Source organism: Staurois parvus, unplaced genomic scaffold (genome assembly GCF_062004578.1).
Source record: "Staurois parvus isolate SC_StPar_1 unplaced genomic scaffold, SC_StPar_1.0 ptg003401l, whole genome shotgun sequence".
Taxonomy (NCBI): domain Eukaryota; kingdom Metazoa; phylum Chordata; class Amphibia; order Anura; family Ranidae; genus Staurois; species Staurois parvus.
Genome location: NW_028321197.1, coordinates 1 through 110000, shown reverse-complemented (window position 1 = coordinate 110000; position 110000 = coordinate 1). Strand labels below are relative to the sequence as shown.

Genomic DNA, 110000 nt, shown 5'->3' with positions numbered 1-110000 from the left:
CATACTGGCAGGCAATAGGTTAGGTCCGAGTTGCACACAACAGACAGGCAGAACTCGGGCAGGCAAGGATTAAGTCCAAGTTAGGTCCTCAGCACAGGGGGGGGAGAAACAGGGTGGCAGAACTCGAGCAGGCAAGGGTTAAGTCCAGGTTGGATCCTCAGAACAGGGGATAGCACCCAGCAGGCAAGCAGAACCCGGGTGGGCAAGGATTAAGTCCAGGTGAGATCCTAAGCACAGGGGGTGGCACCCAGCAGGCAGAGCAGAGAGGGTTAAGTCCTTGGCACAGGGTAGCAATTCAGAGACTCACCAGCCAGCAGTGGCCCCAGAAGAGGAAGTCTAGGCAGATAGACACCAACTCCTCACAGGTTTTCAGAGGGCTGTGTGTCTTGGCGGCAGTTTGAAGACCACACAGGCAATGTAGAACCACAAGTCCCAGCAGTGCACAAAGCACAGTTCAATGCATCGCCTAGAGAGGCCTGCAGCCATGAGCTGCTCTTTCCATCCTGACTCAAGCTCTGCCCTTTCTCCCCCTAAACCCTTTTCACAGCCACAGAACACCATGCTGTCTGCGCTCCCTGCTGAGATCGATCTCATCTCCCACCCCCCGCGAAGCATAGGAACTCCAAATCTTAACTAAGCAGACCAGCTGACTGAGACACACGTGTAGATTTCAACAAACACCAAAATAAAATATTTCTGATCTCCATCACAATCACTCTGCTGCCTCATTGTGGATGATCCTGGTATGCCTTGCCTATGTTATGATACACATATTACTCACACTGTGCTGCCTCATTGTGGATGATCCTGGTATTACTCCTTTGTGTTACTATACACATATTACACATGCTCTGCTGCCTCATTGTGGTTGATCCGGGTTTGATTACCCTGCCTTACTATACACATATTGCCATCACTCTGCTGCCTCCTTGTGGATGATCCTGGTATGGCTCTCCTATGTTACTATACACATATTACTGTCACTCTGATGCCTCCTTGTGTTTGATCCTGGTATTACTCCTCCAGTGTTACTATACACACAGTATTACTAACACTATGCTGCCACCCTATCACCTAACCTCTGGACCCTTAAAACATTAAGAAAAAATGTAATAACCAATAAAAAACAACAATCAAAACCACAAGCCAAGAAAGAGCACGCACACAAAACGCACATACCCTGACCCTAACCAAACAATGTGCAACAGCAAAGACATTGGCCTGGCTTTACACAAGGGAATGGCAGTCCCTTATTGCTGCTGTGTCTGAACAGGACTGCACAGCAGCAAAGAGGCTGGTATTTAGATGTGTGCATGTGGCTAAGGCCAGGACATTCTTTAGTCTGCTGCACAGTCTTGTTGCTTGTTCAGATATAGCAGCAAATACTTTAGTACATCCATCCTCAGACACATGCACACAATGAAATATCCGACTCTTAGTTGCTTCACAATCCTGTTTGTTCAGAGACAGCAGCACAGAGGCTGGTATACATTGTGTGTATGTGGCTGAGGAAGGCCGGGATAAAGTCTTTGCTGCTCTATATGAACAAACAACAGGACTGCGCAGCAGATTACACATTGTCCCGGCCCTATTCAGCCCCATGCATGCACCAGAATAGCAGACTTTTTGCTGCTGCATCTGAACAAACAGGACTGTGCAGCAACAAAGAAGCAGCCATTCTGATGTGTGCATGTGGCAGAGTAAAGCTGAACCAATCTCTCTGAACACACAATCAGGACTTTGCAGCAGTAAAGAGGCCGGTATTCCATTGTACACATGTGGCTGAGTAAAGCCGGACCAATATCTAAGCTGCTGCACAGTCCCGTTTGTTCAGAGAAATCAGCAAAGACTTTATCCCGGCTTTCCTCAGCCACATGCACACAACAGAATACCGGCCTCTTTGATGCTACACCTGAATACACAGGATTTTGCAGCAGATCAGACATTGCCGAAGGCTTCAGGTGCTTCTAAAGGCTAAACATTTTATACCTTTATGTATTCTCTGCATTGAGGTAAAACATTCTAGTAATCGTTCTGCCTCCTCACCGCCCTCCCCCCCTTATACCTACCCGAGTCCTATCATGATCCAGGGCTGTGCCAGTTTACAGCAGTTTTCTTCTCTCTGCTCACAGAGACAGGAGTGTGATCCATTGGCTCCTGCTGCAAATCAAATCCTGCAAACAAAGCGGGGTCAAGCTACACTGTATGTGTCAATGGGATCAGGAAGGAGCCGCAGTTGTTCCGCATAGCAAGTGGCTTACTACTGGGGTTAAACAAAGAAGAGAAGAGCCTAGAATGCTGACTGGAGACTCCAGAAGAGGAGATTTGAGGCTGCTCTGTGCAATACCATTGCACAGAGCAGGTAACTATAATATGTTTGTTAACTTTTTTTAAAATTGCCTTTACAAATTCTTTACTCAGCTGCATGCAACCACAAACACCCCCGAATTCCAGCCTGATATTAAAGTGTCATACCTGCTGCAATCTTTGCCTGTTCAGACTGAGTGATAGTGAAGAGGCTGGTATCTGGTGTGAATGTGTGAGAGTCTAAATCCTAGCGGCTGCACAGTCCCATTTTCTAGTTCAGAAAGATCAGCAGCGAGGAGGTTGGTATCTGATATGTGGTTGTAAAGTCATCCTACCTTAAGTCACAGGGTGTCCTTGCTGCTCCATCACTTCTTCCCATAGACCAACCCAGGAGAAGTACTCTGTAGATGACGGGACGTCTCTGACATCTGGCAGGCAGATCACAGCTTCTCTCTACTCTGTCCTCAGAAGACTCTTCACTCCACGGACCAGCTGAAAGGTGACAGTATTCTGGGTCAGAGAAAACCATCATAAGACAGGGAGTAACCCTGAGATGACAGAGATAGGCTGAACACAGTGTCCGGAATTGCTGCCTCCTGGCTATCATCCCCAAGGACCGCCTCCATATCTCCAGATCATCCAACCCAAAGAATGCAGATTGTGAGTTCTAACTTCACTTCCTGAAAACACCCATAGTACCAGCAGGGCAATGTCGGGGCCCATAGTACCGGCAGGGCAATGTCAGGACCCATAGTACCGGCGGGCCAATGTCGGGGCCCATAGTACCGGCGGGCCAATGTCGGGGCCCATGGTACCGGCGGGCCAATGTCGGGACCCATAGTACCAGCAGGCCAATGTCGGGACCCATAGTACCAGCAGGCCAATGTCGGGACCCATAGTACCAGCAGGCCAATGTCAGGGCCCATAGTACCAGCAGGCCAATGTCGGGACCCATAGTACCAGCAGGCCCATGTCGGGGCCCATAGTACCAGCAGGCCAATGTCGGGGCCCATAGTACCAGCAGGCCAATGTCAGGGCCCATAGTACCAGCAGGACAATGTCAGGGTCCATAGTACCAGCAGGCCAATGTCAGGGTCCATAGTACCAGCAGGACAATGTCAGGGTCCATAGTACCAGCGGGCCAATGTCAGGGTCTATAGTACCAGCGGGCCAATGTCAGGACCCATAGTACCAGCGGGACAATGTCAGGACCCATAGTACCAGCAGGCCAATGTCGGGGCCCATAGTACCAGCAGACCAATGTCGGGGCCCATAGTACCAGCAGGACAATGTCGGGGCCCATAGTACCAGCAGGCCAATGTCGGGGCCCATAGTACCAGCAGACCAATGTCGGGGTCTATAGTACCAGCAGGCCAATGTCAGGACCCATAGCACCAGCAGGACAATGTCAGGACCCATAGCACCAGCAGGGCAATGTCAGGACCCATAGTACCAGCAGGGCAATGTCAGGACCCATAGAACCAGCAGGGCAATGTCAGGACCCATAGCACCAGCAGGACAATGTCAGGACCCATAGCACCAGCAGGGCAGTGTCAGGGCCCATAGCACCAGCAGGACAATGTCAGGACCCATAGCACCAGCAGGACAATGTCAGGACCCATAGCACCAGCAGGACAATGTCAGGACCCATAGCACCAGCAGGACAATGTCAGGACCCATAGCACCAGCAGGACAATGTCAGGACCCATAGCACCAGCGGGGCAATGTCAGGACCCATAGCACCAGCGGGGCAATGTCAGGACCCATAGTACCAGCGGGACAATGTCAGGACCCATAGCACCAGCGGGACAATGTCAGGACCCATAGTACCAGCAGGGCAATGTCAGGACCCATAGCAACAGCAGGGCAATGTCAGGACCCATAGCACCAGCAGGACAATGTCAGGACCCATAGCACCAGCAGGACAATGTCAGGACCCATAGCACCAGCAGGACAATGTCAGGACCCATAGCACCAGCAGGACAATGTCAGGACCCATAGCACCAGCAGGACAATGTCAGGACCCATAGCACCAGCAGGACAATGTCAGGACCCATAGTACCAGCAGGACAATGTCAGGACCCATAGCACCAGCAGGACAATGTCAGGACCCATAGCAACAGCAGGGCAATGTCAGGACCCATAGCACCAGCAGGACAATGTCAGGACCCATAGCACCAGCAGGACAATGTCAGGACCCATAGCACCAGCAGGACAATGTCAGGACCCATAGCACCAGCAGGACAATGTCAGGACCCATAGCACCAGCGGGACAATGTCAGGACCCATAGCACCAGCGGGACAATGTCAGGACCCATAGTACCAGCGGGACAATGTCAGGACCCATAGCACCAGCGGGACAATGTCAGGACCCATAGTACCAGCGGGACAATGTCAGGACCCATAGCACCAGCGGGACAATGTCAGGACCCATAGTACCAGCAGGACAATGTCAGGACCCATAGTACCAGCGGGCCAATGTCAGGACCCATAGTACCAGCGGGCCAATGTCAGGACCCATAGTACCAGCAGGATACAATACAGAGGGGGGTGAGGGGGGTACAATACAGAGGGGGGGTGAGGAGGATACAATATAGAGGGGGGTACAATATAGAGGGGGGTACAATATAGAGGGGGGTACAATATAGAGGGGGGTGAGGGGGGTACAATATAGAGGGGGGTGAGGGGGATACAATACAGAGGTGGGTGAGGGGGTACAATATAGAGGGGGGTGAGGGGGGTACAATACAGAGGGGGGTGAGGGGGGTACAATATAGAGGGGAATGAGGGGGGTACAATATAGAGGGGGGTACAATACAGAGGGGGTGAGGGGGGTACAATATAGAGGGGAATGAGGGGGGTACAATATAGAGGGGGGTACAATACAGAGGGGGGTGAGGGGGTACAATATAGAGGGGGTGAGGGGGGTACAATATAGAGCGGGGTACAATACAGAGGGGGGTGAGGGGGGTACAATATAGAGGGAAATGAGGGGGGTACAATATAGAGGGGGGTGAGAAGGTTACAATATAGAGGGGGGGTGAGGGGGATACAATATAGAGGGGGGTGAGGGGGTACAATGTAGAGGGGGGTGTGGAGGGTACAATACAGAGGGGGGGTGAGGGGGGTACAATATAGAGGGGGTGGGGAGGGTACAATACAGAGGGGGGGTGAGGGGGATACAATATAGAGGGAGTTGAGGAGAAGAGAGTGAAAAGAGCGGACATAAAATACATTATTACCTCAGGCTCCATCCTCCTCAGCCACACCCAGAGAACACGCCAGTCCCGCCATTATCACTTCCCCGCTCACTTCACAGAGCAACTTCCGGGGGTGGGGCACAAGGAGATGACGTCAACCTGCATGGTATCCGGTGTAGCGGCAAGTCCGATTTTTGCGGCTCCGCCCCCTACCTTCTGATTTGCTGCTCTCCGCCCCCATCTATAACCACCCATCATTCATTTGTTACCTCTATACCCAACGATAAATCATAGACTAGAGATGATCCAATCAGAAGATAGGGGGCGGAGCCGCACAACCCCGGCGGACATGAAGGGAATAATGAAATTCTCTGTATTATCCTCAGTACAATGGCGGCCTGACAGACGTGTGTGACCAGACATACATATAAAGATATCGTATACAAACTAATATATGACCAACCTACTGCGCATGTCCGGGCCGCCATCCTTGACAGGTACAAAGCTTCCATGGTCTTCAAGAAAATGGCGGCCACTGAAGACAGATCGAGGTGAAAAACCTCCTCCACATATCTGTTCTGTTTGCACTGTAGAAAATGAGGAAACTGCAGAGAATTCCTCCTTCCCGGCCGATTGTATCGGGAGGAATAATATTGTCAGAACTCTGGCAGTCATACCAGGCTCAGCCAGCAGATGGCAGCGCAGTCCTGACATGTAGAGTGCTTAGAAATATAAAGTACTACCACATCCATCCACAAGGCGGCAGCAGAGTACCGGTTATATTCTGTTTATAGAAAAATCAATGAGAGCGCTTCCAGGATCAGCCAGCAGATGGCAGTGCAATAATGTCATATCATGTGCTAACAGATCAATCCACAAGGCGGCAACAAAGTACCTGTAATATTCTGGTATAGAATATGATGCTCAGCGCTTCCAGAAACGGCCAGCAGATGGCAACTTAGTAACTGTGTGAGGTACGGCGCATGCCCAATCTGGCGCCATTATGTAGTGGACAATTGTTTAAAACTTCGAGAAAATGGCGATCACGGCAGACGGAAATGTTTTGTGTCCTGGTAGAGCAGCTGCCATTTTCTACAGTCTTCAAAAATATGGCTGACATCACAGACATTCTTCTCTTACAGATTCTCTCCAGTTTTCGGCATTATTTTGGATAAGACAAACTATTGAGGCGATTGGACACAGATAAAGTGCTGAGCAAACTGCTAGAAACTGCATTTAGATATACAAGCGCGGGAAAATGTTACTAGGCCCCGCCCCTCACCATAACTATTAGATAATTAACGTATTTTGAACTAAGACGACATTTTGCTTTAGGGAAACAGAAGCAATCCTTCACACCACGACCCCGGAGATAGAAATAGTGGGATCTGTAGAACGATCGACTTTTGATGAGGATCTCCTCGTTCTATATTTTATATAAGGAAATAAAATCGTGGAGAAACTTAAGCTGAGACATGTCCACTGTAGCCGCCATCTTATTAAGGACCAGAATGGCGGCATGGGCATGCGCAGTAACATTAAGGATAATCAGTGCTGCCGCCCTGTGGCCAGAATTAGTATGACTCCTAAGACGTATTAACATAATAAAACCACGTTGCCTCCTTGTGGATAGTCCTGGTATGACACCCATAATATTACCGACACTCTAGTGCCTCCTTGTGGATGATCCCGGTATGACCCCCCTGTGTTACTACATACATAATATTACTGACACTGTTCTGCCTACTTGTGGATGATCCTGGTATGACACCCATAATATTACCGACACTCTGCTGCCTCCTTGTGGATGATCCCGGTATGACACCCAAAATATTACCAACACTTCTGCCACCTTGTGCATGATCCTGGTATGACTCCCATAATATTACCGACACTCTGCTGCCACCTTGTGCATGATCCTGGTATGACTCCCCCTGTATTACTATACACATAATATTATCAACACTCTTCTGCCTCCTTGTGGATGATCCTGGTATGACTCCCCCTGTGTTACTGTACACATAATATTATCAACACGCTGCTGTCTCCTTGTTGATGATCCTGGTATGATCTCCCTGGGTTACTATACACAAAATATTACCGACACTCTGCTGTCACCTTGTGGATGATCCTGGTACGACCCCCTGTGTTACTATACACATAATATTACCAACACTCTGCTGTCACCTTGTGGATGATCCTGGTATGACTCCCCCTGTGTTACTATACACATAATATTACCAACACTCTGCTGTCACCTTATACACAAAATATTACTGACACTCTGCTGTCTCCTTGTGGATGATCCTGGTATGATCTCCCTGGGTTACTATACACAAAATATTATCGACACTCTGCTGCCTCCTTGTGGATGATCCTGGTATGACTCCCCCTGTGTTACTGTACACATATTACCAACACTCTGCTGTCACCTTGTGGATGATCCTGGTATGACTCCCCCTGTGTTACTATACACATAATATTACCAACAGTCTGCTGTCACCTTATGGACGATCCTGGTATAACTCTTTCTTTGTTACTATACAATGATATACATTATATAATTCTCTGTAGTTACCTTAACACAATGGCAGTCTGAAATACATGTCTGAATGGACATTCAAGTAAAGAGGATACAAATATACTATACATACTAGTGCGCATGTCCTGCCATCTTTGTAAGGAGAAACCATGAAGTGGTCTTCAACAAGATGGAAGCTGCTGTACATATATCCTGAAGAATAGCTTTCTTCACATATCCATTTCTGATTCACCTTTAAAAAATTAGGAATCTGTGTAGTCTCTTCCTCTTTCTCGACCCAATTGTATTGGGCGCAATAATATTCTGTGTCAGACATTCGGTGGGAGTCATACCAGGCTCAGCCAGCAGATGGCAGTTCTCATATTGTGTGCTTAGAAATATGATGTATTACCACATCCATCCACAAGGTGGCGGGAAAGTACCAGTAATAGTCTGTGTATAGAAAAATCAACATGGGTGATTCAAAGGTTCAGCCATTAGATGTCACCACATTTCAGGATATATGGAGCAGGCCCAGTCTGCCGCCATTGTTTATGGGAAATAATTACCAAATCTTCGAGAAAATGGTTGTTGCGGCGTACATTTCTTTTTATGTACGGCACGTGCCCAGATCAGCTGCCATTATGGGGAGGAGAAAATGGCCTGGTCTTCAATATTATGTCTGCCATCAAAGATATTATTCTCTTACAATTCTGTTAAAAGGAGTGTGGTTCAGAGGATCCACCCCCTACCTTCTGATTGGCTGGCATATAATCATGTATCCATAAAATAAATAGTGCGGCGCTAGTAAATATAAGATCTATGAACACATATATATCTCAGATGATCTGAAACACAATGTGGTATATAGCACTAAACAGAGAAGATAACCAATACATCAGGTAAAATTGATAATAATGTCCAAACAAGTTGTCACAGGATCTTGCGTAGAAGCTAAAAATGCCAGGATCAAGTAGTAAAATTGCGCACTCACCGGACGCGCTCCTCCTAAAGAGGAGGAGCCAACAGAGCGTGACATCTTAGCCGCCTGGAGCCACGAGGAGGCCCGACTGCCATCTTACTTTTGGGTCAGTCACACTTTACTCATATCAATCACTGTCTGAGTGTTTCTGCCCTGTTTATATCAATTTTATTTTTGAAATAAATTCTTTGATTTTACCTACTACACTATGAGGTGTTTTTTGGCTCCTACTGGAGCTAACAAATTTTAGGACATCCTATTACTCACCTTTACCACTGGAGGGAGTTCCATACTCATATATCCACCCAGCCTTAAGGGGATTTCTGGACCTGGAGGCTGTTCATTACACCAGGATTATCTACTCCCGGATGTTTATCGATCTTCCCCGCTAGATGAGGGATTTCCAGGGGTCATACAACATATGCGCTTGTCCATAGCGCGTCCGGTGAGTGCGCAATTTTACTACTTGATCCTGGCATTTTTAGCTTCTACGCAAGATCCTGTGACAACTTGTTTGGACATTATTATCAATTTCACCTGATGTATTGGTTATCTGGTTATCGTCTCTGTTTAGTGCTATATACCACATTGTGTTTCAGATCATCTGAGATATATATGTGTTCATAGATCTTATATTTACTAGCGCCGCACTTTTTATTTTATGTGTATTTTTGAAGGTTTTACTGAGATTGCCTTGGGTGCATTGGCTGCTGATGGGAGAGCGCTCACTTTTTTATATTTTCTCATATAATCATGTATCCCCTCTCCTGATTTGGCAATCTATATCAATCTATTATCTCCTAGATTGTAAGCTCGAAAGCGTAGGGCCCTCTTACCCCTCTTACGTTGTTTGTTATTGTTGTACTGTGCCATGTATTATCCCCCCCCCCGTTGTACAGCGCTGAGCAAACCCTTTGGTGCTATATAAACTCGATGTAATAATAATAATAATTTATTAGGTAATTATAACCGAACGATAAATCAAAGACTAGAGACCAGCCAACCAGAAGGGAGGGGAGGGACCAAACAACTCAGCAAGGGGATCCTGAGTATATCATTTTCTGTAATATCCTCAGCACAATGGCTGCCTGATATGTGTGACTGGACATACTACCAAGGGTAATACTATGCATACTACTGCACATTCCCGAGGCGCCATCCATGAAAGGAAAAAACAGTCAGTGGTCGTAAAAAAGATGGCGGCGGCAATAGACAGATCCTGAGAATCAACCTCCTCCACATATCAGTTCTGTTTCCACTGCAGAGAATAAGGAAACTGTGCAGATAACTCCTCCTGGCCTGATTGTATCGGGAGGAATAATATTCTGTCAGAACTCTGGTAGTCATACCAGGCTCAGCCAGCAGATGGCAGCGCAGTCCTGACATGTAGAGTACTTAGAAATACAAAGTACTACCACATCCACCCACAAGGCGGCAGAAGAATACCGGTTAAATCCTGTTTATAGAAAAATCAATGTGAGCGCTTTCAGGATCAGCCAGCAGATGGCAGTGCAATAATGTCATATCATGTGCTAACAGATCAATCCACAAGGCGGCGACAAAGTACCTGTAATATTCTGGTATAAAAAAAACCAAGCTGAGCGCTACCAGGAACGGCCAGCAGATGGCAGCTTAGTATCTGTATGACGTAATGCGCATGCCCAGTCTGAAGCCATTTTATAGTAGAAAATTGTTTAAATCTTCGAGAAAATGGCGGTCATCGCAGACGGAAATGTTTTGTGTCCTGGGAGAGAAGCTGCTATTTTGTAGAGTCTTCAAAAATATGTCCGCCATCGCAGACATTCTTCTCTTAAATATTGTCTCCAAGTTCCGGCATTATTTTGGATAAAACAAACTACAGAGGTGATTGGAGACAGACTGTTATGTGTGCGATCTGATAGAAAACTGTATTTACAATGACAAGCGCGGGAAAATGTTACTAGGCTCCGCCCCTCACTATAGCTATTAGATAATTACGTGTTTTGAACTTGGACGCCATTTTGCTTTGGGGAAACAGATGCGATCCCTCACCCCGGAGATAGAAATATTGAGATCTGTAGGACGACCTGATCATCTTTTGTAAATAGCACCTCGATCTATATGTTACATAAGGAAATTAAACCGTGGAAAATATTTGAACGCTGCGTCCTGTCCCCTGTAACCGCCATCTTATTGAGGACCAGAATGGCGGCATGGGCATGCGCAGTAGTATTAACGATAATCACAGAGCTGCCGCCCTGTGGCCAGAATTAGTATGACTCCATAATAAAATCGCTTTGCCTCCTTGTGGATGATCCTGGTATGACACCCATAATATTACTGAAACTCTGCTGCCGCCTTGTGTATGATCTTGATATGACACCCATAATATTACCGACACTCTGCTGCCTCCTTGTGGATAATCCTGGTATGACACCCATAATATTACCGACACACCGCTGCCTCCTTGTGGATTATCCTGGTATGACTCCCCCTGTGTTACTATACAAATAATATTACCGACACTCTGCTGCCACCTTGTGGATAATCCTGGAATTACACCCATAATATTACTGACATTCTTCTGCCTCCTTCTGGATGATCCCGGTATGACTCTACTATGTTACTAAACATTCCAAAAGACCTTCTGTGCACTGGTATATACCATTTCTAGCAGACTTTGCTATAAAGAATATGGATATTTAGTTCATATGTGATTGCACTGTGTTACTACAAACGTAATATTACTGTTACTCTGCTGCCTTCTCGTGCATGATCCTGGTGTGACTCCGTTGTGCTTCTAAACACATAATCTTACCCTCACTCTGCTGCCTCCTTCTGGATCATCCTGATAGGATTCTCCCTGTGTTACTATACACATATTACCAATGCTCTGCTGCTCCCTTGTGGTTTATATTGGTATGAATTTTCCTGTGTTTTTATACTTATAATGTTACTGTCAGTCCTCTGCCTTCTTGTGGACGATCCTGTTATGACCCCCCTATATCCCCTGTGTTACTATACACATAACATTACCGACACTATGCTGCCTCCTTGTGGATGATCCTGGTAGGAATCCCCCTGTGTTACTATACACATAATGACACTCTCCTGCCTCCTTGTGGATGATCCTGGTATGACTCACCTGTGTTACTATGCACAGAATATTACCGATACTCCACTGCCTCCTTGTGTTTAATTTTGGTAGGAGTCTTCCTGTGTTTTTATAATCATATTACCATTAGTCCTCTGCCTCCTTGTGGATCATCCTGGTGTTATTAAAGACATATTACCAACAATCTGCTGCCTCCTGGTGGTTGACCCTGGTATGACACCCCTGTGGTACTATACACATATTACCATCCCTCTGCTGCCACCTTGTGGTTGATTGTGGTGTGATTCTCCCTGTTACAATGCACATATTACTGACACTCTGCTGCCTCCTTGTGGATGATCCTGGTATGACTCCCCTGTGTTACTATACAAAGAATATTACCGACACTCTGCTGCCTCTTTGTGGATGATTCTGGTATGACTTCCCTGTGGTACTATACACATATTACCGACACTCTGCTGCCTCCTTGTGGATGATCCTGGTATGAATCCCCCTGTGTTACTATACACATAATATTACTGACACTCTGCTGCCTCCTTGTGGATGATCCTGGTATGACCCAGTGTTACTATACAAAGAATATTACTGATACTCTGCTGCCTCCTTGTGGATGATCCTGGTATGACTCCCGTGTTACTATACAAAGAATATTACCAACACCCTGCCGCCTCCTTGTGGATGATCCTGGTATGACTCCCCTGTGTTACTATACACAGAATATTACCGACACTCTGCTGCCTCCTTGTGGATGATCCTGGTATGACTCCCGTTACTATACACATATTATCGATGCTCCACTGCCTCCTTGTGGTTATTGGTGGTAGGAGTCTTCCTGTGTTTTTATAATCATAATATTACCATTAGTCCTCTGCCTCCTTGTGGATCATCCTGGTATGATTCCCCTGTTACTATACACAATGACACTTTGCTGCCTCTTTGTGGATGATTCTGGTATGACACCACTGTGTTACTATACACATAATATTACTGACACTCTGCTGCCTCCTTGTGGATGATCCTGGTATGACTCCCCGTGTTACTATACACATGACACTCTGTTGCCTCCTTGTGGATGATCCTGATATGACTTCCCTGTGTTACTATACACATATTACCGACACTCTGCTGCCTCCTTGTGGATGATCCTGGTATGACTCCCCTGTGTTCCTATACCCATATTACCGACACTCTGCTACCTCTTTGTGGATGATCCTGGTATGACTCCCCTATATTACTATACATGTAATATTACCGACACTCTGCTGCCTCTTTGTGGATGATCCTTGTATCACTCCCCGTGTTACAATACACATAATGACACTCTGCTGTCTCCTTATGGATGATCCTGGTATGGCTCCCCTGTGTTACTATACACATATTACCATGACTCTGCTGCATTCTTGTGGTTGATCCTAGTATAACTCCCTTTTGTTACTATACATATATTGCACTCTGCTGCCTCCTTGTGGATGATCCTGGTATGACTCTCCATGTGTTTCTGTACACATATTACTGACAATCTGCTGCCTCCTGGTGGTTGACCCCGGTATGACACCCCTGTGGTACTATACACATATTACCATCCCTCTGCTGCCACCTTGTGGTTGATTGTGGTGTGATTCTCCCTATGTTACAATGCACATAATATTACTGACACTCTGCTGCCTCCTTGTGGATGATCCTGGTATGCCTGCCCCTGTCACTATACATATAACATTAATGACACTTTGCAGCCTCTCCGTGTTACTAGACATAAAACCATCCCTCTGCAGTTGCATGGAGGGTGCTGTGTGCACAAGCGAGTGTGAAGTTGCTCTTAAACATGTGCAGGCTGTATACTGTACACCTATGTGATCCTGCAGTAAATGTACCATGGGCAGTCAGTATGGAAACATCTATGGTGTAGTGTTAAGCCTGCAGTCAGAGACAGACAGCATTATCTAGGGCAGGGTTTCCCAACTAGAGTTCTCCCACAGGATGCTGGGAGTTCCTTGAGCAATGAGCATATTCTGCCTCTCAGATAAGTGTGACACCATTCTTTTTAAGCGATCTGTGAAAGGTTAGTTTTTTCACAATGATCACAAATGTAAGTAGCATTCTTGTCACTGAACATCACTACTGTATAATTGGTTATAGATATATTTTCTGAGACCAGAACATTAATCCAAGGCTGATTGAAAAGGCTGACCTTAGAGTTCAACTTGCAGTGTGACACAATTGGAATTATCTCCAGTGGAGAGATAAGTCTGCAGTTAGAACAGGTTTAGGTTCACTACCTTAAGAATCGGAGTGAGTACATAGATTTAGGCCTCATCCACACAGAGTGTTTGCTTTTTCTCCGCTGAATGCCAGAGTTCCTGGCAGGAGAACAGCTGCTTAACAAAGGACCTAAAGCCACATACTTTCCATGAACCTAACACCACATCTGCAACCGCGGAAGCAATGGCAGGTTTTATTGACGAACCTAGAGAGGCAACAAAGTGTATGGACAAATGAATCTGTGATACAGAAACAATGGATCTATTGCTAAACACCGATGGTCATCCTGAGCGACTGAGCTAAAACAAGTATTCAAGCAGAAAATTCCACATTAGGGTTACTGACCAGCTAAATCATAAAAGATTAGGATGACAGCACAAAACCTTCAGCTTAAAAACAAGGCATAGGTTTTGGTGGTGGTGGTGGTGGTGGTGGGGGGGGGGGGTTGTTAATTTCTGTTCTGATGAGGTAATTGTAAAAAGCATATAATTATCTTGTATATAACAATATGGATCGATGTGGTCTATCAATAAAAAATAAGTTCCATCATTGCAATCAGCAGATACGCACAGGTCACTGGGACTCAACTAGTACCTGTAGACTCCATAGGGGCCAAGTTGTTCTCTACCACAGACATTACAGCAGATATGAGCCATCATTATAGAAGAGCCTCACATAGTATATTTATTTTTAGAGCACACAGATATAGTCTGTTTCCAGAACAGCTCCAGGTCCCAGATCGGAGGGCAGCAGCAACAGTCATTCTAAAAATAAAATTTATTTTTTTCAGCCTCAGAAGCGTTTCATCTGTCGTCTTTCTTGGCGTCTCTGGCGTTTCTCATTTTGTTCTGGTGGAGCAGTGGAGGAGTCGTCTGCTGTAAACCAGGGGCCAAGTACATTTACCCAGAGCAGATACAGAGCCCGTCCAGGAGCCTGCAAGAAAGAAGGCAACATTCAGCTACAAGATTTGTTGTATGAATTCTCCCTCTGGGTGTAGGAGATGAAAATGGGATTTTTGGTCTGCCTGTGAAATCCTTTTCTTGGAGTACAGTACAGGACACAGAGCATCCTTATATTCATTACAATAGGGTAATGCTGCCACCTTCAGGTAACTGGACACTGACAAAAAAAAAAAACCACAACCTCATCGTGGATTTAGTTTTTGTAGAAGGGCATGAACCCAAGAAAGAGGGGTGAGATGTCCAGTGATTTACTCTAAGAAAAGGATTTTAGAGGTAAACCAAAAACTCAATTTTCTTTATTGTACAACACAGGACACAAAGCATTCATATATTAAATTACAAAAAGGTATAGCTTAAAGCATTGGATATGAGGCGAGGGCAACAAGCAACAGCCCCCAATCAACTTAACACAACAGGTTAGAAACCTCATGCAGCAGTCCGCAACAAACACCAACTTAAAGGTGACATCCTCAACTACCCACCTAGTAAAAGCGTGACCTGAAGACCAGGTTGCAGTTTAACTAAACTTGAGCTACCAAAACCAGATGTCAAGTAGCCCAAGAAGAAGTAGCCACATTCCTGGGGAAACTATCTTGGGTAAAATTGACAGCCAAGGCCGCTGAGCCACCATGTCACCAGAAACAGTCCCGTACAGGAACAGCAAACATCTCCTGAACTTTGCAAGCTGAATAAATAGTAACAAGAAAAATAATCTTCCAAGTCAGAAGGACTAAGGAATATCCTGCATGGAATCAAAAAGGGGAGATCTGCAATACATAAAGTACCATATAGAGGTCCCACAGAGTGCATTTGGTGCCTGGAGACTCCTGGACTGCCCCTAAGCACCGCTATGTAGTATTCAGGGCAGCCCATGAGTACATGACAGTACAAAATACAGCAAAAACAACAGTAAGAAATACAAATGTATAACAACTGCACTGTAATTAAAAAAAAAATAAAAAATGGCCATACAGAAAATGCCGTTATTTACCTGTTAACTGTATTTCCGGGAATCTTCCTGGACAGCTTCACATGACAGATAGGCTCCTCCCACCAGGAAACACCCAATCCACTTTTTCTCCCACAAGTTGCCTCTCTCCACAATAGACCCTCAGTACTGGAATATTACCAAAGGCCTAGGATAAAGAAGATAACAGTAGGAACAATATATGTCCAGTCCATTGAATGACGGAACGCCAGCATGTAACTATACAGTAATCGGGAGGGAGCTACGCTGTCCTGGAAGATTGCTGGAAATACAGTTAACAGGTAAATAACTGCGTTTTCCCAAGTCATCTTCCAGGACTGCTTCACATGAGAGGATTGAATAGAATACCTACATTAGGGTGGGACTGCCGCTTGCAAGACCTTCCTGCCAAACGCCTGGTCCTTGTTGGCGATCATGTCCAACCGGTAGTGCCTGGCAAAGATACTGAAGCTGGACCATGTTGCGACCCTACAGATCTATCCGGGGTTGGCGCCAGCTCTCTCTGCCCATATAGCTGCGGTGGCCCTAGTCGAGTGCGCTTTGAAGCCAGGTGGTGGTGCCAGTGACACGGTTTTGTATCCTTCCAGGATGGCTTCTGTTATCCATCTTGTGATGGTGCCTTTAGAGCCATTATATGCCTTACTTGGTCCTTGAAATAAGATGAAGAGGCTGGGCGAGCGTCTCCATGCTTTAGTGTGCTTGATGTACGCTATTAGGCATCTTCTTACATCAATTTGTTGTAGTCTCTATCTGTGACGTTGCTCGGGCTCCTGCAAAAGGAGGGTATTACAATTTCTTGTATTCTATGGAAATGGGACGTGACCTTTGGTAGAAATGCCGGATCCGTATGGAGGATAATCCTATCCATCAGGATTGTGCAGTAAGGCTCTATTATTGACAGAGCTTGCAGTTTGCTGACTCTGCGAGCAGAGACCAGGCATATCAGGAGGGTGGTTTTGAGGGTCAAGTGCCTGGGAGAGCATTTTCCCAAGGGTTTTGAATGGCTCCTGCTGGAAACCTTTTAAAACTGTGCCTAGATCCCAGAGCGGGTATTTTGGCACGCAAGGGACTCTGTGTATGGAGATAGTTCTCAGGAATCTGAACACCAGGGGATCCTCTGCTAACTTCAGCTCCAGGAAGTTAGACAGGGCAGCTACTTGCACTTTGAGTGTATTGGCGGCTAAGTTATTGTCTGCCCTGTCTACAGGTCCGTTAGGCTCAGCTTCTTCAGGAAGGAGAACCATGACCTTTTGGCCCAGAACAGAGCGATCAGGATGACTCTGGCCTGAGACGTCTGTATTTTCTGTACCACTCTTGGTAGTAGTCTGAATGGTGGAAAAGCATAAAGGAGGTCCCCCTTCCATGGCTAGGCCAATGCATCTGTCCCTGCACTCTGGGGGTCTCTTTGAAGGCAGAAGTACTTTCCTAGTTTTAAATTCCTTCTGCTGGCAAAGAGATCTATGGAGGGAGTGCACCATCTGCTGTAGATTTGGGCGAACGCTGTGCAGCTGAGGCACCATTCTGACTGGTTGATTTCCTCTCGGCTCAGCTGGTCCGTTAACAGGTTTAGTTTCAGATGGAACGCTGTGATGGATTTCAGGTTTCTTTCTGCCCAGCTCAGGAGGGTATCCACCAGTTCCATTAGTCTTGAGGACCTCGTGCCTCCTTGCCTGTTCAAGTATGTGACGGCTGTCATGCTGTCCAACAGGATCTGAATCTCTTTCCTTCTAATTTTCTCCTGAAAGGCCATAAGCGCTCTGAAAACTGCCAGTAATCAGCTGACGTTTGGTGACCTTTTAGTGGTTTCCAGGTCCCACTTGCCCTGGGTCAGGCAACCCTCTATGTGTGCGCCCCAGCCCCGCATGCTTGCATCTGTGCTGATTTTTGTTGGGTTGGATTGTTTCCATCTTCTCCCAGCCTCCAGCATGTGGATGTTTCCCCACCACTCCAATGACTCTCTCACTTTGCGCGTGAGGCGAATGATGGAATCCAGAGACGCTTGGCTGCCATCCCAGTGGAAGAGGACATGATTCTGTATGGTTTTGGAGTGTAGTTGCGCCCATTGTACCCCCGGTATGGCTGCTGTCATGTGGCCGAGGAGCTTCATGGTGTTTCTGATTGTGCAAATTGCTATCACCCGGAGGCTCCTTGTGTCTTGCTGTAGTCTGAGCACTTTTTCTGGAGTCATGTATAAGCAGGTGCTTGTGGAATCCAGAATGTATCCAAAATATGTGATTCTGTTGGAAGGGAATAACTGTGATTTCTCTGTATTTATTAGCCATCCTAGGTTTTCCAAGAAGGATATTGTATGCTCCATGTGGCATTTCAGAGCTCTTTCCGTGTCCACAACCAAGAGTAGGTCGTCCAAGTAGGGGATAACGTTTATCCCTTCTAGTCTCAAGGCTTGCAGGGGTTCCGCTAGTGCTGAAGACAGAACGAAAGGAAGTGCATTGAATTGGAACAAGAACGTTCTGTTCTTCCCCTTTAGCGCGAACCTTAGGAACTTTCTTGATTCCTCCCTTATTGGGATGTGAAGGTATGTGTACTTTAGGTCTATTGATTCCATGAATACTCTGGGAGGGAGGATTTATTTCATCATGTAGATTGTCTCCATGTGGAATTTTTTGGGTTTTACGAATTCGATCACTTTCTTTAGGTTGAGTATCATTCTGCATTTCCCAGACGTCTGCCTTCTTAGAAAAAAATGGGAGTAAAATCCCCTTCACATCTCTTCTTCCTCCAACTGACTGACCACGTTCTGCTGGAGTATTTCCTCCAGGAGGTTCACGACTGCGTCTGCCTTTCCCTCCTCCCTTGGCAGTGGAGTCGCGAAGAACCTTTGAGGGGGGAGTTGTGAAAATTCTATCCTGTAGCCGTTTCGAATTGTGTCTAGGATGAATGCATTCTGGGTAGTCTGTAGCAATTGCGTGTGGAAGTGTCCCAGTCTTCCTCCCACCTGGCTCCGCCAATCACTTGGACTGAGTTTTGGTTTTGTCCTGGTTAAGGATAAAGAGAAAGCCTCCCTTCTCCTTTCCTCTTTTTGAGACCCAGCCTTGCATCTGCCCCTGAAATTTGACCTCTCTCGTTGCATGCTGCCTGTTGGGACGAAAAAACTTCCGTTCCACTTGCCTGCTGGGGACTGGATATCCTTTCCTTTTTTGTCGGCAGACTTCTCGAGGACTGAAGTCAGTTCTGGCCTGAAAAGGAGCTTTCCCTCAAAGGGAAGGCCGCAGATTCTGGATTTGGAAGCGATGTCCCCCCTGCCAGGATTTCAACCAAATAGCTCTTCGGGCTGCGTTTATGAGCACAGTTGATCTTGTTGTATATTTAATGGTTTCTGCCGATGCATCTGCAATAAACGCCACTGCTTTTTCCAAAACCGGTAGCGATTTAAGAATTTCCTCAGACGGCGTGCCTTGTTCAAGGTGTGAGCAGAGCTGGCCCAACCATACGTCTAGGATTCTGGAAATGCAGGTTGTTGCTATTGCTGGTTTAAAGTTTCCTGCGAACGCTTCACACGCTCTTCTGAGAAATGTGTTGACCTTGTGGTCTATTGGGTCCTTTAGGGAACCTCCGTCTTTGAAAGATAAATCTGTGGATTTCGAAATCTTTGAGGGGAGCATCCAGTTTTGGGCAAGACTCCGACATAGACACATCTTCCTCCTTCCATTCCCTTTTTATGGTAGACCATAGGGTGGAATGGACTGGGAACGTGGGGCTGATTCTCTTTTGAAGCCCTGCATATAGCTGGTCATGCAGAGAGAGATCCGGCTGTTCCTCTTCTAAGTCTAGAGTGTCGTAGATTACTTTCAAGAGGCCTTCTGCACCTTCTATTTGAAAGAGGAACCTCTGCGCCCTGTGATCCTGGTCTTCCATCTCACCTTCCTCCGAGTCAGAAATGCTGGAAAGTTACTCTTCTCGGACAATGCCCGGTTCCTGTTTTCTCTTCTTAGCCGGCAAGAAAATGCTTGAGGTGCCGCGTTGAGGCTCCTCCGGGGTTGGTTCCTGCATCTGTTCCCTAAAGTTTTGAAAGGTTTGGGACATCTCCTGTGTCATGTTTTGTAGGAAATATTTAAAGAGGGACCCCGACTCTTTTTTGATCAGCTTATCGATGCACTCCTGGCACAGCTGCTTTTTCCAAGCGCTAGCGAGTTTCTTTTTGCAGGTAGCGCACTTTCTCTTTGTCCTACAAAAAGCGTCCTTTTCCTTCCTATCCTCCTCCAGTGGGCCCATCTAAGGACAGGGAGACACAAGGTATAGGCCTCCTGTAAGCCGAGGGCCCTAGGGGGACACCCGCTCCCCCCCCAACAGTGCACCCACTGGCAGACCCAAGGTGCTCGAGAGAGAGGGAAGAGGTAGGAGAGAGAAGGGAGGAGTAAGGGAGAGGAGGAAAGAGAGCCTCGTACCCCCTCTCGGGTCCTCCTCCCTGAGACAGCAGATAGGAGGAAGCATGAGGGGTATAGAGAGGGGAGTCATGCCAGCTGACAGGCTCCTACCTTGTTGCTGGTCTCCCCCAGCTCAAACAGATCCGCCTCCATTCTGATCGCATCCCGCCCTTGGTGCGGCTCTGTTTGTAGGGTGGGTGGGGCTCTGCCCTGGGGTCCGGTTTCGCCTAACTCCCCTCACGGCCGTGGTGTGGGGCAAACTTGCGGATCGCCACCCATAACCAAGATGGCAGCAGTCTGCTTCCTGTTTCTCGGTTGCCGATAGTGACATTCGCGAGTCCCGGAGCTCGAGAGTGATGTCATCGACCCGTGTCTTCCTCCCACCTGGCTCCTCCCATCGGAGATGGCGTGCAGCGGAGGAAAGGTAGGGTTTGCCCCACAGGATAGTGGTCCCTTACCCGATAGGTTGGAGGAGCGGAATCTAGCCCCCCTGGTAAGCCCCGCAGGACCAAAGGAGAGGGTGCTATCTCCCCCAATCCAAAGGAAACCCTGAGTGAGGCCACCCCGCAAGGCCCCTGCCTTGCTGAAGAGAAAGGGGTAGCCCCATTCAGGAGGCCTCTGTACCCCGCCAGACGGCTATAACACAAAAAAACAAAACGGGAGTCGTTCCTGGCTGGAGGAAACACTAATACTGAGGGTCCCTTGTGGAGAGAGTCTATTTATGGGAGGAAAAGTGGATTGGGTGTTTCCTGGTGGGAGGAGCTTGTCATGTGAAGCTGTCCTGGAAGATGACTTGGGAAAACACCCCTTTCCTTGTCCCACCCAGGGTGGGAAGGAGGGTAGAGAGATATGGGAAAGGGGGAGTCACCAAGGATAAGGGGGTCACCTGCAGGAGCTACTTCAGGGCACTCACCTATCCAGCCACTAGATCCTCATGGGTATCCAATCTTCACCCACCACAGCGAGCTATAAGAGCCTTCAGGCATTCAACTTCTGACCTGGACCGGTATAGCACCCTACCGGGCCACCAAGTAATATATCATTGCACTTCAACAGGGTCCAATGCCAACCAGCAACTTTAAAGGGTCATCCTTGTGGTGTATGGTGCAGGATCTGGGTGTGATTCCTCTGAGCAGTGACAAGCCATAGGAAAACAGTCCCAGAAACAGCTTATCTCCTAATCCTAGATAAAAGCCATTGTTGTACCTTGCCTAAAGTGGAGGAGTTATGGCTGGAAAGGGACTTCCTGTCTTGTTCTTTTGTTGCCAGTGTCCAACCATCAAAGGTGGCAGCATAACCGTCTTCAGAATGAATATATAGGACACTCTGGTCCTGTGATTTACAGTAAAGAAAACACCACACATCAGAGCAAAGGTGCTTGACACTCTGACCACAGCAAAGGGACAGAGCCATATGGGGGTGTACAAAAATGCTGATCATGACCACTTAGTTTTATTGGGTTGGGTGGAAAACAGATCTTTTACCGGGCCACCCCTGGTACCATGTGATCACTGTGACCAATCACAGCAATCACGTCAATAGTACACAATGGCTTTCATTAATAGCCATTTATTATGTACTATTGTGATCTCTGTGATTGGTCACAGTGATCAAATGGTACAGACAGGTCACAACACCCCTGTACCATGTGATAGCTGTGGCCAATCCCAGCTATCACAATTGTACACAATGGCACATGAATAAATGTCATTCATAAAAACGATTTCTTATAACAATGATCACTGTAATAAGCAAAGAGTGAAAAAAAAATCCTGATCACCTCTCCCCGAGCAGCACAGTGTCTAAACACTGTCAGACCCTAAAAAAAAACCTCGCCATGCCTTTAATTACCTGTCTAATTTGTAAAAATGGGTCATGGAGAGGGGCTGGGGTGTTGTCATGGCCTTTTACTGCCTCAAGAAATGAGATTGTCTGTCAGCACATCAGGATTGATCAATTTTCATATCTATATCACATAGTTTGTAATCTCTATAACGTTCACACAGATTAAATAATATACACCGATGTGGGTTATTGTTACAAAATAGAATATATTAGAATACATTGTGACCTAAATTTATGAAGAAAAAAATATCTATTTTCAAAATTTTATAAACAGAAACATAGAAAACGTGGAGATTGAATACCACCAAAAAAAAAGCTCTAACTCATGGTCTCAAGAATTATGTAACGTTAATTTGGGTACAGTGTTGCATAACTGAATAATTGTTATTCAAAGTTTGACAGCGCTGAAAATGTAAAAATGGCCTGGGCAGGAAGGGGATAAAAGGTTCTGGTACTGAAGTGGTTAAAACATATGCAACCTATAGCATTCACCTGCAGCGAATATTTTGTGAATGTCAGCTTTATATTCCCTTTAGAGTCTATATACTCTTCTCTAGTCCCCTGCAGTAAAAGGCACACTGTAAAAAGAACAAAACATTTCCTTTTCTAGACACAAGTCTGAATTGATTTTTAGACATGGCAAAGCTGGGAGAGCTGAAATCAGCACACACCAGAGCAATATTGTCTGAACAAATCCTCATACTGATCTCTAGAAACATCTACTGCTGGCACCTAGGGAGTAAAGACAAGAAGCCAACAAAAAATACTCACCAGCAGCCAAAAGTACCAGACATAGAGAGAGAAGCAGCTCAGAACCTGCACAATGGCCGTCAGAAGCACCACATCCTTCAGGTGTCTGAAAAGAAAAGGGTAACTATCAATCAGTACAGGAGCGGGCGAACATTTGTCAGTACAGGAGAACTGACCGCACAATGAGAATCTACTATAGCCAGCGTCTTGTACCCTTCAGTCTGTAGCTACTTACTGGATCTACATTATCTACAGAGCATTCATCTGCCAAAAACAAACAGGTAAAGTGGCTGAGGTGAGGAGAATGATACAATACAAAATATGGAGACTATCATAAGTAAACTGAGGAGGAGTACTAATACTCTGCAGTGGTGCGGAATGGGATCAGATCCTCTGCAGTGGTGCGGAATGGGATCAGATCCTCTGCAGTGCTGAGCAATGCGATCAGATCCTCTGCAGTGCTGAGCAATGCGATCAGATCCTCTGCAGTGCTGAGCAATGCGATCAGATCCTCTGCAGTGCTGAGCAATGCGATCAGATCCTCTGCAGTGCTGAGCAATGCGATCAGATCCTCTGCAGTGCTGAGCAATGCGATCAGATCCTCTGCAGTGCTGAGCAATGCGATCAGATCCTCTGCAGTGCTGAGCAATGCGATCAGATCCTCTGCAGTGCTGAGCAATGCGATCAGATCCTCTGCAGTGCTGAGCAATGCGATCAGATCCTCTGCAGTGCTGAGCAATGCGATCAGATCCTCTGCAGTGCTGAGCAATGCGATCAGATCCTCTGCAGTGCTGAGCAATGCGATCAGATCCTCTGCAGTGCTGAGCAATGCGATCAGATCCTCTGCAGTGCTGAGCAATGCGATCAGATCCTCTGCAGTGCTGAGCAATGCGATCAGATCCTCTGCAGTGCTGAGCAATGCGATCAGATCCTCTGCAGTGCTGAGCAATGCGATCAGATCCTCTGCAGTGCTGAGCAATGCGATCAGATCCTCTGCAGTGCTGAGCAATGCGATCAGATCCTCTGCAGTGCTGAGCAATGCGATCAGATCCTCTGCAGTGCTGAGCAATGCGATCAGATCCTCTGCAGTGCTGAACAATGCGATCAGATCCTCTGCAGTGGTGAGCAATGCGATCAGATCCTCTGCAGTGGTGAGCAATGCGATCAGATCCTCTGCAGTGCTGAACAATGCGATCAGATCCTCTGCAGTGGTGAGCAATGCGATCAGATCCTCTGCAGTGGTGAGCAATGCGATCAGATCCTCTGCAGTGGTGAGCAATGCGATCAGATCCTCTGCAGTGGTGAGCAATGCGATCAGATCCTCTGCAGTGCTGAGCAATGCGATCAGATCCTCTGCAGTGCTGAGCAATGCGATCAGATCCTCTGCAGTGCTGAGCAATGCGATCAGATCCTCTGCAGTGCTGAGCAATGCGATCAGATCCTCTGCAGTGGTGAGGAAAGTAAAAGGATACTCGGCAGAGACAGAGCATAGCACACTGAAAGGAAGGGTAATTGTGAAGATGGATAAATCATTTCTACTATGCAGAGCAAAGTACAGAAGCAGGCGAGTAGACAGCAGAAACATCAGCAAAAGTAAAATCGGCAGTTTGTATCTGCTAGGAAAAGCAGATACAAACAGTAAATGTATTTGTTAGGAGGTATTGCTAATGTCATGAGGAAATATGTAAGGAGCAGATTCTGTGGACTATGCTCCAGAGAACTGACCTGCACACATTTTCCTCTGCATCCATTATAAGTGTGCAAGGCTGGAATGTTATGGACTACCACCATGTGCAAATAGATCTATTATGGCGAGAGATATGTCTGTGTGCACCTAGCGCAATGCCACAACAATGTCAGAGGAGGAGGGTGAAGGTCTAATAACGAGGCCACACAGCAAGAAAGAGGTGGAATCCAGTGCACTTCATCCCTACGGGACCTATTGTCAGCGATCCCCCAGAGTACAATATACACAGGGACTAGAAAGACATTTCTGCTGAGCACACACTGCTGGATACGATGCAGCTCTAGAAGTCCTCACACACAGCACAACACATACCAAAATACGATCCGACATTAGAAAGACATCTATGCTCAGGGCGGCACAGATAATAGCCTCTGACACCAGAAGGCTACACATCATTGTCAGTAAATGTAATTCTACAGAAAAGTGTAGACTGCAGAAGATGAGCAGAGACTTCAACCATCTACAAGGAGTTGCTGGAGACTTGGGACATGCTGCAGGAGAGAGTCATGGACCACTACATGAGACCATAGAGGGGTAAGATTAGGGTGCTCCCTACAGCCCCCCTAAAATGACTTGTGTTAAATATGTATATTTGAAACACAGACCAAATGGTCAAACCTCTGGGGCACCAGAACACAATCGTATATAAAATAGCAAATACCAAAAGTTGTTTTTTCTATTAACAAGAGCCATTGTAAACGATAAAAGAGAAAAACAACATCTTAGCTCAAAAGGGTTAATATTTACACTTTATTGCAGGCTAATCTATGTGGCGCCCCACTGAAGGAATAATACGAATGGCAGGCTATTTGACCATCCATGACGCATTAGAATTGTATCACCAGCAAGTAAAAATAATTTGATACAATTATATACTATTGACTAAACATATGTTACTCTATGTCATTTGCATGTAATGGGGGGTATGTTAACCACAAATTGTATATGTGGTCACAAATCTGGGGTGGATGTTTTGCACTTGATATGGTTTTGCCCTGAAATAGCAGCATATTGACAGCAAGCCATAGCTAAATTGTTGCCTATTTTGTCTGACCCTTCTGCAGATTGTCAGTGTATCTGTCTGTCCATATTATGTAGGACAGACAGTTACTGAGGGACAGGAAGGATCAATGAACTACCTAGAGCGCTCATCAACTCCATGGTAGTTCATTAAGAACCACAAGCCATCAGCCGCAATGGCGGACGGTAGTTGTAGTTATCCCATTCACAGAGCTCTGTGAATAAATTATGTGGCCGGGTAGGTGGAGCTCCAAAACGGTCACATTTTTTTTTTTTTTTCGTGAGAACGGGTGCGAGAAGATCCCCTGCCCGCTGTCATAATGAGGACTCGGGGTGTAGGGGCTGCTGCATCAGTAACATGTTACACCCTGAATACGAGTGTAACATGTTAAGGAAGGTGAACTTATCCTTTAACCCCTAAAAGATTTTTCTTTCAATTGCTTCAGAAAGCACAAAAAAAAAAAAGAAAAAGAAAACATAGAACAGTGTCTGCAGAGATCCCAGGGGCCACCCAGTAACTAGCTCAGGGCCACAGAAGCCCCAACTGGGGTCCAAGCTATTATTTCAAGAATGAATATCTAATTGATTATACCAATTATTTCAAGAAGATGAAAGTTACTTACTCAGCCATTCCTTGCTCCATGTTCAGGTCAATTCCCCCATCCAGCAAAGTTCCATCTTCTGAGAAGGATGCTTGGGCCATTCCTCGCATGGAGCGATATGCTGCAGTGTACACAGCTCCACTGAAAACCACAAAGGCCTGCATGAGGAGAGGGAGGAGGTTACCCTGTGTGTCTGCACCTGAAATATCACGGGAAGATCACATCCCATCTTCTATGACCCCCCCCAGACATGGAATACTGGAGAGAGATCACATCCCATCTTCTATGACCCCCCCCAGACATGGAATACTGGAGAGAGATCACGTCTGATCTTCTATGACCCTCCCCAGACATGGAATACTGGAGAGAGATCACATCCCATCTTCTATGACCCTCCCCCAGACATGGACTATAGGGGGAGATCACATCCCATCTTCTATGACCCCCCCCAGACATGGAATACTGGAGAGAGATCACGTCTGATCTTCTATGACCCTCCCCAGACATGGAATACTGGAGAGAGATCACATCCCATCTTCTATGACCCTCCCCAGACATGGAATACTGGAGAGAGATCACATCCCATCTTCTATGACCCTCCCCAGACATGGACTATAGGGGGAGATCACATCCCATCTTCTATGACCCCCCCCAGACATGGAATACTGGAGAGAGATCACATCCCATCTTCTATGACCCCCCCCAGACATGGAATACTGGAGAGAGATCACATCCCATCTTCTATGACCCCCCCCAGACATGGAATACTGGAGAGAGATCACATCCCATCTTCTATGACCCCCCCCAGACATGGAATAGTGGAGAGAGATCACGTCTGATCTTCTATGACCCTCCCCAGACATGGAATAGTGGAGAGAGATCACGTCTGATCTTCTATGACCCTCCCCAGACATGGAATACTGGAGAGAGATCACATCCCATCTTCTATGACCCCCCCCAGACATGGAATACTGGAGAGAGATCACATCCCATCTTCTATGACCCTCCCCAGACATGGAATACTGGAGAGAGATCACATCCCATCTTCTATGACCCTCCCCAGACATGGACTACTGGAGAGAGATCACATCTGATCTTCTATGACCCTCCCCAGACATGGAATAGTGGAGAGAGATCACGTCTGATCTTCTATGACCCCCCCCAGACATGAACTATAGGGGGAGATCACATCCCATCTTCTATGACCCTCCCCAGACATGGAATACTGGAGAGAGATCACATCTGATCTTCTATGACCCTCCCCAGACATGGACTACTGGAGAGAGATCACATCTGATCTTCTATGACCCTCCCCAGACATGGAATACTGGAGAGAGATCACATCCCATCTTCTATGACCCCCCCCAGACATGAACTATAGGGGGAGATCACATCCCATCTTCTATGACCCCCCCCAGACATGGAATACTGGAGAGAGATCACATCCCATCTTCTATGACCCTCCCCAGACATGGAATACTGGAGAGAGATCACGTCTGATCTTCTATGACCCCCCCCAGACATGGAATACTGGAGAGAGATCACATCCCATCTTCTATGACCCTCCCCAGACATGGACTATAGGGGGAGATCACATCTGATCTTCTATGACCCTCCCCAGACATGGAATACTGGAGAGAGATCACATCCCATCTTCTATGACCCCCCCCAGACATGAACTATAGGGGGAGATCACATCCCATCTTCTATGACCCCCCCCAGACATGGAATACTGGAGAGAGATCACATCCCATCTTCTATGACCCTCCCCAGACATGGAATACTGGAGAGAGATCACATCCCATCTTCTATGACCCCCCCCAGACATGGAATACTGGAGAGAGATCACATTCCATCTTCTATGACCCCCCCCAGACATGGAATACTGGAGAGAGATCACATCTGATCTTCTATGACCCTCCCCAGACATGGAATACTGGAGAGAGATCACATCTGATCTTCTATGACCCTCCCCAGACATGGAATACCGGAGAGAGATCACATCCCATCTTCTATGACCCTCCCCAGACATGGACTATAGGGGGAGATCACATCCCATCTTCTATGACCCTCCCCAGACATGGAATACTGGAGAGAGATCACATCCCATCTTCTATGACCCTCCCCAGACATGGACTATAGGGGGAGATCACATCCCATCTTCTATGACCCTCCCCAGACATGGAATACTGGAGAGAGATCACGTCTGATCTTCTATGACCCTCCCCAGACATGGACTATAGGGGGAGATCACATCCCATCTTCTATGACCCCCCCCAGACATGGAATACTGGAGAGAGATCACATCCCATCTTCTATGACCCCCCCCAGACATGGACTATAGGGGGAGATCACATCCCATCTTCTATGACCCCCCCCAGACATGGAATACTGGAGAGAGATCACATCCCATCTTCTATGACCCTCCCCAGACATGGAATACCGGAGAGAGATCACATCCCATCTTCTATGACCCTCCCCAGACCTGAACTATAGGGGGAGATCACATCCCATCTTCTATGACCCTCCCCAGACATGGAATACTGGAGAGAGATCACATCCCATCTTCTATGACCCCCCCAGACATGGAATAGTGGAGAGAGATCACATCCCATCTTCTATGACCCTCCCCAGACATGGAATACTGGAGAGAGATCACATCCCATCTTCTATGACCCCCCCCAGACATAGAATACTGGAGAGAGATCACATCCCATCTTCTATGACCCCCCCCAGACATGGAATACTGGAGAGAGATCACATCCCATCTTCTATGACCCCCCCCAGACATGGAATACTGGAGAGAGATCACATTCCATCTTCTATGACCCTCCCCAGACATGGACTATAGGGGGAGATCACATCCCATCTTCTATGACCCTCCCCAGACATGGAATACTGGAGAGAGATCACATCCCATCTTCTATGACCCCCCCCAGACATGGAATACTGGAGAGAGATCACATCCCATCTTCTATGACCCCCCCCAGACATGGACTATAGGGGGAGATCACATCCCATCTTCTATGACCCTCCCCAGACATGGAATACTGGAGAGAGATCACATCCCATCTTCTATGACCCCCCCCAGACATGGAATACTGGAGAGAGATCACATTCCATCTTCTATGACCCTCCCCAGACATGAAATACTGAAGAGAGATCACATCTGATCTTCTATGACCCCCCCCAGACATGAACTATAGGGGGAGATCACATCCCATCTTCTATGACCCCCCCCAGACATGGAATACTGGAGAGAGATCACATCCCATCTTCTATGACCCTCCCCAGACATGGAATACTGAAGAGAGATCACGTCTGATCTTCTATGACCCTCCCCAGACATGGACTATAGGGGGAGATCACATCCCATCTTCTATGACCCCCCCCAGACATGGAATACCGGAGAGAGATCACATCCCATCTTCTATGACCCTCCCCAGACCTGAACTATAGGGGGAGATCACATCCCATCTTCTATGACCCTCCCCAGACATGGAATACCGGAGAGAGATCACATCCCATCTTCTATGACCCCCCCCAGACATGGAATACTGGAGAGAGATCACATTCCATCTTCTATGACCCCCCCCAGACATGGAATACTGGAGAGAGATCACATCTGATCTTCTATGACCCTCCCCAGACATGGAATACTGGAGAGAGATCACATCTGATCTTCTATGACCCTCCCCAGACATGGAATACCGGAGAGAGATCACATCCCATCTTCTATGACCCTCCCCAGACATGGAATACTGGAGAGAGATCACATCCCATCTTCTATGACCCTCCCCAGACATGGAATACTGGAGAGAGATCACGTCTGATCTTCTATGACCCTCCCCAGACATGGACTATAGGGGGAGATCACATCCCATCTTCTATGACCCCCCCCAGACATGGAATACTGGAGAGAGATCACATCCCATCTTCTATGACCCCCCCAGACATGGACTATAGGGGGAGATCACATCCCATCTTCTATGACCCCCCCCAGACATGGAATACTGGAGAGAGATCACATCCCATCTTCTATGACCCTCCCCAGACATGGAATACTGGAGAGAGATCACGTCTCATCTTCTATGACCCTCCCCAGACATGGACTATAGGGGGAGATCACATCCCATCTTCTATGACCCCCCCCAGACATGGAATACTGGAGAGAGATCACATCCCATCTTCTATGACCCTCCCCAGACATGGAATACCGGAGAGAGATCACATCCCATCTTCTATGACCCTCCCCAGACATGGAATACTGGAGAGAGATCACATCCCATCTTCTATGACCCCCCCCAGACATGGAATAGTGGAGAGAGATCACATCCCATCTTCTATGACCCTCCCCAGACATGGAATACTGGAGAGAGATCACATCCCATCTTCTATGACTCCCCCCAGACATGGAATACTGGAGAGAGATCACATCCCATCTTCTATGACCCCCCCCAGACATGGAATACTGGAGAGAGATCACATCCCATCTTCTATGACCCCCCCCAGACATGGAATACTGGAGAGAGATCACATCCCATCTTCTATGACCCTCCCCAGACATGGACTATAGGGGGAGATCACATCTTATCTTCTATGACCCTCCCCAGACATGGAATACTGGAGAGAGATCACATCCCATCTTCTATGACCCCCCCCAGACATGAACTATAGGGGGAGATCACATCCCATCTTCTATGACCCCCCCCAGACATGGAATACTGGAGAGAGATCACATCCCATCTTCTATGACCCTCCCCAGACATGGAATACTGGAGAGAGATCACGTCTGATCTTCTATGACCCTCCCCAGACATGGACTATAGGGGGAGATCACATCCCATCTTCTATGACCCCCCCCCAGACATGGAATACTGGAGAGAGATCACATCCCATCTTCTATGACCCTCCCCAGACATGGAATACTGGAGAGAGATCACATCCCATCTTCTATGACCCCCCCCAGACATGGAATACTGGAGAGAGATCACATTCCATCTTCTATGACCCCCCCCAGACATGGAATACTGGAGAGAGATCACATCTGATCTTCTATGACCCTCCCCAGACATGGAATACTGGAGAGAGATCACATCTGATCTTCTATGACCCTCCCCAGACATGGAATACCGGAGAGAGATCACATCCCATCTTCTATGACCCTCCCCAGACATGGAATACTGGAGAGAGATCACATCCCATCTTCTATGACCCTCCCCAGACATGGACTATAGGGGGAGATCACATCCCATCTTCTATGACCCCCCCCAGACATGGACTATAGGGGGAGATCACATCCCATCTTCTATGACCCCCCCCAGACATGGAATACTGGAGAGAGATCACATCCCATCTTCTATGACCCTCCCCAGACCTGAACTATAGGGGGAGATCACATCCCATCTTCTATGACCCTCCCCAGACATGGAATACTGGAGAGAGATCACATCCCATCTTCTATGACCCCCCCCAGACATGGAATAGTGGAGAGAGATCACATCCCATCTTCTATGACCCTCCCCAGACATGGAATACTGGAGAGAGATCACATCCCATCTTCTATGACCCCCCCCAGACATGGAATACTGGAGAGAGATCACATCCCATCTTCTATGACCCCCCCCAGACATGGAATACTGGAGAGAGATCACATCCCATCTTCTATGACCCCCCCCAGACATGGAATACTGGAGAGAGATCACATCCCATCTTCTATGACCCCCCCCCAGACATGGACTATAGGGGGAGATCACATCCCATCTTCTATGACCCTCCCCAGACATGGAATACTGGAGAGAGATCACATCCCATCTTCTATGACCCTCCCCAGACATGGAATACTGGAGAGAGATCACATCCCATCTTCTATGACCCCCCCCAGACATGGAATACTGGAGAGAGATCACATCCCATCTTCTATGACCCTCCCCAGACATGGAATACTGGAGAGAGATCACGTCTGATCTTCTATGACCCTCCCCAGACATGGACTATAGGGGGAGATCACATCCCATCTTCTATGACCCCCCCCAGACATGGAATACTGGAGAGAGATCACATCCCATCTTCTATGACCCTCCCCAGACATGGAATACTGGAGAGAGATCACATCCCATCTTCTATGACCCCCCCCAGACATGGAATACTGGAGAGAGATCACATCCCATCTTCTATGACCCCCCCCAGACATGGACTATAGGGGGAGATCACATCCCATCTTCTATGACCCTCCCCAGACATGGAATACTGGAGAGAGATCACATCCCATCTTCTATGACCCTCCCCAGACATGGAATACTGAAGAGAGATCACGTCTGATCTTCTATGACCCTCCCCAGACATGGACTATAGGGGGAGATCACATCCCATCTTCTATGACCCCCCCCAGACATGGAATACCGGAGAGAGATCACATCTGATCTTCTATGACCCCCCCCAGACATGGAATACCGGAGAGAGATCACATCCCATCTTCTATGACCCTCCCCAGACCTGAACTATAGGGGGAGATCACATCCCATCTTCTATGACCCCCCCCCAGACATGGAATACCGGAGAGAGATCACATCCCATCTTCTATGACCCTCCCCAGACATGGACTATAGGGGGAGATCACATCCCATCTTCTATGACCCTCCCCAGACATGGACTACTGGAGAGAGATCACATCCCATCTTCTATGACCCCCCCCAGACATGGACTACTGGAGAGAGATCACATCCCATCTTCTATGACCCTCCCCAGACATGGAATACTGGAGAGAGATCACATCCCATCTTCTATGACCCCCCCCCAGACATGGAATACTGGAGAGAGATCACATCCCATCTTCTATGACCCCCCCCAGACATGGACTACTGGAGAGAGATCACATCCCATCTTCTATGACCCTCCCCAGACATGGAATACTGGAGAGAGATCACATCCCATCTTCTATGACCCCCCCCCAGACATGGAATACTGGAGAGAGATCACATCCCATCTTCTATGACCCTCCCCAGACATGGACTACTGGAGAGAGATCACATCCCATCTTCTATGACCCTCCCCAGATATGGAATACTGGAGAGAGATCACATCCCATCTTCTATGACCCCCCCCCAGACATGGAATACTGGAGAGAGATCACATCCCATCTTCTATGACCCCCCCCAGACATGGAATACTGGAGAGAGATCACATTCCATCTTCTATGACCCTCCCCAGACATGGAATACTGGAGAGAGATCACGTCTGATCTTCTATGACCCTCCCCAGACATGGAATACTGGAGAGAGATCACATCTGATCTTCTATGACCCCCCCCAGACATGAACTATAGGGGGAGATCACATCCCATCTTCTATGACCCCCCCCAGACATGGAATACTGGAGAGAGATCACATCCCATCTTCTATGACCCTCCCCAGACATGGAATACTGAAGAGAGATCACGTCTGATCTTCTATGACCCTCCCCAGACATGGAATACTGAAGAGAGATCACGTCTGATCTTCTATGACCCTCCCCAGACCTGAACTATAGGGGGGAGATCACATCCGATCCTATGTGACCCTCCCCAGACCTGAACTATAGGGGGAGATCATATCCAATCCTATGTGACCCTCCCCAGACCTGAAATATCAAAGTGAGATCACATGTGGTCTTATGCGATTTCCTCACAGATGGATAATCAGAGATCGCTCACCCAGCTCCAGAAGGAGGACGAACTGTAGAAGATTCCCAGACTGACGGCTCCATACAAAACCTAATTTGGAGACATAAGTGGTAATAAATCATCTTACAATCCATTAATTGGCAGCAACAGACGTTACAATCACTATTCACCGTTAAGAGTAAAAATACCCCCCCCTCACCATTTACTACATACGCATCATAATTACAAATGAGGATTTATCATGGAGCGCACGTCTCAAGGTACAGCACACACGTCACATATCATGAGGCACAGCACACACATCACACGTCTCGGGGCACATCACACACACGTCTTGGGGCACAGCGCACACATCACACGTCCCGGGGCACAGCGCACACATCACACGTCCCGGGGCACAGCACACACGTCCTGGGGCACAGCGCACACATCACACGTCCCGGGGCACAGCGCACACATCACACGTCCCGGGGCACAGCGCACACATCACACGTCCCGGGGCACAGCGCACACATCACACGTCCCGGGGCACAGCGCACACGTCCCCGGGCACGGCGCGCGCGCGTCCCGGGGCACAGACACACACGTCCTGGGGCACAGCGCACTCACACACGTCCCGGGGCACAGCGCACTCACACACACACGTCATAGGGCAAAGTGCACACACATCACGGGCACAGCGCACACACGTCATGGGCACAGCGCACACACGTCATGGGCACAGCGCACACACGTCATGGGCACAGCGCACACACGTCATGGGCACAGCGCACGTCAAACAAAGAAAGGTTTCTGGCTCCATCTTATCAGGAACCCAACAGAAAAGTTGAAAGTAGATTGGAAGGTGTGGGGCCCCAGAACACTCACAGTGGCCCCCAGAATGATTCGCAGATAAAAGCTCAGCGTCTCTTTGTTCTCCTCATAAATCTGTTTCTTCCCCTTTGTACCGACTTTTCCTTTAGGCTGTAAAAAGAAATGACAAGATAGCGACATATTTCAGGTTCTAGAATCTGCCATGTGATGGATCAGGGAAACAATAGAATGATCCACCAATCCATCTCCACTAAATTCAACCTGACCACCCCCAATCCGCATGACCCCTCCCCACCCCCAATCCGCCTGAACCCCTCCCCACCCTCAATCCGCCTGACCCCCTACCCACCCCCAATCTACATCACCCCACCCTCAATCCTCCTGAGCCCATCCCCATCACCCCTCCCCACCCTCAATCCACCTGACCCTCTACTCACCCCCAATCTACATTACTCCACCCCACCCTCAATCTGCCTGACCCCTCCCCCCACCCCCAATCTACATCACCCCACCCCATCCTCAATCCTCCTGACCCCATCCCCAATCAACATCAGCTCACCCCACCCTCAATCCGTCTGACCCCCTCCCCACCCTTAATCTATATCATCCCACCCCATCCTCAATCCTCCTGACCCCACCCTCAATCCTCCTGACCCCACCCTCAATCCACCTGACCCCCTAACCACCCTCAATCCACATGACCCCCTAACCACCCCCAATCTACATCACCCCACCCATTCCTCAATCCTCCTGAGCCCATCCCCATCACCCCTCCCCTTCCTCAATCCACCTGACCCTCTACTCACCCCCAATCGATATAACTCCACCCCACCCTCAATCTGCCTGACCCCTTCCCCACCCTCAATCCGCCTGACCCTCTCCCCACCCCCAATCTACATCACCCCACCCCATCCTCAATCCTCCTGACCCCATCCCCAATCAACATCAGCCCTCCCCACCCCCAATTCACCTCACCCCACCCTCAATCTGCCTGACCCCCTCCCCACCCTCAATCCACCTGGCCCCCTAACCACCTTCAATCCACATGACCCCCTCCACACCCCCAATCTACATCACCCCACCTATTCCTCAATCCTCCTGACCCCATCACCCCTCCCCACCCCCAATTCACCTCACCTGACCCCCTCCCCACCCTCAATCCGCCTGACCCCCTACTCACCCCCAATCAACATTACTCCACCCCACCCTCAATCCGCCTGACCCCCTACTCACCCCCAATCGACATTATTCCACCCCACCCTCAATCTGCCTGACCCCTCCCCACCCTCAATCCGCCTGACCCTCTACCCACCCCCAATCTACATCACCCCATCCTCAATCTACATAAGCCCTCCCAACCCCCAATTCAACTCACCCCACCCTCAATCCGCCTGACCCTCTCCCCACCCTTAATCCTCCTGATCCTCTCTCCACCCCCAATCCAAATCACCCCACCCTCATTCATTCTGACCCCACCCCCAATCTGCCTGACCCCTCCCCATCCCTGAGTGGTCAGTGAGGTGCGCAGTGATTAGTAAGGAGGTGTGGTCAGTGAGGAGCGCAGTGATTAGTAAGGAGGTGTGGTCAGTGAGGAGCGCAGTGATTAGTAAGGAGGTGTGGTCAGTGAGGTGCGCAGTGATTAGTAAGGAGGTGTGGTCAGTGAGGAGCGCGGTGATTAGTAAGGAGGTGTGGTCAGTGAGGAGCGCAGTGATTAGTAAGGAGTGGTCAGTGAGGTGCGCAGTGATTAGTAAGGAAGTGTGGTCAGCGAGGTGCGCAGTGATTAGTAAGGAGGAGTGGTCAGTGAGGTGCGCAGTGATTAGTAAGGAAGTGTGGTCAGCGAGGTGCGCAGTGATTAGTAAGGAGGTGTGGTCAGTGAGGAGTGCGGTGATTAGTAAGGTGTGGTCAGTGAGGTGCGCAGTGATTAGTAAGGAGGAGTGGTCAGTGAGGTGCGCAGTGATTAGTAAGGAGGAGTGGTCAGTGAGGTGCGCAGTGATTAGTAAGGAGGTGTGGTCAGTGAGGTGCGCGGTGATTAGTAAGGAGGTGTGGTCAGTGAGGAGTGCGGTGATTAGTAAGGTGTGGTCAGTGAGGTGCGCAGTGATTAGTAAGGAGGAGTGGTCAGTGAGGTGCGCAGTGATTAGTAAGGAGGTGTGGCCAGTGAGGTGCGCAATGATTAGTAAGGAGGAGTGGTCAGTGAGGTGCGCAGTGATTAGTAAGGAGGTGTGGTCAGTGAGGTGCGCAGTGATTAGTAAGGAGGAGTGGTCAGTAAGGTGTGCAGTGATTAGTAAGGAGGAGTGGACAGTGAGGTGCGCAATGATTAGTAGGGAGGTGTGGTCAGTGATTAGTAAGGAGGTGTGGTCAGTGAGGAGCGCAGTGATTAGTAAGGAGGTGTGGTCAGTGAGGTGCGCAGTGATTAGTAAGGAGGTGTGGTCAGTGAGGTGCGCAATGATTAGTAGGGAGGTGTGGTCAGTGATTAGTAAGGAGGTGTGGTCAGTGAGGTGCGCAGTGATTAGTAAGGTGTGGTCAGTGAGGTGCGCAATGATTAGTAGGGAGGTGTGGTCAGTGATTAGTAAGGAGGTGTGGTCAGTGAGGTGCGCAGTGATTAGTAAGGAGGTGTGGTCAGTGAGGTGCGCAATGATTAGTAGGGAGGTGTGGTCAGTGAGGTGCGCAATGATTAGTAGGGAGGTGTGGTCAGTGATTAGTAAGGAGGTGTGGTCAGTATGGAGATTTCTGTGACGTATACAGTGATGTCATGAGGAAATGGCGTGTAGTAGGAATGTGCAGTAGTCAGTAATTTAGTTAGTATGGACAGGGATCAGTCAGGTGTGCAGTGGTTAGCAAAGAGCATAAGTCAGTAAAGTTGGGGCTCAGCTCAGACTGCCCATAGTAAAGATGGCGCTGTGGATTCCCTCTGTGTTATCTCCTCATTGTCAGCGCTCGTTTATCTCACCGCCATCCCTGTAGCTCATCTCCAGCTCAGCACACGGGGTACATCCGGCGCGCTACAAGGACGTCATCAACCGGCACTGTGTGGGCAGTAGGAATTACCACTTCCGCCCTCGTTTTGGTGACGGCAAGTAGTTATTGCGTACGATCAACAGAAGTTCCGCCCTCATAGAAGAAACTTCCTATCCGAGCTTCCAAGGATGAGAGGGGTCTGGCTGCAGAATGAAGTTCCGTTGTCGACAGGAAACACGTGACCTCCACTCCCCCCTTTTTTTAGTCAGGTTAGAGTGGAGCTCCACTCAACAGGAAACGTCATCTCCGCTCAACAGGGAACGTCATCTCCACTGAACAGGAAACGTCATCTCCACTGAACAGGTAACGTCACCTCCACTGAACAGGAAACGTCATCTGCACTCGCTTTTGTTTAATGAACTTTAATGTAGCAAAGAGCCAGTATACACAAGTCAGGAAAGTGGAGGTCACATGTTTCCTGTCACATGTTTCATGTGTATGCTTTACAGGGGGTTCGGCTGTAGTCTGGAGCTCTATTATGGACAGGACTCGTGACCTCCACTCCACTTACCCCCCAGAGGATCCCCCCCTTCCAGACCAAACCATTTTTTGCGATATGGCGCTGCTTTAACTGACAATTGCACGGTCATGCAACCGCGCACCCACATGAAATTTATGGCCTTTTTTCCCCCCACAAATTGAACTTTCTTTCGGTAGTATTTGATCGCCTGTGCGTTTTTTTTATTTTTTGCACTATACAAAATAAAAAAAAAATGAAAATTTTGAGAAAAAAAAACAATATTTTGGACTTTTTGCTATTAAACGTCCAGTTAAACAAAAAATAAAAAAATCAAATTTCGGCAAATTTAGGTCAAAATGTATTCTGCTCCGTGTCTTCACTAAACATAATCCCGCTGCGTGTAAATTAATTGGTTTACGTGAAAGTTATGGCGGGATAGATACTGGGATTTCTTTTTTCCTACTACTAATGGCGGCGATCAGCGACTTATAGCGGGACTGCGGTGGGCATTCTGACACTGGGAGGGGGGGGGGCACGGCTGACTTAGTGGCACTGACCGCCCATCATTTTTGCAGACACCAAGGTCTGTTTTCGGACACAGAGCAGGCGGGTCATTTCTGGGGATGTGTTAGTGAAGGGCGTTCTTATAATAAAGCTCAGCTGTAGATGAAATCAATATCTCCTAAATGTCCTCCGTTCAGGAGATCCTCCAGCAGCAGCAGCCAGGACATCACCTGTGCCGTTCCTTCAGAGCTGTGTGCCGTGCCCATGAGTGACATCATCGCGACTTGGCCAGTCAGACGACCAGAGCCCGCAAACCTGGGGGGAAGAGCAGGAGAAGATGGAAGCCCTGTGAGCGATGACAGCGCGCCGCTGAAGGGAGTTTCTTTTTCAGGCAAATCTTTCATGGTGTGATGCCGTGCGATGCAGTGCCGTGTGATACAGTGCGATTTGATACGGTGTGATGAGATGAGATGCGGTGCCGTGTGATGTCATGCGGTGCGATTTTATATGGTGCGGTGTGATGTGATGCGATGCCGTGTGATATGGTGTGATGAGATGCGGTGCCGTGTGATACGGTGCCATGTGATACGGTGCTGTGCCGTGTGATGTGATACGGTGCGGTGTCATGTGATGCGATGCCATGTGATGCGGTGCTGTGTGATGTGATACGGTGCCATGTGATGTGATGCGGTGCCATGTGATACAGTGCCGTGTGATGTGATGCGGTGCCATGTGATACAGTGCCGTGTGATGTGATGCGGTGCCGTGTGATACGGTGCGGTGTCATGTGATACGGTGCCGTGTGATGTGATGCGGTGCCATGTGATACAGTGCCATGTGATACGGTGTGGTGTGATATGGTGCCGTGTGATGTGATGCGGTGCCGTGTGATACGGTGCCGTGTGATGTGATGCGGTGCCGTGTGATACAGTGCCGTGTGATGCGGTGCCGTGTGATACGGTGCGATGCGTTGCAGTGTGATGCGATGTGGTACCGTGTGAAACGGTGTGATGTGATACAGTGCGTTGTGATGTGATACGGTGTAATATGGTGTGATACAGTGCGTTGTGATGTGATACGGTGCGTTGTGATGTGATACAGTGCGTTGTGATGTGATACAGTGCGTTGTGATGTGATACGGTGTAATATGGTGTGATACAGTGCGTTGTGATGTGATACGGTGCGATGCGGTGCAGTGTGATGAGATACCATGTAATATGGTGTGATGCGATGCGGTGCCGTGTGATACGGTGCGATGCGTTGCAGTGTGATGCGATGCGGTGCCGTGTGATACGGTGCGATGTGATACAGTGCGTTGTGATGTGATACGGTGTAATATGGTGTGATACAGTGCGTTGTGATGTGATACGGTGCGATGCGGTGCAGTGTGATGAGATACCATGTAATATGGTGTGATGCGATGCGGTGCCGTGTGATACGGTGCCATGCATACTAGCACATTATATTACCTTGTGGGGTTTTTTTTCAAGAGACTTTACTGCAGCTGTAAAGTGTTGTCCTTTCGTTCACTTTGTACATTGGATTTGTTGTCTTTCTAAAAGCAGTTGTTTAACGTTTAAATGTTTATTGATCACGGAAGTCCATGTTTCTGTTGAAAGAATGCAATACCTGTTTCTAAGTATCATTTCATTGTCCTTTTTGTCCCACCTTCATGCCAACTGATATGGCCAAGATTGAGACACACATGGATTCACACAAAAAAAAACAAACTTTTGTTTCAAAGGTATGTCGGCATTAATAGAGAAGTTTGGTATTTATTTTTTGAAATCATACTTACCTAGGTGGATGCAGCACCACCCACTGGCTCTGTTCCCTGCCGGCTCCAATTGTGAGACTGCGGATCGCTGAATTCTGTAAGCTGCTCTGAGCAGAGCGGTGACTGTCAGTCACTGCTCTCTGCTCAGCCCTCACTGGATCGCTGGGCTCTGAAGAGGGAGGGAGCAGCACTTTGCTGAGAGGCTGAGCCAGGTGCCACTCCAGACTCTGCGGTGGATCCTGACTTTTAAGTCGAAATCTTTAGCCAGCCTGGACCGGCTGAGTGACATCAGCTGACAGCAGGCTTCAGCCCGCTGTCAGCTGAAAATGGGTCCAAATGAGAAGTACAGCCAAAAGAGTTACTGAATCAACATAATCACCCGTCCAATGAGCAAGAAAGTCCAGGATGCAGTTATACTGAACAAGAGAAGTAGCAGAATGATTTTCCTGGCTGTAGTGTGTGGCAGAGGTATGTAGTTTGGCTAAGACAGATTTGCCTTTGGCAGGCAGAACAATGACCCTATACCACCTGTATATAGTTGTTTCATGGAATTAAGTTTAAAGGGTAACAAAGAAATATATATTTATGATATACAGTGCTTTAGAATACTGTGGGTGTATTTTAAAAAAATTAAATATAGTTTTCCTGTGAAACTGCATGTACATTAGTTCTGTAAAAGGTGGGGCAACATTTCATGTTACTAGGCTATTTTCGCTCCTGGTCAAATGTTATTTTCGAGTGAATCAGAAAAGTACCTCATTATGGCCACTAGATGAAGCTGATGAGCACAGAGCATAAATACATATTTGGTATAACCATCTGCTCCATCCAGTAGCCATAATGTGGAATTTTGACTATCCGCACAATTTTTAATTAATGAATAACATTTGACATTTTTAAATACCCCCTAAATGTTGTACCCTTTCACATGGGTACAACACACGGGTGGACTGAGCGGGTCCGTCTGTCCATTTTTCAGGCAGAGCCAAATCGGAAAATCCATTGTTCTCTATGGGGAAGAGGAGCACCACCTGCACTGGAGAAAAGGAACCACACCTGCCTACAAGCACACTGTTCACACTTCATTTTGAATTGCACCCCAATGCATGTCCAGGATACAGCGACAACCCTTCCTACGCACCATGTGCATTGCAATGTATTGCAGGATGAGCTATTTTCTTTGAGTTGATATGTTACAAATAATAAACTGGGCTGTCCAATGCAGCGTGAATGAAGGCATGGTCTGCGGAATGCTGCTTTCTGGTGTGAATGGGTCTTTAGGGCTCACAATATAGAAAACTTTCTGTTTAGATGAAGTTTCCTTTGTGTTTGTGCAGAGGAATAATTCCCAGCCTGTCCCACATATGTGAGCGCACCCTTCCCGTGTACAGAGCAGGTTGTACATGTGCCAAACATGACTGAAGATCACAGCTCTCTGCAGGAGCTTCTCCTGGAAGGAAGGAAGGCTCATATCCCAGATAAGCAGCTGACATTTCCCCCAGATATGTGTTGTATATAGGCAGCAATGTGGAATATTGGTCTTTGTAGAGTATATGGTATACAGACCACACTGTACATACAGGAACTGTATAGAATCACCTTTTTCGTTGTATTTATATACCATTACAGTTCAGGACAAAGTGACTCAATCATCCCACCCACTGACAGCGTCTTTAACGGAAACATGGCAAAACAACCCATCAAATCCTATACCCCCCATGCAATTCAGTCAATGCAAAAATCAGCAGCCAGCTGCCATAATATTGGGTTTACTTAGACCCTAAAACTGAAATAAACAAAATGCTGTGCTGCTGCACCTCCTACCCGCGATCCTGGGGGGGTGTAACCATTCAATGTGGTGGAAGCAAACACCACATAAAGCAAATGCAGAGAATATTGTCACTCGGAGATCACTGTGTAGTGTTGTATCCACGCCATAAAATACATAATAATATAAATCACTTCTCAAGTGCAATCAGTGCCGTGAAAGAACAGCGAGATTGTCCAATCATCACATACATTACAGGGACAGGAACAGAGGTTGCAGGACGGTCAGGGACAGGCAAGGGGGTTGCAGGACGGTCAGGGACAGGAACAGAGGTTGCAGGACGGTCAGGGACAGGCAAGGGGATTGCAGGACGGTCAGGGACAGGAACAGAGGTTGCAGGACGGTCAGGGACAGGAACAGAGGTTGCAGGACGGTCAGGGACAGGAACAGAGGTTGCAGGAGGGTCAGGGACAGGAACAGAGGTTGCAGGACGGTCAGGGACAGGAACAGAGGTTGCAGGACGGTCAGGGACAGGAACAGAGGTTGCAGGAGGGTCAGGGACAGGAACAGAGGTTGCAGGACGGTCAGGGACAGGAACAGAGGTTGCAGGACGGTCAGGGACAGGCACAGAGGTTGCAGGACGGTCAGGGACAGGAACAGAGGTTGCAGGACGGTCAGGGACAGGCAAGGGGGTTGCAGGAGGGTCAGGGACAGGCACAGAGGTAACAGAATATTTAGGGACATGCAGAAAGGTAACAGAATGTTCCTAGCCTTGAGTCAACAAGCTTTTGTTCACATCAAACAGGCTTTGCATTCCCAATCAACCCTTTAGGAATACAAAGCAGATCAGAAAGAGATCGACTGCAGCTAAAATGCACCTGTTGAATTCTGAATAATCTCAGGAGAGACTCAACTGATGTGAAATTCATGTCAAATCTACACAAGCACAAAGCCCTAAAAAAGGTAAAAAAGTAGAATGTTTGTTGCTATGGGTGATGCAGATGCTTTTCAGGCACTTTTGTACATTGGTCCTGCTAACAATCCGCCTCTTTCCCTGCTATGTCCCAGGAGCAATGTTCCTCATTCCATCAGCACGGCTAATTAGGATGTGGCATCCACTACATTCCCAGAACACGGGTCATTAAGAAGGACAGTCGGGAAAGATGTTGGCAGTCTTCAAATTACTTGTGAAGCATTGTGGGAAATGATGAGGTCATCGCTGGTGCAAATAGCATTTTACAATGAATGTCTCCAGTGAGGTCATGATTCGGGTGAGATCTCATCTCCAAGGATCATACAAGAACAATGAACGTTTCCACGCCTACAAACAGCAAAAGAGTTGATCAATTCTGTTGTGCTGGGAGGATGAAAGGAAACGCCTAATTCATTGTCACCATACACAATTCATTGTCACCATACAATCTGTAACCTATGTTGGGAGCTATAATTTATGAACTTTTTCTGACAATGCTAGTTTCCTGGCTGACCCACATCAAGCATTCATTCACAGAATGAGAACTGGTGGCCGCTGTACCAGGTTAGCCACCCATAGAAAAATGTTAACTTTTGTAATATTCGGGCTTCTTAGATTTAGCAGGTTCTCTGCTGCCCTATAGCAGAACTACTGCTGCAGGGCTGCGCAAAATCACGTGTATATATAAACGATTATGCATTTCTGGGTACAGTGCGTGCGTGTTGCCATTGGCAGCTACAAATGTCAATCACCGGGTCCCAGCAGGAGATTCCCCACTGGCACCCGGCGATCACCGAGGAACAGTGACTGGGGAGAGGTCTGTGTGTAAACACCACAGATCTCTCCCCTGTCAGCACCGACATGTTGCTTTGTATTGCTCTGCATAGCAGATAAATACACAGCAGCATGTTTCCCTAGTAAAACACACAGTTAGAGCTTTCATCCCCACAGATGTTAACCCCTTCCTGCTCAGTGTCATTAGTACAGTGTCAGTACTTTTTTTTTTTTTTAGCACTGGTCACTGTATTAGTGTCATTAGGAAGTCAGCGGCAGTTAGTCTGTCCCCCCCCCCCCCGTGTCAGAATGCCCGCCGCAGTTCCACTACAAGTCGCTGATCTCTTTCAGTCCCAATGACAATGGTTACCAAGAGAAGGAGAAAAAGTGCATCTCTCTTCGGAGGATACAGACACCAATATAATGCTTACAGAGGTGTTATCCCTTCCACACTATCCAAAACAAACTTTTGTTTTTAGTTCATCTCTGAAAGCTTCCTTAGCCTTTTTGCCAGGACCCCCAAACCCAAAGCCCCCCCCCCCCCCCGTGACCTGATATAATCCCCCCACCCCCCAGACATACACAAAACTCCATACCTGTCTAGTATTGGGAGCCCGTTAAGCATCCAGTCTTCACATTTTCTTCGGCTAGGCCGGTTCTTTCCACATTAGGACTCAGACTTCTATGGGCCCAGGTGACGGGTCGCTCTGGAACAGACAGTTGTGTGAACGCATGCATTTTCTTGCACAGAGGCCTACTTTGCTAACACAGCCAATGATTTTGAATAGGATGGCAGCACACCTGAATGCATGAACAGCAGCGCACTAGACAGCAGGTACACTTTGCTGTACGGCCTTTGTGCATTGCAGTGCCATTCATTCTCAATGGATGCTCTAGTCACATATGCCAAAAAGGCCATTGAAGATTTACAGAAGTTTGATAAATTAAGTCACACAAACAGTAAAAGGATCTTTTTTTTTTTTTTAAAGATGCAGTTTATGGATTTCACATGTACAAGATATATACAACAAATCAGTATTTAACTATTCATATCCCTTCATAGCATTAGCAGGACGTATTTCACATAGTGGAGGTCATGTATTCACATGGTATATATGAAGGAGGTAAAGCCCTCAAACATACAACATCACTGTGACCAAGAAAGTGAAGGATATTTAATATCAACAAGAACAGGTGACTGGAACTGAAAAATATAGCTTTGTTCAGGAAACATTTTCAGGATTTGCCATAAAGCATCAGAGTTTAAATAGTAAATTTTGAGGAACGCATGTTCTCTAGGCAGCAATGAAAGCAACTCAGATTAACCCCAAACTGATTACTAGGCGAGGTGACCTTTTAGGACCCATATGCATATCCTACACCTACGTTCGCCCAATGTCATTGCACATGGGGAAACTTGTACCCATTTAATTACCTATGGGCTCCCAACGCTTGCCCATCCCCCAGACGTACCTAACCCATTCTCTCCAGAATGCACTGCAACACAGCACACGCATTTTCAGATTTATACAATAATATGCCATATTTCCTGAATGGTCTCCCTGCAGCTGATCTTTATTACTAACTTACCATGCTTTCTCTGTGGAAGGAGCCATCTTGGTGGAGGCAGGGCTTTGCTTCCTCATGACAGTCTCTAGCAAACAGAATAGTGAGCATAGTAGCTAAATCACCAAAACGCAGTGTGAAGGTCCTGAAAGCAGCAGTCAGTGCCCAAGATCTCACGCTGTAGATATACTTCTAGGAGGCTGTAGACCAGCCATTCTCCTCCATGGAACACTACTGTTCCTGCAGAGGTTCCCGGGGTTTCCCTGAGCTGTGGATGAGCGACTTCCCGTTTTATGGTGCCTGCATAGTTCTGGGTGTAACACCTATTGGCAAAGTCAGCTGCATAACAACAAAAATCGTTTTAGCTGCCTGTAAAGGGGGCATCTTATTCACAGGCCACCAATGTAGGGGCAAGTGAGTTCAAGAGTTCTTCTGGGGTAAAAAGGCTGAGAAACACAGGAGTGCCTAAGAACACTCACATACCAGGAAGCCCATGGATATTTTTCAGCAGCAATTTCAAACAAAAAGTCAAATTTTCTAGGTACTGCTTAAAGCTGAACTCCAGGAATGATTTGTACTGCAAACAATTGCATTGATCCAGCCTGGCATGAAGTAAGAATGTATTACTCATACCTGATGGGCTGCTGGGGAAGCTGGAAAACTCTGCAGTAGTTGGAGCTACTACAGTAACAGCTGCAATCTTCTGAGTCCTGCCCACCTTGCGTGACCACCTGTCCCACTGCACACTGACCACAGGGGTTGCTTGCTTGGTACTGCCAACATTCATAGAATGCCTTGAATTTTTGTAATGAATTCTTTGAGTTCCCTGATTGGATGAGGTAAGGATCATTATTTCACCATCTCCTCCTTTCCCCTTCAGCTGGCAACCTGGATCTCATGCTATCTTTATCAGTTTGTAATTGTACATTTTACTGCCAGCCCACAAGACCCTAAAGGCCCGAATTAGGGTTTGTGGTGCGTTCCAATGCTCTACAAATGGTGGCACTTGGGTAGAGTCAGTCAATGTATGGCTCTGTCTAAACCCACATTCTCCTTCTATGTCAAGACCATGACCAACACCTTGGCACTGGTCATGTGACCTGCACTTGATGTGGCTTCTAATGAGTATTCAAGAAGATCAGCAAAGATTTGTTTTCACAAGCAGTAGTTAGGGGAATGCTTCCCTTTGGTTTCTGAAGTAACGTCACATTAGGAGTACTGAGAGTGACAGTAAGAGCTGTTTAGCGTCAAGGTTAAGGAACAGGTCAACGTATTGAAGTAAAATGTAATTCTTTGGAGGAATTACTGCATATTCTGTAACCAATGATGGGTTCCATTGAAAGAGCAAAACAAGTGTAGCGCTACCCCTGAGGGAGCTGCTTGGTAGTTTGGGTTCTCTGTTCCGCACCTCAACTCCAAGAACACCCGCAGCACTCTGACAAAGAACACCCGCAGCACTCTGACAAAGAACACCCAAAGCACTCTGACAAAGAACACCCGAAGCACTCTGACAAAGAACACCCGCAGCACTCTGACACATCTTGTGGAATAAAAGTCACTGCAAACACTTATAAAAAACACCAACATGGATACCTTTAGCTGGAATGTGAATTAGCCCCAGGAAATAGACGCAAGACCATTCAGTGGTAAATAAACTCAATGTATTGGTACCGATTAGGACAAATGGTGGTTTAAACACACACAGAAGGTAGGTCCCGACAGTCCCGAGAGGTACCTCTTAGCATGAGCAGTAGGTGGAGGTCTCAGTGCAGCAGCTGTAATGGGACAGTCTTTAGTCCTAACTCTACAGCCAGCTGGTGTTGGGGTTCAATTGTACTGTTGGTGCACCTTAGCCCAGTCCAGCCTGCAGGCACCATAAGGCTACTAGATGGCCGTATGATCAGTTCCTAAAGGGCTCAGTCTCTCTAGCAGCAGATAGTAAATCCCCACAGAAGCAGCTCACCAGTCCTATTGCTATTGCAGCTCACCATCCAGTCACACATTGATTAGTCCACTCTCTACTCTGCACTCAGGTGACTGTCAGGACACCTGGACTCCCCACTCCAGACCCCGCTGAGGCCACCGATATGCAGCAGTGACGGTCCACACTGGACAGCGATGTGCACTCTCTGGGCTACCTCATGTCAAGAGGAAGCTGTGTCCTGTACAACCTGAGAAAGTGCAGCTCTTTCCCCTCCTCTTGGCATCTCTCTCTAGAGAATGCAGTTCAAAAGCTCTTAATTACAGTTAGTCTCTCCTCTGGACTACAGTTCCCACAGTGCAGTGCTGCCTGACTCGGTCTATTGAACTCAGCAGCTCCGTCCTCTTGCTGATATAGCTCTTAACCAGTTCAGCACTGCAGGGTAACAGCTACAGAGAGCAGCTGCAGCCAGTGTTTCTCTCTCTGTCCATTCTTAAAAAAAAAAAACACAACAAAAAAAAACAAATCGGGACGCATATTTCTGCTATGCTCAGGTGTGAATGGCATGTGCTTGGGAGGAGAGTTTTTAGGCAGTAAGGATGACCTAGGAGGGGGTGAGAGGGTTACAAAAAATGGAACTTATCAAAGTTGCATACGATGCTTCTTATCTATTACCAATGTGACTTCTGTGAGTGTTTAACATAGACGTCTATGGAGCAGAAATTGCAGAGTATCATCCAAAACAATGTAATGTCCCTTGTCATGTGATTCTGTGCCCACCAGACGCCACATTGTGTGATGGGGGTAGTGATGCAGCTGCGGGCTTAAAGCGTTTGTGTGTTTCTGATGCATTTTTCTGCTTTCCAGTACAGTTCAATGCAGAAAAATGCAACATGTTCTCATTTGTTTTTTTGCACTGGGAGGGACTGCACTGGTGTGAACTATACCACTGAAATACATGGGAAGGAGCTGAATTTGGCGCACGACTCGGGAAGGAGCTGAATTTGGCGCACGACTCGGGAAGGAGCTGAATTTGGCGCGCGACTCGGGAAGGAGCTGAATTTGGCGCACGACTCGGGAAGGAGCTGAATTTGGCGCGCGACTCGGAGCTGAATTTGGCACGCGACTCGGGAAGGAGCTGAATTTGGCGCGCAGATAGGAAGAAAAGTGCAGCAAATGGCAACGTTGTCACAATGTCTTAGCAATTGCTACGAACGCCGGAAAAGTGGCGAAATTTATTGACCCTGTCGTGTCTATCGGACTTCACAGGGAGATCTCTGTTGTCAAGTTCTCAGCTTCACACACATTAACATATAAAGGACAGCAAATCAGAACAACCCTGCGCTGGCCAAACAACCAGAGACAAAAAACAAAAGAAAAGCCCCTCCCCCGCAGCTGTCATGTGATCTTACACCACGAAAAAAAAGGAAAAAATAATTCAAAGTGCAGCACAACAATAGGAAGGACTTCCAGTGGAGAAAAGAACGATCGGATCCACGAGATTCTCCCACATACACAGAAATGACGGGTCTGGAATTGTTACCATCGCGGTATATAAATGACAGAATATCCACCAAAAATCCAGAACCAACGCGATACAAATGTTACAAATGGAGTCGCAGTTCCGGGAGGAAAATAAGGATTTGATCCCCGAAGAAAACATGGCTTAGTAGTTGGTGGAGGAACCTTGTTGGAGGCGCACGGTCCTCGTTGGAGGCGCAGGGTCCACGTTGGAGGCGCACGGTCCACGTTGGAGGCGCACGGTCCTCGTTGGAGGCGCAGATTCCTCGTTGGAGGCGCACGGTCCTCGTTGGAGGCGCACGGTCCTCGTTGGAGGCGCAGATTCCTCGTTGGAGGCGCACGGTCCACGTTGGAGGCGCAGATTCCTCGTTGGAGGCGCACGGTCCACGTTGGAGGCGCAGATTCCTCGTTGGAGGCGCACGGTCCACGTTGGAGGCGCACGGTCCACGTTGGTGGCGCAGATTCCTCGTTGGAGGCGCACGGTCCTTGTTGGAGGCGCACGGTCCTCGTTGGAGGCGCAGATTCCTCGTTGGAGGCGCGCGGTCCTCGTTGGAGGCGCGCGGTCCTCGTTGGAGGCGCAGATTCCTCGTTGGAGGCGCAGATTCCTCGTTGGAGGCGCAGATTCCTCGTTGGAGGCGCACGGTCCTCGTTGGAGGCGCAGATTCCTCGTTGGAGGCGCAGATTCCTCGTTGGAGGCGCACGGTCCTCGTTGGAGGCCCACGGTCCTCTTTGGAGGCGCAGATTCCTCGTCGGAGGCGCACGGTCCACGTCGGAGGCGCACGGTCCACGTCGGAGGCGCACGGTCCTCGTCGGAGGCGCACGGTCCACGTCGGAGGCGCACGGTCCTCGTTGGAGGCGCACGGTCCTCGTGGGAGGCGCAGATTCCTCGTGGGAGGCGCAGATTCCTCGTGGGAGGCGCACGGTCCACGTCGGAGGCGCGCGGTCCACGTCGGAGGCGCGCGGTCCACGTCGGAGGCGCGCGGTCCTCGTCGGAGGCGCGCGGTCCTCGTCGGAGGCGCGCGGTCCACGTCGGAGGCGCGCGGTGCACGTCGGAGGCGCGCGGTCCTCGTCGGAGGCGCGCGGTCCACGTCGGAGGCGCGCGGTCCACGTCGGAGGCGCGCGGTCCACGTCGGAGGCGCGCGGTCCTCGTCGGAGGCGCGCGGTCCTCGTCGGAGGCGCGCGGTCCACGTCGGAGGCGCGCGGTCCTCGTCGGAGGCGCACGGTCCTCGTTGGAGGCGCACGGTCCTCGTTGGAGGCGCAGATTCCTCGTTGGAGGCGCAGATTCCTCGTTGGAGGCGCACGGTCCACGTCGGAGGCGCACGGTCCACGTCGGAGGCGCACGGTCCACATTGGAGGCGCACGGTCCACGTCGGAGGCGCACGGTCCTCGTTGGTGAGACGTTCCTTGCAGTCGGGTCCCAGGTTGGGACATCTCAGGAGGGATTTTGGTCTCCTCCAACACTCAGGGTTCCTCCATCAGGTATGAATTTGTGTTTTCCTCCCGGAACTGCGACTCCATTTGTAACATTTGTATCGCGTTGGTTCTGGATTTTTGGTGGATATTCTGTCATTTATATACCGCGATGGTAACAATTCCAGACCCGTCATTCCTGTGTATGTGGGAGAATCTGCGGGGATCCAATCACCATCCATGACCCCTCCCCCCCATACTGCCAAATGATGTCCCCTCCCCCGCGCAGCCGGAACCACAACAACCTCAGATTTGGTGCAAATAAATCCTCCGAACCAGGAAGTGACTCCGCCTGCTGGATGGAATATCCCGCCATTTCCAGGACTCCATGGTGTCACCTCTACACCCTCCGCACACAATTCCGCTCAGGTGTCACGGATCGCACGCCTCCTGTCACTCGGCCGGCAGGTGTCACTGTGCCACGTGTGTGTGAGCTCCGGGGAGGGGCATGGGAGGGGCAGAGAGATGCTGGGCTGAGGGGAGAGGATGTAAGAGGCGGGATAGAGAAAGAAAAGGCGGGGCTGTGAAGTAGGTAATGGAAAGAAAGGGCGGGGCGAGGCTGAGAGTGGCAGGTTGGGGGAGGATCGGGGCGGGGCGGAGCTCCTGGCAGGAAGTGTCCCCTGTCCGGCTCTCAGTGACACCATGGCGGTGTGGACTCGAGCCTCCCGCTCGGGGCTCCTGGAGCTCCTCCTGCAGGATCACTGGGTGCGGGTCCAGGCCGAGCTGTCCGGGGAGAGTCTCAGCCTGACCTCGGAGGAGGAGCCGGCGCCGCTAAACGGGCTCAGCAATGGCCCCGAGCCTGACACCCCCCGCAGGGGACCCCCCGGCCGCTCCGGGACATCCGACTGCGGCTCCGAGTCGGGACTGGGCAGCCCGGGATCCCGCTTCCCCGCCGACAGCCCGGAACCGGTGAGGAGGGTCCGGGTGGTGAAGGAGTCGGGCGGGCTGGGAATCAGCATAAAGGGCGGCCAGGAGAACAGGATGCCGGTCCTCATCTCCAAGATCTTCCCGGGACTGGCCGCCGACCACAGCCGGGCTCTGCGGGTGGGAGACGCCATCCTGTCCGTCAACGGGACCGACCTGCGGAGCGCCACCCATGACCAGGCGGTGCAGGCGCTGAAGAAGGCGGGGAAGGAGGTGACCCTGGAAGGTGAGGAGCCGAGACACCTACCGCGACCCCTCCCACTACTCCACCCACATACCTACCGCGACCCCTCCCAACTGCTCCCCTACCCCTCCCACTACTCCACCTACCTACCGCGACCCCTCCCACTACTCCTCTACCCCTCCCACTACTCCACCCACATACCTACCGCGACCCCTCCCACTACTCCACCTACCTACCGCGACCCCTCCCAACTACTCCCCTACCCCTCCCACTACTCCACCTACCTACCGCGACCCCTCCCACTACTCCACCTACCTACCGCGACCCCTCCCAACTACTCCCCTACCCCTCCCACTACTCCACCTACCTACCGCGGACCCCTCCCAACTGCCTCCACTACTCCACCTACCGCGACCCCTCCCAACTGCTCCCCTACCCCTCCCACTACTCCACCTACCGCGACCCCTCCCACTACTCCACCCACATACCTACCGCGACCCCTCCCACTACTCCACCTACCGCGACCCCTCCCACTACTCCACCCACATACCTACCGCGACCCCTCCCAACTGCTCCCCTACCCCTCCCACTACTCCACCTACCGCGACCCCTCCCACTACTCCACCCACATACCTACCGCGACCCCTCCCACTACTCCACCTACCGCGACCCCTCCCACTACTCCACCCACATACCTACCGCGACCCCTCCCAACTGCTCCCCTACCCCTCCCACTACTCCACCCACATACCTACCGCGACCCCTCCCAACTGCTTCCACTACTCCACCTACCGCGACCCCTCCCAACTGCTCCCCTACCCCTCCCACTACTCCACCTACCGCGACCCCTCCCACTACTCCACCCACATACCTACCGCGACCCCTCCCACTACTCCACCTACCGCGACCCCTCCCACTACTCCACCCACATACCTACCGCGACCCCTCCCAACTGCCTCCACTACTCCACCTACCGCGACCCCTCCCACTACTCCACCTACCACGACCCCTCCCACTACTCCACCCACATACCTACCGCGACCCCTCCCAACTGCTCCCCTACCCCTCCCACTACTCCACCTACCGCGACCCCTCCCACTACTCCACCCACATACCTACCGCGACCCCTCCCACTACTCCACCTACCGCGACCCCTCCCACTACTCCACCCACATACCTACCGCGACCCCTCCCAACTGCTTCCACTACTCCACCTACCGCGACCCCTCCCACTACTCCACCCACATACCTACCGCGACCCCTCCCACTACTCCACCCACATACCTACCGCGACCCCTCCCACTACTCCACCCATATACCTACCGCGACCCCTCCCAACTGCTTCCACTACTCCACCTACCGCGACCCCTCCCACTACTCCACCCACATACCTACCGCGACCCCTCCCAACTGCTCCCCTACCCCTCCCACTACTCCACCAACATACCTACCGCGACCCCTCCCAACTACTCCCCTACCCCTCCCACTACTCCACCAACATACCTACCGCGACCCCTCCCAACTGCTTCCACTACTCCACCTACCGCGACCCCTCCCAACTACTCCACTTACCCCTCCCACTACTCCACCTACCGCGACCCCTCCCACTACTCCACCCACATACCTACCGCGACCCCACCCAACTACTCCCCTACCCCTCCCACTACTCCACCTACCTATCGCGACCCCTCCCATCTACTCCCCTACCCCTCCCACTACTCCCCTACCCCTCCCACTACTCCACCCACATACCTACCGCGACCCCTCCCAACTACTTCCTTACCCCTCCCACTACTCCCTACCCCTCCCACTACTCCACCCACATACCTACCGCGACCCCTCCCAACTGCTCCCACTACTCCACCTACCGCGACCCCTCCCAACTACTCCACTTACCCCTCCCACTACTCCACCTACCGCGACCCCTCCCACTACTCCACCTACCGCGACCCCTCCCACTACTCCACCTACCGCGACCCCTCCCACTACTCCACCTACCGCGACCCCTCCCACTACTCCACCTACCGCGACCCCTCCCACTACTCCACCCACATACCTACCGCGACCCCTCCCAACTACTCCCCTACCCCTCCACTACTCCACCTACCTATCGCGACCCCTCCCAACTACTCCCCTACCCCTCCCACTACACCTACCGCGACCCCTCCCAACTACTCCACTTACCCCTCCCACTACTCCACCTACCGCGACCCCTCCCACTACTCCACCCACATACCTACCGCGACCCCTCCCAACTACTCCCCTACCCCTCCCACTACTCCACCTACCTATCGCGACCCCTCCCAACTACTCCCCTACCCCTCCCACTACTCCACCTACCGCGACCCCTCCCACTACTCCACCCACATACCTACCGCGACCCCTCCCAACTGCTCCCCTACCCCTCCCACTACTCCACCTACCGCGACCCCTCCCACTACTCCACCCACATACCTACCGCGACCCCTCCCACTACTCCACCTACCGCGACCCCTCCCACTACTCCACCCACATACCTACCGCGACCCCTCCCAACTGCTCCCCTACCCCTCCCACTACTCCACCCACATACCTACCGCGACCCCTCCCAACTGCTTCCACTACTCCACCTACCGCGACCCCTCCCACTACTCCACCCACATACCTACCGCGACCCCTCCCACTACTCCACCCACATACCTACCGCGACCCCTCCCACTACTCCACCCATATACCTACCGCGACCCCTCCCAACTGCTTCCACTACTCCACCTACCGCGACCCCTCCCACTACTCCACCCACATACCTACCGCGACCCCTCCCAACTGCTCCCCTACCCCTCCCACTACTCCACCAACATACCTACCGCGACCCCTCCCAACTACTCCCCTACCCCTCCCACTACTCCACCAACATACCTACCGCGACCCCTCCCAACTGCTTCCACTACTCCACCTACCGCGACCCCTCCCAACTACTCCACTTACCCCTCCCACTACTCCACCTACCGCGACCCCTCCCACTACTCCACCCACATACCTACCGCGACCCCACCCAACTACTCCCCTACCCCTCCCACTACTCCACCTACCTATCGCGACCCCTCCCAACTACTCCCCTACCCCTCCCACTACTCCCCTACCCCTCCCACTACTCCACCCACATACCTACCGCGACCCCTCCCAACTACTTCCTTACCCCTCCCACTACTCCCCTACCCCTCCCACTACTCCACCCACATACCTACCGCGACCCCTCCCAACTGCTCCCACTACTCCACCTACCGCGACCCCTCCCAACTACTCCACTTACCCCTCCCACTACTCCACCTACCGCGACCCCTCCCACTACTCCACCTACCGCGACCCCTCCCACTACTCCACCTACCGCGACCCCTCCCACTACTCCACCTACCGCGACCCCTCCCACTACTCCACCTACCGCGACCCCTCCCACTACTCCACCCACATACCTACCGCGACCCCTCCCAACTGCTCCCCTACCCCTCCCACTACTCCACCAACATACCTACCGCGACCCCTCCCAACTACTCCCCTACCCCTCCCACTACTCCACCAACATACCTACCGCGACCCCTCCCAACTGCTTCCACTACTCCACCTACCGCGACCCCTCCCAACTACTCCACTTACCCCTCCCACTACTCCACCTACCGCGACCCCTCCCACTACTCCACCCACATACCTACCGCGACCCCACCCAACTACTCCCCTACCCCTCCCACTACTCCACCTACCTATCGCGACCCCTCCCATCTACTCCCCTACCCCTCCCACTACTCCCCTACCCCTCCCACTACTCCACCCACATACCTACCGCGACCCCTCCCAACTACTTCCTTACCCCTCCCACTACTCCCCTACCCCTCCCACTACTCCACCCACATACCTACCGCGACCCCTCCCAACTGCTCCCACTACTCCACCTACCGCGACCCCTCCCAACTACTCCACTTACCCCTCCCACTACTCCACCTACCGCGACCCCTCCCACTACTCCACCTACCGCGACCCCTCCCACTACTCCACCTACCGCGACCCCTCCCACTACTCCACCTACCGCGACCCCTCCCACTACTCCACCTACCGCGACCCCTCCCACTACTCCACCCACATACCTACCGCGACCCCTCCCAACTACTCCCCTACCCCTCCACTACTCCACCTACCTATCGCGACCCCTCCCAACTACTCCCCTACCCCTCCCACTACACCTACCGCGACCCCTCCCAACTACTCCACTTACCCCTCCCACTACTCCACCTACCGCGACCCCTCCCACTACTCCACCCACATACCTACCGCGACCCCTCCCAACTACTCCCCTACCCCTCCCACTACTCCACCTACCTATCGCGACCCCTCCCAACTACTCCCCTACCCCTCCCACTACTCCACCTACCGCGACCCCTCCCACTACTCCACCCACATACCTACCGCGACCCCTCCCAACTGCTCCCCTACCCCTCCCACTACTCCACCTACCGCGACCCCTCCCACTACTCCACCCACATACCTACCGCGACCCCTCCCACTACTCCACCTACCGCGACCCCTCCCACTACTCCACCCACATACCTACCGCGACCCCTCCCAACTGCTCCCCTACCCCTCCCACTACTCCACCCACATACCTACCGCGACCCCTCCCAACTGCTTCCACTACTCCACCTACCGCGACCCCTCCCACTACTCCACCCACATACCTACCGCGACCCCTCCCACTACTCCACCCACATACCTACCGCGACCCCTCCCACTACTCCACCCATATACCTACCGCGACCCCTCCCAACTGCTTCCACTACTCCACCTACCGCGACCCCTCCCACTACTCCACCCACATACCTACCGCGACCCCTCCCAACTGCTCCCCTACCCCTCCCACTACTCCACCAACATACCTACCGCGACCCCTCCCAACTACTCCCCTACCCCTCCCACTACTCCACCAACATACCTACCGCGACCCCTCCCAACTGCTTCCACTACTCCACCTACCGCGACCCCTCCCAACTACTCCACTTACCCCTCCCACTACTCCACCTACCGCGACCCCTCCCACTACTCCACCTACCGCGACCCCTCCCACTACTCCACCTACCGCGACCCCTCCCACTACTCCACCTACCGCGACCCCTCCCACTACTCCACCTACCGCGACCCCTCCCACTACTCCACCCACATACCTACCGCGACCCCTCCCAACTACTCCCCTACCCCTCCACTACTCCACCTACCTATCGCGACCCCTCCCAACTACTCCCCTACCCCTCCCACTACTCCACCTACCTATCGCGACCCCTCCCAACTACTCCCCTACCCCTCCCACTACACCTACCGCGACCCCTCCCAACTACTCCACTTACCCCTCCCACTACTCCACCTACCGCGACCCCTCCCACTACTCCACCCACATACCTACCGCGACCCCTCCCAACTACTCCCCTACCCCTCCCACTACTCCACCTACGTATCGCGACCCCTCCCAACTACTCCCCTACCCCTCCCACTACTCCACCTACCGCGACCCCTCCCAACTACTCCCCTACCCCTCCCACTACTCCACCCACCTACCTACCGCAACCCCTCCCAACTAGTTCCCTACCCCTCCCACATACCCTCCCACTGCTCCACACACCTCCCTACCACGACCCCTCCCACATACCCACCCACCTCCCACTGCTCCACTAACCTCCCTACCGCGACCCTTCCAACTACCTCCCTACCCCTCCCACTGCTCCACCCACCTACCCCTCCACCCACATACCTACCTACCACTACTTCACCCACCTACCGCGACCGCGCCCACATACCCACCTACTTCCCTCCCACTACTCCACCCACCTGCCTCTACCCCCACCTACCTACCACTACCCCTCCCACATACCCACCTACTTCCAACCGCTCCCATCCACCTATCCCTCCCACTGCTCCACCCACCTACCCCCACCCACCTACCGCGACCCCTCCCACATACCCACCTACTTCTCTCCCATCCACCTACCTACCCCTCCCACTACACCTACCTACCTCTACCCCCACCTACCTACTGCTACCCCTCCCACATACTCACCTACTTCCCTCCCCCTCCCATCCACCTACCGCTACCCCTCCCACATACCCACCTACTTCTCTCCCATCCACCTACCTACCCCTCCCACTACTCCACCTACCTACCTCTACCCCCACCTACCTACTTCTACCCCTCCCACATACCCACCTACTTCCCTCCCATCCACCTACCTACCCCTCCCACTACTCCGCCCACCTACCGCTACCCCTCCCACATACCCACCTACTTCCCTCCCATCCACCTACCCCTCCCACTACTCCACCTACCTACTGCTACCCCTCCTACATACCCACCTACTTCCCTCTCGCTCCCATCCACCTACCCCTCCCACTACTCCACCCACCTACCTCTACTACACCCACCTACCGTGACCCCTCCCACATACCCACCTACTTCTCTCCCATCCACCTACCTACCCCTCCCACTACTCCACCCACCTACCTACCTCTACTCCTCCCACATACCCACCTACTTCCCTCCCATCCACCTACCTCCCTCCCCCCACCTACCCCCCATGCTTCTCCACCCACCTACCCCCCATCCAACTCCCTACCCCCCCACCCACCTACATACGGCTACTCCACCTACCTACCCCCCATCCTACCGCTACCCCTGTCACATACCTACCGATACTCCACCTACCCCCCATGCACCTACCGCTACCCCGCCCACATACCTACCTACTTCCCTCACCCCCCATCCACCCTACCTACCCAAGTCAATATTGAACCCTACGGACTAAGACTGGGGGGGCCATTAAAGGTCATGTGTGTGGAAAGGGCGGGGCCAACTCAATATTGAACCCTACGGACTAAGACTGGGGGGCCATTAAAGGTCATGTGTGTGGAAAGGGCGGGGCCAACTCAGTATTGAACCCTACGGACTAAGACTGGGGGGCCATTAAAGGTCATGTGCGTGGAAAGGGCGGGGCCAACTCAATATTGAACCCTACGGACTAAGACTGGGGGGCCATTAAAGGTCATGTGTGTGGAAAGGGCGGGGCCAACTCAATATTGAACCCTACGGACTAAGACTGGGGGGCCATTAAAGGTCATGTGTGTGGAAAGGGCGGGGCCAACTCAGTATTGAACCCTACGGACTAAGACTGGGGGGCCATTAAAGGTCATGTGTGTGGAAAGGGCGGGGCCGACTCAATATTGAACACTACGGACTAAGACTGGGGGGCCATTAAAGGTCATGTGTGTGGGAAGGGCGGGGCCAACTCAATATTGAACACTACGGAGTAAGACTGGGGGGCCATTAAAGGTCATGTGTGTGGAAAGGGCGGGGCCGACTCAATATTGAACACTACGGACTAAGACTGGGGGGCCATTAAAGGTCATGTGTGTGGGAAGGGCGGGGCCGACTCAATATTGAACACTACGGAGTAAGACTGGGGGGCCATTAAAGGTCATGTGTGTGGAAAGGGCGGGGCCAACTCAATATTGAACCCTAAGGACTAAGACTGGGGGGCCATTAAAGGTCATGTGTGTGGAAAGGGCGGGGCCAATTCAATATTGAACACTACGGACTAAGACTGGGGGGCCATTAAAGGTCATGCGTGGGGGGAAAGGGTGGGGCCGACTCAATATTGAACCCTACGGACTAAGACTGGGGGGCCATTACAGGTCGTGTGGGGGGAAAGGGCGGGGCCGACTCAATATTGAACACTACGGACTAAGACTGGGGGGCCATTAAAGGTCATGTGTGTGGGAAGGGCGGGGCCGACTCAATATTGAACACTACGGAGTAAGACTGGGGGGCCATTAAAGGTCATGTGTGTGGAAAGGGCGGGGCCGACTCAATATTGAACACTACGGACTAAGACTGGGGGGCCATTAAAGGTCATGTGTGTGGGAAGGGCGGGGCCGACTCAATATTGAACACTACGGAGTAAGACTGGGGGGCCATTAAAGGTCATGTGTGTGGAAAGGGCGGGGCCGACTCAATATTGAACCCTAAGGACTAAGACTGGGGGGCCATTAAAGGTCATGTGTGTGGAAAGGGCGGGGCCAATTCAATATTGAACACTACGGACTAAGACTGGGGGGCCATTAAAGGTCATGCGTGGGGGGAAAGGGTGGGGCCGACTCAATATTGAACCCTACGGACTAAGACTGGGGGGCCATTAAAGGTCATGTGGGAGGAAAGGGCGGGGCCAACTCAATATTGAACACTACGGACTAAGACTGGGGGGCCATTAAAGGTCATGGAAAGGCAGGCAGCCCAATACTTTGCGCAATATATTATACCTACCTCATTCCTATCTACTGCTACCCCAACCACCTACCTACACCACCTCCACTCCCATCTAATTATCTCTACCACCCCCAACATACCTACCCCTTTCCTATCTCTACCTCACCTATCCACCTATCTACACCTCCCCCTACCTACCTTTCCCCTCCTTCCTGAGCGCCACCCATGATCTGGCAGTGCAGGTGCTGAAGGTGGGGAATGAGGCTACCCTGGAAGGTGTGGAGCCTAGATATCTACCTATACCCACCTACCTACCTCTTACCCACCTACCTACTCCCTCCCTACCTACACTACCCCCACTTACCTATCTCTATCACCCAAACCAACTACCTCCCTTCCCCTCCTACCTACCTCTATCCCACCTCCAGAGTGCCAATCATGACCAGATGGTGCAGGTGGGGAAGGAGGTGACCCTGGAAGGTGAGGAGCCGAGACACCTACCCCCTTCCTACCTACCTACCACCACACCACCTACCCATTCCCCCCCCCCCTTTCCCCACCTGAGGAAGGTGAAAAGTTCAGTAAATTGTGGACTCGGGTTTGCTTGGTTGTGTTTATTATCTTTCATTTTTTAGCCAATTGGATTGTTTCATATATGGTGTCACAAGTCCTGACTTCACTCATCTGCTGTTTGTTTTGTGTCGTGAAGTATAGAAGCCGGAGACAGCCAGGCGATTGGCGTTTCCAGGTCAGCACTGGCCGCCTCCTGATTTCAGATAGTTCCCCTGGTGGTGATCACACCAACGATTGATCGATTTTGTTGTCATTTGTGGGGGTTGGTGGTTCTGGGGTTATTACATGTGAGCACATCTGTAATCCCTGACTCGGTGCCAGGCTTTGTGGGAAGGTTTCCCCACTCTGGGCCCAGTAACCGATGAGGGGTCCTATGGGGGACATCCTCCCTTTCCTGAAAGCTGCCCCTATTGTAGTCGTTCAGCGATGCCGCCATTTCTTACGGTGGAACTTCCCCGTCACAACGTGATAAATAATGAGCTCCATTCCCAAGGCGGTGTCTTCTGGTGAACCAGATTCATAGGAAAGCACAGAAAATGGGCTGCAGTGCGTCCCTGAAATCCACACAAGTGAGGAAATCTACATTCCACAAGTCATGAACCTCTATGGAGCACGCTGGAGGCTGAGGAAAGGTCGTCCTGAAATACATGGAAAGGCTTTTCTACAACAGAAGTACATGGATGATATATTGGTACATCGGGAACTCGGCCTTCAGCACAAATCCAGACAATTCCCACATAGAATACAACTGACTGAAAAACCTAAAATAGTTTTCAGTGGATTTCTGTGACCTGCAGAATCAAAAGGTGATTAGAAAATGATTTCCTCGTTGGAATTTCCCAATTCATGAAATAATCGCTTGCCTAGAATTTTTATTGGCACAATATTGCGGGAAAAGTGATTTTCCAGCTATTTTGGAACCAGTATAAATGATATCTTTTGTTTTTCTGCCCTTTGAAAGTCACGAAGGTCCAACTGCATGGATTTCTGTTGTGAGAGAATTCTGGGACTGAGAAGCTGGAGTGCAAAATCGCTTTCCGGTTCAGTAGATGTGACCAAAAAACAGGACCCCGCTATAAAGTTCATTTGTCACATGTTGAAGCAATCCTTGGCTCCCGAGATCCACGCAGCTGAAGTTAGGTTCAGATCTTGACTGTTAAAATACATTTGCTCCTGCCCCCTCCCACGTCCTGAGTTCCCCTATTGGTCAGTGAAGGGGCCCATCACCATACAGGACCAATAAAGGAGCTTGGAACATGCGAGTTTGTGAAACCAAGCTCAGCCTGTAAATATTCAGATTTGCACATAACTTCAGCTGTTTGTTAATGATTGTGGTATTTGGATGTCACTGGAGGAATCCTCTACTCAGCCATTGTATTCATTATACGTCAGTCTTAATTACTCCGATTTTCGGCTGCTTTACTTTAACACTTTCTCAGCCAGGCCTTCCCCTCAGTCCAGGGACCGTTCATTAGATGGATTTGCTGAGATGCTTTGTCAGAATACTAATCGGTTTTAATGTGACATTAATATCTGACACCTCCCTGGGAAAGTCTGTGTGCCTTTATCTGCAGGGTAATCCCGTTGTATCGGGAAAAGCAGAGGAGCGAATACACGGCGTAATTAGAGCAAAAATTGGCCATATTTGGGCAAAATTTTCATCCAATACAACTGCTCTCTGTTTAGCTGTTCTCCAACTCAACTGGTGGCCGCGGAGGGGCGCCTCTGGGGTGGTGGCCGCGGAGGGGCGCCCATGGGGTGGTGGCCGCGGAGGGGCGCCCATGGGGTGGTGGCCGCGGAGGGGCGGTGGTGGCCGCGGAGGGGCGGTGGTGGCCGCGGAGGGGCGGTGGTGGCGGCCGCGGAGGGGCGCCTCCTGGGGTGGTGGCCGCGGAGGGGCGCCTCCTGGGGTGGTGGCCGCGGCGGGGCGCTCCCACCCACTGGTTGCTCAGTTTTTTGCCTGGGCTTGCAGTGATGGGGCCTTCAGATGTCAAAAGAAATCATCTGTACTGAGATAGACTGCCTTTGCCAGCCGCCATCTGAGAATGCTGGTTGTCTGCGGGTTCCATATTTTCTGAATTGCTGACCCGGGACAGAGATGCAGATTAGAAGGTCAGACCTCTCGATCTGCATACAGCGATTGGTCGTATCGGCAGCGTCCTACAACTAATGTATAGAGAGGTTCAACCGTCAGAGGTGCCGAAGTCCATCTTGGAAATGGTCTCCTGTAATCCCAGCACTTGGCGAGGAGAGGAGGAGGGGTCAGCGCACTGTAAAGGCTGCCTTCCATGGCTCGAAATTTGACAAATTCCTACAGAATTGGCCCAAACTGAGGCCATGGCTGCACCTGTTGGCATCACCCGGCTTGACATAAATTGCCTAAAGTAGAACTACACTTTTTTTTTTTTTCATTTTGGATGGAGTAAAGGAGGGTTAGAACACCTGCCATATATTTTATTTTTCCATCTGCGTCCCATTGTGGAGCTTTCCCTTCACTTCCTGTCCCATAGCAAAAACAGGAAGTGAGAAGAAATCCTTCCAAAGGGAGCAAATCATTGGTTGTCACCAGACCTAGTGTTCCCATTAGAAGATGTTCCCTCTAGTGATGACCTAAAATTTATGATTTTCTTTCACTCTTGGTGATAACAATAAACAGAAAAAATTGAGAGGGTGAAATAGACAGCAATAAAAACCTGACGATGTTCTAATCCATCTCCATTCAATCCAAAACTAAAACAAGTTTTGCTCTTTGTTACACTTACATCAACATTTGGAAGGAGCCGGGTGGAAAATTGTTGGACGAACTTGGACATTGTGACCACATCCAATCATTAGTCAGAAATCCTCACAGCATTTGTGAAAGACAAACAAACATTGGTGAAAGAATGGGTCGCTCTCAGGAGCTCAGTGACTCCAAGCGTGGTCCCGTGATAGGTGGCCACCTGGGCAATAAGTCCATCCGTGACATTTCCTGGCTACTAAATATTCCACGCTCAACTGTTAGTGGGATTATAACAAAGTGGAAGCAACTGGGAACAACAGCCACTCAGCCACCAAGTGGTAGGCCACGTCACATGACAGGGCGGGGTCAGCGCATGCTGAAGCGCACAGTGCGCAGAAGTCACCAACTGTCTGCAGAGTCAATAGCTAAAGACCTCCAAACTTGGTGTGGCCTTCAGATGAGCCCAACAACAGTGCGTAGAGAGCTTCATGGAATGGGTTTCCATGGCCGAGCAGCTGCATCCAAGCCTTCCATCACCAAGTGCAATGCAAAACGTTGGATGCCGTGGTGTAAAGCACGCCGCCACTGGACTCTAGAGCAGGGGAGACGTGTTCTCTGATGTGACCAATCGCGCTTCTCTGTCTGGCAATCCGATGGACATGTCTGGGTTTGGTTGTGGCCAGGAGAACAGTACTTGCCTGACTGCATTGTGCCAAGTGTAAAGTTTGGTGGAGGGGGGATTATGGTGGGGGGTTGTTTTTCAGGGGTTGGACTTGGCCCCCTAGTTCCAGTGAAGGGAACTCTTAAAGAGACATTTTGGACAATTTCATGCTCCCAAGTTTGTGGGAGGAGTTTGGGGATGGCCCCTTCCTGTTCCAACATGACTGCCCACTAGTGCACAAAGCAAGGTCCATAAAGACATGGAGGAGCCAGTTTGGGGTGGAGGAACTTGACTGTCCTGCACAGAGTCCTGACCTCAACCCCATAGAACACCTTTGGGATGAATTAGGGCGGAGACTGCGAGCCAGGCCTCCTCCCCCGACATCAGTGCCTCCTCCCCCGACATCAGTGCCTGACCTGACAAATGTGCTTCTGGAAGAATGGTCCAACCTTCCCATAGACACCCTCCTAAACCTTGTGGACGGCCTTCCCAGAAGAGTTGGAGCTGTTATAGCTGCAAAGGGCGGGGCCAACTCAATATTGAACCCTACGGACTAAGACTGGGGGGCCATTAAAGGTCATGTGTGTGGAAAGGGCGGGGCCAACTCAATATTGATCCCTACGGACTAAGACTGGGGGGCCACTACAGGTCATGTGTGTGGAATGGCCGGCGGACAGATACGTTTTCGCACCATAGTCCCGTGTGTGTATATATAATATATATTGTGCACCAGCCTTGAACCCGCAGTCGCCTTGGTTACAGACGGCATAGAACAGTGAGTACAATGCTGAAGACATTTTCTCCTCCTTTTTGTGACGCTTTCTCTGGGTGAAATGCTCATCGCGGCGTTACACAAAAGGACATAAAAACAAATGACACAAAATAGAATTAAATAAACCCAGAAGGCAATTTAGATGGAACCTTTGCTGAGAGAATGTGGGGACTGCCATTGATAATGGGTGTAAAGCTGAACTCCAACCAAAACGTTGCAGTTCTGAGCAGAGAAGGGGGGGAGCCATTGTCAGCTTGTGGTCTAAGCCCTCATTTATTTGCCCCGTGGTCAGGACAGGAAGTGAGGGGAAATCCTTTGTGGGGCACAGATGAGAACATTGGGTAGAGTGGGTAAGGGGCAGAGCTGCTGATTGCGGCCTGTGCCTTCCAGTCCTGGTGGCAGTTGCCATATGTTATATTGGTGTCATAGGAACAGGAAGTTAGATGAAATCTCCCCAATGGGGTCACCAAAGTATTTCATCTTCCAAAGTCTGTCCAATACTTTAAAGGCCATCTGTGAGGTACAAGCCTCCTAAAGTAAACCGAATACTTCTGTACCGTTCCGGATGGAACCCAAATCCTCCTCCATTTGTCTCCCCCTTCCCCCTCCAAATCCTCCTCCATTTGTCTCCCCCTTCCCCCTCCAAATCCTCCTCCATTTGTCTCCCCCTTCCCCCTCCAAATCCTCCTCCATTTGTCTCCCCCTTCCCCCTCCAAATCAACTCCAATTCTGTCTCATCCTCCCCCATTTGTGCCTCGCGCTCATCATTCATTTTCAATAGCACCTAAAACGCAGTGCGGTTCTGCCATGATTATTGCCCAGAAGAAGCTCCTGCGCTTTTTTTGGGAGACCAGCTTCGCGTGATGCGGTTTGCCGTAATTGCATCATGTGACATTCACAACAGAACCACATTTTAGGTGCCATTGAACATAAACGGTGCAAATGTCACAGTGATTTGGGGTCACGGGCAGAATTGCAGCGATTCTGCTCACAATACAAAATGCCCAGATCTGACCAGAGCCTAATACTTACCCGATCCCAATCCAGCGAAACACGGGAGCCTCACCTCTCCTGGGTTTCTCTCTCCTCATTGGCCGAGACACAGCAGTGGGAGACATTTTCTATCAATCACAGCCAATGAGGGGGGACGGGATTGAACAATGCTCTGTGTGTCGCAGACGCACACAGCTGGCTCAGGAGAGAGCATGCATGAGTGCCCCCAATGCAAGCAGCTTGTGCTAAGGGCACCCATCAAGGGGGAGGGGCCACAAGCACTGACAGGGGACCTGAGAAGATAGGAGCTATGCTATGGGGGCACTTGACGGGGGAGGAGCCAGGAATGCTATTGGGGGGTTTAGAATCCACAATACTAGTACTTCATATATGCAATATCTTTTTTTTTTTTTTTTTTACATATATATATTTTGTGCTAATACTTTTATAAGGATCTTTTTGGAGCACATTTTTATTTTGTTGTGTATTAAATGTGTTATCTCGGACACACTTACATAGTTAGTCTGGCTGAAAAAAAGACAAAAGTCCATCCAGTCCAAGCATTTAAAAAAAATAAGTTCTAATCCTCCATCCACAGTGGATCCAGAGGAAGGCAAACAACCCAGCAAAGTACGATCCAATCTCCTCCTGCAGGGGAAACAATTCCTTCCTGATCCCCCGAGAGACAATCGGATATTCCCGGGATCAATAATCGGATATTCCCGGGATCAACTTTCCCTATAAATATTATTTATTTCAGGTCCTTGTATATCGCCATCAATGTACTCCGCGCTTTACATATATATTGTACATTCCCATCAGTCCCCGCCCCCGAGGAGTGTACAATCTACAGTCCCTAACCCTCAAGGGGCGTTCAATCTACGGTCCCTAACCCTCGAGGGGCGTGCAATCTAAGGTCCCTAACCCTCAAGGGGCGTGCAATCTAAGGTCCCTAACCCTCAAGGGCCGTTCAATCTACGGTCCCTAACCCTCGAGGGGCGTACAATCTACGGTCCCTAACCCTCAAGGGGCGTTCAATCTAAGGTCCCTAACCCTCGAGGGGCGTACAATCTACGGTCCCTAACCCTCGAGGGGCGTACAATCTACGGTCCCTAACCCTCGAGGGGCGTACAATCTACGGTCCCTAACCCTCGAGGGGCGTACAATCTACGGTCCCTAACCCTCGAGGAGCGTGCAATCTACGGTCCCTAACCCTCGAGGGGCGTGCAATCTACGGTCCCTAACCCTCGAGGGGCGTGCAATCTACGGTCCCTAACCCTCGAGGGGCGTGCAATCTACGGTCCCTAACCCTCGAGGGGCGTACAATCTACAGTCCCTAACCCTCAAGGGGCGTACAATCTAAGGTCCCTCACCCTCAAGGGGCGTACAATCTAAGGTCCCTAACCCTCAAGGGGCGTACAATCTAAGGTCCCTCACCCTCAAGGGGCGTACAATCTAAGGTCCCTAACCCTCAAGGGGCGTACAATCTAAGGTCCCTAACCCTCAAGGGGCGTACAATCTAAGGTCCCTAACCCTCGAGGGGCGTACAATCTAAGGTCCCTAACCCTCGAGGGGCGTACAATCTAAGGTCCCTAACCCTCGAGGGGCGTACAATCTAAGGTCCCTAACCCTCGAGGGGCGTACAATCTAAGGTCCCTAACCCTCGAGGGGCGTACAATCTAAGGTCCCTAACCCTCGAGGGGCGTACAATCTAAGGTCCCTAACCCTCAAGGGGCGTACAATCTAAGGTCCCTAACCCACATACATACACATACTAGGGCCAATGTAGACAGGAGCCAGTTCACCTCTCAGCATGTCTTTGGAGTGTGGGAGGAAATCGGAGTACCCGCAGGAAACCCACGCAGGCACAGGGGGAACATGCAAACTCCAGGCAGGTGGTGCCGTGGTTGGGATTCGAATCAATGACCCGCGTACTGCCAGGGGGAAGTGCTAACCACATATCCACTGTGCTGCCCATATATCCAGTTATATTCTGTGTATCCAATAAGAATCCAGGACTTTCCTCCAGCAATCCACTGAGCTGCCACACCCACCTCTGGAGGGAGTCTATCACATTGGTGTATTGTCACCCTTTGCCTGATGTATGAACATGCGTCGTGTTCTGGTGTAAATGGCATGTGCAGTAGATCTGGTGATTCTGCGCACACGGATCTCTTCTCACATGTAACGTGTTCAGCTTTAGGGACTGTGCTTGCAGCAGTGACGGGGTTAATGTGTTCGGCTCCCCCAGCTGGAAGCATTTAAACATCTGGAGGGCCGGGAGTGGCGGGTCTCCAGGCGCAGGGCGTGTGGCTGTGTAATGCGTGTTTGGAGGAACATGCAGAGCACAGTACAGGCACTGAAATGTGTGACGGCAGAGACTGCACACTTGTGAAATGGAAGGTATTTGGGTAGGTAGGTTGTCGTAGGAAGGTCCCACCTTCATGATGCTGAAGGGCTCATTCATATCAGGTGCTCTAAACCTCTTTGATCTGTATTAAGGCGCCATACATGGATCGAAGTTTAGAAGGGACGGGACGAATTTCGATCCATGTATGGCCAGGCTGGTTGTACAGAAGGTTCTGACTTCCATTCAGCTGCCCTGTTTGGTTTTTGCTGCTGGATTGGCACCGCTGGCTGTTGCTTGCAGCACTGATCAGAGTAGTTGAAGGCACGGGGGAGGATTCCCCCATTAATTTGTGGGCGGGGGAATCGGGTCAGTTCAACCTGCTGGATAAACGAAAAACAAAAGTGAACCCTCTGAGGGCTGCTTAGAGACTCCACAGAAGGACTGTGAGAACCGCTTCCTGCATGCCTTGGTCACGCCATACATGTGCATTATGTATCAGAGCGGTGCGTCCCAATGTGCTGCAGCACAGAGCGAACGTTATGGTGGTGTTGTGGACGATGCGATGTGTTGTAACCGTACATTGCGGCATGCATGCACAACGCACGCCATAGTGCGCCATCTGGACCTAGAGCGAACGTTATGGTGGTGTTGTGGACGATGTGATGTGTTGTAACCGTACATTGCGGCATGCATGCACAACGCACGCCATAGTGCGCCATCTGGACCTTCGTGCCAGGTAACGGAGACGAAAACGTGGCGAAGTTGATGCGTTTTCCATCAACTAAAAAAGAAACCTACAGACCTATTTAAAGGGCCGGTATCCTGTATTTTCAGAGCCGACACGTTGCGGGACATTATTGTAAAGTATGGCTGTCACATTGGTACATGATTGGTTAGTTGGGGCACATTCACACCAGAGTAGTTCAGATCCGCGGACACACGTGAGTACACCCCCCCCCCCCCCCCCCCCCCGGAGCCGTGTGCTGGCCGCCATAGAAGTGAATGCAGCACCAGCACAGTCACATGTCACAGTGGAAATGCAATTGACGTTTTTGAGTCTTTATAGTTCAGGTATCGGATAGTGAAGTGCTTTGGGCTGACTACATCAATCATTGCACCTTGTGAAGTGTATATCCAGCCATTGTCCAGGTGTCCCCCAAACTCCATCGTCCCCTCATATCCCAACATCTGCAGGGAGAAACCGCTTTTATTATTCTGTGACCTCCTTATTGCAGGGGCAGCTGACGGGAGTCTAGTTCCTACTGAGGTGGGTACACCCCCAGAACTACATCTTCCGAGAGCCCTTTCCTTGCACACAGGTTGGCAGGTTCTTGGGGGTCACAGCTGCAGCACTATTTTGCTGGGATAGAAATTCAATGTGTGAACATGGAGAGGGACAGAAGGGAGGGGATGGGAGGGGTCCTGCTGTCCGGCAGGCCTGACAACACTGGTTGGGATTTCAATACGGTGTCAGATGACACAGGAAGTTGGGTATTTTATCTTCGGTACTTTTAATCTGCAGACCTGGAATATCAAACGGAGACTGATGTTCTTTTCTGTTCTCCAATTACAAGATGCTTTATGGAGGGGCTTGTATCAACCGAGTCCAAATAAGGTGACGTCACGGCGCATGTGTGCCATTGATGACTTTCTCCAGCCCTGTAATTGAAGGTCTTTACCTGGGTACAGACTTGTGGTGCTGGAGGAATAGTCTGCAGGAGACTCTGATCCAATGATCAAAAAAAAATTTTTTTTTTGGAATTCAACTCTAAGGAAACCTTGTACCTTTTTGTTTGTTTTTGTTTTTTTTAGGTCATGGCACACCATGTGATGATAGCCCTCCCTCCACCACAATTCAGGACCTGGCACCAATCAGGAGGTGTGAGTACAGTCACATGGTACCTGGAAACCCCCTTAAAGTGACCGTTTCCGATGTGTGGGGACGGAGTGTGTGTGTGGGAGGATTTTTTGGCTTTTTTTAAGTGGCTCTCCTGGTTTTATACACAGAAAAGTCAATATAAAAACATAACATTTCTGTAGTTTTTTTTTTTTTTCTTTTGTTTGTTTTGGGCATTTCTGGATTGTTACCATTTGCTTCAGTTTCCAGCCGGCCCTGGCCTTGCAGACGTCGTCCTCTGCCTGTGGCTCAGGGGATTAGTTGTGGCCCCTCGTTAATGTGTGATCACCTATTATTGGATTACAGTGTAAATATGTGTAAAGCCACACATGGTCCCACCCAGGGGTCCCAGCTCTCCGGTCTGCTTCCGTCAGCGGTCTTTTCTCATGGCTGAACCTGATAATCGTGTGCAGCCTGCAGAGGCCCCTGGGTGCCCCTTTTCGCCGCATGCCTGTCCCCCTTTCCTGCGCCCCTCCACTTGTTATGCCGTTCTTCTCCCTCTCTGCCTTATATGGACTCTGTCTGTAATCTTTCCTTATTCTGCAGCAAGCAATATAATCTCTGGTTAGATAGCAGATTAACCCCCGGACTTCCAGCAGGAGGGGGGAGGCCAGGAATGGAAGACCTCCAATCACGGCGCTGTCATTCCTGTGCTCCTGCAATCACGGCGCTGTCATTCCTGTGCTCCTGCAATCACGGCGCTGTCATTCCTGTGCTCCTCCAATCACGGCGCTGTCATTCCTGTGCTCCTCCAATCACGGCGCTGTCATTCCTGTGCTCCTCCAATCACGGCGCTGTCATTCCTGTGCTCCTCCAATCACGGCGCTGTCATTCCTGTGCTCCTCCAATCACGGCGCTGTCATTCCTGTGCTCCTCCAATCACGGCGCTGTCATTCCTGTGCTCCTCCAATCACGGCGCTGTCATTCCTGTGCTCCTCCAATCACGGCGCTGTCATTCCTGTGCTTCATGAGGATTTGGCTGCTCTAGGAAGGCCCGTTGCCTATTTGTACACATCTGTGGAAAGGTTCAGCTAAATGTCAGTAAATCTGTATGTAAGGGAATGGTGCCGACCAAAGAATTGGAACCCGCTGACCATTACGCACACTCCCCTTCTTGACTCCAAAGTCTGCCGGAGACCTGGTCCTTCCAGGTATGAAAGCATGAGCCCTCCAGGGTGTGGTGCTCAGGGCTTAGTGGCCTGGAGGAAAAAGGCACCGGCATCGTCCACTGGGGGGGGGGGAAGGCACCATCATCGTCCGAGGGGGGGAAAAAAGCATTGTCCACCGAGGGGGGAAAAAGGCACCGGCATCGTCCACCAAGGGGGTAAAAAGGCACCGGCATCGTCCACCGAGGGGGGGTAAAAAGGCACCGGCATCGTCCACCGAGGGGGGGGAAAAAGGCACCGGCATCGTCCACCGAGGGGGGGGAAAAAGGCACCGGCATCGTCCACCGAGGGGGGGGGGGGGGGGGAGGCACCGGCATCGTCCACCGAGGGGGGTGGGGGGGGAAAGGCACCGGCATCGTCCACCGAGGGGGGTGGGGGGGGAAAGGCACCGGCATCGTCCACCGAGGGGGGTGGGGGGGGAAAGGCACCGGCATCGTCCACCGAGGGGGGAAAGGCACCGGCATCGTCCACCGAGGGGGGGGGGGGGGGAAGGCACCGGCATCGTCCACCGAGGGGGGTGGGGGGGGAAAGGCACCGGCATCGTCCACCGAGGGGGGGGGGGGGAAGGCACCGGCATCGTCCACCGAGGGGGGGGGGGGGGGGGGGAAGGCACCGGCATCGTCCACCGAAGGGGGAGGAAGGCACCGGCATCGTCCACCGAGGGGGGAGGAAGGCACCGGCATCGTCCACCGAGGAAGGGGGGGGGGGGGAAGGCACCGGCATCGTCCACCGAGGAAGAGGGGGGGGAAGGCACCGTCATTGTCCACCGAGGGCACCGGCATCGTCCACCGAAGGGGGAGGAGGGCACCGGCATCGTCCACCGAGGGGGGAGGAAGGCACCGGCATCGTCCACCGAGGAAGGGGGGGGGGGAAGGCACCGGCATCGTCCACCGAGGAAGGGGGGGGGGGAAGGCACCGGCATCGTCCACCGAGGAAAGGGGGGGGGGGGGAAGGCACCGGCATCGTCCACCGAGGAAGAGGGGGGGGGAAGGCACCGTCATTGTCCACCGAGGGCACCGGCTTCGTCCACCGAGGGGGGGGGGAGGCACCGACATTGTCCACCGAGGGGAGAAAAAGGCACCGGCATCGTCCACCGAGTGGGGGGGGGGGGGGGGAAGGCATCGGCTTCGTCCACTGAGGGGGGGGAGGCACCGGCATGTTGTGTTTGTAGCTGATCAGTGTGTTGCGGCTCGCACATCGGTGCCCAGGATCCGGCGCCAGGTCTGGATGGAGGTATTGACCTTCTGTCTCGGGTCTGGAGGAAGTAATAACTGGGCTACAAGTGCTGTCGCTGCACTTGTGCGGACGCCGTCTCAGAGTGTCTGCCGTGGTGGCCGATGGGACTCGTGAAAATCAAACAAAGTCCATGCAAAGGCCGATAACAAGAACCCCCTACAAGTGACTGACGCTAAACCTCTCCAGATACAACGCAAAACCATGAAGTGCAGCGAGAAAAAGACACCTCACCAGTGTCCAGTGCAAGTTATAGACCCGTCCCCGAGATATAAAGTGCAAATATCACATACAAACTCATCAACACATCAAAGTGTAAAAATCTGTAATGTCCTTCTCCGTGTGACACCATGTTTTGTTTTTGTTCCTGCTCTGTGTTGTTGTCGTTCTCTGTGTGACACCATGTTTTGTTTTTGTACCCGCTCTGTGCAGTCGTTCTCCGTGTGACACCATGTTGTGGTGTCATTCTCCATGTGACACCATGTTGTGGTGTCGTTCTCCGTGTGACACCATGTTTTGTTTTTGTTCCCGCTCTGTGCGGTCGTTCTCCGTGTGACACCATGTTGTGGTGTGGTTCTCCATGTGACACCATGTTTTGTTTTTGTTCCTGCTCTGTGTTGTTGTCGTTCTCTGTGTGACACCATGTTTTGTTTTTGTACCCGCTCTGTGCAGTCGTTCTCCGTGTGACACCATGTTGTGGTGTCATTCTCCATGTGACACCATGTTGTGGTGTCGTTCTCCGTGTGACACCATGTTTTGTTTTTGTTCCCGCTCTGTGCGGTCGTTCTCCGTGTGACACCATGTTGAGGTGTGGTTCTCCATGTGACACCATGTTTTGTTTTTGTTCTCGCTCTGTGCGGTCGTTCTCTGTGTGACACCATGTTGTGGTGTGGTTCTCCATGTGACACCATGTTTTGTTTTTGTTCCCGCTCTGTGCGGTCGTTCTCCGTGTGACACCATGTTGTGTTGTGGTTCTCCATGTGACACCATGTTTTGTTTTTGTTCCCGCTCTGTGCGGTCGTTCTCCGTGTGACACCATGTTGTGGTGTCGTTCTCCATGTGACACCATGTTTTGTTTTTGTTCCCGCTCTGTGCGGTCGTTCTCCGTGTGACACCATGTTTTGTTTTTGTTCCCGCTCTGTGCGGTCGTTCTCCATGTGACACCATGTTTTGTTTCTGTTCCCGCTCTGTGCGGTCGTTCTCTGTGTGACACCATGTTTTGTTTTTGTACCCGCTCTGTGCAGTCGTTCTCCGTGTGACACCATGTTGTGGTGTGGTTCTCCATGTGACACCATGTTTTGTTTTTGTTCCCGCTCTGTGCGGTCGTTCTCCGTGTGACACCATGTTGTGGTGTCGTTCTCCATGTGACACCATGTTTTGTTTTTGTTCCCGCTCTGTGCGGTCGTTCTCCGTGTGACACCATGTTTTGTTTTTGTTCCCGCTCTGTGCGGTCGTTCTCCATGTGACACCATGTTGTGGTGTGGTTCTCCATGTGACACCATGTTTTGTTTTTGTTCCCGCTCTGTGCGGTCGTTCTCCGTGTGACACCATGTTGTGGTGTGGTTCTCCATGTGACACCATGTTTTGTTTTTGTTCCCGCTCTGTGCGGTCGTTCTCCGTGTGACACCATGTTGAGGTGTGGTTCTCCATGTGACACCATGTTTTGTTTTTGTTCTCGCTCTGTGCGGTCGTTCTCTGTGTGACACCATGTTGTGGTGTGGTTCTCCATGTGACACCATGTTTTGTTTTTGTTCCCGCTCTGTGCGGTCGTTCTCCGTGTGACACCATGTTGTGGTGTGGTTCTCCATGTGACACCATGTTTTGTTTTTGTTCTCGCTCTGTGCGGTCGTTCTCCGTGTGACACCATGTTGTGGTGTGGTTCTCCATGTGACACCATGTTTTTTGTTTTTGTTCTCGCTCTGTGCGGTCGTTCTCCATGTGACACCATGTTGTGGTGTGGTTCTCCATGTGACACCATGTTTTGTTTTTGTTCCCGCTCTGTGCGGTCGTTCTCCGTGTGACACCATGTTTTGTTTTTGTTCCCGCTCTGTGCGGTCGTTCTCCGTGTGACACCATGTTGTGTTGTGGTTCTCCATGTGACACCATGTTTTGTTTTTGTTCCCGCAGTGCGCTTCTTGCAGGACGTGTCTCCCTACATCCAGAAAGCTTCCCTAGTTGGCGATCTTCCCTGGGACGGTTTTGAACTGACGGATCCATCACACAGCGATACATCTGGCTCCCCCAAACATGGCTCCAGGGACTACAAAGTCATCCCCTTAAAAATGTGCTACGCGGCCAGAAACCTGAGCATGTTCGACCCTGAGGGCCGGTCAGTGACCATGTGTGCGTGATGCAGCTGTTTCTGTGTGTCATAAGAGGTACGTCATGTGTACCTCTCCTCTCTCTCCTTCTTACGGCCAGATCTCTTCCAGGCTGGTGGAACTGCGCTCTCCTGATGGGTGTCACTCAATCGTTCTCCGGTGTCGAGACTCCGCCTCCGCGTTGTCCTGGTCACAGGCCCTGCACAATAACGTCACGGCGCTGCTGCCGCAGGTGCTGGCGGAGATGCAGTGCATGCTGGGAGCTGCCAGCGAGGACCTCAGGCACTTAGGCTGGGTGGCAGAACAGGTGAGCCTCACTTCCTTCCTTTATTATTGCTGAAATTGGCCCAACAGATGGCCAGATGTGACAATTTTCCACAGATCTGATTGTTACCGGGTGGTCAGTAGATCTCCTTATCCAAGCACACAGCGTTCATTCATTCATTCATTCATTCATTCTATCAGATTAGTAACCCTAATAGGAGGGACTGATGGAGGCGACTGTTCCTGACCTCCTTCTGAAAATGTGAATTGCCTGGCAGTTATGCTGACCACCTGTGTTCAGCATTGGAATTAGTCTTTCAGGGAGATGTGAGCCCTGTCAGTGAAATCATATGGAAACCTAAATATGTTGTCACCTCCTAACATAACTATTCTGAAATATGTACCCCCCCCCCCTTTTAAAAAAACAAAATCTTTATATTTACCTTTTTTCCCAGTTTGCTCCAGTGTGGTCATGTGATCCTGCAGGTTCGGGTCATATGATTGTGCAGCTCCGGTCTCCTGTGTCAGTAAGTGCTGGGCTGCAGAGGAGAGGAGGGAGCGCTGACAACGGCTGGGCTATGGGAAACCTTACCACTCCCAGAATTCCTAGTCCTTGTCATTTCTCTCCCCTGCAGCTGGTCGCTTACTGACACGGGATCATGGGACCAGAGGGGGCTGAGAAAAGGGTAAGTGTATGTGTGTATGTGCAGTTGTGTTGAAAATAATATCCGTGTGATGATAAAAGTGACCAAAGCTGCAAATCCTTCTAATCCTTTTCTTTCCATCCACACAAATGCATTGGGAACACGACACATTCTATTCCAAATCACAACAGGAAGAAAAATACATCAAATTTGTGTTGTTCCTCTAAAAAAATGGAAGAAAAGTGAATATTAGACGGTTCAAAAAAAATGGCCGTGTTTGTATTCTTCTTTACAAACTCCAACATTCACTATATAAACTGAGAAATGTTTGAAGATTTTGCTTTCCTTTGAATGACTTCATGAATATTTGGTTGTAGTCGCACTGTTTCTGAGAACTGCTGTACATCTGTGTTGCATGGAGTCCCCCAACTTCTGGCCCCTGTGATCAGGTATTCCAGCCCAGGATGATTGGACCACATTCCACACTTCTTCTCGATTTCTTGGTTTGGCCTCAGAAACGGCATTTTTGACAAGTTTTCTATTGGATGAAGATCCGGGGATTGGGCGGGCCACTCCATAACGTCCATCTTGTTGGTCTGGAACCAAGATGTTGCCCGTTTACTGGTGTGTTTGGGGTCGTTGTCTTGTTGGAACACCCATTTCAAGGGCATTTCCTCTTCAGCATAAGGCAGCATGACCTCTTCAAGTATTCTGATGGATTCAGACTGATCCATGATCCCTGGTATGCGATAAATAGGCCCAACACCGTAGTATGAGAAACATCCCCATATCATGATGCTTGCACCACCATGCTTCACGGTCTTCACAGTGTACTGTGGCTTGAATTCAGTGTTTGGGGGTCGTCTGACAAACTGTCTCCGCCCACTAGACCCAAAAAGAACAATCTTACTTCCATCAGTCCACAAAATGTTGCGTCATTTCTCTTTAGGCCAGTCAATGTGCTCTTTGGCAGATTGTAACCTCTTCAGCACGTCTTTTTCCAAACCGTGGGACTTTGCGGGGACTTCTTGCAGATAGCTTGGCTTCACATCGGCGTCTTCTAATTGTAACAGTCCTCACAGGGAACGTCACACCTTCTTTCATCTTCCTGGAGCTGATTGTTGGCTGAGTCCTCACAGGGAACGTCACACCTTCTTTCATCTTCCTGGAGCTGATTGTTGGCTGAGTCCGCGCCATGTTGGCTATTCTTCTATCCATTCCAATGGTAGTTTTTCGCTTTCTTCCACGTCTTTCAGGTTTTGGTTGCCATTTTAAAGCATTTGCCATCATTTTAGCTGAGCAGCCGATCATTTTCTGCACTTCTTTATATGTTTTCCCCTCCAATCAACTTTTTAATCAAGGTGCGCTGTTCTTCTGAACAATGTCTGGAACGACCCATTTTCCTCAGAATTTCAGAGAGAAATGCACTGTAACCAGCATGTCCAACATTTGCTGCCTTCCTTCCTTAAATAAGGGCAATAATTGCCACCTGTTTATCAAAGAATGAATGACGTCACTAATAGAACTCCACACGGCTATTATTGTGAACACGCCCCTTTCAATGAGTGACTCAATGACACAGAATCAGCAGCATGCATGTCATGACTGTCGGGTCTGTTGGATTTCTATGACTCTACTACACCTGCTAGGAAATTATCTGCCATGTAGAAATATCATTTCCACCAAAAACAGCGACTGATCCGGTTAGTGATGTCTGACGGCTAGTATTTTCAACACAACTGTGTGTGTGTGTGTGTTTGTGTGTGTGTATATGTATGTATGTGTATATATATATGTGTGTGTATGTATGTATGTATGTATGTATATATATATATATTAGTGTAGCACAAGGGGGAGGGGACATTTTTAAGAAGTTATAGCTAGCCAAGAATTCCACTTCAAAGGCACTTCCTGTTATAGGGTGACAACACTCTGCATCTATCTACCAGTTGCTCCTCTGTCATCACCCTATCACATGCTCTTTGGTGGATTCTATAAGTGATCATATCAATGCAGATTTTACAGGCATGGCTCCGTGTCACCATCAGGAAATCCACCCTGAGAAATGCCATGCAGCCATCACTGTAGTGTATGGAGACAGGAAGTGGGCTGTAAAGAGGCTGCAGGAGATCAGCAACACTGAGCTGGAAAAAAAGTGGAAACTGTAGTCTATTATTTATAATTCCCAGTGTCTTCACAAGCTTAAGCTGGACATTCACTATTGCAGTCTTTTTCAACCACGGTGCCTTGACAAAATGCCTAAACAATTGTATACAGACTTTTGGTCACACAAATCCACAGATTTACATTGTGCACTTACAACTTTCTAGCTGCCAAGGACATAACCAATGATAAGGACATCAGGCACCTGCACAGCATCCTATCTTACCCCTTCCCTGCCCCTCTCTCTCAGAACTGGGGCCACACTAGCTCAGTGAGAGAGAGAAACAATGGCATACTAGTCATTACCAGTGTGCCAAGTGCATTGGTGTGGAAGAATAAATCCCCTCCAGCATTGGGTGTACCACATGTGCAGATGTTGCTGCGATATATAAAACTGTTTAGGGTTAGGCGCTGCAAGATTGTGCAGAATTTTCAGGGTTGACAAGCGCTGCACTAGTAGATCTTTGAGTGAACATTCATCCGAAAAGTCTCATCCGTACATTCGGTGACTTGAAGAACCTCGATTGAAAGTACTTCAAAATGAGCGTTCCTGAAACTAAAGCCCGGTACTCACTGGCCGAATATCGGCTGATTCAGTAGAAACTGTCCGACATTCGGCCCATGTGTACACCCGTCTGTCTGAGAGAAGCCAGCCGAATGGGCATACAGGAAAACCAGTGTCCGATCAGCGCTCTCAGCCAATGGCTGCCACCGCTGCCCGGTGTATTCTGGTGGGGGGGGGGGGTTCCCTCTATCGGATGTTCCCCTCCCAAGCTGATGGTTGTGCCCAGCGTTACTTTTCAGACTTCTTCTAATGTAGATCTACTTGCAGATGTTTTATGTAGCGCTGGTTTGACTAAGAATGCAAACTCCAAACCCCAGAAACTGCCACTCACTTAGCAATGACTTTCCGGCTCTTGCTGTGCTCAGGTATCTCAGGACGATGGGAGGGCGTCATGGAATCCGGCCCTGGCAGTCGTCTCACAGAGGGATTTTCTGCTGTTTACTGCAATGCCAAGGACACGAGAGGAGTGGGCAAACCCGAAACAGAAGCTGCCACTTATATCCACCAGGTAAACCACCTTTGTCACCTCTACATAAGAGAAGGCCCCTATGTGGGCCGAGGCGCCAGGGGATCGGGAGCCAGTTGGAGGTGCATTTTCAGAAATTCTGTAGCAGGTTACAAAGTTCTTCTGTGGATGACGGGGGTGGGCTGAATGGTGAATGGCAGACCATATAGACACATAAGCAGAGGACACTCGGCCTGGGAGGACCAGGACTTGCTGCACCTTACGGCCAGGTTTAGTACAGGGCAAACATCATTGTATTCCCAGTCTGCCACACACAGGCTGAATCGATTCCCACGTTCAGGTGATCAAATTGTTGCAATTCACACAGATAATGGTTGGAATCTCCTTTTGAGTGGCATTGCAATGTTTTAGGTCAAATTCAACCACAATTATCTAAGACATGAACCCGTGGGTTGCAGATCGCTTTGTTCAAAATGTTTGAATAACATCAAATTGCAAAATGAGACCCAGACTGAGGAAGTAAAGTAGCTGTCATTGCTGGACTCTGCTTCTGGAAATGCTACTTTCCTGGCTGTCATGTTGAATCTGTGACTTCAGTGCCATCTCATGTTGTATGGAAACTGCAAATTTTAAAGGCTAAATCTGCCAATAGATGGATCAAAATTGTGGCTGCTTCAGCAGGAATCACATTTTCAGTCCACCTATGGCTGTTCCCAATGAGACTATTGGAAGACTTTTGTCAATAAGCATCTGGCAGCCATTCAGCTGATCAGTGTATTCTGATGGTGGAGGACCCTCTGTCAGAATCCTCCATGCTCCTCGCCCTCTGGCTGACCGAAATGGATGAACCGTCTGTGGTCAGCCTGTCATTGGCCTGGAACAAGTATGGGCATTAGCCATTGTTCAGGCTCAGACACAGAAGTGGCTTAGCAATGGCATCATCTGGCAGTCCTGCAGGTTTGGCCCCCAGTAATGGAATTCACATTGGTGAGTGGCAAGGCTCGGTTTAACTTCTTGGTCAGTCTTTTTAGCATGCTGTCAGAATCATGGCAGCGGACTAATCATAAAACTCATGAAATGTAGAGGCTTCATTAAAATCATGTTAAAAAGGAATATTTCATTTGAGGGAGGGCTGGTGAGGGAGCATGCAGTTCTCTCGTTTCAGAGCATGTAACAAATGAGGTCCAAGGCTCTCGGATCCTCCCCGTCACAAGGCCTCCCGTTCCTCATGCATGGCCACTCTTGTCTTCATTCATAATCTCTTTGGCTTCCTGTTCAGGGGAAGAGGAAACATTGCTCCATATTTTCACTGTCCTACACTCTTCCCTTTGTGCATTATGTCATCGTCTGTGTATGTTTGCCTTTGGAATTGATTTTAACATTTACAACTTTTTTTAAACTGGTTTATATCTTCACTGTTTTATACAGTCTCTCCATTTCTATAAAAGAAAATCTGCTTGACAAAGAATTTCCAGAACACAATGGGTTAGCTAAAGAGATGGCACAGAAAAGCAGCTCCTTTTAGACACCCTTTCATTGAAACTTTGGGCAGAGTTAGTGGAGGAGCAGCTCCTCTTACTCTGCTTCTGTGTGCAAGTCTGAGCTATTGAGCTCCATAAACAATAAAAGAAGCAAACGAAGAGCATAGAAAATGCAAACAATAAGCTGGCTGAAAAAGCTAGATTTTAATATGCAGAATTTCATATTGATAAAAAACTTATTTAGGCTTGACAATAATAAAGAAAAATGTACAGAACTTTAGATTGCAATGTTTATGCCATCTGAGTGCAATTGTGGAAATGCATCTAAATGTCCAATCCCCTTATCCCCATAGCCATGTAATAACTTTGACTACGTAGTTGATGGTAGATCTGAAGGAGATTGTACAATCAGATTGCATAATTCATGTTCAGCTTTGACAGGTTTTGGCTTTGTGTCGATTGGCATGAATCAGAGTTCATTGATGGCTGCATTTGACGTCTCATAGACTTGTGTAGCAATAAATAGCCGTTTGATGCAGAAAACGCAAGATAATAAATATAGAACAGCACTACCTGGACTTAGAACAAAACCAGCTCCCAATCCTATGTCCCTGCTAGTGTAAAAGTGCTAAAAAAAGTGCAAAATCAGAAACAAATGACATCGAATAATATCCTTGTATAGGATATAGGGCATGAGTTCAATTTGCAAGAAATGTATATTAATACCCCATATAACTCATATACCCCATTTATATGCAATGTGCAAAATCAATAAATAAGTAATATAACATTCAAAAATACCTTCACAAGCTGCAAATCATCTATACAAGAGACTATAAATCATAACACCCCATAGGACTCATATATAATACACAAAATCATCATGAGTTATAAGGTCCATCATAAATACACAGAACAGTCCAGGGGTGTGGAAATTTTTGAAAAAACTACTTGTCCATGGACTTAATCGGTGCCCCAATCTACTTGTCCAGATAGGAAAAAAAAATCAATTTTAACCAAAACAGTATTGAAATCTGAGGTGAGACTGCAGTGCAATGAGCATCGATTGGCTGCTCCTCAGGAAAGGGGCGTGTCCAGCTTATCCTTTATTCCTTTTGCTGCCAGAGCCTTTTTGCGTTATTTGCACAAGTTTAAGAATCATTTTAGGCTTGAAGATTACACAAAACCCCCAAACAGGATTTATTTTCTGAAGGCAAAGACCCTAGAGAATAAAATAGTATAGTAGTTCCAATTCTTTGTCATGTGATATTACTGCAAAGGTCTAGGAAATGCAAAATTTGCGTAAAAAAATACACTAATTAATTTTAGGGCACAAAAAAAGACCCCATTTTTTTTTTTGGGGGTGGGGGGGGGGTTAAATATAAAAGATGAGGTTCCACCATGTTTATAGATATTCAACATGTCAAACCTTAAATTTGTGTGCAGTCGTGAAATGGCAACAAACTTCAGTACCCTTTATTTTACTTTTAAATCCCTGTATAGGTCATCAGTATAGTGTAAGGAGGAGGTGATTGCTGCTTGACGTCTCTGACTTGTATCTTCTGCTCCGGTCACAAATGGTCATCTTCTGTTTGATTTACATCTGGAGCGTTCTTTGTGTAGCAAGATTTTTGCTTAGGAGGTGTAACCACCATTTCACAATCTCCTTCTAGGTTGGTGCACTCTGGTCCTGGGCACACGTCACCTTCTCTGGGGCCACACCTGACCTTTGCCACCCGCACAGGATGTCCTCAGGGCATAGACATACGTGTCTTCCGTGTGGAGAATCAGAGGGACCTCTCGGCATGGACACGAGCGCTGGTGCAAGGTTGCCATGCAGCAGCGGAACTCACAAGGGAGGTCACCATCAGTAAGTGACGTTTTATTGTTTTTGATTCGTATTGCATTGTGTGGGGGAGCGGGGAGAAGCCGGCTACAAGTGCACCCTCTGAGGTCTAGGAGTAGAAGCCACGGGGACCCAGCTGTATGGTGGATGCATTATCTAGCATTTAACGGAAGACACTTGTTCTGTATGTCACGGTGGGACAGTATTTTGCACCCACCATTGTACTACTGTAAAAGGGAGCTATGGCCTGTGTCCTAGGCTGTGCCTGGACCCCAAATTGATGATAAAGCTTTGCATTTCTTGACACCGTGGGCTGCTTCCCGTTACTCCAATGTCAAATGGCCAAACTTGGAGGGTAGTAGAGGTCTGACATTTGACAGTTGAATGAAAGGAGTAAAGGCAATAAGTTGTCACTTTGTTCCTTCAAAGCCAAGTTGTATGTGAATTGCTCTGTCAGTAGGGTATTATAGGATGACCAGCCAGTATTTACAACTTCAAAGACTATATAATAAAAGCTCAATACTTTATTACATCATCATTTTAACATGCTATACAGTCATGAACAAAAATCTTGCTCCCCCTGCATTTCTGTCAGATCACTAACCACTTCGCCCGGAAAATTGCTGCAATTACAAATGTTTCGGCATTCTCATGTTTCTTTTTGTTTGTGTTGGTATTTAAAAAAAAAAAAAAATGGAGAAACAAAAAGACAAATCTGACGCATTCCACGCAAAACTTAAAAATGTATTGGACAAAATTATTGGCATCCTTAATGTAATATTTGGTAGCAGACCCCTTGGAACAAATAAGTGAAATGAATGGCTTCCTGTAACCATCAATGAGTTTCTTCCACCTCTGTCCTGGAGTTTTGGAGCGCTCTTCTTTCGCCAACTGCTCCACGTCTCTCAGATTGGAAGGGTTCCTTTTCCAAACTGCTGTTTGGAGATCTCTCCACAGGAGTTTTATGAGATTGAGATCTGGACTCATTGCTGGCTAGACCTATGACCTCTCACACTGGAGACCCAACTTTCTGACACCGGGCCTACATTGCTCCCCAGAATTCTTTGGTGATCTTCAGATTTCATAATGCCATGCACACGGTCAAGACATCCAGTGCCTAAAGCGGCAAAGCACCCCCAAAACATTAGTGACCCCCCACCATGTGTGACTGGAGGGACTGTATTTTCTTTAAAGGCCTCATTGCTTTTTCTGAAAATGGTAGAATGATAGGCTTTACCAAAAAGCTGCCATTTTGTTCCGTCTGTCCAAAAAACATTCTCCCAGAAAGATTTTGGCTTCCTTAGGTGAGTTTTGGCAAATTCCAATCTGGCTTTTTTTTTTTCTGTGTCTGCAGTGGGGTCATCCTGAGTCCCCTACCGTAACGTCCGTTTTCAGATGGCGACGTATAGTGCAAGGTGACACAGTTGTACCCTGTGCCTGAAGGTCAGCTTGAATTTGTCTGGAAGTTGATCAAGGTTCTTTAGCCACCATTCCAACAATCCTTTGTTGCAGTCTTTGATCAATTTTTCTCTTTCGTCCACGTCCAGGGAGATTAGCTTCAGAGCCATGGGCTGTAAACTTCTTGACAATGTTGCGCACAGTGGACACAGGAACATTAAGATCTATTATTTGTTACAGGTGAGTTTATTACAAATTGCAGCAACATCACAAACTTGGAATGCAATATTTGTTACAGTTTTAAGTAGGTGCCAATAATTTTGCCCAGTCTATTTTTAGGGTTTTGCGTGGAATGTGTCAGATTTGGCTTTTGTTTGTCCTGGCTCCCGTGGTCTGCCATGTGATCAATTACCCTAAATCAAAAGTAAAAATTAAAGAATCAAAAATAAATTGTACAACAATCTCACATGTATGTTAATAAAAGCATCAGAGTATAAAGACAGCTGACTTTGTATCAAACTCTCAGCTCTTTAATCTCTAACCCAGGGGTGTCAAACTGGTGCCCCGCCAGCTGTTGAAAAACTACAAGTCCCATCATGCCTCTGTCTTTGGGAGTCATGCTTGTATCTGTCAGTCTTGCAATGCCTCATGGGACTTGTAGTTTGGCAACAGCTGGAGGGCCGCCAGTTTGACACCCGTGCAACCCCTCAGAGGAGGACAGGTCTGGAAAACCCCTTTTATCATTCAGAGTGACTCTGTGATGTTATGGAGTCACTCACCAGTGAATATACTGACACAGGTAACGATACTCATTCCCGATATTTGTGCCAAGTACTGTAGATATGAGAGACTGAGAGAGGTATCGATCACATGCAGAGGAAGGAATGGTGAGATCTTCCCAGGCTGTGGGGAGGCATGAAGGGAACAACCACAAAAGGAGGCAGAAAGGGACCCCAACTAGGTAAAAAGAATAAATTCCCATTGTTTGTAAACTAAATGTGTCAAAAACACACTATTGTTACCACAAATAACATCACATGACAGCCACACTTCAACCTGGTTAGCGTGTCCTCGCCTTTTACAGATGACAACCTTCTGTAGGGTAACGGGGCACATAATGGTTAGCTGACCGCATGTGGATGACCTTTACTCTGAGTAAATATCTGTAAATAATACAAATCAACCTATTAATGTCATAAATGCTTTATCTCTAGTTTGGAGATATGGCCCTCTAGCAATACCCCTCTACTTGTTCCTCTACCCTGGCTGGAACAAAACACTCAGTGCTTGCAGGTATGGGGAACATATGACCATGCCCCATGTTGGTGTCTGGCCTTGCAGCCTATTGTTAGGCCTGAGCACCCTTCCCATGATGGAGTGGGTGAGGTTCCCTCTAGGCTCCAGCACTGGGGATTTTGGTGGCAGCAGATCAGGGGAGGAAGTAACAAGGGAGGGGATTATCAGGTCAGAAGTGGAGTCTTTTCACAGATGCTGTCACTTTGTGTAGAAATGGAGGCCCCAAGCACAGCCTTAGACTGGGATCCAAGGTGCTGCAGAGTGACCGAGACCAGTGCAGGTACCAGACGGTTCTGTACTTCACAACTATTAGCCCAGATTGGACTCGCTGTCCATATTTCCCGTGTGTGTGATGCATGTCGAATCCATTCACAGGCTGCACTCTGCGCGGGGAAGCCGTCTCACTCTCCATCCACTTTGATTCGGGATTCACATTGTGCCGAGGAGGCCCGTCGGGGCCCGTCATTCACAGATATCCTTTTGAAAAGCTCAGAATGTCGGCCGATGATGGAAGCAAACATCTTTACCTGGACTTTGGTGGCCCAGAAGGAGAGCTGGTGAGAGCCGTTTTCTATATACGGTAACGCGGGACTTGCAGGGAAATGTCTGTTTCCTTCACGTAAAACTGTTCATTGAAAAACACAAAATTAGAAGAAAATTGTTATTCGCCTTACAGCCGGCTCCCAGCTGCACCCTGTAGGCAATGGTGACATCACTGGGCCTTCTCCCAGGATTCCTGGAATACAGAGGACCCTGAATCTCCAGCACTGTGCAGCAGCAGCATCTTCCCATGAGATTTGGGATCTTTGGACTTTCCAGTATCCCGGGAAAGTGCTCCTTGACATCCCTTGCCTAGGTCACTAGGTCAGCTCACCAGAGGCTGTGTCTTTTATACAGTTTTCTGCCAAAGTTGCCATGTTTGGTTTGTTTTTTTTTTGTGTTTTTTTTGAAGCAGTATTAAAATTATGTATATTGCAGATTACTTATCAGATGCAGTGGCTACATTAGTTTTTTCTTTTTTTTTTAGGCTTTTTTTTTTTCTCTCCCCTTTTTGTTTTGACCTAATCCAACCAATAACACACCTCCTGTATTATGGTGAGGTGTGTCTCCAGTCAGGAGGAAGCAGCACAGGGGGCACCTTTTGTAAATCAGCATTGTCAGTCTGGGGAGAGGGGAGTGTTAGGTTGTAATAGAACCGGACCCAGACTGCACTCGGGTATTTCCATTAGACTCCAGCTTCCCTGTCCGAACACAAATCTACGGACACCACCGCTGACCAAACAGGACGAGACAGCACCAGACTTGTATGAAAGACAGGAAATAGACTGCTTTATTTTAACATAGATACAAGATATATACACAGGGCGGGGAAATACACCCAGTAACAGGAAACACATCAACAGGCCGTCCCATCAGGGGGAAGGGCTGCCAGAAACATTATATCCCATAATAGTTTGCTCCCAAGCAAGACACACAATAGAACAATGGGATGCAACCGCATGGCAGAGAACAATGAACAACCCCCCCCACCAATATTAGAACATTTCACCCTGTACCCCTAACAGGCACAGGGTGACTTACACATAATAGGAACATGGGTAGCTGAGACAGGGGTCTCCCCACCTCTCCAAATGGGGCTGTGTTCCATGGGCCCCCCACCCAAAGTCACTGCCATCACATAGGTGGACTATTAGATTTAGAAGGACTTGATTTGTTAATTAAAGCTGAGCTCCAGCGATCACATTTCAAACAGTTTTTTTTTCTCCTTTTGGAATAAGGGTTTTATGTAAATTTAATAAAAGCTGATAATTGTAAGCACCCTTGTAAGTGGTAAATGGTTTGTCTTACCCTCTACCTGCCACTTTTGGTGGACCGCTTGGTCTTTAAAAGGGAAGTTGAAAATAGACTCTCATTAGGTGAAAAAAAAATAGCCTAAAAAACAAAAATGAATGCAGCCACCGCATCAAAGAATTGGTAATATAATATATTGGCAACATAACAAATTTAATTTTTGGGGGTTTATTATTGTGGAAGGTCTACAATGTTTTATGATGACCCTTTTTGGCCTCGTTCACATCAGTACAATGTACACCCGGGAAGGGCCGTATTTAGCCACACAGATACAAAGGTACCATGCATCCTTGTGCAGACAGTCCCATTCATGTTAGTTGGGACACAGTGCCTGCTTCTAACAAGTGCGGGTGTACAGTCCCGAATGCACACCGGTCTGTGTTCGGGGCCACGAACCTGCGCAGAGCAGCGTCTGGGTCCCAATTGACATGAATGGGTCTGTGTGCATACGTATGCATGGAACACCCGTACACTCCCGTGCACCTAAATACGGCCTGGCGCAGGTGTAGGTTGTAGTAGTCCCCTGTGAACAAGTCCTTTTACCTCTGTTGCTCCCATTTCATCTCATGTTTAAATGTAGAAATCTTGTCAGGACAGAAGTTGATGGAAAATGTCTTCAAAAAGCAGACAGAACAGAAACGTCTTTGGTAAAGTGGAGAAGGTCAGAACACCCTCAACCCATCTCTGCTGTCTTGTGCCTTCCTCCCCCGCAGACGTCCATTCCCCATACAAGGATACTGTTGGGGAATATTTCCACAATGATACAGAAACAAAACCTGAAATAAGTTCTGACTATTCTTCATTTTATTGACCTTTTTTTTTTTAATTTGCCTAAAGTTGGGTTTTAAGAGCCAAAAGGATTTTTCTTTGCACAGCAGTGACGGAACAGTTAGAAATGTCTCCAATAGAATAGATCTTCTCTGCTTCTCTCCCAGTGAAAATATTCTTCCTCACTTTTTGTCTTCCTAGCTTGTCACCTTGACAAATAGGGGGAATCTATCATATGGGGACACAGAGAGAAATAAAATCCTCATGGGGTAAAAAGCTTGTTGCATCTAGAGCTGCTTTGCTTACTTTACGCCCTGCATCGGCGCAGTCCTGTTCTCTGCCTTTGCATCATCATGTACAATGCAGGACTTTTTACCCTGCATTCTATGTGGATTAGGCAAGAGTGCGCCTGTGGCCTGAGCACCTTACAGAAGAGGCTTTGCAGGACTGGTCATGCTGCTGGAGGGACCCTGTTGATCAGACTGGGGCAAATTGCAGCCTCTGAGCCATATCCAGCCCTCAATACCTCCACTATCTGCATGAGGAAGCTATAAGGAGCTCCGAGAGGCAGGCTGGCTGCAAGAACTGGAAGGAGAGAACCTAGGGAGCTGATTGGTGTAGCAGGGAGCTGACTGGTGTAGCGGGGAGCTGACTGGTGTAGCGGGGAGCTGACTGGTGTAGCGGGGAGCGGACTGGTGTAGCGGGGAGCGGACTGGTGTAGCGGGGAGCGGACTGGTGTAGCGGGGAGCGGACTGGTGTAGCGGGGAGCGGACTGGTGTAGCAGGGAGCCTCAGTTCTGGAAAGAGAATGTTACCTTGAAGATGTCCCGATGCTCTCCTGCCATGCTACCCAGCCAGGTTCTTCCTGTGTTAGAGCCTGTGCACTGTAAACCCCGGGAGCCATGTACCTGTTCTTCACTCCAGATCTTACCGCCCCCTGACATCCCACCTGAAAGAGACCTATTTCAGGAGCAGTTGTAGCTATTATTCTCAGCACCAGATGTCTCTTTGCTATTAATATTGAGAGGAATTAAAGCGGTAGTAAACCGCATCCTCCCAAAAAAAAAATCCCCTCCAAGGTCCGGCCATCTGACTGGCTGAGCCGCGATGACATCACTCCTACACATGGGAACGGGAGTCTTGGGACACGGCACAGGGATGGCGTTCCTTCAGAGCACATTTAGGAGATATTTTACCTACAAATAATCTTTCTTATAAGCTGCCTGAAGGTCAAAATGAACAAAGTGGCTTTACTACCGCTTCACGTTCAGCCTCCACAACAATCCTCGTCTCATGTGGCCCCTTGAGAGAACCGATTGCCCCTGTTGGGGGTTGATGAGTATGTTGAATATTACACCTTATGCCTCCTTCTAGGCAAAAATGAACACTCCATCTTGACCATGTGTGGGGAGCACCACCAGGATAGTTGTTTTTATTTGTTTTTTGCCCAGAGTTGGACGGATATTGAGCCATTCATTCAGGCTGGAACATTGTATGACTGAGATGGTCGTAGGGCTGCGGTTTACATAAATGATATTTTGGCAATGTCTCGGGGGTGTTATCTGTTACTGAGCTACAGGATCTCCATGTGTTTCCTTCTCTGTGTCCCTTTTTTGCAGGCTCTGGATCTGCACACAAGTCCGAAGCCTGTTGTTTTCCTGTTGCACACATTCCTTTCTGCTAAAGTCACACGGATGGGTCTGCTGGCCTGACCCTACGCTCACCAAACGCTCGCTTTCCATGCATGAGGCTCTTCTTTGGAATCAGTGCCTTCCAGTGACAATCAGGAACAGGGCAGGAGGCCCACTCACACCCCAACTTTTATCTGAGGAGTCCTACAGCTTCTGATAGGACCATGCAGGCGGATGCAGCAGCGTGGCCTGACCACAAGGCAATTCCAGTCGGGATCAATTCTTTACTGACGGTTGAATCTTTAAAAACATTTGACATTTTGCTTTTATCACTGTGGTTTGTGAAAAGCTAATTTTATAAAATAGATATACATATGCAAGGTAAGTGTTGGCGTAGGAGCGGCCATTTTGCCTCGGAGATAGACACAAGGTCACGTGTCCTTTTCACTACAGTGACTCCACTTTTTCCTCTGGGAATATGAAGCCATATTGTTTTCTTATGACCAAAGTGCCTTTTATGTTATTGCTGCCTTAAAAATGTGTAGTACACACAAAGCATATTTATAGAATATAAAAGTATATATAAATATATGGAGTTACAAAGACGTATCCGAATACAATATTGCGGCATTGCTAAGACTGGGACCATCACATGACTCCAGGTCGCTTTAACCAAAGAAGATTGTTTGCAGGGATTTAGGTTCTGGTTTCTGGTGAAAACCCTTTTATTTGAAGGGAAGATATATCCCATTTCTAAGCAGGTTTATATTCCATGTATTTTTCTAGCAGTGTTCAGTAAGGTATACAGCCGTGTTATTTGCACATATATTATGTATCTGCCTCTTTGCATTTATTCCTATACAGTAGCTGCAAACCATAGCTGTGACAGTGAATTGAACGTGTTTCTGTTACCTAGACAGGGACAAGCAGCCATATTGGCTGAACTGCAAGCTATGCAAATTATTAGCATCCTATAGGTATGAGGTGTTTTTCCCACAATATGGCTGCCACCTCTCTTGATGTTCCGTCAGGAAACCCTTGTATTCCAGTCCCCCTTGGCAGCCATTATGGGGTTTGAGTGTTACATTCCAATGCTGTCCTGACTTTCAGATGCAGTAATCTGTCTGATATCTTTTAGTAGAATTGCACTAGATTGGTCTTGGCTGACGGCTTGCGAAGGTTGGAAAGTTTGTTGGTGAATACCCTTCGGTAGAATAATGGCGCTGCACATCAGGCAACATCCAGCTAGTGAGTCTTTTTATTTTTTTTATTATTTTTCTTTGTTGTGCCCCGGCTTTTACTGTTTGCCCTCTTAGCTCCGTCTCTTCTGCACTTCCATGAACTTCTGGTTGGAGAAGACATCCTGAGCAGGCCTGAGATGTTCAGGACTACAAGCTCCATAATTCTGCCGTACAGTACTTGTGCACAAACACAGCACCATGGAATTCCCTGACTTCTTCTATGTCTTGAATGTTCCAGCAGAAAGATCTCCATTCTTATTATATTCATGACTGTCCACCTGAGAGTTCCGGTCCACCTTTGTGTGTTCCCCCTCTTCCTGCTGTTACATTCTCTATTATATAAAATATTACATCCGGGGGGGGGGGGCGGACATCATGGCCACAGTAGGTGTGCAGACCTGGGGCCACAAAGCTGAGATCTCACCAAGTCCATGAGACATATAAGAGACTGTCTGGTGGTTTAACACTCACTGGCTTGGGAGTAAGTATGCATGAGAGCCTCCATAATCAGTGGCTTGCTATGGGGGCACTTGGTGGGGGGGAGAGGTAGATGTACTGGTGGGGGACTGCAAAGTATCGGGGCTGCTCTGTGCAAAACCATTACACAGCAGGTAAGTATGACATGTTCTTAACAAATAAATAAACCCAAAGGTTAATCCTTTACAATGGCGTTAAGTTTTGAAGCTGAACTAAGGCAGTACAGCGGTAGTAAACCGCACCTTGAGGGGGAAAAAAAATCCCTGCAAGGTAAAGTGATAATATGGTAGTATGCATCACATACCGGCACATTCTGAATGACTTACCTTTGTAACAGTGCCCCAGCGGAGCGCTGGCATCGCTGCAGAGGCTTCCATCTTCACTTAGTCTTCCTTCCAGGTTTGTGAGCTCCAGCCGTCTGACTGGCCAAGCCGTGATGACGTCACTCCCACACATGCGTGCTGTAGTCTCAGGCCACAGGTATGCCATTCCTTCAGAGCACATGCGGCGCCTGTCAAATAGAGCAAATATATCCTAAATGGTGCAAATTAGGAGATATTAATATTACCTGCAGGTAAGCTTACCTGTAGCTAAAAGATACAAAAGTATTTCTTGCACTTTGAAGCAAACAACTACGAGGTGCGTGTATATATTGTTTAGCTCTTTGAGTGCATTGCAAGATCCTGAACGGGGGAAAGTGGCAGCTTCCAGCTCTGCTGATTCTCACGCGGCCCCCCAGAGCACAGCACAATATTCTATATCTAGGCATTTGTTCCATAGAATATAGAAGAAATGCAATTCCAGGGCCTTGGCATGGATAGAGGAGTCTCCCATCAGCGATTGTATTCTGTCAGATACCCCCAACAGTGTCTGCATCTGATTTTCAGCCCGACTCCTTTGATTCTCATGTAGACGTTTGTTGCGTCTAGTGGATTTGTCCATCTCTGGTTTGAATTTTGTCTGATTCAGGTGGGATTGGCCGACATTCAAGCTGTATATGGCCAGAAATAAACTAGTAGTCACATTTGGCATTGAATAAAAAAGGTTTGGAAGCTCTCCAGCCTGGTGAAAGGAATGTGAAGGCACCTCAGGGAGGACTCTGGGCATCCAGTAGGCATCTGACAGAGGAACAGCAATTATAAAACCGTGGAATCCTTTTTAATTTTTCTCCATAGCATTGTAAGCACCCACAAATCCTATTGCAGAGCCAGGTCCCTAATACAACTATGCACTTACTGTCGTGCCCACCTACCAACTGTCATCCTTTCAGCTTTACCACCGAATACACAAGCCGGAGCTGCATTAGGAATTTACAGATGGAGAAGCTGTAATCTGAAAGTATAAATGCCTTGTGACCAAATATATATATATATACATTTCTCTTCATGTTGAAGCTTGTTTAAAAAAAATAAATAAGCGACCGGAATGACGACTTACCTTTCTCACTGCTGTTTGCCTGCTGGGCTCTTAGATGATGAGCTGCTTATGTCACGCAATGAGAACGGCCCCCTCTAGTGGTGGCCAGCTTGTTTACACAGAAAAGCCATCATGTGACTTTGTATTTCATTTTCTGCAGGGATCAGACCGGGTTTAATAAAACTGAAGTTGTACTTTTTGTGGATTTACACCACCTGCTTAGTACACATTGTCACATTTTAATGTACTTTTTTCTTTTTTGGCTTACATCTGGAGCGGGTTTTCTTACATTGACACGTTCTGCAGCATTTCTCGGTGTACATTAATGCAGCTTATTATGTGACCTGGCCTATTGGAGACCAGTACAGCCCCACACATGGCGTGAATGGGCCCTTAGGCTGGCTTCACTTACTTGCAGTGATGCATTGTGGGTAATGCAGTCATTTTGAATGGCACTCCAGTACATGGCAATGCATCTCTATTACATCTGCCTTACAGTATGATGGTCCTTGGTTCGACTCCCAGCCATGTGCCTATCTGCATGGAGTATGCATGTTCTGTGCTTGTAATATTTCACTCCAAAGATAGGTTACATGCCTCCTGTCTAAATTGCCCCTAATATGTATGTGGGATTGTAAGCTCCTTGGGACAGGGACTGATGTGAATGTACAGTATGTAAAGCGCTGCGGAAATTGTCAATGTAAATAAAATGTCCGTCTTCTTGGACATTTAAAGCAAAGCACATTAATTTGTGAAAAAACATGTTTATGCAACGCACTGGAAGAGTGTGAACCCGGCCTTACAGTATGTGTCAGGGAGGAGATCGATTGTACTCCAAGGGGGCAGAGGGTCAGGACGAATATACTGGGAAACCGAGGGGGCAGTTGCCTGTATTTGTACGTTAGCGTGACACTGAGCGCCGTCGCCTGTATTCGTACGTTAGGGTGACACTGAGCGCCGTCGCCTGTATTCGTACGTTAGCGTGACACTGAGCGCCGTCGCCCGTATTCGTACGTTAGGGTGACACTGAGCGCCGTCGCCCGTATTCGTACGTTAGGGTGACACTGAGCGCCGTCGCCCGTATTCGTACGTTAGGGTGACACTGAGCGCCGTCGCCCGTATTCGTACGTTAGGGTGACACTGAGCGCCGTCGCCCGTATTCGTACGTTAGGGTGACACTGAGCGCCGTCGCCCATATTCGTACGTTAGGGTGACACTGAGCGCCGTCGCCCGTATTCGTACGTTAGGGTGACACTGAGTGCCGTCGCCCGTATTCGTACGTTAGGGTGACACTGAGCGCCGTCGCCCGTATTCGTACGTTAGGGTGACACTGAGCGCCGTCGCCCGTATCCGTACATTAGGGTGACACTGAGCGCCGTCGCCCGTATTCGTACGTTAGCGTGACACTGAGCGCCGTCGCCCGTATTCGTACGTTAGCGTGACACCGAGCGCCGTCGCCTGTATTCGTATGTTAGCGTGACACCGAGCGCCGTCGCCTGTATTGTATGCTAGCCTGGAAATGCTTGTAAATGAATGTTGTTACCGGTGTCCAGTTCTTTGGTGAGGATTATAAGTAGAATCCTATTGCAGCTTTTAGTCCATGAATGTGATCCCTGACAACTGATCTGTGTTACCTAGGAGACTGCCGGCCAATTGCTGAGACACGAACTTAAAGTCTTCATTTCAAGGCAGTTACCAAGAGAACATTTTTGCCATGTTGGTTGGTTGACAATATATATATTTTTAATCCATTGCAGTGTTTTTTTGGGTGAAGCTGAATCAGATGCTGTATAGAAAGTCGCTGGCCTTTTTATTTTCTATGGTTTTTCCAGCTGCAATGCCCGACCCGCCAACCACCAATGTGTGAAGGAAGCTAGGGGCACCTGTGGGGGGGGGGGGAGACCTGATTCCCCGGTGGAAGGGGGGGGGAGACCTGATTCCCCGGTGGAAGGGGGGGGGGGAGACCTGATTCCCGGGTGGAGGGGAGGGGGGGGGGGAGAGACCTGATTCCCGGGTGGAGGGGGGGGGGGGGGGGGAAGAGACCTGATTCCCGGGTGGAGGGGGGGAGACCTGCTTCCCGGGCGGAAGGGGGGGGGTAGACTTCCTTCCCCGGTGGGGGGGGGGGGGGGGAGACCCCCATGCACCCCCTTTCAGCTATTCGGTGCCCAAGCTCTTCTTTTCTGTGAAGGAACATAACAGAATTTTGGTCAGATTTGGCGCATTGACCGTACGAGCCGATCGTAGAACAACCAGCGCGCTGCTTCAGCTGTGAACAGAATTTTTGCCGCTTCTGTATTAAAGTCCAACTCCTCTTAACCTTTTAGGCTTTCAGTGTTCCGTGGATGGAAAGGATTGGAACTTCTGATGGCTCTTCACACTTGGGATCGATTTGTGGTGCTTTATCGTGTATTATGGCGGTTGTTGTGTTACGGTGACCCCCCTTTTATGAACATTTAATAATCAATGCACCGCAACGGAAGAAGACATCCATGACCCTTTAAGACGCAGCATTCCAGTGCGGTGGTAGTGGGACGGGGCCCTTGGCCATGCAGAGGACCATTGTGCATGGTCTGCACTCTGGGGTGTGCATTGTACAATGTGGGGTGTCATTCACAATGTACGGCAATCCATTGGCAGAACACACAAGTGTCAATGGGCCCTCTGCTCGCTGTTCAGTGTATTTTTTTTAAAGCCTATTGCAGAGATTTTCCAACACTTCCTGGCCTGGTGTCACTTATGGGCTTCCATAGAGGTTGTCTCCAGGACAGGAAGTGGGAGAAGTGGCTAAATGGTTAGCACTTCTGCCTGGCAGTACTCTGGTTGTTGGTTCGAATCCCAACCACGGCATCACCTTCCTGCAGTTTGCATGTTCTCCCTGTGCTTGCGTGGGTTTCCTCCGGGTACTCCGGTTTCCTCCCACATTCCAAAGACATGCTGGGAGGTGAATTGGCTCCTGTCTAAATTGGCCCTAGTATGTGTATGTATGAATGTAAGTTAGGGACCTTAGATTGTACGCTCCTCGGGGGCGGGGACTGATGGGAATGTACAATATATATGTAAAGCGCTGTGTAAATTGATGGCGATATATAAGTGCCTGAAATAAGTCTTTCTGATGACAAAGCCATCAAACCTAATAGAGGCTCTAACCTGCCTTGGCACATCATTCATGGTGGAGCTACAAGTCCCAGCAGGCCTAATAAGACACTGGCAGCCATAGGCATGACTTCCAGAGGCATGATGGGATTTGTAGTTTCACCACACCTGGAGTGCTGAGGTTATCTTCCCCTGACCTTACCCTTCCCCCACACCAGGGGTGGTAAACTGGTGCCCCTCCAGCTGTTGCAAAACTACAAGTCCCATCATGCCTCGGCCTTTGGGAGTCATGCTTGGAACTGTCAATCTTGGAATGCCTCATGGGACTTGTAGTTTGGCAATAGCTGGAGGGTCGCCAGTTTGACACCCGTCCCCTACACTAAGCAGATCTAGAAAGGTTTTGGCGTCTAATGATGAAGTCATACGAGAGAATTCAGCTCGTCAGTTGTGTGAGAAGCGGCGAGGTCGCTGTGATGCGAGGAATTACTTCCAATGAGCGGATAGGCTGCCTGGTTCAACAGACGCTATGACAGGTGCACTTGAGCTGTAGTACAAAAATAAATCACTTATAAGCTGCATCCAACATGCTGAAGGAAAATGTATCAAATCTAAACATCTTTCTTATGAAATAAATTGCAAATTTTATTTTCTACATGAATAAAGTGGTATTTTGGTCTGTTTTCATCTAAAACTCCTCCAAGTGTGCAATTTGTACAATTATTACAGCTTTGCCAGAGATTTCCTCCGAAAGTGATGATCCGGAGAATGAGAACAAGTCAGCCACTTGGGTTCCAGCAAAGGGTTAAAGGTTATCAACATTTTCATCTCTCAGCTTTCAAGTCCTTGGGGGGGGGGGTGTGACGGCTGCATTTGTTTTTTTTCTGCCTTTATTTTCGCCTCTTGATGCTGTCAGTAATGTATTTTTGCCCTGTGCTGACAATACTGTACTATGGCGATGGATTGGAGGTGTCACTTCCCATCCCGAGGTGCGCATAGGCGGGCGTTCCTTCCCTGCCGCTCATATACACCGAGAGGCAGGAAAGACGCGGCCCGCCGATCGTTGGTGTAGGAAAAGAGCGCAGATTCTGGTGCAGATGAATTCAGAGGAGGGAAGTGATTACAGAGCCCTTCACCTCTTTTGTTGCCTCGTGTAGTTCAGAGGTCACCTGGGCAGGACAGATCCATCAAACAATGCTGATCCATCGAACAATACTGATCCATCGAACAATACTGCACAGGGCAGCACTGGATTTCTGACAGGATCAACCGTATTTTTTGGACTTAACATGGCAAAACACATTCAAAAGTACATTTAAATAGCAAAAAGCAAACCAGTCAGAGAAATGCTTTTGTGATGGATTCCACAATTATGAATGCTGAAGTTTAGTCGTTTTTACATCACAATACTGGTCCAGCCTGGACTGATGGAAGTATGTATGTGCCATGGGTGGGGGGGGGTCCCTGTGGAATATGGAAATCGATCTAATAGACGATGCTATTCTAGTGCTCTCCTCTCGCTTCTGGGTCCTGAGCTCCATGGCTGCCCTGCTGCTTTGTGGACACGGGGTCGCTCTCTTGGCCATTGGGTGCCATTCAGGGAAGCTTTTGCAATGTCTCAATGAGTACAAAGTGTTTTCTGTTTGGACAAGGTGAAGATGGGGCAGTGATGTCACAATCCCCACCTCCTCCAGTCAGAGAACACTTTGCATTCATTGAGAAAAGGAAAAGTGTTCTCCAAGTGGTGCCATGTGGAGAGAGTGACCCCCCGTGTTCAGTAAGCAGGAGGGTAGCCACTCACCACAGGGCTCGGAAGCTTGCAGCGTTCACGCTCGACGTACCTACTAAAGTGGTTACCAGTTTCTACATTTATGGCATATACGTGCTTCGATCGGCCTGAGCTGGGCCAAAGTATCTGTAAAAAAAAAATGCCAAACTTCAGCTTTAAACCTGCAGAGAGGAGCGGTTTGTATGAAATGGGCTTTGCAGTCCAGGTAAGGTTCGCTCATTCAGTACGGCTCCCCTCCTCCCATGAGCACTACATACATGAACCTGTAGGGGGGGTATAGTTCCATACTCCCTGGCTTCCATTGTGCAGGCGCTGTCATCCTCCTGCTGCCATGATCCCGGGGAATACTGAGCAGCCCATTGGAGAAGACACTGCAGTGGTATGATCCACGATCGTCTATTCCTGAAATTTGGGCTCCTCCGCATTCTCCGCGTCCTGTCCAGGAGGATGGTGTCACCCTCTCCTAGGTGCTTTGAAAAGGTAAGTAGTATATATCACGAATAGTCTGCGCAGCACTTTACAGCATGACGGCAGACTGTCCAGTTACAATACACTTCACTTTACAGGGATATCTGTTAGGAAAGGAAGTGATTGGGAATCTATCCAACAAAAATATCGGTTTTAGATGGAGTTGGCCTTTAAATGGACAGTATATTATGGCAATCAAAACTATTTAGATAGAGTGGGGATTTTATTTTTTTTTCTGCTGTCCATTTGGCAGATTTGCAATTACTTCCTGTCCCAGAGACAAAACTAGGAGTGAGAGGAAATCTCTCCAAAGTGATGGAGTGACAACTGTAGGATCTAAGTGGAGTTCCTAGTGAAAAACAAAATCCTGGGAGGGTGATGAGGTCGATCTTGCTGCTCAGGGAGGCCCAGTCCAAGGTCCAGCTGGCATATCAGGATAGTTCGGTGAGGGCGGTCATTAGAAGCCTGGCAGTTGTCCAAAGGAAAAACAAAATGGCTTGAAATATATATTGAGTTGCAGGTGGTTTGGGGCTCACCGATGGTTGGGGACCTAACCTGGTTTGTAAATGGATAGAAAACTGGCTAAAACACCGAATTCACAGAGTAGTGGTTATTGATTCATACTCTGAATGGTCTAGGGTTGTTAGTGGGGTACCCCAGCGGTCAGTGTGATTAGTGGGGTACCCCAGGGTTCAGAGTGATTAGTGGGGTACCCCAAGGTTCAGTGTGATTAGTGGGTTAGCCCAGCGTTAAGTGTGATTAGTGGGGTACCCCAAGGTTCAGTGTGATTAGTGGGTTAGCCCAGCGTTAAGTGTGATTAGTGGGGTACCCCAAGGTTCAGTGTGATTAGTGGGGTACCCCAGGGTTCAGAGTGATTAGTGGGGTACCCCAGGGTTCAGTGTGATTAGTGGGGTACCCCAGCGGTCAGTGTGATTAGTGGGATACCCCAAGGTTCAGTGTGATTAGTGGGTTAGCCCAGCGTTCAGTGTGATTAATGGGGTACCCCAGGGTTCAGTGTGATTAGTGGGGTACACCAAGGTTCAGTGTGATTAGTGGGGTACCCCAGCGGTCAGTGATTAGTGGGGTACCCCAGGGTTCAGTGTGATTAATGGGGTACCTCAAGGTTCAGTGTGATTAGTGGGATACCCCAAGGTTCAGTGTGATTAGTGGGTTAGCCCAGCGTTCAGTGTGATTAATGGGGTACCCCAGGGTTCAGTGTTGGGACTCTTACTGTTTTAATATATTTATAAATAATATCGGGTCGGGGATTATAAATCCCATTTCAGTCTTTGCAGATGACACCAAGCTGTGTTGGGGAATACAAGTCGACCTCAATGCTCTGTGTAATTGGGGGACTATGGGGCCAATGAGGTCTAATGTTGATAAATGTAAGGCTCTGCACTTTGGGGGCTAAGAATATGCATGCATCATGCAGTGAAGGAAATGCGTATTTGCCCCCCCCCCCGATGCTGAATGTTCGCCCCTCACACAGAAATGATCGGTCTAACAATGGAATGTTCACCCCTCACACAGAAATGATCGGTCTAACAATGGAATGTTCGGTGTAACACTGAGAGACAGAATACAACAACAAATTCAGCAGAAATGCGTCTAACAAATGATGACGGATCTGCATGTTCATGAGGGAAAGAAGGATTTGATCCCCTTCACAGAACATGACTTAGTACTTGGTGGCCAATCCCTTGTTGGCCATCACAGAGGTCAGACGTTTCCTGGAGTTGTAAATAAAAATCAAAAATTCCTCCTGCGCTCCACAGAGTACCTACACAGAGCCAGCTGCTACCATCTAAAACCCTATGCCATGGGATAAAATGCCATCAATATTGGGATGAAGCGCCCAGCAATGGGGGTAATAAACATATAACTAATAAATTCCAAAAAGTGACAAATGCTTAAATAAATAAAATAAATAGTGATTCCAATACCTAAACAATCTGCCACCCAGTGGCTAAATCAGATACCAACAGGTGAACATAAAGTGACAAGTGCTCTAAAATTGATAAATATATATCGATATCGGTGAGAGAGGAGGTGGTGTGGAGCCATTGGGACCTCTATTACCAGAGGGGAAAGCACCCAATCGGGGTTGAAACATCATATTATTATATGATTTGTGGCCCTTAGGGGTCGAGGTGAGGAGGCACTCTAGCCACTGGGGGATACATGCACAGAGTGATCGCTGGCTTGAGCACATGCTGCAAGTGGAGGAAGATTTTGCACTATTTATGAGTGTGTTCGCACGTTTTATGCACTTTATTTATGAGATTTAATTGTGTATTTTACACTTGCCACTTTTTTTTTTTTTTTCTAGTGAATGTTCACAGTGTATTATTTCACATTTATTAATTCATGGTATTTTTAGACATATACAGTTCAGTGAGTGGTCATAGCTTATGAATTTATGTGTATTTTATTTATGGTGTATATATATTTATCAATTTTAGAACACTTGTCACTTTATGTTCAACTGTTGGTATCTGATTTAGCCACTGGGTGGCAGATTGTTTGTTTAGGTATTTGAATCACTATTTATTTTATTTATTTATGCATTTGTCACTTTTTGGAATTTATTAGTTATGTTTCCTGGAGTTGGCCCCCAGGTTCGCACACATCTCAGGAGGGATTTGGCCCACTCCTCTTGGCAGATCCTCTCCAAGTCATGAAGGTTTGGTGGCTGACGTTTGGCAACTCGAACTTTCAGCTCCTCCACAGATTTTCCATCGGATGAAGGTGTGGAGACTGGCTAGGCCACTCCAGGACCTTAATGTGCTTCTTCTTGAGCCGCTCCTTTGTTGCCTTGGCCGTGTGTTTTGGGTCATTGTCATGCTGGAACACCCATCCACCACCCATTTTCAATGCCCTGACTGAGGGAAGAAGGTTCTCACCCAAGATTTGAGGGTACATTGCCCCGTCCATCGTCCCTTTGATGTGGTGCAGTTGTCCTGTCCCCTTAGCAGAAAAACACCCCCAAAGCAGAATGTTTCCACCACCATGTTTCACAGTTGGGATGGTGTTCTTAGGGTCATAGGCAGCATTCCTCCTCCTCCAAACACAGAGATTTGAGTTGATGCCAAAGAGCTGGATTTTGGTCTCCTCTGACCACAACACTTCCCACCAGTCCTCCTCGGCATCATTCAGATGTTCAGTGGCAGACTTCAGATGGGCCTGGACATGGGCTTTCTTGAGCAGAGGGACCGTGCGGGGGCACTGCAGGATTTCAGTCCTTGTCGGCGTAGTGTGTTACCAATTGTTTTCTTGGTGACTGTGGTCCCAGCTGCCTGGAGATCATTGACAAGATCCTCACGTGTAGTTCTGGGATGATTCCTCACATGTTCTCATGATCATTGACACTCCACGAGGTGAGATCTTGCATGGTGCACCAGACCTAGGGAGACTGACACTTGTTTTGTGTTTCTTCCATTTGTGAATGATTGCACCAACTGTTGTCACCTTCTCACCAAGCTGCTTGGCCATAGTTTGGTAGCCCAGTCCAGCCTTGTGTAGGTCTACCATCTTGTCCCTGACATCCTTGGACAGCTCTTTGGTCTTTGCCATGGTGGAGAGTTTGGAATCTGATGGTTTGATGGCTCCTGTGGACAGGTGTCTTTTATACAGGGAACACAATGAGATTAGCAGCACTCCCTTTAAGAGACTGCTTCTAATCTCAGCTTGTTACCTGTATGAGAGACACCTGGGAGCCAGAAATCCTGCTGAATGATAGGGGATCAAATCCTTCTTTCCCTCATGAACATGCAGATCCGTCATCATTTGTTAGACGCATTTCTGCTGAATTTGTTGTTGTATCCTGTCTCTCAGTGTTACACCGAACATTCCATTGTTAGACCGATCGTTTCTGTGTGAGGGGCCAACATTCCATTGTTAGACCGATCATTTCTGTGTGAGGGGCCAACATTCCATTGTTAGACCGATCATTTCTGTGTGAGGGGCGAACATTCCATTGTTAGACCGATCATTTCTGTGTGAGGGGCGAACATTCCATTGTTAGACCGATCATTTCTGTGTTAGGGGCGAACATTCAACATCAGCAGGGGAACAAATACACATTTCCTTCACTGTACATACTAGGGAGGGTACAGCTGGCGGAATCAATGATGTAGAAGGATCTGGGGGGGGGTAATGGGGGTCAACTGTCTGCAGAGTCAATAGCTAAAGACCTCCAAACTTTGTGTGGCCTTCAGATGAGCCCAACAACAGTGCGTAGAGAGCTTCATGGAATGGGTTTCCATGGCCGAGCAGCTGCATCCAAGCCTTCCATCACCAAGTGCAATGCAAAGCATCGGATGCCGTGGTGTAAAGCACGCCACCACTGGACTATAGAGCAGTGGAGGCGTGTTCTCTGGAGTGACCAATCACGCTTCTCTGTCTGGCAATCCGATGGACGTGTCTGGGTTTGGTGGTGGCCAGGAGAACAGTACTTGCCTGACTGAATTGTGCCAAGTGTAAAGTTTGGTGGAGGGGGATTATGGTGGGGGGGTTGTTTTTCAGGGGTTGGGTTGGCCCCCTAGTTCCAGTGAAGGGAACTCTTAAGGTGACATTTTGGACAATTTCATGCCCCCAACTTTGTGGGAGGAGTTTGGGGATGGCCCCTTCCTGTTCCAACATGACTGCACACCAGTGTACAAAGCAAGGTCCATAAAGACATGGAGGAGCCAGTTTGGGGTGGAGGAACTTGACTGTCCTGCACAGAGTCCTGACCTCAACCCCATAGAACACCTTTGGGATGAATTAGGGTGGAGACTGCGAGCCAGGCCTCCTCCCCCGACATCAGTGCCTCCTCCCCCGACATCAGTGCCTCCTCCCCCGACATCAGTGCCTGACCTGACAAATGTGCTTCTGGAAGAATGGTCCAACCTTCCCATAGACACACTCCTAAACCTTGTGGACGGCCTTCCCAGAAGAGTTGAAGCTGTTATAGCTGCAAAGGGCGGGGCCAACTCAATATTGAACCCTACGAACTAAGACTGGGGGGCCATTAAAGGTCATGTGTGTGGAAAGGGCGGGGCCAGCTCAATATTGAACCCTACGAACTAAGACTGGGGGGCCATTAAAGGTCATGTGCGGGGAAAGGGCGGGGCCAACCAATATTGAACCCTACAGACTAAGACTGGGGGGCCACTAACGGTCATGTGCGTGGAAAGGGCGGGGCCAACTCAATATTGAACCCTACAGACTAAGACTGGGGGGCCACTAACGGTCATGTGCGTGGAAAGGGCGGGGCCAACCAATATTGAACCCTACAGACTAAGACTGGGGGGCCACTAACGGTCATGTGCGTGGAAAGGGCAGGGCCAACTCAATATTGAATCCTAAGGACTAAGACTGGGGCGCCATTAAAGGTCATGTGCGTGGAAAGGGCGGGGCCAACTCAATATTGAACCCTACGGACTAAGACTGGGGGGCCACTAAAGGTCATGTGCGTGGAAAGGGCGGGGCCAACCAATATTGAACCCTACAAACTAAGACTGGGGGGCCACTAAAGGTCATGTGTGTGGGAAGGGCGGGGCCAACCAATATTGAACCCTACGGACTAAGACTGGGGGGCCACTAAAGGTCATGTGTGTGGGAAGGGCGGGGCCAACTCAATATTGAACCCTATGAACTAATGTAGGCCATAGAGGGGTTGAACATCGGCCGATTTTGCAAACGATAAACGAAAAATTGTTCGTTCGGCCGACATTACGACTAACGATTAAATAAATTGGCCAACTAAATCATAAAGTTCACCCCATAACTTCTGTCTCTTGCAGGTCACGGCTCGTGCAGATTTTTTATCGTTAAAACGATCGGCCGATTTGGCTGTCATTGCGGGAAAATCGGAATTTTCCAACATGACTGATAATTTTAAAGTGCAAAAAACCCGAAAAATGGCCGACCAATTAACCCACTAATGGTGCAAAAATCGGCCGAGTTTCGAACTGTCTATGGCCGGCATTAGACTGGGAGGCCATTAAAGGTCGTGTGTGGAATGGTCGGCGGCCCGATACTGTGGGCAATGGAGTGTATATATATATATATGTGTGTGTAGCCTCTTCCTCTGAGCAGACCGTTCTATGCCCTTCAACCTATCAGAATCATTCTATATATATATACACGGTGATGTATACGTCATTTCCGGGGAAGACTTTTCTGTGCTCTGGGAACTTTTAGGCGGGAATTCTGCAAGAACAGAATGTAGCCCACTGACGTCATTTCCGCACAGTCTCCCTTGTGGCAGCTACGAGGAAGTGCAGTTCAGCCGGCGTTCTACGGTGGTCATGGTAACCGGCGCGGTCAGCTGATCTCCAGCTGCCTTCCTGTTTCGCGCGGCTCCGTCACCTGCATGGTTGGGCTCCGTCACTTCCGGTTCCGGTAAAGTGACAGGCCCCGGAGTCCGGAGGAAGCCTTTTCAGGAGACATCGGGACCGGGAGATGAGATGACAACATCAACCCTGCAGGTGGGGGGAAGGGTGACACCGTACAGAGGGGGGGAGGGGACGTAATGTGCACTGTATACACCCTGATCTCAGGATATGAGGGGGAGGGGATCAGGGCTGCCAGCCCCCCCTCATGTTTTTGTTTTTTTTTTTACTGTCAAAACAGGAAAATTTCCTGACAACCTGAAATATGACAACATGGCCGACAGTCTGTATTAGAGGGGAGAAAGTAATAAACCTGATTATGCAGGAAAATAAATTGTGTTTATTACACCGAAGTCTGCAGAGCATCGCGCCTGAGATCGGTGGGTAGCGGTAGATTGGCCGGATCGGTGGGTAGCGGCAGATTGGCCGGATCAGTAGATCGGTGGGTAGCTATAGATTGGCCGGATCGGTCGATCAGTGGGTAGCGGTAGATTGGCCGGATCAGTAGATCGGTGGGTAGCGGTAGATTGGCCGGATCAGTAGATCGGTGGGTAGCGGTAGATTGGCCGGATCAGTAGATCGGTGGGTAGCGGTAGATTGGCTGGATCAGTAGATCGGTGAGTAGCTGCAGATTGGCCGGATCGGTCGATCAGTGGGTAGCTATAGATTGGCCGGATCGGTGGGTAGCTATAGATTGGCCGGATCGGTCGATCAGTGGGTAGCTATAGATTGGCCGGATCGGTGGGTAGCTATAGATTGGCCGGATCGGTCGATCAGTGGGTAGCTATAGATTGGCCGGATCGGTCGATCAGTGGGTAGCTATAGATTGGCCGGATCGGTGGGTAGCTATAGATTGGCCGGATCGGTGGGTAGCTATAGATTGGCCGGATCGGTGGGTAGCTATAGATTGGCCGGATCGGTGGGTAGCTATAGATTGGCCGGATCGGTGGGTAGCTATAGATTGGCCGGATCGGTGGGTAGCTATAGATTGGCCGGATCGGTGGGTAGCTATAGATTGGCCGGATCGGTAGTTCGGTGAGTAGCGGTAGATTGTCCAGATTGGCCGGATCGGTGGGTAGCAGTAGATTGGCTGGATCAGTAGATCGGTGAGTAGCGGTAGATTGGCCGGATCGGTAGTTCGGTGAGTAGCGGTAGATTGTCCAGATTGGCGGGATCGGTAGATCAGTAGATTTGATCTGTTTTCTGTTGTGAATACAATCTGGTTTATGAGATCTGCAGATCGTTCCATCGTGTGGATTTCTCGCAGAGCATCGACTTTTCTGTAATTGGGGATGTAGACGTCTCTCACTGACAGGAATCCTCAACACAGACGTATCATCGCCACCAATCACAGCCTTCTGCACCCCAGAAACCCCCTAATTTTCAGCATCATATTGCGGTGGGGGGGTTACTTCATGTATGTCTAGCAGTTATGTGGATCGATGTCCTTGGGTGGGTTATAAGCGCCCCCCCCCCCCCCCACACACTACAAGATTTGATTTATGATAACCTTCACCCTGACAAGATTTCCAGGCCGGGAGAGAATAATGAACATTTACAGTGTTTGCAGAAAATAAATGTGCGTTTGATATTCGATGTGCATTCGATGTTCATTCGATGTGCATTCGATGTGCATTCGATGTTCATTCGATGTTCATTCGATGTTCATTCGATGTGCATTCGATGTGCATTCGATGTTCATTCGATGTGCATTCGATGTGCATTCGATGTTCATTCGATGTTGATTCGATGTTCATTCGATGTTCATTCGATGTTGATTCGATGTGCATTCGATGTTCATTCCCCCAGCAGCTTGCAGTGATATATAGAGCATACTAATCTCGGGATATTGGGGGGGTACAGTGCTGCCCAGGCCTCAGGCGGCTGTGAAGTAATGCTGTACATTAAGGACGCGTTCACAAATATTTTAATAGTTTATTTTTATCAACTTACAAACTGCGAAGTGAGAGAACAGAAGGAAAATCGAATCAATATTTGGTGTGACCGCCTTTGGCATCAATTCTTACATTGCCAGAAGGTCAGGTGTATGGTTACCCATTATACCAAGCAGGTGCTAATGATCATCAATTGCATATGTAGGTTGAAACACGTCATTAACTGAAACATAACCAGCTGTATAGGAGGATTAAAACTGGGTGAGGAACAGCCAAACTCTGCTACTAAGGTGAGGTTGTGGAAGACAGGTCCATGTCACAGGTCATACACCATGGCAAGACTGAGCACAGCAACCAGACACATGGTCTCTCCCAGGCAAAGATTTCACAGGCTGGGGGTTCAGGATATACCATTCAAGCTCTTTTGAAGAAGCACGAATAAGCGGGCAACGTTGAGGAGTGTAGACGCAGTGGTGGGGTAACATTGAGGAGTGTAGACGCAATGGTGGGGTAACGTTGAGGAGTGTAGACGCAGTGGTGGGGTAATGAGGAGTGTAGACGCAGTGGTGGGGTAATGAGGAGTGTAGACGCAGTGGTGGGGTAATGTTGGAGGAGTGTAGACGCAGTGGTGGGGTAATGTTGGAGGAGTGTAGACGCAGTGGTGGGGTAACGTTGAGGAGTGTAGACGCAGTGGTCGGGTAACGTTGAGGAGCGTGGACGCAGTGGTCGGGTAACGTTGAGGAGCGTGGACGCAGTGGTCGGGTAATGTTGCGAAGCGTGGACGCAGTGGTCAGGTAACTTTGAGGAGCGTGGACGCAGTGGTCAGGTAACTTTGAGGAGCGTGAACGCAGTGGTCGAGTAATGTTGCGAAGCGTGGACGCAGTGGTCGGGTAATGTTGCGAAGCGTGGACGCAGTGGTTGGATAACTTTGAGGAGCGTGGACGCAGTGGTCGGGTAATGTTGCGAAGCGTGGACGCAGTGGTCGGGTAATGTTGCGAAGCGTGGACGCAGTGGTCGGGTAATGTTGCGAAGCGTGGACGCAGTGGTCGGATAACTTTGAGGAGCGTGGACGCAGTGGTCGGGTAACTTTGAAGAGCGTGGACGCAGTGGTCGGGTAATGTTGCGAAGCGTGGACGCAGTGGTCGGATAACTTTGAGGAGCGTAGACGCAGTGGTCAGGTAACGTTGAGGAGCGTGGACGCAGTGGTCAGGTAACGTTGCGAAGCGTGGACGCAGTGGTCAGGTAACGTTGCGAAGCGTGGACGCAGTGGTCGGGTAATGTTGCGAAGCGTGGACGCAGTGGTCGGGTAATGTTGCGAAGCGTGGACGCAGTGGTCGGGTAATGTTGCGAAGCGTGGACGCAGTGGTCGGGTAATGTTGCGAAGCGTGGACGCAGTGGTCGGATAACTTTGAGGAGCGTAGACGCAGTGGTCAGGTAACGTTGAGGAGCGTGGACGCAGTGGTCGGGTAACGTTGCAAAGCGTGGACGCAGTGGTCGGATAACTTTGAGGAGCGTGGACGCAGTGGTCGGATAACTTTGAGGAGCGTGGACGCAGTGGTGGGGTAACTTTGAGGAGCGTGGACGCAGTGGTCGGGTAACGTTGCAAAGCATGGACGCAGTGGTCGGATAACTTTGAGGAGCGTAGACGCAGTGGTCGGATAACTTTGAGGAGCGTGGACGCAGTGGTCGGGTAATGTTGCGAAGCGTGGACGCAGTGGTGGGGTAACTTTGAGGAGCGTGGACGCAGTGGTGGGGTAACGTTGAGAAGCGTGGACGCAGTGGTCGGGTAATGTTGCGAAGCGTGGACGCAGTGGTGGGGTAATGTTGCGAAGCGTGGACGCAGTGGTGGGGTAATGTTGCGAAGCGTGGACGCAGTGGTCGGGTAACGTTGAGGAGCGTAGACGCAGTGGTCGGGTAACGTTGCAAAGTGTGGACGCAGTGGTCAGGTAACATTGAGGAGCGTAGACGCAGTGGTTGGGTAATGTTGCGAAGCGTGGACGCAGTGGTCGGATAACTTTGAGGAGCGTGGACGCAGTGGTCGGATAACTTTGAGGAGCGTGGACGCAGTGGTCGGGTAACGTTGCAAAGCGTAGACGCAGTGGTCAGGTAACGTTGAGGAGCGTGGACGCAGTGGTCGGATAACTTTGAGGAGCGTAGACGCAGTGGTCAGGTAACGTTGAGGAGCGTGGACGCAGTGGTCGGGTAACGTTGCAAAGCGTAGACGCAGTGGTCGGGTAATGTTGCAAAGCGTAGACGCAGTGGTCGGGTAATGTTGCGAAGCGTGGACGCAGTGGTCGGGTAATGTTGCGAAGCGTGGACGCAGTGGTCGGATAACTTTGAGGAGCGTGGACGCAGTGGTGGGGTAACTTTTAGGAGCGTGGACGCAGTGGTCGGGTAATGTTGCGAAGCGTGGACGCAGTGGTCGGGTAACGTTGAGGAGCGTAGACGCAGTGGTGGGGTAATGTTGAGGAGTGTAGACGCAGTGGTGGGGTAATGAGGAGTGTAGACGCAGTGGTGGGGTAATGAGGAGTGTAGACGCAGTGGTGGGGTAATGAGGAGTGTAGACGCAGTGGTGGGGTAATGTTGGAGGAGTGTAGACGCAGTGGTGGGGTAATGTTGGAGGAGTGTAGACGCAGTGGTGGGGTAACGTTGAGGAGTGTAGACGCAGTGGTCGGTAACGTTGAGGAGCGTGGACGCAGTGGTCGGGTAACGTTGAGGAGCGTGGACGCAGTGGTCGGGTAATGTTGCGAAGCGTGGACGCAGTGGTCAGGTAACTTTGAGGAGCGTGGACGCAGTGGTCAGGTAACTTTGAGGAGCGTGAACGCAGTGGTCGAGTAATGTTGCGAAGCGTGGACGCAGTGGTTGGATAACTTTGAGGAGCGTGGACGCAGTGGTCGGGTAATGTTGCGAAGCGTGGACGCAGTGGTCGGGTAATGTTGCGAAGCGTGGACGCAGTGGTCGGGTAATGTTGCGAAGCGTGGACGCAGTGGTCGGATAACTTTGAGGAGCGTGGACGCAGTGGTCGGGTAACTTTGAAGAGCGTGGACGCAGTGGTCGGGTAATGTTGCGAAGCGTGGACGCAGTGGTCGGATAACTTTGAGGAGCGTAGACGCAGTGGTCAGGTAACGTTGAGGAGCGTGGACGCAGTGGTCAGGTAACGTTGCGAAGCGTGGACGCAGTGGTCAGGTAACGTTGCGAAGCGTGGACGCAGTGGTCGGGTAATGTTGCGAAGCGTGGACGCAGTGGTCGGGTAATGTTGCGAAGCGTGGACGCAGTGGTCGGGTAATGTTGCGAAGCGTGGACGCAGTGGTCGGGTAATGTTGCGAAGCGTGGACGCAGTGGTCGGATAACTTTGAGGAGCGTAGACGCAGTGGTCAGGTAACGTTGAGGAGCGTGGACGCAGTGGTCGGGTAACGTTGCAAAGCGTGGACGCAGTGGTCGGATAACTTTGAGGAGCGTGGACGCAGTGGTCGGATAACTTTGAGGAGCGTGGACGCAGTGGTGGGGTAACTTTGAGGAGCGTGGACGCAGTGGTCGGGTAACGTTGCAAAGCATGGACGCAGTGGTCGGATAACTTTGAGGAGCGTAGACGCAGTGGTCGGATAACTTTGAGGAGCGTGGACGCAGTGGTCGGGTAATGTTGCGAAGCGTGGACGCAGTGGTGGGGTAACTTTGAGGAGCGTGGACGCAGTGGTGGGGTAACGTTGAGAAGCGTGGACGCAGTGGTGGGGTAATGTTGCGAAGCGTGGACGCAGTGGTGGGGTAATGTTGCGAAGCGTGGACGCAGTGGTGGGGTAATGTTGCGAAGCGTGGACGCAGTGGTCGGGTAACGTTGAGGAGCGTAGACGCAGTGGTCGGGTAACGTTGCAAAGTGTGGACGCAGTGGTCAGGTAACATTGAGGAGCGTAGACGCAGTGGTT

General features: G+C 49.5%; 2 protein-coding genes and 1 long non-coding RNA gene across 4 annotated transcripts; 1 reads left to right on the top strand and 2 right to left on the bottom strand.

Moving 5' to 3' along the window:
* Positions 1–15021: 15021 nt before the first annotated feature.
* Positions 15022–39407, bottom strand: LOC149428214 (transmembrane protein 208-like). Of its 2 annotated transcripts, none has more exons than XM_089667592.1 (6): positions 39345–39407; positions 35190–35285; positions 34353–34412; positions 26684–26820; positions 23315–23399; positions 15022–15296 (listed from the first exon to the last, which is right to left on the bottom strand). In XM_089667592.1, the coding sequence occupies exons 1-6, from the start codon at positions 39390–39392 to the stop codon at positions 15156–15158; spliced, it is 567 nt and encodes a 188-aa protein (XP_089523718.1). In that variant the 5' UTR covers positions 39393–39407; the 3' UTR covers positions 15022–15155. The 2 variants fall into 2 exon arrangements, with proteins under 2 accessions (XP_089523718.1, XP_089523719.1); XM_089667593.1 differs by lacking the exon at positions 39345–39407 and adding an exon at positions 38083–38313.
* Positions 39408–42477: 3070 nt separating this feature from the next.
* LOC149428213 (uncharacterized) lies at positions 42478–51323 on the bottom strand. Its single transcript, XR_016310839.1, has 3 exons — positions 51130–51323; positions 45003–45113; positions 42478–43980 (listed from the first exon to the last, which is right to left on the bottom strand). It is a non-coding gene; the product is annotated as an uncharacterized LOC149428213 (long non-coding RNA).
* Positions 51324–51480: 157 nt separating this feature from the next.
* Positions 51481–92468, top strand: LOC149428212 (beta-2-syntrophin-like). The gene is made up of 7 exons (XM_089667594.1): positions 51481–52034; positions 74759–74960; positions 75064–75259; positions 78954–79096; positions 82209–82405; positions 85451–85632; positions 89313–92468. Exons 1-7 carry the CDS (start codon positions 51527–51529, stop codon positions 89403–89405), a joined length of 1521 nt encoding a protein of 506 aa, XP_089523720.1. The 5' UTR covers positions 51481–51526; the 3' UTR covers positions 89406–92468.
* Positions 92469–110000: the final 17532 nt, after the last annotated feature.

Excerpts from the sequence above, each read along its gene's own strand:
- LOC149428214 (XM_089667592.1), bottom strand. The coding sequence starts at position 39,392 with ATGATGTCACTCATGGGCACGGCACACAGCTCTGAAGGAACGGCACAG. Across the intron at positions 34,413-35,189 it reads GAATCATTCTGGGGGCCACT|GTTTTGTATGGAGCCGTCAG; the intron begins GTGAGTGTTCTG and ends TCTCCAAATTAG. Across the intron at positions 23,400-26,683 it reads ATGGAGCAAGGAATGGCTGA|ACACCTGAAGGATGTGGTGC; the intron begins GTAAGTAACTTT and ends TTTTCTTTTCAG.
- LOC149428212 (XM_089667594.1), top strand. The coding sequence starts at position 51,527 with ATGGCGGTGTGGACTCGAGCCTCCCGCTCGGGGCTCCTGGAGCTCCTC. Across the intron at positions 74,961-75,063 it reads ATGTTCGACCCTGAGGGCCG|GCTGGTGGAACTGCGCTCTC; the intron begins GTCAGTGACCAT and ends GATCTCTTCCAG. Across the intron at positions 79,097-82,208 it reads CTGCCACTTATATCCACCAG|GTTGGTGCACTCTGGTCCTG; the intron begins GTAAACCACCTT and ends ATCTCCTTCTAG.